The sequence below is a fragment of the Poecile atricapillus genome, chromosome 15 (assembly GCF_030490865.1).
Source record: "Poecile atricapillus isolate bPoeAtr1 chromosome 15, bPoeAtr1.hap1, whole genome shotgun sequence".
Classification (NCBI taxonomy): Eukaryota; Metazoa; Chordata; class Aves; order Passeriformes; family Paridae; genus Poecile; species Poecile atricapillus.
This window is the reverse complement of record NC_081263.1, coordinates 2880747-3021599: the sequence shown is the minus strand read 5'-3', so window position 1 is coordinate 3021599 and position 140853 is coordinate 2880747. Positions and strand designations below refer to the sequence as shown.

The window sequence follows — 140853 nt, the reverse complement described above, 5'->3', positions numbered from 1 at the left end:
CTTTTGAGATATCAAACAGTTCGGTCAGGTTGACATCTTCTAAACCCTTCAAGTTCAAAGCAGCATCAGTAGGGATGTAACCTATGGCAGTTGGTTTGGCAGAGGCTTTCCCTTCAATTCTGTTGAACATCCACTCCAGCACACGGGAATTCTCTCCGAAGCCAGGCCACAGGAATTTCCCTTGGCTGTCTTTCCGGAACCAGTTAACGTGAAAGATCCTGGGTAGTTTTGCAGCTGGACGATGGGCCATGCTCAGCCAGTGGGCCAAGTACTTGCCAAAGTTGTAGCCAAAGAAAGGCCTCATGGCAAATGGATCGTGCATAATGATCTTGCCTGTTTGAAACACAGATGGAGAAGGTAAGGGAATAAATAACACATTTATTCTAAAGCACAATGATTCAGATCCTCCCAGGGTTTAGTACCCACGATCCCTTCACCACCCTCCCGAACCAAAGAGCTTTAAGAAACAACACAAGCATTATCCTTGATGCACAAAAGGCACAAATTAAATTAATTTTTGTTATTAAATTTCTTAAATCTCAGGTCAAGCAGCTTAAATGAAGATCCTCAAGAGATGGCTATCATTCATGCATTTATGTTGAGCTCTAGCAGAAGAGAAAAATTAAATTTGTCTATCCCAGACTGTAACAAGAACTCCCTGTCAAGGCTTCTGGCAACCCTGTGCCTGCATCCTGTTCTGTATGCTGGCCACCTAAGGGATTATTTTGCTTAATTTGACTTTTACAGAGAATTTGGCTGTTAATTCCAGTACAAATATTTTCTATTGTGAAAATGCACAGGTTGCAAAATTAGCTGCCAAGACTGAAATGTGAAAGAGCAGGGGGAAGGAGAGGGCAGGCAGTCCAGAGGGGCCTTCTTTTAATACAGGTAGGCAGATTAAATTTTGATTTACCTTTGTGCTCAGCAGCTGCTGTTGCTTCAGATCTCATGGCTGCTCCTACAAATACTCCATGCTTCCAGTTAAAGGCCTCATATACAAGAGGGACACCTATAAAGAACAAAATCACTTCAGTAATTAGAGGTCCAGAAATATTTTTATGACAGGTTTTGCTGTCTGAGTGCTGAATGTATGTTACTGGATAATGTATTCTATTTTTTCCTGTTTTGTTTTTTTTTTTTTTATCAGTTTATTTCCTGCTCTCTTACAGCAAAGAAGTTTAAATGAATGCTTTCAAAACTGGCTACTGATTACTGAACACATCCAGTGAGATATAGCTGGGACATCAGAATCTCCAGCAGATTTTAGTGGAAATAGAATCTGGTCCTGTGGTCATATTAGACTCAGACCTAGCATTACTTCTATTTCTTTTCCAACTTTAGGTGACCTTTAGCAGAACAATTTATTTTACTTCCTTTCCTTTAAACTATCTAAAACGGATTAATTTCTCTTACAATTTCCTAACTGAACCACTTAAACTACAGGCAAATTGAGACCAATACAGCCATTTTATACGTGTCTACTACCCAAGTTAGTGGGTCCTGATCTCCCTCCAGCCCATTATTATTATTACCTGCTTTGTGTTAACATCAAACAACTCAGACACTCCAGCACCAGTGGCTGGAAGTGTGTGTGCCAAAGGCTAACACGGAGAAATTGGACTAATGTGGTTATTTCCTTGCTTTTGCAGCTGTGAAAGCAAAACCTGTGTCTACACCCAGCTGTGTGTCAACCCTTCTGTGGGCAGCACTTCAGCCTGGAAACGTGGCTGCTGCATCTCTTACCAGCTGGTCTGCGGCCTCCAAAAATGATCCCTTCGATGGGAACGCCTTCGGGGGACTCCCACGCAGGATCCATGATGGGGCACTGCCTGGCTGGGGAGCAGAACCTGGAGTTGGGGTGAGCACAAGGTTCTCCTGCAGAGAATAAAAAGGTCATGATGGCAGAATTAACTTCAGTCTATTCATTAATTTAAAAGAAAGCCAAGAGAGGGCCATGGTGTGGGCCAGGTACCGTTGTCTGGGGTCCAATCCTTGTTCTTCCATGAGGTCACTGTCACTCCAGCTGGCAGGGGCTCATCAATGCCTTCCCAGTAAACACCTCCATCACTGGTTTCTGCCACGTTGGTAAAGATGGTGTTCTTGAAGATGGTTTTAATAGCATTGGGGTTTGTTTTGACTGAGGTTCCAGGGGCGACACCAAAAAAGCCATTTTCGGGATTGATTGCCCTTAAGTTGCCTGGAAGTTAAATGACAAAATATAAGTAAATCATACTGATTTAATTCTATCCAGAAGTTTATAGCATGTCTTACTGCACCTACAGCAACCTGCAAAACATTCCAATTTAATTTCCATACCTTGTTCATCAAATTTCATCCAGGCAATATCATCACCCACACACTCAATTTTCCATCCTGGCAGGCTTGGGTTCATCATGGCCAAGTTGGTTTTTCCACATGCACTTGGGAATGCTGCAGCAAAGTACTTCTTTTTACCTTCTGGATTGGTAATTCCCAGGATCTATTGAAAAATTAATGCAGCTATTAAACACAGTCTTTTTTTCTTGCAATTTTCATTTTGGAGATTGTCTCCCAGCAAGTAGAAATGATAAAATATTTAATTATGCACATTTGTTCCTACAGAAGAAGCACCACATAATATTGTTGACAAATACTTCAAGCTGTATTTTTTAAATCAGAGAGTCAACTCTTCTTGCCATTAGAATGTCTGTAGGAAATTCTTATATTTTTTTTTAAATGTTAGGTCTGTATGTAATAATTTTTTGTGGTTGTTGTTGATTAAAGACCATATACATCTGTGTTTCTATGTTGAGACAGAAGAAAACCAGGCAATATTCTTTTGGTTGCACAAGTGGAGTGAAGGGAAAGCACTTTGTGCATTGATTCTTCTGCTCTTCTCAAACAAAATTTTTTCTAAGGCTATTATCTTATGCACTTTGAAATACTTTTCAGTGGTATTTTATGGTGGTAGAATGTTTAAATGACAATAGAAATTAAAGCCAGAAAGTTACACAGCAGAACTCCCTTAGAAAATATGATATTTGCAGGTTCTTGAGTTCACAGACCCCTTTATAATTTGGCTCAGTGATGATGTTCAGGCTCTGCTTATGTACATGGGTCTGCCTACAAGAAGTCCCTCTCAGAAGTTCAAATCTTTTCTGCCATTACAGGTCCTATTTTAAATGTTTAGTACTTGGCCTTGCAAGGCTCTCATGAGCCTGGCATGTGACAGATTTCCTATCTAAAGTTACAGGACTATCCATATGAGACATCAATTTCATTGATGGCGAGACGGGTGATAGATTTATGTGGCCTTAATTTGGGGTTTAACGGCTGTTCAAGCACACAAGATTTAATAGCTCTTACCAGCATGTGCTCTGCGAGCCAGCCCTCCTCTTTGGCCAGTCTGCTGGCAATTCGGAGAGCAAAGCATTTCTTCCCCAGCAAGGAGTTTCCTCCGTAGCCGCTGCCAAACGAAATGATCTCCCTGCGATCCGGGAGATGAGCAATCAGCGTCAGCTCCGGGTTGCACGGCCAGTTGTTGATTAATGGCTCTGCAGAACAGAATGTTGTACATGAATGCAGCAATTTCCATGCTTGATCATGCTGTTGTTTCATCAGCATCGAGCCTCTGACAGCAACCCACACCAGATGCTTCAAGGAAATCCCTGGTAAGTACTAGGGATAATAATCTCCCTTCAATCAAACTCTCGTTGAGCTTTGATTCCTTTAGCTGAGTTTTGAACCTAGTGTTGTTACAGAACCACCCTGGTCTTCTGTGGTGAAGGTGTCCCATGTGCTGAGGACATGCAGTCAGCTCCAAAAACAGCCCTGGGAATTTCCAGGGGTTTTTAAAGGCTCCTGGGGTTTTAATGGCTCCTGGGGTTTTTTTTATGGCTCTTACCTTTTAGTGGCAGAGGGCATCCAACTGAGTGAAGGCATTTTACAAACTCCCCATTGCCCAGGGCTTTCAAAACATCTGTTCCCATCCGTGTCATGATCCTCATGCTGGCCACCACATAGGGCGAATCCGTCAGCTCGATCCCAATCTTGGACAAAGGTGACCCAATAGGTCCCATGCTGAAGGGGATGACATACATTGTACGTCCTGGAAAACAGGGAGGAGCAAGATGTGGCCATGAGCAAAACAAGGAACATTTTGAAGTAACCTTTATTAACACGGAGGTTGTTTCTCAGTCTTTTAAAAGCTGTCATGTGGGAGCTTCTGGTGATGTTTAAAGAGCTGTAGCTTTCTGTTTGTCTAACTGTGTAGCAAGAAGTTTTATCTTAAATGCTGAAAGCAGCAGTTCAGACAGATTGTCTAGCCAGGAATAACGGGGGTGAAGGCTGAGTTCTGTGTTAGTGTAAATCCTTAAATCTGAAATTATTCCTGTGAATGGGATATCCTTCATTCTCGTCTCACTTCCTATCTGCTCCACAGTTACTGTGTGACTGAACCAAGTCCCACAGATTTTTGTACTTTGCCACTCTTTAGGAAAACAAGAGTTCTGGAAAGAGACAGAGGACTGTCCTTGCCCAGGTATTCGGGTCCATACTAAAGATCTGCTTTAAACCACTGAAGTTACTGTCGGGGGTATAAAGCTAAATCTTCAGCTCAATTTGTTCTTTAAAGATTACAGTAACTTGCAGCAGTAGCAAATGTCTCAGCAATGCTAAAAGTTCAGGGTCAATCATCTTTTTCTTGCCTACCTTGCATGCAACCTGGGAACCTGGTGTTGAAGGCTTTCTCAAAATCTTCCTCAGACATCCAGCGCCCCAGCTGGCTTGTTCCAGTTTTAGGCATGGGAGTGGTATCTCTCTGCTCTTGAGTGATGATGACAGTTTTGCTCTCAATTCTTGCCACATCTCTTGGATCAGTGAGAGCCAACCAGCTGCATTTCACCAAAAATCAAGAAATTAGACTTTAATTATCAATATAGCATTTTTACCCTTCTGTGGGACCACTTTAGCACAATAGGCTGCTAAAACAATGCTTTGTAAGGCAGAAATTAGTGACAAAGCAGTATAACAGATAATCTCAAAAATCAGTCAGATGCATACTCTCATACAAATTGTTTGAAGACTTTCCAGTAATAACAACAAATTATATGGCCTAGGAAATTCTTGTTACATGTTAATACTCCTTTGCCTCTTATCTCAGCCTTATTCTCTGTTGCTAACTTTCAGGAAGAAGTTAATCTTGTTTAATTCTTATTCTCATCAGTGTGGAGTTGTTTTGTATGGGAACCACAAAATGATGCCTCAAGCTAAGTGGATGCCAAGGAAAGTAGTTTAAGTGTTGGTGTAAGTGCCAGAGGGATCAGAACCCAGCTTAGTGTATTGGCATAGTCCCTTAAGTTAGAGGCATCACAAAGGAAATACTGAGTATAAGCACGATCATTAAAAGTGAAGGAGTTTATTAAAGGGGATTCTTTTTCCCCTCTAAGGAATTTTTGCCATCTATTTACAATAGAGGCGATTGTTTTACATTTTCACCTCTGTGTATCGAAATTTTCCACGAGTATAAAAATGTTCTAGTTGGGCTGTCATAACCATCATCACTACAGCTAAGCATATAATTAACAATGAATAATTTATCTGGTGAATCTTGCCCTTTTCTCTCCCAAATAGTCTGCAAACAGATTGCCAAATTCCTGCACTTAGTTATTCAGAAGTCTTTGCAGATTTCTCCCATGAAGATCTCGTGGTTGGCACATAATTCTCGAGTATGCACTTGTTGTTAATATTCTCCTTTCATGTTCAGTTAGTTGGGAGAAATGATGAAATATTTGAAAAAAGTATTTGCAGAATACATTAGAGTCAAAGCTCATCGGCACGATATGAATAATGCCTGTACTGAATAATATTTGAACACCCACAGACCTATTTGAATGCCACAAAAAAGTGTGTGATGAATAAACTAATTGGCTAAAATAGTAGAATTCTTCAGAAGATTTGCTCAATAATATTTAGCCATTGCTAATGATAAGTTGCATAAGTCTCATGACATTTTTTCAGTCCCCTGATGTAACTAATCAATAGAGAAAGTGTACAGTTGATAGTCCAATTGAATAATATGCTTTATGCTAATTTTTAGAGGAAAAAGTTTGCTTTTCCTGAGTATTTCACCTATGTAAGCTAAAGTTCCAAAATGTTCATGGAAAGCAAATATTGGAGAGTTATAAGAAGTTTTTAAAGTAAGCAGGATAGAAAATGAATTTTCCAGTTCTGAGATGATACTTGACTTCATTTAGGCTACTCACCAGTTCTCATACTTGTTCAGCTTCTTGATCATGCCTTGTTCTACCATGATGTCCAGGATTTTTTTGTTCTCTTCTTCCGAGCCATCGCAGATGTGGATGCACTCAGGCTGGCACAGCTTGGCATTGGTTTCGATGAAATCCCTCGCTTCCGGAGACAGACTCTCCAAATCCCCCTGGACAACCTTGGGCATGACGTTCATCTCGGCTTTCAACTGTGGAGGCATTATTGAAGCTGTTGTGGATCTTGTTGATGGCTGTAAAATACTGATCACAATCTAAAATCAAATAGATTAGGTGTGTTAGCATACTTTACATTCTAACCAGTGTCACAAAGCCTAACAACATATAGCAGAAAGAATTTGCAGTGGACTTGATTAAGGACTGCTTTAAATCAAGGTAGGGAATTTGGACCACTGCTAATTTCAAGGTGGAAAAAATAGAATTAATTCTACTAATTTAAGGTGGAAAAAATAGAGGCAATTCTACTTACTGTCTATGCAAGGTGGAGCTGGATGCCAGAGAGGATTTTGCTGTGCCTTTCAGTTGAGCCCGTTTCACTTGCCTTGGAGCTCTCTCGCAATTGCTGCTTTCCAAGGATGCGCCTCCTTCCTTAAATATTCTTTGTGGTAGTGTCCATCCCACCAGTTGAGGTGAGAGAGGCTTGTCCTTTACATCACCACTGGATGTGTCTTGGGACAGTGCCACTGACATTGTCATCGTGCAAAGTTGTCAACAAAGCAGCCCTGGCGGGCTAATCATTTAACAGGCTTGATTAATGAATGCTGAAAGCGGAGGTTCTTAGCCCACGGGTTTGCTGGTTTGAAGCAGTTACAAAATTTAGCAGTTTAACCAAACTTCGATCCAATTTGGCTTTGAAATCAAAAACGTCATAACTCCTCGGCGTGTGGGAAAGGTTGAGTACAAAGAGTCTCTGGAACCAGGAACGCGGAGGTCGCGCACGGAGGCAAAGTGCAGTTGGCACATTTTGTAGGCAGATGGTCACTAGTTGGCTGTGAAGTGGAGGCTCGTCCAAGGGGTGTTTACTCACCTTGGGAACATTGCCTGATCTGGGTATAAAGTTCAACAGTGAGCACTGACAGGCCTGAATAACCGCTACATACACAAGGCCCACGGCTCTTATTTTTGTCGATGCAATTTGAAAAAAATCCCAAGAGATATAAATCTAAGTGTTGGGGCTCCTTCAGTGTAGGCAAGGAAGCTCTTGCTTATGGCTTGTTTTAGGCTCTTGCAAACTAAACATTATTATTTTCTATTGCTACAGCCTCAGAAGAAGCAGAGTGGCAACTTCTCAATAATTAACCTCCTCTTTCAAACATTATGTTTTATTTTAGCGGGAGTTCTATGTGGGGGAGGTATCATAAAATATTAACCCATCCCTAAATTAGGAGTCGCAGCAAAAGCACAGAGCAGCTCAGGACTGGGGCTGCACACGGTTGTTCCGTGGGTGAAATGCACCATGTGCATGTGCACAAACATAGACTTGAGTCTGTATCTGTGTCAGTTGTGGCAGTATCTGATATCAACAGCCACAATTACTCATAATTCTGAGGATTATCTCCGTGTGATAACAGACACTTGTGTGTGATCTCAGACACTTTGAGCTCTTGTCTCTGTTTCTGCAGGCCTGTCTTTAGCTTCCCCTATTCCATTTGAGACCACTGTGACCATAAAGAAAGGTGGTCTTCTTGTCTATTTGTTTGTGCAGTCTGGGTGTGTGAAGACTGAAGTATTCAGACAAATAGAACTGTAGAAATAACCCTGTTGCCATTTCCTCTCACTCTGTTTATACCCAGTCTTTGCAAAGCATCCGAAGCCTGGATGAGGTGATGCTTTTGTGCCAATTTGTGACTTTTTTGTCTTGGTGTGGCTTTTCCCATGGTTGTCATTGGTAGTTCACAGAAAAGGAAATTTGGGATTTCCAGCTGAGTTTCAGAGAGTTCTATAAAGTAACAAAATGGACTTATCTTGTATAAAGTGTGTTCACAACCCAGCTGTTGCTCAGGTTTGTGAGGCAGTTGGATGCTCCCAGCAAGGTTCTTGCTGGGGCAGCCAGCAGTGACTTGCAAACCCCAAAAAGCCAGGCTGGCAGAGCAGCAGGGACCAGGATTGCAGCTCACTCCCCACCCTGCAAGTCTAAAATACTGCAGAGCTGACTCTCCCTCTGCAGGAACACTCTGTGGGACTGTACCCTCTATCTCCCCTGCAAAGCCTTTTATTATGTTTTGTAAATAAGGGAAGAAAACAGTGAGGTAAGAGGGGCTGTCCTTGATGCACGGCAAGGCCAAACATTCCTGAAAAGGAAAACAAAAATCTGGTGGGATAAGAGGTGCTAAAGACTGCTCCAGATAGGGCTGTGATGTAAGCAAAGATAAAACCCAAAAGCAATTTAATAATAACAAAGCTGGTGTTTGTCTTCAGAGTCCACATACTGTGCTGCTGGTGGAGCTGATCAGAAATATTTTCCTTTTAAAACACATCATAAAGTACCTTCATCAAAAATAAAATGGAGCATAATCTTTACTAATACTAAGCAGAGCCGTTTTTTAGCGAAGTACAAAAATATTGAGTGCTTTTTGCTGGCGAGGTAAGTCAGTGTACACAGAAATAACTGAGAGTAAGCCAGCAATGCTCAGTTGTCAGAAGACAACAGACCAGGAAATGATCATATTTCAGCACAAGTAAAATCAGAATAAAAGTTTACCTACAACAGTGTAATACAGCAGAATCATTCCTAGTGTTTCTAGGTTTTGAGAGGAGGGGAAAAAAAATCCCAAACCCAGAGCATTAATTTCTGCCAATTAAATTACAGTCAGGCAGGTGTTGTGCAAATTTTCTAACACTGCAATCCTAACCTCCCACAATCTTGCTATACAAACTGTGGGCTTCTCTTGAGAAGACACTAAATATGCCAAATTGGTGGCACTGTGTTATGAACATATGTCCATTAAAAATCACATTAAGGATTCCAAATGTTTTTCATTTGTGATGGCAGCAAGGCTCGAGTACAGATGTCCACTGGGAATTCTAGACACTTCAGCATCAAATTACTTGTATTTAGGTAACACCTCCCATCAGAGGATCTCAAAGCATATCACAAACACACAGTAAGCCTCGAGCCCCTATATAAAACACACATAGTATTTGGTGCAATGAAATAACTGGAGCATATGCAAATCAAGGCCAGGATTTTTTTCAAGAATCTTCTCATTTAGAGATTCAGCTTTTAGACAGCCAACAGAAGGCATTAAAGGTTTTATGTGAAGATAGTGAATTCTCATAACACCCACTGTCTCCCACTCAAAAACCCAGATGTAACACTTCCAATGGCTCAGTTACAGTGGTCTTGAGGTCTTCACCCAGCACCAGTGGGTGCTGCTGTCTGGATTTGGTTTCTGGAAGATTCCACAAATGGCAAACATGGGAGGTGGCAAGGGGAAATGTAAGGCCTTTAAAAAAAGGGTTGTCTTGAATGTAAAGTTTATTTTCCATTTAAATGAGAAGACTTTTTTAGTAGTAACTGCATTATAATGCTCATCTAATAGCTGATACGATTTCTTCTGATTGAACTTTTTTTGGCACTTTTTCTCTGTGCTTCTTGACACTTGAATGTGATGCTTATCAGGTGCCTTCTTGGAAGCTGTCAAATCATTTAAATGTGTGTGAATCTGACATTTCAAGATGATAGCGTTCAACAAGTGCCTTGAAAGGAGGGGTTTTAGGATGTTTGCTTTGATGGACACTATTCAGGTTGTTCAAAACAGAAGTTTTTGCGCACTTAAGGTTTTTCAGACTAATTAGAACTGAATAAATGTAAAGGTTTTTAGATGCTCAGAAAAAGTATCATTAGAAAGCTTAACTCATCATACAAACCAAGGTGCAACAAAGTACTCACAGTGAGATTTGAAAGTTGTTAATGGCATATAATAATACTCAGAAATTCTACTTCCCTCCCATTGCTAATTCTCCCACATATTGTCACCTCCAAAGAGTTTGTCACTTGGGTATTTTGCTATAAAATTGTAGGTTTTTTAAAGATTCTCTGAGCTGTTTTACTGACAGAAGAGCACGGCCTCTGGATTGTTTTTTCTGTGGTGGAGCTGTGCTCAGCTGACACTGAGCACACTCCAACAGCTGCTGGACTGGGTGCCACAGAGCCCAGATCCAAGGGCAGCCCTTGCAAGCTCACAAAGAGCAGGGCAGGGATTGTTCTCTCAATTTCAATTCAAGAAAATGTGAACCGTGCAAATTGCCTGCAGTTGCAAAAGAGTCTGTGAGTGAGCCAAGTGCTGATTCCAGACCCTGCGCAGCCCCGTGCGACATTTCCGCCTCACAGCCCCTCTCCTTCAGGCAGCTCCTCAGCACTGACCCATCTGCAGGAGGTCTGGGGACCTGGCACAGATGCTGCACGCTCCTCTCCACGTGTGCATGGACCGTGAGACACACCGAGCCTCTGCGACCGGACACCGAGCCTCTGCGACCGGCCACAACAGGTAGCAGCAAACGGGGGCACGATGCTTTACCTCCTCCTCACCCCCTTTCCAATCGAGACAGGCTTGGAGAGATTGTGAGAAATGATGTTTGTGGATCTCTACAAAAGGCCTAATTTTTTTTTGGCCTGTGTTCAAAATGAAGTGGCTTCTTCTGGTGGCAGAGGAGTGGAAAAAAATACCCAGATTTATCACGATTAGACTGTACTTCCATTAGCCTGTCCAGCGTTTTCAGCTTGACAACAGACATTTCTCAAAACAAATGGAAGCAAATTTCAGCAGCCAGGAAAATGCACTGGTGTATATTTAAAGTCTCTAAACAAAGTCACCAATCTTTGATGCTTACTTGAGCATCAGCTCAAGTGCTCAGTCCTGAGTTATATTTTAGGCAAAGTCCTGGTTGTGCCACAGTACATGCCAAGGCTGACATTACACCGTGGGCACACTGGTTTCTTGCTTGTTCTGCTTTGGCAGATAGAACAGTTATTATTGTTGTTATTATTACTTTATTTTTAAGCTCGCTTTTACAGCTCAGCTCTGGAGATGGGATTGAGACACGTGATTTTAACTCTGATAAGCAGCCACTCCTCTGGAGCCATTTCTTGAGCTGTGACTCTAATCTGGGGAGTCTTCCCTAAAGGAATACTGTCAAGGATCAGTGTGAATATGTGAGTAATGGGCTCTGTAGCAAATGGTACCTGACCAGTGGCCAGGTATGTGTAATTCTGTTAGCTTGGGAGCTCCTCTCATCTACTGCAGAAGGTCTCAGTCATGTGGAAAGTTTGGGCCCACCAAGATTTTGACTGACTTTACCCTAGCCACAACAGAATGACGATTTTTGCATGGTTACTGCAGGTTGTTTTTTTCTGGATGAACAGCAGAACCAAAGCCAGGAGAGAAGGGGACAAACCATACCAACCAGAGTGAAAAACAGTCAGCAAAAGGTTTGTGTTTCCCTTTACCTTTCAGCACCTGCTCTGCTCAGTCACACAAAGCCCAGGTGGCTCCAAATCCAGTTTGCAAATAAAAATGGTTGTCCTTGCTGGAGTGAAGTCTCTTTACCACAGAGGAGTGTATTTGCAGCTGTCAAGGACTTCCTGCTTCCTACCTGAGTAGGAAACAGACAAATCCTTGTACATGAGTTCAAGCACCTCTTGTTCAAGAGTCTCTGGCTTCCTCTGGATGACTGGTGTTCTGCTAACTGTGATTTTTTACAGAGACTTCACCTCCTCAGGCCCAAAGAATTGACATGAAAGCACCTTTTTAGACATTAAATTTAAGGTTTTCTAGGATGAGACAACCCTGTCTCCACTTGCTCCTTTCTCTTGCACGCTGTTCATTATTTCTCTGTGACACTTTGCCTGCGAGCAGCACTGTGCTGGCAGTTGTTCTTTCAGGGTTACCCAGCTCTACCTGTTTCTTTTTCCTTTAAATCCCCCCATGTGCCTTTGTTCTCCCTCAAGATTTCAGTCCCTTGTTACATGCAGTCTGACCCACTGGTCACAGTTCTGTACGTCCTCTTTGAGCCAACACCTTTGAAGAAGGATGGCTTTAACCAGTAAGAGTGGGGGCAGATTCTGGAGGTTTAGGTTCTGTTCCTTCCTCTGCTATGGATTTCCCATTTGACTTTGGACATGTAGCTACATCCCCAAGCCTTTATCATCTCCTAGGAAGGGGTTTGGGAGGTCATAATGCCAATTTCTCCTTGTTCTTATGAATTCTCCTAGTTTGGTTGATAGTTCCCAGCTAGAGGAGCTTAAAACCTAATTAGACATGATCATTATCTCTTCTCATTTTTGTCTGTGCCACAGAAAGTCCCTGCTGGGTTCTCTCTAGGTTACTGTAATGCAAACAGTAAGTTCTTACTTGAAATTAAAAGCATTTACTATAAACTGTTTTCTCCTTCAATAGAAACACAAAAGCAGCAACTTGGGCTGAACTCTGTTTTCTGCTTCATGTGAGATTTGTTCTATACTTTTTCCCCAGGAAAACAGCTTTGATTAATATTTCAAGCATTTTATAACACTAAAAGCCAAACAACAGCATAGAAAAGCTGATTATGCAGAAATGAAAGCCAACTACAATCTAAAGGTCAGAAGGCAAATGTGCCTATGTCAAGCACTACATACCTTTTGGTTCTTGAACCTGGCAGCTGGAGGAAAATCAACATTGCACAAAAACCAATAATCCCTGTAACGAATCCTCTGTTTACTGGAAAATTCTTATGTAAGTGTTAACAGGTCAGGTGAAATCCTACATACTGTACACTTCTGCTTAGCACCATTCTAACAGGAATAAGACAACATCAGTGGACCACAATGGGATTTTCTTCAATGTGAAGCACTTTTGTTTGGTCAGTGTAAATGGTTCCTACCAGACAAATGCCACAGGTATGATTATTTCTACAAACAACACTCAGTAAAGAGATGAGGAGTTCAACTGGACCCTGGAAATGATGCTTTTTTTCTTATGCTTTTAGGAAGACAGAATTCTGATTGCTATAGGTGCATCTTTGACTGACCATCTGTAACTGTCTCCAAATTTTCTGATTCAGGATGATATATATGCAAATGAATACTGTTTATGTAAAGAGAAGCTTCTTACCACTATGTACAAATGAACAGCAACCAACTTGCATTCTGCAAATAAAATAAAAACCCCACGCACTTGCTAACCTTGTAGAGTTCAGGTATTTGCTCTAAATAGCACTAAGTACTTTTTTTATTTTGGGTGGAGCATAAATGTGCTCTGCCCAGATCTTAAACAAAAGATGGGTATGAATGACAGATCAAGAGACTTTCAGTTTGTAGAGGCAGCTCTGAATGGAGTAATAACCGTGATTCACAAAACTTGTCACCCTGGTATTCTCATCTGCTTTCTAGACACTGCCTCATCTTGATGTTTAAGATTACAAGGGCTATAAGATTGACTTTGTTTCTTCTTTCAGGCACAGAAGAGATGTGCAACTGAGCCTGCTATACCGTATTTCCATTACCAGCTCCTGATGGAGAGGCCTGGGGCTATCTGGTTGTGGACTTTAAGTGATGGTTCAACATTGTAGCAGTGCAGAAAACTAAGATTTAAGGTATTTCTGCTGATAAATATCATGGACTACAGCACCTGCTTTTCAGTGAAGTGACATTAATATATAAGTTGTTAAATATTCCCCTAAATTTTCTTGATTTCTTTAGATTCTTGAATTAAGAAGATGATTTGGACTCCTCAGAAAGTTTAACCCCAAGAGAATTTGTTATCTGAGCTGGAAAAAAAGTGCACAGGAACCCACTGCTCTTCTGAACCCACCAACCACCTCCTTACTGCTGATTTTGCAAGGATTAACGTGTACTTGCTGCACATCCACGTGGAAGCAGAATTTGAACTCCCCTGGGTTTGTACATCTCACTCACAGATTTATTAGGACAATGATTTAATAGTCTCATTCTTTGGTGATCCTATTAACTTCCAAGTTTTGGTGTCTGTTCAGCTGTGCACAAAGAGCTGTTCTCAGAACTGTTTTCCTGATTAAAGATTAACAATGCGATAAAAGGAGGAAACATGGGCATCCTTGGAGTTTGTTTCTTACATCAGCTGGGTTAAACCTTTACTATCTTTTCTCACTGTGTATCTTTTCTCTGTGTTTGGCAATCAAATTCTGCACAGCTCCAGCACGTTTCCCCTGGTTTAGTCAAAACAAGAGGAAAACTTTCTGCCTTTTAAACTTTTAACTCTTCAACCCTTGCACAAACAGCAGCAGAAACCTGTAATAACTAACTAAGGGGAGTTGTATTAAAAACTTTCTTTGCTATCTGTTGGATTAAAGAGTATTCTGGAAAAACAGTGGAAGTCACTGAGGTGTAGTTAACTGTATAACCACACTAATGTCTTTTGAAATGGAAGAAGTGATATGCTTCCCAGTAAACATCCTTCCTCCAAACAGATCCAGGCACGCAGCTCTGCTGTTTGCCACAAGCAGCAAATTCTATGTTAGTGGATGGCAGGATTGTTTCTAAATATATCACAATGTTAGATGAAACAGTTAATAGACAAATTGCAATTATGGTTAATAATTTTTAGGCCACTTCCCTGACTTGTGTCTAAGCAATCAATCATCCCTGGTACTTTCAGCTCCAATAAACTTATGTTAAATACTTCCCTTTTTATATATCCCACATCTGTACTCTATTAGGTCTTGGTTTCTAGTCATGCTATATAATTATAATCATTTACAGTATAGAGCAGGATTTTAAGAGCATAGACAATACTTGAAAGCATTAAGTCTTTTAACTTAATAGGAGTTGCTTTTGTTCTGTTGCAAGAATCACTCATATTTAAAGGGATGATTTGTCTCCTCAAAGTCCAGATGAGCATTGGAGAGAGAGCAAAGCCTGGATTTCCCTGTGCCTTAGGCACAACCCGAATTTAGCTGATCCTGCATGAGCAGCACAGTCCAAGCACTGTGCCCTGAGACAGCTCTGCAGCTCTGCTCACCCTCTTTGCATGAGAAGTGGTAATTTATAGCCTGCCTAGACACTAGTCAATCAATACCCTCCAGCATGATTTCCATCTGGCTTTGCTTTGCTGTGCTCCCATCTTCTGTCTGCTTCAGGGATTCAGCAAGGAAACAAGTAGGACTGTATGTTCTGATGTTCCTGGGTCTGAGGTCTGACTGGTTTTTATATGACTGTAGCAGTAGGAAGCAGAGAATTGTGTTCTTTGGGGCAGGCAAGAAATCCAAGTCAGATCTGAATCCTTAGTGATGTCTGCTAAAATAAACTGTAGCTTCCATCTCCAAACCAAAGGTCTGGGGGAAAAAATAAAAAATTAATAATATCCTTCTTTCCAAGTGATCAAACTGTATATTTTCTCCTGAGAATATTCCAGGCCAGTACTGAAGCACTGACTTAATTCTGAATCTGCAAGATTCAGTTGCTTAGAACAGCATCAAAAAGAACATAACTTTTTTATCTCACTCATTAGCTGACGTGCTTTCCTTTTTTTTTTTTTTTTTTTTTAATTTAATTAAGGTTTTTGGTGGTCTCTGAAGAAATGCTTCGTATTTGTGAAAGTGGGACACCAAAGGAACGAGCAGCACCAGAAAATACAGCAAAAAGACTTCAACTATTTAGTGACAGCTTCAAGACCTGAGCAAGGTTTAAAGGAGCCAGATGAATTAGAAGATTGTAAAAGTATCTCCTCTTTCTCGGAAGCAGGTGATGGTGTGAAGGAGGTTATCTGGTGCTGTCATTATTGAGAGGGGCAATATCTCACTGCAAAAGAGGTGCTGAAGGTAGTGTTTGTCCCTGGGGTAGAAGCAAAGGGAAGGCGTTGGTGTTTGCAGCCTGGTGCTAAGGCACACACACCGCTGACAGGTGCGGTGTGAACGCGACACATACTTGGAAACAAAAGTGAGACATTGGTGGAAAGTGAAAATGGAAAACTTTCCAGATGCCAGGTGGAAAATGATATTAAAGCTGTCAAAATAAGTCACAACAAAGACTGGGTTTTCTCTTAGACTAACAGGAGTCATGTTCTGGAGAAGAATGGAGGTTTCAACTACAAGGCAGAGTGTCATAAATGAAATAATTATGAGCATTGGAGGTTAAGTTTGAATCTATTTGTTTTGGGGTTTTATGTTTTGGTCTCTTTATTTTTTCTTTTTCTCTTTGAAGTGCACTGCAGAGTTCCTGATTTACTCTACAGTTGGTGGACAGGTCAAAAATGTGTAAATAAATCCCACTGTCATTGCTTCACATAGTTATCTATTCTGGGCCTAATTCCAAGCCCTGTTAAATTGATGGCAATCCTTCCATTGGCATGGGAGGACTGCAGTTTAGAACCTGTGATGGAGGTGCAAAGTATCACCAGAGAGGATGGATAAACAGCCTCTGCAGTCATCCAAAGTGAGTCTCTGAAACACAGAAAGGGAAGTAAACCTTGAACTACATTCAAGGTCAAATATGCTTTATATATATGGAAATGGAGCTTTTAAAAACATCAGCTCCACCTAAATGCATTAAACATCTTAAATATTATAAAGGACATTATTCAGATTTAAGACTGACAATCTGAACAGATAACCCAGTATTTTACTTCTTGAAAAAAATTAGCTGCACTGTTTATACTTGGGTAGAAATCCACAAATCGGAACAAAGTTTGCTGTGTTTCCTTAGTGTAGCCAAGGAAATTTACTCTGCTGATTAAGGATTTTACTTGTCCATGTATTCACTTTAATGCAGTGGTAGAGTCTTATCAACAATTTATCTGTATCTTGTGGCTGAGTTTTGTTTCTTTATGTAACGTTACTTTAGCACAGGAAAATGTGCCTACATTAAATTCCTTATGCTCCTTATGAAATACTCCTGACAAACAATAATTAATTTTGAACATTTACCTCCCAAAGTGTAATTATGACTTAAAATACAAAACAGCTCTCTATTCTTTTTGTGATAGACTTTTCGTGCAGGTTGTTAGATGTGTTAGAAAGAACCAGACTCCCAGAAGAGTGGGTAGAAGCTAGATTGCAGCTAGAGATGGACAATGCAGCAGCAGTAACTGGAGACTCTACACACAACACACCATAATAGCCATTATGAAGCTGTTAACCTCTAGCGTGTCAAAACCTACTCAGAAATTGGTTGAATTCTTAGATTGCTGATTCAAGTGGTTCTTTTAAATTCAGCAAAAAATGAACTGAAGGGGCATTCTGCGTTTGAGCTATAAATCCTTGGAAATATTAGTTATTAATGGAAATAATGACAGACCTTTACTGTACCTGCATGGATGATGCTGGTATTAATAATGCAGAAGTGCAAGGCAGGACAGCTATTAGAAGTTGATGACTGCTGAAGTGCAGAAAACCTCATTAAAATAACCTAAAGGATGGTGTATTACTGTAACAACTTTTTTTTCCTACAGTGCCCTTCAACAATCATAATTGCACAGTATACAGAGCAACTTGAAAAGATTTAGAAATGTGTGAGAAGTAAAATCTCTGGCCACAGTTACTGGCAGCCTAATTATGTGAATATATTGTATACTCTGCATCCTGTTCTTTAGTTTTGAGAGCCTGTGGATTCATGGATGATGAATAATGTGGTGTCTAACCAAAATATCAGCACTAAATTGCTGGAATAGATATTCAGCCTTAAATAATTGCTTCGGGTTTGTGTTGATTCCAAGCAGCAGAATAGTTATGACTAACTTGCAGTTGTTAAATGTAAACATGCTGGATTATTTTTGCATTTAAGATTCTAGAGAATTGTAGATAGGAGTGCTTGTTGTCAAGGGTGTTTAGGGGATTTTCAGTTGATGTCTCTGAGGATGAGGTCAAATAACCCCACCTCATCTTAGGGTACCGCTCAAAGGCCAGTGGGGTGGGCTGCTGTTTGTGCTACAGATATTTCACAAATGCCTGGGTTACATCCCCAGGGAAGGAAAACCACCACTTAGTTTGGGGTAAATCAGTTTAGCAGGATCTGGAACACACTGGGCTGCAGTCCCTGTGCAATGTGCTGTACCCTGCAATGCACCAAGCTAATATTTAGAAGTAAAGCTCTAAATCTATCCTCTGCAGTGGCATATAATAGAGTATTCAGAGTAAGTGGGTTTTATAAAATGTTTGATGGCTGGAAATTACTAGTCTAGAAGGGTACACAAGATTAAATGTTAAGTCACTCAAACTGTGCAAGTTTACCTCAAAGACATTTTCACAATGCCTTTGGAGGAGTCTTTCAACTTGTTCTCACTGAATAACCAATCCAGGCCTAAGGTACAGCGTAAAGATGCTTAAACATCGCTCCACTGCCTCTGCAGAGCCACTTGAGCCAATTTTGTACAACACTTCTGTGGCGGCAGCATCAGGCGGCCCTTCAGCGGCACTCCAGCGCAGGGCTCCCGGCTGGAGCCTTTCCGCCACAGAAACACGGCAAGTGCTTCAGATACTTCCCAAGTGGAGAAACCAATTGAGCTCAGCCCCGTGGTCTCCAGCCAAGTGGGAGCAGAAGGTTAAGGGCCTACAATTAAGGGCGAGATGTCTTCATCTCTGCTCAGAGGGTGAGGAAACGGCAGCTGCCCTGACAGGACTTGCGGTGCGTGGGGGCCAAGGAGCAGCGGGCACCCGGTGCATTGCGAGGGAAAGCTCCGCCGGTTCGGGGCTTTTGTGTTTTGTAGGGAATTAACACGTGAGAACCAGCCGTTCCCCAAAAGCTGCTCCCCACGAGTGGGCTCCTACTGCAGCCGCTGCTGAGGGAGCGGCCCAGGGCGGCCATGCCGAGCTGCACGGCAGGCGCTGAGCCCCTTCCCCGCCGCCTCCCCTCGAGGGCAGCCCGGGCACGATGGCCCAACAGCCCGGGGGACCCGGCTCCCCGCGGGGGCACCGCCCGCAGCGGGAGGGCCCTTGGGCCGCCGGAGCCCCGAGTCAGGAGCGCTGAGGGGGCTCGGGGCTGCTCCTGAAGGCCCGTGGTTTGCGCTGGTGTGTATCCCGGATCGGGCTGGCACAGCGGTGATCGCTCGCTGTGTGTGACGGGGAGCAGGACGCGCAGGGAGCCCGCAGGGCCCGGCTGTGGCGCTGGGCCGGGCCGTGGAGCGCTGCGTGCCCCGGGCATGGCCCTGAGCCTGCGGGACGGCATCTGCGTCTTGTACGACTTGGAGCTGGAGCAGATCCGGCAAGAACAAGGGCAAGAAAAGAGCGCAGAAAGCAAGGAGACAGAGAAACCACCAGACACGCTCCTGATGGAGGTACAAGTTCTGGATAAGGCGAAATTAGAGATACGTTGTTCCCTGTTAGCTTCTACTATCGCACCGATTTGGTTCTGACTTAAGCGTTAATATTATTTATTCAAATTTGTTGGACTTAAATATCCAGTCCCCTGTACATCTTTTTATAATTTCATCCATATTTAAAAGACAAACTAGAAGTTTAGTCTTTCAAGATTCAGAGAATATTCTCAGTTGGAAGAGACCCAGATTGTCAAGATGATATCGAGATGATATTTAACTGTTGAAATTCAGACAAGTTTTTAATTTAGTTCATCAGTTCGGTACTATTTGGTTTGATAGCCTCCATCTCTTACGTGGCATTACAGGATTTCCCTTTTTCTCCTTAATTTAATTAGTTCAATCCCGGAGTCATTGTTAAAGCTGGGTATGTAATACAGTCCCATTTGAAATTAATTTTATTAATAAGGACATGCAAACACTCCAGTTTTGTTCTGTGCTAGCTATTATATTTGTTTTACAATAAAATCCTTTTTCTTAAAAAATTCATGCAGCACTAGATAATTTCTGAGGTAGCTCATATTGCCATATTTGTGTCTAGCTAACACAAGAAGTATCACAGCCTGGTTATTTGCTATATGACAAAGAAGACAGTACAATTTACCTGCAGAAGTCCTATTTTGTTAAAAAACAGAGCATACCTCTCACTTTCTTTTCAAAGGTAAACATACTGAAATTTTCTTTAAAAAAATAAAGATACGAGTTTCTGTGTTCTCAGTGCTGCAATTTAAAATGATGTTCTGAAATTTTATATAAAATTTTGAAGAGGGAGGGTGTAATAATTCTTACTGAATTGTAACTTACCAGTTAGGCTGCTGTATGCAAAATGCAAATTTTTTGTTGCAGTTTTGTGCATCACATGATGATGACTTAAAGACTGAAAATCAGAATGAATTGGTGGCTTGCATTTTGTTGACTGCTTAGTTGATTTGCCAGTAGCGACTGCCTTTAATTGAGAAAGTTGTAAAACATATTCTTTTTTAAAATAGATTGACAGAGATAATGATGCCATTACATTTGAAAATAACATCCAGCAACTGAGCCCATCTGAAGAGGGGGAAGGAGAGAAAGTTTTTTCCACTGTTGGGCAAACAAAGAGTCAGAGCTGCAAAGGGGGTGATGATTTGTCAGACTTATTCAATGAAAGTAAAGAACAGGAATATCCATCTGCATCAGAACAAACAGTTGTAAGAAATCTCAAGAATCTTAAATTTGAGGCTCATGCTCCACATCAGGAAAAAGGTAAAAAGCTAATAATCTTTGTAGCTAATTTTCAGATAAGGCATGTTAAGTAACATTTTGAACTGAGGTTGAAGTTTCACATTAAATATTTACAGTGGTAATTACTAAGTTTAGATTAGGTTAAGTCTTAACACTCTGTGAGAATGGAGGTATTTCTTCTTTGGAAGAAGAAATAATACCTTCAGCCTTAAGTGCTCAAAGATCTTCAGGCTGATGTCATCTGCCTTGTTTTCAGGAGAGACATTTTGGATGGCATTTAGAAATTAATGGTCTTTTGAACAGTGTGTGGTATTTGAATCCTCCCGGGAGATTTCAAAGTTAATATTGTATAAGTGCCTTTGAATACACCTAGTAATTTATTTAGTGTCTCGATCCACTCATTCAGCTTCAAAATGTGCTTGTTTGAGGGTTTATGGTTGAGTTTAGAGTGGTTCCACATTGCCAGCAGAGAGTGGTGGGCAATTATCAACCAATACCTATCAGCAAAGCCTTTCCCAGAACCTAAATAAGAGTAACAGAAAATGGCTGATTTAAGATGTTAGGAACATAAAAGTATGTTACAGAAGTTGACTGACTCAGAAGAGAACAGATAAGCATCTGTTTCCCTAGAAACTGTGTGTGTACTGTAAAAATTGGATGACATCAGTGATGTTGAGTCTGTAAATGTGTGTGTTGTATCTGGAAGTTAAGGTATCTTGGCTGAGGTTCTCTATGGTACAAATTGTTAATGTCCCCTGTTTCAGTTACAGCCTTTATAGGAAGCACATTTGAGCAGTTTTAACAAAGCTAACAATGTTCCTTTGTGTGGGCATGAATCCACAATGAATAAATGACAATAAAGTGGTTTTGTTTGCTGTTACTGAACTGAAGTGTTATCTGCACATCTCTGTGTGTTATAAAGCATTGTATAAAATGCATTTTGGTCTCAGCATGAAAATCATTACAGAGAGCACACTTGGGAGCTGAGGCAACTGTTCTGGAAAGACTCTTCAAATGTGACGTATTTGCCATTTCACAGTTTCAAATCTTCTTCATAACTGAAAGTGTTGCACATTTAATCTTGTTACTCTCAAAAGAAATTCATTACTCTTGTGCCCTGAATTTTATTCTATGACTTCTCCAAAGAACTTTTTTTTTCCTCTCAAATTCAACCAGTAATTTTAAAGAGACTTTTACATCATGATTTTTTTATATGCACTTTACAGATTCAGGAGCACCAGAAAGCTGGGAATAGCTTAACCTGCCATTTCCAAATCTTTGCATAAACTTACTTAATGCTAATTACACAGTTGTTGTCAAGAAGTTTGTTGTACAGGTTGTAAGTCTTAATGATGGTATTGAGAGAGGAAGTCTCATCCTGTCTTGGAGGTAAGAGCAAGAGTAGGAGTTAGGTCTCCTGGGATTAGATTCTAAACTGTACCACTAACAAATAACACAATTTTGGGGGTAAATCACTTAAGTCTTAATGAATCCTTTGATGTAGAAGTTTGAAGCAGTTTTACCCAGACTAGAGGGACTCTTTAGAAATTGGTACCATTTTTAACAAAAGTAGTCATTATTTTGTTGTATACAGTGTAAATGTGTCTTTGTTCCAACAGGAGAAAAAGAACATTTTAACTGTTTTTTCTGCACATTCACCTCAGTCAAGTTATCAAGTCTTAGGCGTCATTTGAAAACCCATTCAGATGAGAAACGTCACGTGTGTCACCTCTGCCCCAAGGCCTTCCGTACAGCAACTCTGCTGCATAACCATGTGAACACACATACAGGTACCTAATGCTTGAAAATCCTTCATGGTGCATACTGTCTTCAAAACTGAATTAACAGGCAAGTGCCTTTGCCTTAGAGCTGTGTTCTGTGATCATTTTATGCTCAGAAATTCCTCTGATTTTCTGTGCTGTTCCACACTGAAAGGACGTGGTCTGTAGTTAGGAAACTCTGTGTGTGTGTATTTGTTTATTTTGTTAAGTACCATTCTTGTCAGCTCAACAGAGACTTCAGCTGTGCTTCATTCCTGCGTGAAGAATAGAATTTTCTGTGATGTTTTCATTTTGCTATATAAACATATGAAGTGAAGCAATAAATTGTGTTTATAATAAGCTTATTGTGTGCATATATATGGAAGAAATTCTTTACTGGGAGGGTGCTGAGGCCCTGGCACAGGGTGCCCAGAGAAGCTGTGGCTGCCCCATCCCTGGAAGTGTCCAAGGCCAGGTTGACCACATTGCTTGGAGCAATGTAGGATAGTGGAAGGTGTCTCTGCCCATGGCAGGGGGTGGAACAAAATGAGCTTTAAGGTCCCTTCCAACCCAAATCACTCTATGATTTATTGTATGTAAAAAATCAGAATATCAGAAAAAGTTCTATTAAAAAATTCTGCGTGTTGATTTAAGGCAGACAAATCACATTGCTGTGGTGTTGAATCAAAGTCTTGTGGTGTATTGTTGTAGGGAACAAACCCCATAAATGCAGTGAGTGTGACACAGCATTTGTGACCCGAGGGGAGCTTTCACGACACAGGAGGTACAAACACACTTTGGAGAAGCCTTTCAAGTGCACAGTATGTGAATACTCCAGTGTAGAAGTAAGTACAGCCTTACTGAATCTTTTGGGAAGGTGTGAAGTTTTTCACCTGCCCAGATTTTAGTGTACATACAATTTTTGCCCAGATTTTTAACCATGAGAAGTCCAGGTTCTGCTGATGGCCTCGGACACACTGATGAACTGTGTTTATCTCTTATGTTGCTGCAGTGTTATTGCAAGGTGGCTGATGGCTACAACTTCCTGGTGACATGCATTTAATTTAATTTAATTTCATTGCACATCTTTTCATCCCCATCATCCTGCAAACCCTGGAACCCTTACTTTGTCCATGAAGTATTTGCTAATGTGTTGCTCCAAATGAATATTAATAAAATTATTTAGGGGTTTTTGAACTAATTGCATTTTAAGAGCTTTTTTCCTTTTGTTATGCTAAAATTGCTACTTGACAATTTGTTTGTGGGATTTTGGTCCTGCAGAAGCATTCTTGGTTGTCATGTACACAACATTCCATGTACTGTAGGGCAAGACTAGCTAATGTCTAAAAAGAAGTTCATGTATTCTGTTTATATACTTGATGGTGTTTGGTTTTTTTTCCAGGACTAGAATTTTTTTCATCAAGAACAAAATACCTTAGAGTCTGCTTAAGGGTACATTTGGAAATGGCAATTGAATTGGGTGCACAGGCTTTCAGAAATGCATCTGTGATTGAATCACTGTCACAATTTAGTGGATATTCAATATGTGAATTTGTGCTGTGTCCAGATCTAAAGCTATAAGCAATCCTGAACTTTATTCCACGCACCTTATCTTAATAATTAGATTTTGGATAGCTTGCATCTTTAAAAACCCTGACTGCTGATGTTAAATTACCCTATTCTTTCCCTTGTTTCAGTAAGGGGCTATTCAGCATTCACTGCTTTTACAGAACTCTCATTCCTGTAAGCTTTACCTGAATGAAGAAACCTGAAGGAGCTCTCCAGTACTGCCATGCAAATTATTTGACTTTTGTGTAGCAAAGGTTGGCAGTCATGTTTAATTTTATTTAAGTGAATAGTGGTGTAGATTTGAAGGAATCTAGCAGTGAATTCATTAATTGTGTTTATAAATGGAGGAACTGAACATATGATAACTCCTACTCACGTACCTACAATATTTATGTAGAGCATATCAGAAAAACAGCATTAAAAAAAAGTATAATTGAATTAAACTTTGTAACTAAGGTGCTTCATTGGGACTTGAAGGTGGATAGTCTCTGGATAATGGGTTTGGTCTTTCATTTATTTTCCTGAGTGTTTTCAAAGAATTTTACGTTTGGTACATTCAAGTAGCATGACAGTAGTAGGTATCCTCTTTTTAAAATTTTATCTTTCTTGTTCTTATTATAAAATTTCCCATTTTGCTAATGTGGACACTAAATATGGAAGTAAGATAATATGGGGAAATAGTGCAGAAGTGTCCTAAAACCACAACAGGCTGATTATGCAGGGAAAAACATGGATGTGAGAGTGCTAATTCAGGGGATTAATGCAATGTTTTAAATTGCAGTAGGTGTATTGTGTAAAATTGCTTCTATTTTAATTAAATATATCTCTAATGTAGATGTTACTTTTGAAAATCTCTCATTTTTATCTGAGGCCAGCAAGATGAGACGCCACGTTCGCTCGCACACGGGAGAGCGGCCCTACCCCTGTCACCTGTGCAGCTATGCAAGCAAAGATACCTACAAACTGAAAAGGCACATGTTAACTCACACAGGTAGAATTCTGGGGTAATGATCAACTCCAGGGCCTCAGCTCCTCAATATTCATAGGGTTAGAGCGATCTCATTTCAAACTCAAGGTCAGCCCTTTTTTTATTCATGATTTGGAGTAAAAACGTGTTTTCTTTCAATGTTCTGGATTTGGAAGTTGGAAGCCCAGCAGTGCTAGTAGTTAGTCTAGCTCTTCCTCCTAAACTTCTTTTCTATTAGAAAAGTATTTCCTTTTCTGTGGGTCAAGTTGTCACTTTTATTTCTCAATTAGTTGATTTTACTAATGGAGAGGTATCTATGAGAGATTTTTAAATATCTGTTCAGAACATGGATATTATGACCCCAGATTGCCAGCAACTAATTTGGTCAAAATTGGTTTAATTTTGAAAGCAGTGTGTTCTTGTCATAGCTCTGTAGCATGCAAGTCATCTCAGGGGCAGTGGGTATCAATCCTATACTTCAGGGTTCAACTTGGCTCAATTATGATATGTAATTTGTGCTCTGATTAATGTTTTAGGTTGAATCAGAGTGTGACAACATGGTTTGAATCAAATTTTCCAAATATCCCCACTTGTCACGCATTGGTTCATATCTTGAGACAGTTTGGTGCAATTAAACTGAATTATTTTTTTCTGGAAGAGTTCAAGAGTGTTACCCACTACTGGCAGGGACTTCTTCCACAGAACCAGTCTGGAGTTGGTTCAAAGCTGTGCCAGTTGCCAGTGTTGATGTAATTTTTAATGATAGTCACACCTGATGTGGCTTTTTGGGGGAGAAAAGCAAGAAAATAATTTCCTAATTTCCCTTCCCACCATTATCCATGGCTGGTGGTGTGTCACTCTTACCACGATGTTTTGCTGCTGTTGACTTTCTCTTCTTGCATATTTGAAGATAATTCTGCATTTTTGTACATGAAGTATTCAAGGAAGAATAGATGATAATTAAAATAATTCCTGATTCCTAGTTTAGGATTATATTCATGGATTTATGCTTCAGCAGTTTGACTTGTGGACTCAGGAAAGCCAAGATTTTGTGTTGCAATCAGTTATGTAAACTTCTGGAGACTTGTTTGGCCTTTTGTGCACTGTCAACTAATATTAACTTTTGGCTGATCTGGGAACTGTTGCTGTTAGAACATGGATGTTGAATTCTGTGGAAATTGGAATTTATATCAAATAAGTAGAGTTTCTAACCATATGTTATTTTAATTTCTTTTTAATAGGTGAGAAACGCTATGAATGTTATGTTTGCCAAACCAGATTCACTCAAAGTGGTACCATGAAAATCCATATGTTACAGAAGCATGGAGAAAATGTGCCAAAACACCAATGTCCACATTGTAGTACTTTCCTTTCCCGAAAAAGTGATTTGGGTGAGTTTAGAGGAAAACACTGGAAATGAAATGTAAAGCTAAGTAGAGGTAAAATCTCAAATTTTCACAAAATTTCACCAAATATGTTATAGCTGACTTCATATTGTCACAGAATATTTTAAGTAAAATGTATTTGTAGTTTTCCAGGTAAGTTCCTCCTTCAAAGAGATGTGGTGACATCTTGTGGTTGATGTTTTAATTTGTTTAAAATGCAAAGTAGCAAATACTTAGCTTTTTCTTTTTTTTATTTGCTAGATACCTGTGGCACTGTGGTTTTCTGTTTTTTCAGGAGGGTTGGCAGCAGTAGAGCTGACCAGTAACAACAAAATTGATACAGAATTTTAAATTTTCAGAAATACATGAAAATGCTGTATTAAAACTGGATTTTTCTGGAAGGATTTGATTTGTTAAACGATTTCTACTGAAATCAGTAACATGCAGACTTAGAACTGCTTGATTTCTTTGGGAAGTTGCAACATCTTGCTGCAGCTTTTTTTTAACCTTAAACTTGTTTGTCTATTTTACCCCTACTGCAGGGAGCACGGATGGTTCTTTTGTGTTTTCCTCTACGAGATTTGCATTACTCAGGGTTATGCACAGCCCAACTCTTGTTCAAAACTGTGAAAACAAAAACCTTGCCATTAAAATGAATTGTTTTCAATAATTGTCCAGGTGTCCACCTGAGGAATCTGCATTCCTACATGGAAGAGGCAGTGAAGTGCAGGGACTGTGAGGCAGCTTTCCACGAGCGCTACGCTTTCCTTCAGCACAGGAAGACTCACAGGAACGAGAAAAGATTCAGATGTGCTCAGTGCAGCTGCACATGTAACCAGGTATTTCAGTTCCCTGGGAAAACACTGCTTGCTCTGCTGGTGGTGGTGTAAGGGGTTGTATTTCCCTTAAGAAAACAAAAGTTTTGTGACTGCAGTCCAACTAAAATAGTGCAGTGGTGCTTATTTCCAGGGTAAATCCTTCGCAAATGAACAGTGAAATTGAAATGCTGGAAAGATGAGTCTATCTTCTTGGTAAATCTTTTGTACACGACTGCTTAGAAGTAGGAAGTAAGAGCAATCACTTTCAGGGATGTTGTGATAAAGAACAAAATGTAGTATTTGAGCCTGAAATGTGATTTTCAGTGGTGATGCAGAATAAATTCAGTGTGAACTGAAAAATTTATTTTAAAGAGTACTTTTAGGATAGCTAGGACCAGTTCAGCAAGGAAAGTAAGAAATTATTACTCACTTGTAACCATATGCAGTGAGAACATGTGCTCATTTTGGGTTAACTGTGCGCACTTTAAAGTAAATGTGACCCTTTTTCCACATACAGATTTTACATGTAAAACTTTATTGCTTATCCAGGAACCAGAAAATGATAAATTTTATTTTATGCCCACCAAATGGCAATGTTCTTTTAAAGCAGAATTTTAATATATATTCTGGGAAGTCTTCAGGAGTTTTATGGAGGTTGTTAACTAAGTCAGTCTTCTGCTCAGTGTTCCAGAATTTGTCTGTCAGAACCATATTTGCTTTGTGTGTGTTAAATTGCTTACATAGATTAATATTTGATTGATATATTTGTTCTTCATTATGCTAACAGAGTAATATGTGTAAGCATGCTGAAAATTGTGGATTGGTGAGGGCAAAAACTGCTACATCCAGAAAAGGAAGCAAAGGCAAAAATAAAATCCATGAGCACCCGAAGCGTGCTAACCCAGAAGGTAATCAGTGACTAAGTTAGAATTTAATCATGTAAATTAGAATCAAGACTAAAAGGCTAAGGCAGTGAATCTTCCCTGCTGCTTAATTACTGTTTCACAGTGAAGCTAATAATGGAATACTTCAGAATAGGCTTTACAGTGTGTCAGAGATTCTTGTCATGTGAGTTGGGTCAGTGCACAGGGACCATCCTGGGCTGTTCCCTGCTCCTGCAGTTGAGTTCCTAAACTCCCTTTTTAGCAATGCTTTCAGATGATTTTTGTGGAGTAAAAGAATGGGGAGATACACCTTAAGCCTGGGTGTCACTAAACCTCACCTTTTGGTATATCAGATTATAGCTGAACTGAGAAAACTAGATGTAGTGAGAAGAAGAACTGTTGGAGCTTTTCTGAATCTAATGAATATATATCAGCAGCTGAGTTTACATTAGCATTGACACTTCTGTTTTCACTGGTGAGGCTGTAATGGTATGGTTGGAGAGAAGTGTTACAGCTGCAGTGTTTATGTTTTTGCAGTAATTTGATTTTGCTGTTTATTAATATTTTCCTACATGCAAACAATTTCTTTTTGGTATCTTGTAAATACCTTCATCTGAAAACTTGATTTTCTAGAGCTGTGATAATGTATCTTCAGATGTTGTTCATGCAAATATTCAATTCATTAATTGACTCACACAAAGCCTAGAAACTTCTGTGCTGTTCCAGAAGGTTTTTTCCCCAAAATTGACATTTGCAAGTATTTATATATCACTGTCCACTTCTTGCACAACTTGAAGGGGCCTGTGGGACCCTCAGTGTGGCTTTGCAGATGATGACTTGTGAGGCTGGGGCTGTCAGTGATTTGCTGTTACTAATAATTAAAAAAGGGATGCATATGATAATTAAATTTCCAGTTAAAAAATGCTTAGTTTTCCTCTGATGAGAATACCAAACTCAGTAACATGGCTTGTAATGTAATATTCAACAGAAGATATATTCATTCCCCAAGTAAAGTGTAAGAGAAAAGATGTGCTGTAGTTACATACTGGCAGCATTTTCTCTCCTAAATTAAACTGCATGCTTGTTAAATTTATTAAAATATTTACTTGTCTGGTTAATTATCCCAATATTTAATTTTTTTTTTTCAAAGTTGCCCTGAAATCGTTGCAGGATGACTCTACTGTGGAAAATGAGCATTGTGCCAGTGAGATTGTTCCTGTTTTAGATGGGGCAGAAGCAGCAGCTCCTGGGGAGCACAGAACAGAAGCAACTTATTAAATGGATCCTCAACATGATGGACAATTAATGCATAAAGAGACTGGTCTTGTTCTCAGTAGCTGTAACTGAGCAGTTCAAAGTGTGGAACTACCTCCAGTTGGAAAGGTAGAAAAGATGAAGTTGGAAGCTGTTGAAGCCCTTCTGTGCTCATGTTTCTTCTTGCTGGAATTTCTTTTGTGTGGCCTAAATGCCATTGCAAAGTGTGGAAGTTAGAGGCAACTTTCACCTGGTTTATTACATACCTGTAATAACAGAATGGGAAAAAACAGCTGATTTCAAAATCATTTATTGAAGAATGGATGCGTTGTTTCACCTTGCATTCGTTTTTTTCCAGGTTTACTCACAGAATTGCAGACTGATCTGAGACAAATTTCTCTCTCAGTATCACTGAGAGCTGCCTGAATTTCAGTGTTTATACTTTGCTGAGGGGAGCACATGAAAGGCAATGATTTTTTGCTACATTTACTAAATCTCCTTTCTGCAAACACTTTCGTTTCTAGTGGAATTCATGACGCAATAGAATGCATGATGCAATTTGGTTGAAAAGCACCGTTTTTTATGTCTCATACTGCTGATAATTAGAAACTCGTCTTTTGTCTGAGTTTTTCTCAGCTCATTTAGCTGGGCAGACAGAACTGCATGGCAAAAATGAAGCAGGAACGGGTGGCAGAGAAGTGTGGAGGACCCCCACATTCTGGGAATGTGAAACCTTCTGTGACCTTAAGCTGACTCTGGGATCTGTTTTCTCTGTCCCTCTAACCAGCCTTGCAAGTGTTCCCATGTAAGTTTGTGATCCTCCATTTAGCACCAGATCCAAGCCACACCCACGACTTTGATTCTAATTAGCTCTTCAATGAAGCACAATTGTGTTATTTAGGAAAGTTCATGTTTATAGTATACTTAAAAATCAGAAAAACATTTAACTGTCAAATACAATTCTCTAACTTTCCTTAGGTTATAAGACCTACTGGGTTTAACTCTTAATAATTACTAGAGTCATTACAGTAAGTACTATTAATTTTCATGATTCATTACAATGATCACAATTGCCATTTATGCACTGTTCACACTTTTTTTTTGTCATTTATAATTAATACTTGGAAGCCTCCTCATAAAATCTTAAATACTTTTTAAATATTCATCTTTAATGCTGTTATTCTTATGTTACATTCCATTATAAATAAGCACCAGCATAACTAAATATTATTAGGTCATGAAACAACTAAATTTAATTGAAATGCCAAACCCTCATCCCAATTTCAAGATTAACATCTATGTTTAACTTCATTATGGTGTGGAATTTGACCAGTATTAAATGGTTTGGGTTTGCATGTTGGACAGGCTGTGGTTGCTGGTTCTGCTGCTGTGGTCAGGGACAGAGAATTCCTGTGCTGTGCTGAGCTGCAGGCTCACAGCAGCTGCAATTTCTAACTTTTTTTTTACTTGGAACGGCCTGTTAAAAATGAAACTTTAAGTTTTTGCCAGTTGGTTTATGAACATCTTTATCCTGTACATGGTAAAGTGTCTAAATGCCTGTTCTAGGATAACTTCTTTAATTCAGCAGCTGTTCTGTGACCCAAAGCAGTGCCAGGAGCTTTAAGAGCCACAATGTCCCCAGGATCTCTGGGCTCGGGGTGAGCAGATAAGGGAGGATGTTTGCATTAGCAGGAGATAATTGCAGTCTTACAGTAAATAATCCCATTTAGAGAGACCTCACCAAAAGCCTCACCTAGACCTTCCACAGTCATCTCTGTCAAACACGGGAATTACCACTTTGGTAACAAAAACCTCCTTCAGTTTTGTAGCAAACCCTGAGGAATCAGAGGGCTTGGATTCATTGAAATTCTTCATTGGTTTTGTCCCTCCATTACAGAGCTGTTATTTCACTGTTTACACATTTTCATATTGATTGCTCTGTGCCTTTTTTCATGCTGGAGAAATTTCAGTAAATTCATTTGTTCTTACCAGTGACAGGACTTAAGAATACTTTTGTTCATGATAATTGCTTAAATAATATTGTTAACTTTATTCTTGTTGTGCTGTTTCCATTTGTGTTATAAACTCTAAGCAGCAGATTGCTTTGTGAAAATTAATTTTAGAAGTTGTTTAAATTCTTTGATCAATTTGCTGAATATATATTGTTCATTTGAATTGTTAATAACAAAGCTGATTCATTCTGTGCTGACATCTAAAAATCAGACTACAGAGAGTGGAATGTGAATGTAGTAATAAAAGATATTTTTATCTCTGAACTTTCAAATTATTATTTCTGTAGCTAGAAGCTATAAATGTGTCATTTTGGAAATCAAGAAAGAATGCTTTGACCTCCTCAGGAGCCATTCCTAATGGCCTTATGCTTTTTAACAGCAGTGATTGTTCTTCATGATTGAGAATTTGCATAACTATGCAAATATTTGCATCGCTATTCTGATTTCTATTTTACGAAGATAACTTAATTTCATTACATTACCTATTTTAGACCAGTAGATATGTATTAATACCTTTTAAAGCAATAGCTATTCTGAACAGATGCCAAATGTAAAATATTTTAATTTACTAATTGTGGAGGAGTTGTTAAATACACAGGAATTATTCATGTCTGAAACAGATAATACTGGAGTGTTCTGTAGCATTATGTAACAGTGTTCTGAGGTAATCCAGTTATTTGGGAAAGAAAAGGAAACTTGCATTCCGAGTTTCCTCTGCAAGCTTGAAATTGTCTATGCTTTAAATAGTTAATGTGTGAGGAAATAAAGTTTTGCACAGACCCAGCAGATAAAAAGCAAAGAAAGAGTAGAACCAGGCCTTTGGATACGTTTTTTTACTATTTAGGCTCTGTAATAAAACACTGGAGTCAGTGATGCAAAAACGCGCTGTGACATTGTGCAGTGGTGTGATGTGTCAATCAGAATGAATTGCATTCTAACATTTGGAAGAATTGACCTCAAAAGGATCCTGGGCTCTGCCAAGGGCAGGAGGAGAGCCGAGACTGGAAGGTGGCTCTGGTGTTCCTGGAGAGCTCCTGGGGGAGTTCAGGGGCACTGCAGGGCCAGGAGCGATCATTCCTGGCCCTGCTTCCCGGTGCCGGGAGCGCTCATTCCCAGTGTGGGGAGCGCTCATTCCCGGTGCTGGGAGCGCTCATTCCCGGTGTGGGGAGCGCTCATTCCCGGTGTGGGGAGCGCTCATTCTCGGTGCCGGGAGCGCTCATTCCCGGTGCTGGGAGCGCTCATTCCCGGTGCCCGGTGCGCTCATTCCCGGTGTGGGGAGCGCTCATTCCCGGTGTGGTTTCAGGAGCGCTCATTCCCGGTTCCCGGAGCGCTCATTCCCGGTTCCCGGAGCGCTCATTCCCGGTGCCGGGAGCGCTCATTCCCGGTTCCCGGAGCGCTCATTCCCGGTGTGGGGAGCGCTCATTCCCCGTTCCTGGAGCGCTCATTCCCGGTTCCCGGAGCGCTCATTCCCAGTGTGGGGAGCGCTCATTCCCGGTGTGGGGAGCGCTCATTCCCGGTGCTGGGAGCGCTCATTCCCGGTGTGGGGAGCGCTCATTCCCGGTTCCTGGAGCGCTCATTCCCGGTGCCCGGAGCGCTCATTCCCAGTGTGGGGAGCGCTCATTCCCGGTGTGGGGAGCGCTCATTCCCGGTTCCCGGAGCGCTCATTCCCGGTGCCCGGAGCGCTCATTCCCGGTGCCCGGAGCGCTCATTCCCGGTGTGGGGAGCGCTCATTCCCGGTTCCCGGAGCGCTCATTCCCGGTGTGGTTTCGGGAGCGCTCATTCCCGGTGCCCGGAGCGCTCATTCCCGGTGTGGGGAGCGCTCATTCCCGGTGCCGGGAGCGCTCATTCCCGGCTCCCGGAGCGCTCATTCCCGGTGTGGGGAGCGCTCATTCCCGGTTCCCGGAGCGCTCATTCCCGGTTCCCGGAGCGCTCATTCCCGGCGCTTCCCGCAGGTGGCAGCGCGGGGCCGCGGCCGTGGGAGCTCAATGGGAGCCGCTCCGAGGTGCTGGAATTGCTGCCTCAGTTTCCCTCCCGTCGCTCCATGGCTTTGGCCATATCCAGGCGATCTACAAAGAATTCTTTCTTTCCCTTAGCAGGTTCCTATGTGCTAATGTCACCCCAGGCAGGAGAGAGGATGAGGAGCGCGCTGCTGCCTCGTCTTCTGCTGAAGCCCGGATGGGATGGGGCTGCCTTGTTGTGTCTGGAATGGGAATTTTCTCCCGGTGGGGCTGGCAGGGGCTCAGCTGCTCCTTCCACCTTCATGGAGTGTGAGACCTCTGCAGCCCTGCTCGTGCCTTTGCTGTGTTGGTGTTTTCCCTTTGGCTGAGTTGGCTCCATGGAAGGTCAGGTCAGTGGCAGCAGTGCAAGGCAGGTGCAGGGAGCCTGCAGCAGGGCACATTGATGTTTTCTGCTGCTGATAAATTTTTTTTTAACATATCAAGAAAGCTGCTGTTGATAATTTTAGCAGCTTATCTAAGAAATCTTTACTTAAAGAGACTTTAGGGATTTTAACAAGCAACAGGTTTGTTAGGTAAATTTTAAAAAGTTCTTTAATGTAAAGTGAAGTGGGCACACAGGCCATGAGGAGTGACCTGGCCCTTTGATAAAGGAGGAGCTTGACAAATCCAGTAGATTTCTTTTATACATTCTTCAAGTTAAGTGTTGGTACAACAATGTGGAAATGGTGCACAGGCAGTATCACAAGGACTGGGACTTCTCTTGCTGTGATGTAATATTTTATAGTGAGATGGTCTTTACTCACTGTCTGAGCATTATTCTTGTACAGTATACAAGGAAATGGTGGATTTCCAGCTGATTTCCATTTTTGTGACCGTTCCAAGAAATTTTCTTGAATTGTCATCTTAACATTCCTGCCATCCTCTCCTTTGTATCCAAACTAGTCTCTTCCTTGTCTTTCAAATCTTTTTGCTGACTGCTGAGTCTGGATCAGGGAAACATGTCTGCTGTCTGTCGGCACGTTCCTGGAGATCTTTGCCATGATTACTTTTTTGCTAGTTACACGAATTTGGTTATTTAACAATCTCACAACTATACTGCAAAGATAACTGACAAAAAATTAACAGATGGGTGTGTAATTGTTGTTGTGAGGAAGCCTCTCTGTCTCTCAGCCATAGCTGTGTTGTCTCCATTGTACAGATGAGAAAGATGACACACAGAACAAAATGAATCTGTGGTCTAATCCTCTTGTTTTCAGGAGCAATGAAACCCACTGATGGTACAACGTGCTCTGCTTATTACTACTTCAGTCTCACTGAACCAGAAATAGAAACCTGGGGTGCTGCAGCATGTGATGATTAAGTTACATTAGCAGAAGGTGGTGAGCAAATAGACAAGGACCTAAAGACATAAAGCCAGTGCTGTTAATCACTTCCAGAGACATTAAAATCAGAATATTAAAGCTGGAGTAACATGTTAAAACTACTTAAAGGTCAGTGCTTAAGCTGATAGGAAGGCACTGTGGCAGCATGGCTAACAGCCATGGGCACGAGTGGAGTGCAGCATCGTGGAAGGAGCAAACACAGTTTCCTCTGGTGGTAATTGGAAGGTCCAAAAAGGAGACACAGACTCCGTAGTCTTAAGGCCTTTCTAAAGTAGGAAAAGTGAAATGAAAAGCATTTTCCTTTGGTACAAACAGAAGCCCCTTTTGCTGTGTTTCTCCCTGAATGCCAGCTCACTCCATGCAGCCCCTTATGGGTGACTGAATTATGCCTGACAGGTTATGTATGGCTCTAGCAGTAACTTCCACTCAGTTTAATATCTTGGGGTTTTTTTGCTTAAGAAACTGGATGTGCATTTGAAAGCAATTTGCATTAATACAGTATGTCTTCAGGCAAACATCATTCCCTGTTTTAAACAGCTTTTAAACAGCCCAGCTATTGTTTGAAGTCAGTCGCAGAAACAGCTGGGCTCTGTCTGGCGTTAGGGGTGTGAGCATTACAAAATGGGAAAGCATTTTTGGACAGTTTTGGTTCAATCTGTTTTCACTTTGAATTGGCACTTGGCAATGAAGAATTTAGTTTCTATCTCCTTTAGTAGCTGACTGTTTGAGTTGCCTCTCTGAATTATTTCAGTTTTAGCTTTTGGGGTTGGTTTTTTTTTTCCCCCAGATTTAACTGTTATTGGTTCTATCCCTGCTCTGTCCACATAACAACATTTGCAGCTAATGGGAGGAATGCAAAGGAGTGACACTGCTGATTGCTTTGATAAAAAAGAGACTTGCCTTTATTACCAACTAATTAAATGGTAGGTAGCAGCTAATGGTAATTATAATTAAGCCTGGAACTGACATCCTTTTTCTGGAAGAGCTGTAAGATGAGAGAACTGAGCTAAATCACCCTTATGGCAAAGGTGATTTTTTGTTCTGTTATAGGAACTGATCAGCTGTTCCACTCTTGTAAAGCTGTTTATAGTTGGTATTTGCCAATCCCATTTTAAATGTCCTGCTGCTTGAAGGGAGTTGCTTATTCTTCCATCATTTTAGCTTTACTGCCTGTGAATTGAAATTGTTTAATTTTACATGAGCTGTACCCTCTAGGCCATGCCCTCTGACAAAACTTTTGCAGTTTTACTTCAGTAAAATTTGTGGGATAATAAATGTCATAATAGTGTCGAGGTAAGACTGTGCTCCATCCTTGCAGAGGTGTGAGTTTATAGTAAATTCAGATAGACAGTAAATTCATTCTAGATAGACACAAAGAGAGCTGCATCTTCATTTGGGACAACCTTCCAAAGAATGATGCACAACCAACAAACCCCACCTTTTACCATCAGGCAGTGCAGCTGTAGTTTGGATCCAAAGTGTTGTTATCCAGTTTTCCTCGCAGTGCCTGTGAGGGATGCAGGGGTGTGCAGGGTGCTGCTGTTCTTGCAGCCAGGAGGGAGCTGCAGTTCCTGCCAGGGCTGCCCCTCTGCTGTGTTTCGGGAGCTTCCTCCCTCTCAGAAGCAGCTGATGGGTGGAAACAATAAAACTGCTTTCCCCATCTGGTGATGAAGACTGACAGTTCGTAGGGGATGAGTCAAAGGTCGCTGATGAGAAGATCCATCCAGATAATTGCTGTAATTGCACCCTGAGGATGCAGCTCCTCTCACAGAGCATCAGGCAGTGACTGTTGGTAAATCTATACTTGGCAGTGAACTTCATCCCGTGCCTTAAATCAAAAAAGGCTCCTTCATGAGATATAAATGGAGATTTATTTTGATTTTTTTTCTTCTCAGTCCAGCCATGTTTTCTCCTGTTGGCAGGTGAAAAGGAAATAGTCGCATTCTGAAACAGGGAAGTAATTGTGATTTAAACATAAAATTACTATTTAGTGTTAAACCCTTTGATGAATACACAAGCTGTTGTTACTTCACAACAAATATCAATAAGCAGCATGAATGAGTATACATAATTCATAATATTTAACTTGAAAGTGCATCTTTTTCTTACAGTGATTGATTAATTTTTCTTGAGTTTGTCCAGTGACTTCATCACAATTTAATACAAAAAGCTTTTCTATTGGAGAGTGAACAGTAACAGGACACATTAAATGTTGCAAAATTAGCTTTTCTCTCACCCCTTTGCAAGGCCCAGAAGTCCAAAAGCTTTGTGGTTGCATTGCTGAATGAAACTAGGGAAATAACACCATTACCAATCAGTCAGCCCTTAGCACTTAGGACTTTATTATATGAAGAATAAGAAATATTCAATCGAGGTTATGCTCAGTAAGGAGGAATTGAAAAGGCAGGAACTAACTGAAATACAATGATCAGAATGTGTTTTTTTTTAACCTCAAACTGTTTTAATGTTGTGTGTAACACACAGCACTTCCTATTTTAATTGACTGTTTCTTTGCCCATAGGGGAATTTTTCTTTTACCAGAGAGGCCCAAGGGATGGGAAGCAAAAGGTTTGTTTTTGCAAGAAGTTGCAGTGCTTGTTTTCTGTCCAAGCTCCACAAAGGATGGTGATTACCCCAGCACTGGTGGGGAAGGTGAGTGAGCGTGCAGCATTACACAGGAGCCTGTTGTGAGCAGGATTTCATTCCCCTTTTGGGCTGTGTGTGCCCTGTATCACTTTTCTGTGCTCACAGAAGCTGAATGAAGGATGAAGAAGTGCAGGGGTAACTTGGTGCTGCTCTGAACAAAGGCTGGTTCCTCTCTGATGCTCTCTGGGCCAGTTTGCAGGTTCAGGCTTGTTCCTTTACACCCACACTGACACAGAGGCAGGGGCAGAAGAACATTTTTGGGAAACTGCTTTAGTGGTTTTTAATCTGCTGTTATTTCCTCCTTCCTGGATTTTTCTATATTGATTCCAAGCAAGTGTGATAGGGAAGAGCTGTCTCTAAACTACACCCCAGCGTGGGGAAAACAACAAAGCTTTGCTCTCCTGTTGCAGTTTATCCAGCCAGGTTTCTTTTTTATTCAGGGAAATTGCTGGGGTTTTCCACACTGATAAAAGCTGTGCTGTCAGAGACAGAATGGTTTTACATCGTGTACCTCTCATGCAAGTAGTAATTTAAACTTGTCTTTACTATTATGAAATAAGTAGGTAGTAGCATGGTCTTGTGCCAACACAGATTAGTACATTTATAATTAGATTAGTACAAATTGTTTATAGGTTTCAGACTCTGCTTAGCCCAGTGGAATATGCATGCAATGTGTAAAATTGCTTTATTTTGTGGAATTCCTTTGCAATAACAAATGTGTAGTTCAGAATAGAATTTTACATTTTTTACATTAGTTCAATAACAATTATAATCTGATACTGTGGTCATTTGGTGAATGCATTTTGCCATTTATTCATCTAAACAGAAAGCAGCATTTTGTGCCTGCCAGAGATCTTGGTATTTATCTATGATTCATTCAGTGTCTATAAGTCAAATATACTCTTGAAAGTTTCCCTGAAGCTCTTGCTCGTGGGAAACCAACAGGCTTACACCAAACATATCTGTCACTATTTGATAAGAGACTTGGGAAAAAAATCTTCTTAAAATACAGCAGGAGAGTATCTGCAAAAACCAGAGCTCTTGACTCAACTGCTGCACAGGAGCTCTGGCAGCTATTTTTGCTGGGAGTGCTTTGGGTAGAAGACAAACATGGTCAAATTAGCTAAAATGCTGGAAGTTCAGTCAAGGATACTGCCTTAAATAGTTCACCCAGAAAAGGACAAGGCTTTCTTAGGGCAGCCCCTTCAGAATTCCAATGGTGGTTGAAATTTCTAAAAAGTAAATATCAAATATAGTAATTTTTCTGTGAATTTGTTTTACGAGAGATTATTGGAATATTTTGGGGTCAAATTCAGCCTTCCTAACTATGAAATACTCATTAGAGAAAATATATATCTGAGAGTAGACCTTGATTAATATTGTTTTTTTCCTATTCTTGGCTATATTTTTTTGCCATTCATGGCTATAGGTCACATAGCTGGCGGAAAAAAAGTATGGAAACAAGATGCTAAAATTTAAAAGAAAATGTGTTCACTGTCAACCTCCTTTTACTATGCAGTGGTTTTTACTTCTTGCCAAATATCTGCTATTTGACCTCTCTGGGCTATGCTAATATTGACCTAAAGAGCAGAGGAGATTATCTTTCAATGTAGGAATAAATTCAATATTTACTCATAAATATTTTTCATAGAGCCACAGAATACCAGCTTGGAAAAGACCTCAGGGATCATATGACTGAACCTTTCTAGGCAGAATCACAGCCTTGACAGGATGGCCCAGCATCCAGCCCAGCTGAACCTTTAAAGTCTCCAGCACTGGGGAGTCCCCTGGGGAGATTTTTCTGTAAAAGATTTTCCCTGTAAAAAGGGAATTTCCATCTTCTTTGTAGCCTGGGAGGAGATCTCCCTAAGCCTTCTTTTCTCAAGGCTGAACAACCCCAGTTCTCTCAACCTTTCCTCACAGGTTCCTTCCCAATTCTTTGATCATCTTTGTGATCCTTCTCTGGACTATCTCCAGCCTTTCCACATCTTTTTTTTGCATTGCAGGGACCAAAACTGACCCCGTTATTCCATGTGAGGCCTGGCAAGTGCTGGATTGAATGGGATGATGATTTTATCTCTGCTGGTGATGCCCTTGTTGGAGCAGCCCAGCATCCTGTTGGCTCTCTGCCACAGCAGCTCCCTGGTCACTCATAATGAGCTTTTTGCCCCCCCAGGTCCCTTTGCACAGAAGGAAAAGCCCTCAGTTCCTGGTTTATTCCTGGTTTTCACCTACACCAGCACTGCAGGCACACCTGACACTGCAGATATCCAGCCTATCCCCTTCTCTCATCTCAAATCCCTTCAGCTGCCACAAAAGCTTTGTGGAAGTTGCAGTCCCTCCCCAAATGCCGAATGTGTGGGTGCACCCCCATCTGTTAATGAACATTTGCAAGCACAGACCAGTTTCTGATCATGTGGGCAGAGGGTGGCTGTACCCATCCCACTTCTAGGAAAGATTAATTCCCCAAATGCCAGAAGTGGAAATAATGGAGTGGATCAATTTGGGGTTGTGGTGGTCTCAACAAAGGGTTAACAGGGGCTGTGCACAGCCAGCCCCTCACTGCCTCTGCTGAAGAAACATTAATTATAGAGAGCCCAAAGAATTCAGAGCTAAAAAGCTTGAGTAGTATTTAAAACCAAGACAGTCAAATAACCGGTTGGATTTGATCTCTAATAAATTACTGTGGTCTGATGGTGAAATTCAGCAAGAGGGTGACAGTCAGATGGGGAGGCTGGCAGCAAAAGTTTTAAAAATAAATAGTCTTAAATTGCAGGAAATTACAGCAAGCAGCTCCTTGGAGTTATTTTTCTGCACACATTGTGTGTCTGAGGAGGCAGGCAGCCTGCTGGCAAGCTTTTGACCTTTTGTGTGAGGAATAAAATATGCAGGTGCAATAGTGTGAGTGCACAACGGGGGACAGTGACTTTCAGCTGCGGCTTTGAGCACTGGGGGCCCTGCAGGGCAGCCAGGAGTGCTCCAGATCAGCTCCATTGAAGCTGGGAGCGACACAGGGAGAGGCTGTGGCTGTAAAGGATTGCAGAATTTCTGTGTTTCCTACAAATACCCTTGTACTCCAAATCTGTAAATCAGCCGGTGGAAGATGTGTGTTAAATGATCTGTCCGAGAGCTGATCTGCTTCTCGTGTTCCCTGTTTATGTTTCAGTCTGGAGAAACCCTCAGAGCAGCTGAGTTTAGTTTGATGATATTGCTGCCACCATGCTCTGACTCCCAGTTCCTTGGCTGAAAGGAAATCCAAACCTGCATGGCCTTCTTCCCATTGTAATTACATTCCAAATCCTTAAACCCTCTAAATAAATGTGAATTAGAAAGGATGGTTTTAAATGTAATGAACAAGGCCTCTCCATTCTCCCTCTGCAACAGAAGTGATGAACCCTGGATCTCTGTGGACAAAAGGAGCTGCTCCACTCAGATATTCAGTGTTTACCAGGTCAGTGTTCATACAGACAAAACTGAGGCATTCCAATCATTCAGTTCTCACAATTTAATGTTGCTGTTGCTGTTCCAATGTTTGTCAGTTGTTTGGGCACGAAAAATCACCAACTTTTACCGGGGGAAAAACCCCCATGCTGTCCCAAACACTTCCCTGTCTTTATAAATCATAGAGGAACTTGCACTGAGGATTATGAATCCAAAGTTTTACCTACTGATAGACCACATTTAGAACCAAGTTTTAGCTCCATGTTCTTATCAAAATATTTAAAAAATTGAAGGATGTGCTCTTGGAAGCTTAAATAACCTCCACTGATAAATTTATATCCATGTAGGTTTTATAACTAAACCCATTTCTAACTATTATCTGCTGGTGGCACCATTACACCAGAGGATTTTATTCAAGTTTTAAATGAAAAACTGCTACAGAGTACACCTCTCAATCTGATTTAATGGGATTATTTTTTTTTTTTTTTTTTTTATTTCTTCATAGTTTGGTGTCAGTTAAGTCATTTTGTTTCCATGGGGTCTTTGTGGGTGAGTTTTAAAGACATGAGCTTCATAAGGAGCCTGATGGTGATGTACCAGGGAAGAAAATTGTCTGACAGTGTCACCTAAAGTAAGTGATCTTTTATGCAATCACACCCTGATTTTTCTCTGTGCATCACAGGCAGTTCCATACTGAGTTTTATTTTCTCCTCCTTTTTTTATTCTTTCAGCAATCTTGACTAAATAAATTTAAAAGCCAGCTTAGATCATGTTTCATCCTTCAGAAGATTAATCTTTGAACTTGTTTTTTCTAATTGTAAATGAGTAGGAACAGGTACATTAATTTTTTGTCTGTGGGATAATCATACAGAAACCCTTTTTTTTTAGTTGGCAGTTAAATACAGCTTATTTTTTTTTTTCTTCAATCTTATATTGTGCTAATCTTTAATGTAATTCCTTAGACCTTTCCATTATTGATATATATTGCTGTATAACTGTGCAAGCCACTTAAACATAGTGCAGTTTGATTTTTCCTGTGGCTAGGAGAGCAATCCCTTCCAACAGTATTTTTCCACACAGATTTCTTCTAGAAAACTTCAGTTTTTAGCTTAAAGTTATGAAGATTGAAAATTTTGAGTAGTTACCTAAATTAATCTGTGTCTTCCCTGGGAGACACAAGCACTTCTAATTAAATATATAATTGATTTTATTAGTTCTGTTTTTCTTGCAAGGAACTGATTTCTGCAGTCGTCTCAAAAATGGGAGAGTCACACTACACTTCAGTCCATTGTGAATGCCTTTATCCATGGCCCATGATCCTGTAAAATTCAGTTTAAAAATCCCCTTATAAAAACTGGTATTTTTCTGGCTTTTTCCCAATATTAGAAAACACAAATTCCCCCCCCTGCTCCCATGTTACCCTCTCCCTCCCCTGGTTAATGTTGCTTTATATCTGGGCAGAAGTAATTTGTGCAAGACACATTACTTATAGGACAGTGCCTAAAAATACATCAAAAGGTCACTGCACAGCAGACAGAACGCAGCACTTGTTCCAGCCACTCGCACTGAGAACGACAGGTCTTTGTTAATATTAATTGTGCAAATTTTAAACAGTGCCTGCTTTAAAAATACATTGCACAGACGTGCAGCAATGAGCATTTTGTGAGCCCTGGGACTGGGTAACGGGGGTCAGCTCTTCACTGATGATTTTAGGCAGAAGTGTTTGCTGTTCTTATTGGTTTCCAGGTTTGTGAATTGTGCATCTGCTTGCAGGAAAGTGGGGTATATTTTCAAAAACACCAGTGAAATTAAGAATAACAAAGATGTAGAAAGTACCAAGATTCAGAGCTGATGATTTGCACAAACTGTGTGCATTTTTTGCATTGAATTCACTGTGATTGTGCTTATAACAGTAAGTGTGTACAGAGAACATGGGAAAAGCTCTGCTGGGAGAGCAAGGCCAGGTTCCCTCTGAGCTCAGGAGGAGCTGAGCTGCTCTGAGAAGGTGGAGCAGAGATCCTGCTGCTCCCACAGAGTCCAGCTGCCTTCCCACAGCTCCTGGCCCAGGGATGCCTCACTCTTTCCTGGCTCCCTCAGCACCTGGAACTGCTCCTCCAAGGCAGTGGTGGCAGCTGCTCCCTGGGCTGACCCAGGATCCACCCAGGGATTGTCCCCAGGGGCATCTTCTCCCTTCCAGCTGCTGATGTGGCACTGAAAAGGAGCTCCTGACACACAATCACACACAGTCACCTCTTGTGCCATCCCTTCTTGGGAGCCCAGGCAAACCAAAAGGTGTGATTCTCTCCTCAGGTGGACATTAGCCAGGAATGATGTTTTTTACTAAAACCACAGACTCTGAGTCTTTATCCAGAGAAAAGGCTGCAGCTTTTGAAAGCCTCTATCAACATTAAACAACCAAACCCTGGCACCTGGACACTGTTCCCATCAAGGCCCTCTCACTTGAGCACAGTTGGTTTGTTTTATAATTTATCCTTAATAAGAAAATGTTGAAAAGATCTAATTCTGGCTGGGCATCAAAGGCAGTGGAGCTGTACAGGGACAGAGTTGTTTATAATGTGACTGTGCTGTGTGGCAATTTACAACCCAAATTTATGTTGCTATTGAGTATGGCCTTTTTTTTCTTTTGAAAACTCCTATATAAGTGTGTTTACAATGGTAATTATTCACACAGAGTTAGAAGCAAAAAGAATGCAAGTGTGGTGAAAGCAACAGCAGCACAAGGAAGGTGATGCTGTGCAGGTAAAGTCATTTCAGAGCTTCCTCAAATGTTAAGCTGATGAACATTAATTCTCTTTTGGAAGAAAGATTGAGGTAGAACAGATGGGTTGGTTGCCAAGAAAATGCTTTGAAAGGAAGTAATGTGCATGTTGACATTTCCTGCTTTTGCATAATTATTTTTTAAATAACTTCTGTAATTGCCTTGAGTGGAATCATTGTGTTCATTAGTGAGGCATGAAGACAAGCATTTCCAGCTTCTCAGAAGGGCTGCCTTGTGCTGTACCTCTGTCTCTTGCATCTCACCATCCCAACACGTGCTTTTATTTTGTTTTTGACAAAGCAATATGCCATCACTCAAACAAAAATCAAGCAGCATCTTTTCCTTGCCGTGTGTGCACCTTGTTCCACCTGGAGGGGTTAAACGTGAGCAGGACTTTGTTCACCTTCCCAAGGCTGCCCACTTGGCATGGAAAATCACAGAGCCTGCCCACCCAGGCCACGAGGTTCATCTTCCTCTGAGCACAATTACAATTTGTTGGCTCATCATCAAATGCACAGAGCAGGTTTCGGAACAGAGGATGTTGGTAGGTTGAAGGCCGAGGAATATTTCCCCCCCTGGCCCCTCTCAGTATCCATGTCCTGTGTGCCGGGGATCTCCTCTCTGCTCCCAGATTTTCCCTGTGAAAATCCCAGTTTCCTCCCTCCTCACCCCATCCCAAGCATCCTCTGCCAACAGCGTTCTGCTGCCTCATTTTCCAGTTCCCCTTGGCCATGTTCTGTGTGTGGAGATGCTGATGGGCAGCAGCACCTGCTGCTCCAGCCGAGCGCCTGCCCCGATTTGGGGGATGATTCCTGCCAGCCGTGCCCTGGGCTTGCCCTCTCTCTGTTCCTGTCAGGTCTTTGCCTTCCACAAACTGCCCATAATTAATTAATATGGTGATAATTAAATCTCCCCTGCACCAGGCAGTGCACGAAGAGCCCTCCTTGTCCATGCAGCTCTAAGGATGCCGTGATCACCTGCCGGCTCCACAATGCCCGGCACCACCTATTTGTTCCCAACGAGCTGTTTCAGCAGCTGTCAGATGCTAATGAAATGTTTCAGCTGCTGAAACAACCTGTGCCCTGTGCAAACCGGGGGGCACATCATGGAAATGGGCATAAATATTCATAACTATTCATAATGGCACTAACAAAACCAAAAGTGCGAGTGCGGTTATCAGAGCTCCAGCGTGGATGTGTTGTGATGGGTTTAGAGTGATGAATGCAGCCTGGATGTTTTGAAATCATGCTGTTATTTTTGTAATTGTGAGAAAGAAAAACTCACTAAAGGTAGTGGGATTGCAGGGTAAGAGCAGGATTTGTGCTCCTGGATGATGTAGGCAGTTTTGGAATTGGGCAATGCTGTCTGTTGTGGGTGGTGCACTGAAACTTGTTCCTGAAAGAAAAGAGTTGCTGTGTTTGCTCATTCTCACTCTTCTGAACCTGCTTATGAAGAATTAAAAACTTCTCACCAGATCTGTGCTAGATGCTTATGGAAGACAAATCCCACAGACTGAGTTCAGTGTTTTACTTTCTAAAATAATTAATGTCAGGAATAGCAGTGTATCTGATTTAATCAAGAGTTGATAATTTCCCACCTTTCAGCACCCTGAAGTCTAAAATCTTTGACATCAGCATAGAAATGTGAGTCAGTCTCTTTAAACAGACTGCTTTACAAACTAATTCTGTCAATGTGTCTGCATTGGGATTTTTTAAAAATAATTTTGTTGGTAATGTGCTCTTACTTTTTTTCTTCAGATTCAGGATAGCCCTGCTGAGAGAGGACAAGGATGATGTTCCTCTTGAAACCCTGTGTTGGTAGGTCCCCCTAAGGCACATCAGAAGCCAGTGATACCTATTTGCTCATATTTCTCTGCCACGTCAATAACTTTCAAAATCTGTGAAGTGTTTTTAATCAGTGTTCTGTAAAAGAAATTTATTTGGGGGAGTCTAATAATGTGTCTTTATACACCCCTTTCCTCTTCTGCCCAGAGTGAAGTTTACCATCAAAATTCACTGAAAGGCTGCTGTTTCAGGATTGCATAAAAAGGTGCAGAGCTGGGCAGGGATTAAAAGACCAATTTTGAAAACTGTTGGAATGCAACTGATTTTAGTTATGGAAGCTTCAGTGGGAAAAATCCCTGCTGTGGGCTGGTTCTTACACACAGTGATTCTACTAAATACTGCTAGAAACAGATAGGATTCAATTTGAGTGAGGTTGAGCATATGGGAAATATTTCTTGGGTATGTGGGAACTAGACAGGCTCCATGAAGGCATCCAGCTGATAAGCTACATCTGAATCTGAAAATAATCATAAATTGGTGGTATTACCTTGAACTATTACCCATATAGCCTGGGTGTGTATATTTTTCTGGGGAAGAAGTCTTGTGAAAATAAAGTGAATTCAGTGTCTCAGATAAAGAATGATGTTTTAGTTGGAAATTGTTGTCATAATAGTTGCACGAAAGGCTCCAAATATTCTGCAGCTTGGTATGAATAAAATGTTCAAAGGTACAGGTGTTGTTCCTGAGCCATCAAAGAGTTTTCCACTGCCACCACAGTGTTTTATTAAAATGAAGAGAAAAGATAAAAAACAAAGCTCTGTGCTAATCTTTTGCTTTGTTGCTTAAGGGACATTTCAGTAGAAAGTAGCAATTTCCATATCATTTGAATAGCAGTTGCAGCCCATTGATGTTTAAAGTAAAATGTGCAACTCCTGTAATCAGCAAAAGAGATGCAAATGTCTTGTCTGTCTCCAAGTGCAGCTCCCTGCTTGCTGCCTCAATTAGATTTAGAGTGGAAAACACGATCAGATAATGAAAATCATGGGAGCTCCTCTTTCATCTCTTGGCTGCTCTCGGTTTGTTCAGGAGGAGTTGGAGGGAGCTGGATGCCGGCAGCATCACCTGAGCACCCGCAGAGCTCTGGAGGTGGGGAAGGGATGTGATCCCCCCTCTGCCCTTGTTGCCGCTGAAGATGAACAGATCACACGGACACAGGTCGAGGTGTGGTGAAGAGAAGAGAAGAGTTTATTTTTCTCCCCAGGATTTATAGGCTCCTGACCACAGCCAGGGATTGGATGGTCAGGATAACACTTTCTCACAGCACTGGCCATGAGAGATGCCCATCACAAGATGTGGAACAGAAAGAATGTACACATATCTATGTTTACAGTTACTGTCCTGGGAAAGTCTTTAGAAAACTGTGTTAGCAAGCTCAGAAGCTGAGTTTTCAGGGCGACATCTCACCCTTTTCAGTTTAATAAAAAGAAAAGAAAAAAGAAAAATGAACAAAGAAACTAGCAACATTATAAACAATCAAAAGATAAATAACAGGAAAAAATACAATACTCCATACAATCAGAAGGCTGTAATTTCAGGGTGATACTGCCCTCTCCCCTGGCCCTGCCCCTGGGGACAGCAATGGCCTTTTAGTTCTGTTTATGCCCGGTGCCATCCCACTGCAAGCCTCTGCACATTTTTGTAAATAAATGATCACAAAAATAAATGACATTTAGCGTTTAGATGCCAGGCCGGTGGTTTTGGTGCAGGGAGCAGCGCAGCAGGTTGGATAAAACCCCACTGAGCTCCCTGAGTTCTGCCATCTCAGGCTTTGGGTGGCTGGAGCCGTTCCTCAGAGGGCTTTTTAACTCTAAAAATAACCTGTAATGGTATGAGGGAAGAGTTTACTTTATCCTTCACTTTTCCAATGTGACAGTGAACACTTGCATGGTGCTGTCCTGTGCCTGGTGCAGTGATTAGAGAGGAGTTTCCATCAGAATGATTCCTGAGTGGAACTGCCCTTCCTAGGGAAGGGAAAACTTCCCAGGAAAAGGCTTGGGCTTGAGCAAATTAAAATCAGTGAAGCCTCCAAACAGGTTGCTGATGGGATGAGAATTCTCCTTTGCTTCCTCTAAAACATTTTCCTGGAAAGAGGATGTATTTTTTTTTTTTTTTTTTTTTCTTATTAGCACTTTTCCTAATCAGGAGACATCTTATGGAAAAGGATTTCCATCTTGTGGTCAGCTGTGGTAATAAAACACTCCAGCTGGACTTTTTTTCAAAGCAAACCAAACTGGTTTCAATAAGAAATAATGCAAATCTCTTGTGGTTCCTTGTGAAGGTAAATGCTGGAGACCTCACAGAGTCTGTTTGTACAGAAGGTAAAACTTTCAGGATTATCCCTCTTCATCTTTAGAACTAAAATAGTTGGGAAAGGTATAATATAAATGATTCACGATGGAATATTTAATTTTGACACATTATACAGCATGTTGGCCTCAGGAACCATGCACAGGAACCCACACAGAATTACGTGGAACTTTAACAGAAAGGAGGCAATTACTCCTGAACTTCTGGGAAAATTTCCATCCAAAGCCAAATATTGTTGCTTGGATTGTTTTCTATTCCAGGATGACTCTGAGTCTCAGTGCAACGTCATCATAACTTCATGCAGACATTTGTTGTTCAGGACAAATTTTGAAACCCATGCTCTAATCTTGAAATAGCAAAACGCTGCAGGGTTAATTGCTGGAGTTCACTGGAAAATCTACCCACTTCAGTGGGAAAGACTTTTTAATATATTTAAAAAAAAACAAATTTGGAAAGGTCATCTTAAATATTAAGGGCTGTGGCTGAAGGGCAGGGCTGTGTGTGCTGGGGGAGTTTAGAGCTCAGATCTTGTGGAGGTGCTCTGTAAATGACCTCAGTTGTACGACCCTGCAAGGAAAGGTGAGGCTGTAAAAAGGAATCATTCATCTCTTAATTTAATTACTAGTTTAATTACTGCCTTGTCCAGTTGTGCGCTGTGATGCTCGTGCAGATTGCACTGAAAATCTGACTTCAGCAAGAGCTGGACCAGCCTTGAATATTTACAAGGAGAGTTAAATAAGATCTCAGATCAAATTCTTGGAGATAAATGTAAAAACTTCAGAAGTATTTTTTGAGGGCTTGTAACTAAAGGAGATGTTCAGTGTGTTCCTCAGTGGGTGCCAAAAAGCTTATTTTCAGAAGTGTCTGAATTTCAGGGAAAGTCAATAACTGCTATATTTAAACTGAAGTCAATGCAACTGCTGCTGAAGTCCATCTATATTCTTTTTGTAGGAATACTAAAGAAAAAAAATGCAGCATGTATATGAAAAATCAGGTAAAATGTGTATGACTTACATGACACAACAAATGTAGATTTCAAAAAACAGGTCAAGAACATGTCTGAGGTTGTGCTGTAAATGTCACTGAAAGGAAAGTAGAAAATGAGATGTTTGTGAACTCTTTGCAGTATTTGGTAAATAGATTCAGAAAAACTTATATCCAAAGGTTGCACATGGGCCTCGTTCTGCAGCCAGTGGGAGTTTTTGCCATGGTCTCTATTGAAACAGGATCCAGTTTATTTCTTTATTTCTTATGTGGAGGTATAAACCTTGGACCGTAATTGCAAGAACACTTAAGGAGGAAAACATTTTCTCTTAAAAAGAGATAAACAAAGAGAAAGAGAAACAAAATAAAAGTTTTTTAAAAACATTAAAAAATACTTGAGGAAAGGCTTCCTTAAATCAAACAAATCTCTCATTTTGCTTTTAGACCTTCCTGGAGGGTGCTGTGTTTATCCCATTTGGTTGAAGTGTGAGAACTTTGTGAGATGAAGCCATTAGCAGCTGGAGCTGTGCTGCTCTGGGGAAATGCAGCTTCCACAATTTCACATTTCCCCAGAGGAGGTGAGGGGTGAGGAGCAATCAGCCAGACAGGAGAGAGGAGATGTCCTGGCACTGACAGGAGTGGCTGAGCCTGCCAGGGTGGCTCTTGGGCAGGGCTGGGGATGCTGTGCTGGGCTCTTGGAGCATCCCTGACCTCTCCATGGCTGCCTCAGCCCCTGGAGATCCAAATCTCCAGGTCTGGATTCTTCTGTGAGTTGTAAAATGTGCATGGATGGGCATTTCCTCTTGCAAAGTTTTGGGAGCTCGTGCAGGTGTTCCCTTACCCAGAGTAACTCCAAACAGAGGCTTTGAGCCTGCTGAGGATGATGATTGAGGGGTGAACAACTTCCTTCAATTTATGGATAGAGCTTCCTTTCTCTGCTTCTAACTGCTGAGTAACTCCATCCCTTGAAAAGTGTTTCATTTATTTAGTTCTTTGGACTTGTAATGTTTCCTGGAGCACTGTGTGTTGGTGAAAAAGTGTTTTATTTGTCTGAAATTTTGTTGACAAATTTTGCCTTGCTTGAGTGGAGGTCTTCATTTCAAAGCAATTGCCCTGTGCAAGTAACACCCCTGTAAGCTCTTGTGACAGCAGTGAGTGGGCACCATCCTCCCTGCTCCTGCTGTTCCCAGCCTTGGAAAGGACAATTTTGTGCAAGTTTTGATTCCCACATCCTCATCTCTTCTAACTGTGAGGAGGAATGTAAGTACAGGTGCTTTGGGGAGAGCTGGCTCTCCAAATGGACTGCTTTTTTAAAAATTTTTATCACCAATTGCTAAGAAATGTCTGCAGGAAGCTGCCAAGCACATTCTTGTGGGGCTGCTCTCCATATAAATGTGTGCCAGGGTCACCCAAGTGTGGCCCCAGAGGAGAGAGGTGCAGAAGGTGAGCAAGAGCAGGGAGGTGTTTCCCTGGCATGGTCTGTGCTGGGACACATCGTGGAGAATTCCCCTTGGAAGGGGCTCCCCTGATGACCCCACCTGGACTTGGGAAGTCCCAAGTTTTGCCATCCCAGTGGATGGTGGAAGTGAGGAATCTGGATGGGAGATGGAGCTCGTGGTGCCTCAGAGCAGGCCCTGAAGCTTTGGCAGGTTCTGTGGCCCAGATCCAGTGTGGTTTTTCCTTTGGTTTTGGTTTTTCTGCCATTCCCAAGCCCTGGGTGAGTGCTGTGACACCAGGCTGCAGCTTTCAGCAGCAGCAGCCCAGAAATGCTGGTTAATCACCAGTTTATTAGCTCGTGGCCTTAGGCAAACCTAAAATCATTAACAGCCCATTTGTTGGGCTAATGACTCTTTTTTACTAGAGGTATAATTTAATATATGGTACCTTTCATGCTTAATTATGCTCTTCAAAGTTTCTTTTGAAGGAATTTATTTTTCTGTGTGCATGTATATGAGAGGGTTGGGAGCTGGCTGGCTTTTCTTGCTTGCATGTGTTAAAATCTGGATAGTTTATGTAAGAAGATTTTAATTTAGATATGGGTATTTCCCCTGTTGCTTGCTCTTTCAATATTTTTATCTTTGAGCACTTGAAAAATAAATAATGATGAATTACCAACAGGTTTAAAATAGCATCATTTCATGCCCCTCTGTAGGTTACTACATTGTTTTGGACAAGACCTAAACCCAAAGTCCGGATCAATAGGGCCATTGTGCCAGCAGCTTCCAAATGAATGCAAGTCTTGATCTCAGTGTCCTGGCTGTTTTCCAGCCTGGTTCACATTTTACTCAGCAGCAAGTCCCACTTCTCTTCCCTCTAACCTCAGTGGGAATAGAGGCAGACCACTGCAAAGTGCTGCTAATCCCACGTGCCATTTGCATGCAGCACTTGTAAAGCATCCTGGGATCAGTTGGGATGAAAAAAGGCTGTGCACGTAAGATGTTTTTCATTGGCATCCCAAATCTGCTGCCATGTCAGTGAGAGGAGGTTATGACTCTGTCAATCGGGAATTTTAATTTTTTAATTTTTTTTTAATTTTTTTTTTTTTTTTAAACGAGGCAGCTGATTGAGAAGGATAATAAAGATGAATTTGATTTTCTTTCTGTGAGCTCTAGTGTCCCCTTCATGGAGATTAAAAATTTCCCGGTGCTGTTTTCAGCTCCACAGAGCAAGCAAAAGCTAATCCTGCTTGGCTATACCCACACTATTGCCATCCACTAATAGGATCGCCATACAGTTGTGACTTTACAGGCACTGGGAGAGCATAATCCTGTTTATTCAGTCATCCAAAACACTGATGATCTGAGATAATCAGCGGGCTGGGAGCAGGGGAGGAGGAGGGATGAGGTTTGCTTTGCCGTGTGGTTCGTCTGGGCAGACGCAGAGTGCCAGGGAATGGCTCGGTCTCCTCACAGAGCATGGGAAGGGACCAAAAACATCCCCCAAGGGCAGCCCTGGGGAGCCAACCCAATAAAACAGCAGCCTTGGCAGTGTCTGATCCAGATGTTGCCCTCAACAATTCTAAATTGTTCATTTTGTGTCTGATTTAATATAGAAATACTCAGTGTCTGAGTGGCACATGAGGCACTTTGTACAAAACACTTTGGCTACAGGTGGCAGAGGCTGTGTGTGAATGGGTCCTCTCCCCATGTTGACTCACGTTTGGAAAGCTATACCTACCTTGGTGGTGGATCTAAATTTACTAAATTTGGATCTAAATTTACTAAAATTACAACTATTGTTACATTTTTGTTAGGCACGAGGCACAGCTTTCCATGGGACACTGAATATTTGTAAGCAGACAGTGGATCTGTGGGGATGTAGGAGCACATTCTGCAGAGCCCCAACCAAGAAATAGAACGTGTGAGACTTTCCCCAGTGACCTAAAGCCTTGAAACTGGGCTGGATAAAATCTCTGGAGAAGGCACAGTAGTGAGCTTTCAAATTACTTTCTTTTCTTGTTCTTGTGATAATTAAATCACAAGATTTAATGATCACACTTCATATTCTATCCCACTAATTCCTTGGCTCAGGTTTCAGTGAAAGGCCCCATCTCCACTTTGATTTTATCTCAGTCCATGTGTTTTTAGCAGTCAATACTTTCCTGTTGTAGATATTCCAATGTGTATAACCTCAACTTTTACACTGGGCACGAGCCATGGATTAACTTCAGTGATGCTGATTTTGAAGTCTCATTTTATGTTCTCTGAGCTGTCCTAGTCCAGATGACAGGTTTGTGGTTTGGGGATCCAGTAGCAATGGCTGAGCTCACTGTTCTTTATAACTAAAGCACTGTTGTTAGGTGCAGCTCCTCACCATGGTGACACTGCAAATATTGAACACAAAGTGATTCATGGGCCCCAATATAAAGCTTACTTTAATTAATATTTTACAAGATAACTTGCTTTATTTAACTTTTCAAACTTGAGTGGGTTGGGAAGGACAGAATGTTGCTATGGATAATTTATGGCCACTCATATTTGTGTGCTTTTTTTTTTTTTTTAATTAAATATAAAAAGTATTGTTTGTTTTCTCCTCTCCCTGCTGGCAGATGTTCAGGCCCTTGCAGGGCTCCAGGGGATTTTCTGTGTGTGAGTGTTGAATGATGGGCTCTGAAAAGTGATGTTCTTGCTCTCCAGCCTCCCTCCCTCCGTCCCTTTGTGTCCCCATGCAGGCAGTGTGGCAGGGCTGTGTCCTTCCTGGAAGTGCTTTGGGATACCCTGAGCAGAGAGCATGCTGCTCTGACCCCTGACCATCAGACCCCTCAGAGCTGAGCTTCAGCCATATTCCCCTGCAGAAATTAATTTTGGGTAAGTAACACCAGGCTCTTCTCCAGAGCTGGCAGGAAGTGAAGGAATATGGCAGATGCAGAGCTTTGGGGCAATGTGGGAAATTCGCAATCAGGAAATTAGCCCTGGGGTTGTACTTCTGAAGTGGAATGCTATGATGAGTATATTCCAGATTTCCCTGCACTTTGAGTGGAATTTATTGCACCTAAAAATTAATCCATAGACTAAGAACAGGCATCAACCCATCTACTTAAGTGGTGGCCACACCATCCTTAGAAGTGATCATACACAGGTCTTTCCCTCTGGGTGTGTCCTGATAATCTGAGAGATCACAGCCATGGCCTCTCACTGCAGTGACCAACACAGGGGAGGCCTCTGGAGAAAAACTTTCTCAATGCTTAGGTTTTTCTATAAGTTTCCCTCTTACAACTAAGATTTCCTCTTGTAATTTTTACAACCATAACTGTAAATAAGCAAGCATTATAAAATCAGTTAAATTCACCAGCCTTCTTCTGCAAGCAGGGAAAAAAATGCCCATTATTAAGTCCTGTTTGCCACAAAGAAGTGCCCATTAGTGTGTGTCCAACCCCTTTATATAAAACTGAGAGCAATGAAGTCACTGGCAGGGCTTTTATTTGTCTATGTGAAGTCCTGCAGAGATGGCAGAGAAAAAAATCCTGCATTAATAAAAGAATAAACTCCTCTTCACGTTAACATAAAATGCTTCTACAGTGATGAAAAGATTTGGGCTTGCTCCAGTGTGGTTTTCCCCGTGTGGTTGGTTTTTGCATTTCTTTCAACTTGCTCTTTGTAATCCATTTCCAGTTGGGTTTTTTTCCCTTTCCAATCTGACATAGAGCATGATGTTACAAATTCTGGCCTGTGACAACTTGAGGAATATTTATGTGCTTGGACAAAATATCTTCCCTTCCAAGTCAATTTTAAATGCCATGGAAACGTTTTACTCCCGAGGTTTTGTTTGTCATTGTTGGTTATTAAAAACCTCTGCCCAAGCTCAGCAGTGACACAACAATCCTTTGCAGGAGGCATTTTCAGGGATTTTGCATGGATAGCTTCAGGAAGTCAGGAGGGGATGATGGAGAGGAGAGGAAAATAGAGATGGGACCTTTTTCTATACTATTTAAAAGGTTTCTTTTTCTTTGCAAAGTGTGCAAGCAGAAGTAACCATGAAGCAGGAGCTGGAAGTTGAAACTGTGCTCACAAGCCTGGCCCAGCCTGATGTCAGAGGACAACCTCTGGTGAGCTTTGTGTCTTTCCCTGTCCTCACAGCTGGGAATATGCCAGGATTTAAAACCAGTGTAGCATTAACTGCCCCATTACACACAGCAGAAAGCTGAGGGACTGACCTCATCTTCCAGAACAAGTGTTTTAATGCTGCCCAAAGTTCAAATCAATCAAAAGGTCAAACTTGTTTAAGGCAGGGTGTGATAAGAGGGGCAGTGGAAGTGCAGGAAGCTCGTTCCCACTTGGAATGAGGCCAGCCTGGCTTCAGGAAAATCCCCAGATAGGATGAACCCTGGAGAACAGCGATGGATGAGAAACTCAGGGCAGGGCCTCCCATTGCTTGAGACAGAGAATTCCCATTAAATGAAACAGAAGGAAAATAGACCCTGGTGAACGGGACTTTGGGTCCTTCTCCTGGCAAAGCCAGCCCAGGACACAGCTCACAGTGCCTCGATGTTTTGGTCAGGTGGTGGAATGGACTGTGGGAGGGAAAGGGGATTTTCAGCCTGAAAGGTTTGTCCCTGTGAAGGAGGAAAGAACGAGGTTACTTTTGTAGTCCTGAGTGCTCAGAGCAGCTCTCTGGAATGGTCCAGGCTGGTCCTGGGGCATCTCTGCCAGCATGGGCATGGTGGGATGTGAAAAACTTCTGGTTAGAGTTGAGGGAAGTGGCATCTTCAGTTTATCCCCTTTGGGGAGGAAGATGGACCTCACAGCTTTCTCAGTTGGGACAGGAACAGAACTTTTTCCCTTTCCAAAGGCAGAATTTTTCTCTCTCAGTGTTTTCTTCTGTGTAGGGGAGAACATGGAAAACTTCTCTGTGGAAAACCCTCCTTCTGGTTCTATGGGGGGCTGCTCAGCAAACCTCAGCAGCTGTTTGGAGAACTCTTTCCACAGCTTGTAATGGCTGCTTTTTCAAGGGTCTATTGGTTTTATTTCAAGGGTCTAATGGCTTTACTCAGAACAACAGCAAAAAAAAACCAAAACAAGAAAACAACCAACCAAACAAAAAACCACAAATAAAAGGAAAAAAAAGTAGAAAAAAAAAAGAAAAAAAGAGGGAGAGAAGAGTGAGGAAACTTCTTAGAGTCTGCTCCTGCCATTTGAATTATGATGGGGGACATAGCTGGGGAGCCCATTAGCCTCTGTGGCACATGGCCATGCTTTCATAAGCTTGCAAGAGATGGAGTTTTTCTATATAGCTTTTATTTTTTTTGGTCAAAGAAAGCATTCTCCAAGGGTTGACTACAGACAAAATCCCTGGTCCTTTTGGCAGAATTCCCTGGTGCTTACACAGCCAGGTTTTCTGTGCTCCAGCTCTGGTGTGACCCACGCTTTCAACACATCCAGGGCCAAACGAGGATCTTTTGACTCAGGCTGAATCTGACCATTTTTCTTCTATGGGAAAGATGTAAATAATTCCACAGGTGGGAGGAGAAAGGTGATATTCAGGATGAGGAAAAGTGGCCAAGACTGCAGACCTGGCTCTAAGAGGAAGGATGTGTTGAGGACCAAGCCACAGACCTGCTGGATCAATAGTCCAGCTCAGACTGCTCAGCCCAGGAGGGCACCTGCCCATCCTGTCCCTCCAGCCTCTGGGGTCAGGTCTGTGCTGCTTCTCACTGCTGGCAAAACCAGCAACACTGCAACAGAGGATGGGGACTTTTCCAAGCTCTTGTTCATGACACCAGATGTGCCTGTGCTTTTTTTCAAGCTCATTTGAATGTATGTAATGGACTTCTGGCTTTGAAAAATCATCAGTTACCAGATGTCTTTTAAATTGTCTACCTTGCAGAATTGTCCGTTACCAGATGTCTTCTAAATTGTAAACCCCTGTAGTCAGAGGTTAAAGCTGTGTCAAAACAGTCACTGATATGAATTCATACTACACTTCAAATGCACTATGACTTCCTCCAACTCTTTCCCCTTTAAAGTCTTCTCATGGAAATTTTATGGCTCACCCAAGATTTGCCACCTGCCCATCGCTAGAGATTCAGTGATAAATGCTTTTAATAATTAACAGTGGCAGGGGCTTTGTAGCTGTGTCTCATGGATATCTCACCTCTCAGACAGCAGAAATAAAAGCCTGTTGTAACAGCAAGAGTAATGATCTGGATGCTGGTGGAAGGTTCCTGCAGCTGCACCATCAGTGCAGATCTACACCTGGAGCTGTTTGCAAGCAGGATTTGTCCTGGGCCCAGTTTGGAGCTCAAGGCAGCTGGAGAAGCAGCGATGCTTGCAGAGTTCCTAAGGTAAAAGGGGTTTGGGGGTTGTGTGGGGCTGGGAAGAGGCCACCCAAGTCAAGAGCACAAGTAGGTTGGGTGCAAGTTTCCTTCTTAATCCGACTCTCCAGGGTCTCATCCAGCCTCTGTGCTGGCTGCCAAGAGCTCAGACTGAGTGGCTATTTTGGGATACAGCAACACCAAGTGTTACTTCAGAGATGTTTGGAGAGAGATTTAATAAAATCAACTAATAAGGTTTGACGTGCTGAAGATTAGGAAAAGTCATTCCGAGCATCTGAACTGACCTCAGGAGTGGGAGGCTCAGGGGAGTTATCCTGGGGACGGATATCATCCCCATGATGCTGGTGGGACAACAGCAGCTCACCTCTTTGTGAAACCATCTCTGAGCTGTGAGGGCAAACCAGCGGGGCAGCCTGGCACTGGCCTTAAAACTGAAAAGAAATAAAAATAAGGAAGGGAGAAGGCAGCTCGAAGCTGCTGCGTGCTCTGGGGCTGGGAGCAGCCCCTGTCCCTGCAGCTGGGGTGACTGCAGCAGCTGTCCCCGTGTAAATCACCCTGTCCCCAGCCCAGGGGTCCCCGCTCACAGCCGGGCGCTGCCCTCACACTTGGTGCCAACTGCTCGGGGCTGTCAGCTTCTGGTTTTGTTTTGATGGTTTAGGGTTTTTTTTTTTCCCTTTTTGTCACAGGACCAGCCCAGAATAGAATCACGAGATGGGTGTTTATTACTTTCCAAATAATCTATAGGCGGGTTTTAGTGCTGACACCGTTTGAAAGGCGGTGTCACCGCTGCGCTCATGTTTCCATGTGACACCACTGCTCGCTGGTTTTTCCCGTTTCATAACTAATAAGTGAAGTGGGTTTGACAGCCTTGGTTTCAGCTTCAGCCTGTTGGTTCCCATGTCACAGATAGGCTCTGTTAGCAGCAAATTCTTGTCAGGAGAAGAGAATTACAGCTCAAGCTCAAAATGTGCTGGTGTTCAGTGCAAAGCTTTAAATTCTTGACCAAAGTTAGATAAAGCCAGCTGAAAGCGTGACGTATTTGAAATACACTATCTATTTATCTTTTCCTCCTGACCAAAAATACCTAGAGTGGAAGTATGTGTCTTTGCATCCAAGCTGAGAACAGCTGAGCTTCTCTGAAAAAAAAAGATAAACACAGCATTTTTAATATTCTGGGTTTTAAAATCTGTGCAACTGTCCCTCTCCCTGGATATGTGTAGATTATCTGTATTGAAAGAAAAAGGTATCTATGGACATATCTTTAAAGAAAAAGGAATTATTAGTTTTCAAGGTGTGGGAAGCTTATTTAACTGGTATTAAGAAAAAATGTTAGTTCACCCCCAGTAGTCATTAATAGCTCTGAGCTCCAGCCTGAGTACAGATGGAGCTTTGATATGATCACACTTCTGCAGAGAGTATGTGCTGTATATCCTGCTGCTAATCCTGGGGTGGAAATCAGCTCCTCCCAACACCTGCTGCCAGGACCTGACACAAATGATTTCAGCCGCAGCATTTGCAGCCCCCTGGGCTGGATTTTGGATTTGGGCACATCCCAGCTGGGCAAGTCAGTGCTGGGCACTTTCTTTGCCTGGTGCTGATGTCCTCCTGTAAAACCTCCCTCCAGAGCCCCCTTTCTGTGCTGCCTTCCTGGGTCCCCTTCAGCCCAACCATTTGTTGAAGCCCCGTTTCTCTCTGCTGGATGGGGGCTGCCCCTCCCCTCTGGGCACAGCATTTGTGTTCAAATGTTTTTAGTTATGGTTTCCAGCAGGATGAGCTATCCCACATCCCAGCCTGGAACAGCCTGTGAAATACAGCAGCTCCTGGGGTCAGTTGAGGAGCAAGTGCCTGTGGAGCTGGGACCTCCAGGCCCTCAGGCTACAGCTCTGGGCTTCTTCAGGGAATGCTGTTTGTCTGGGGCTGCCATAAAAACTGGAGTCAAATGTGGATCCTGATGGTTTTGGCCTCCTTGTTAACATTTGGCAATCAGATCTTGTTGTTGAAGAGTTTTCTAGAAGCTGAGTGGGAGACTGGAGGGGGTTTTTGAGGGGCTTTTTTGGTAATGGTTTGCAAAATTTATGGTTTAGATCTGAAGGGACCCTTAGCCTGACCTCTGGTGTATAACAGAGAGTATTGAATTTCCTGCATTTAACTCCCACAGTCTATCCAAGAACTGCCTAGCCACAGTGCTTTCTTAGGTAAAAAAAAATACTCTTAAATGCACTCATTTCAGCATGGTAGAAATGTTTCTTATCCCTGATAGGGAGGAATGGGATTTTCCAGAAGGCTCCAGGATGAAGAACTGACCTAGGCTCTCTCTACTTTCCCCTTGACCTCATCCCACTCCCCAAACAGTGCCCTGTGATCTGCTTGTCTCCTCTCCTGGTTGTGCTGGAGGTTGGAGAGACATTAAATGAGCTAAAGGGGCAGATGGGGGAGAGGTTATTCCATTTGGGAATAAAGAAGGGGCAGGCATGTAACCCAATTTAGCAGGGACAGGGTTAACCTGACCTTGCCCCACATTTGGGTGGGAAATTTTCAGCTCAGAGCAGGTATTTATTATTCCACACAGATGTTTGCAATGACATATGAGCCAGCACTGCTGTTCTTTTGCACAAACCCTGTTGGGCCAGGTGCTGCATTGGTGCAGAGCAAAAAGCAGCCTTGAAGAGCTCTCAGGCTCACAAGGTAAGTACTTCTCCTTGTCCATTAATTTCCTCTCCCAGACTTAAAGTGCAAGGACAAATAAATGATTTTAAGTGACCTCTTGAGACAGATGTGCTGTCAGCAGGCACTGACCTGCCTTGGGTAATGGAGGGCTGGGAGATTCACAGATTTGGAAAGCTGCAGCAGTGGTTTTGCTAAAATGACACAGATTAAGATATTCTAAAGATACCTTCCAAAAACATGGTGGTCAAGGGCTTAATGACTTAAATTGTGGTCAAATGTCTGCTTGTTATCAGTTGTCTATTGCCAGTTAAACTGCATTAATGAAAGCCTCTTGATAAAAGCTGCCTTATCACCCGGAACTGAGATACCCGGCCTAATGTACTCCAGCAAGGCTGCAGGAAATGCTCCTTTCAGCAGCAAAGGAGACGAGGTGTCGCTTTCCTGAATTAGGCTGAGTCAAATGGATGGTCAGGACCTCCAGAAAGAAGCAATTCCTTTCACCTTTTGTGTAAAAGGCTGCTTTATCCATGTGTCAGAAAGGATTCTGGCTGTCTTGCAGGAGTTGAGTCCAAGCAAACGCACCTTGCAGTGTGGCTGGGGCTGGAGGCAGCATCACTGCACCCTGGGGGAACAGCACAGAGCATCCTTCTGCCATAATCCCTTACTTCCTTGGAGAAAACAGGCTGAAAATGGTATTTAACATTGTTGATGACAATTTTTCCAGATTTATTACCTGTTTTTTGTTCACTGTTTGGCTGCCTGCTCCCCTTCCATCTGCCAGCCCTGTAATCCACCTCCTCTTATCTCAGCACAGTTCTCTCCACCTCTTGCTCATTTTCATTTTATTGCCTAGCTAATCTCATCCTCCTGCTTTTCCTGACACCGCTCCCTCCTCCCCATCTGTGGAGATTAAATCACTGCTCCTTTTGTCTGATGCCACTCAACATTCCCCCATTTCACTCAGGCTTTGGGACGCTTCCAGGCACTTTTGCTGTTGTTGCACACATCCGTTTTCCTGGCACAAAAAGGCCCATCAGCATCTGATGGGAGCGTTAGTGAGTCCTCGTTTCAACCAGTTCTCAGAGATGTCCTGAATGTGAAATGGAGCCCAGCTCAGCCTGCCCGGGGTGGCAGAGCCAGGTGTGTGTCTGGAACACCAGGACCATCAGCAGGATGCTCAGGGCAGCTCTGCAGTGCTGACAGAGCCTGCAGGGCACCTGAGCATTAGCTGAGAAAATTCTAGACCAAAGGAGTGGGCTAGGAAATCTCCAAACTCTCCAAATGTGAAGTTTTGGAAATGGTTTCTCATTTTGATGTATCAGTGTAGTCAACCATCTTCCCTATTTACAACCTGTCAGTGTTCATGGCCTCAACACTTCTATTCTAATTTCTTCTGAGAGCTGCTGAGGATTTTGGGTCAAGCTTGAACCTCCCTGTGCCAAGGTGTTTAGTGCATCCTGGTTTGGGGTCACAGGCATGGGTAGGGACACTGGATTTTCATGTGTGTCCTGGTTTGGGGTCACAGGCATGGGTAGGGACACTGGATTTTCATGTGTGTCCTGGTTTGGGGTCACAGACACAGGTAGGGACACTGGATTTTCATCTGTGTCCTGGTTTGGGGTCACAGACACGGGTAGGGACACTGGATTTTCATGTGTGTCCTGGTTTGGGGTCACAGACACGGGTAGGGACACTGGATTTTCATGCCACGTGTTTCTGGCACCCTTCCACCTTCCAGCAGTGCTGGAGACTCTTAGCAGTGCTTCCTCCACCTGTGTGATTGTGCAAGGCCACTGAAGGCAGTGCTGCTCGTGTGGGCTCAGAACTGGAACAGGCAGAGCCTTTAACTCCCTGGCAAGCCCCAGACTACTTCAAACTCAGTTTCAGGGACCACATTCCCTCACAGGGCCCCTTGCAGCTGCCACTCGCTGTCCCTCCCACAGGGAGCACCCCAGTGTGTTTGCTGCCAGAACAAATCCTAAAGTCTTGGTTCGAATAATCCCACTCCAAAGACATGGGAGATGGTCCCCTGATCAAGGACTCCTGCTGTCTGCCCCTAATCATTGAGTTTAGATGTTCATTTTTATGCTGTTTGCGTTGTACCTCTTGCCTTAATCTCAACTTGCAGTGCCAACCATGGTGCATTAGCTGTATCTCCCCTCACAGCCTTTATCTGCCAGCAAGTTTTAAATTAGTTTAAAGAGTATGGGAGCTAAAAAAAAAAAGCAAAAAAACAAACAGGCAGCTTCAGATGAAAGCCAGCAGCATGCCTTTAAAAATAGAGCAGCAGCCCTGAGCGAGGTGCTGAGCAAGTGGGTGCACGGGCGGGGAGCTGCAGAGGCTCTGTTTAAACAGAAGGTAAATAAGTGGCTGGGGGAGCTGCAGTTCATCTTGTTCCCTTACGTGTTGCCCAGATAATGCAGCAGATCTTCAGGCAGGCTGGTTCTAAAAATGGACACAGCTCTTGGGTTTCACGGGTGATGCTCGGGCTGCCGCTGTCCGCCCGTCTCCGGTGAAGCCTCGGTGGGAGCAGCGCGAGGGCGCGCCAGGGAAATGCATTTGGTGCTCCAAAACCAGCAGCAGTGCTCAGCTCTTGGCACTGCTGCTTTATGGAGAAGACTTTTGCAGTGAAGATTTTGTGACTTTATACCGTGGTGCCTAATGCAGAAGTTGCTGCCTGTAAATCTTTGGGGTCAGGCAGTGTTTTGTTAAAATTCCCTTTCCTGCTGTGGTTGACCTGTGAAAACAGCAATCATCTGACAGTGACAGCAGCACTTCATTAGTAATTCAGGATTAAAGTGGGCTGTCCAGTGAGTAATTTCACAGGAGCAGAGTTTAGGATTGAAGTTAGTTTAATATAACAATTGTCTTGAAAGCTTCCTTGGCATTTTAATGGTGTTTTCCTTTGGTCTAAATATATATGAGAATTTGAGAGGATGTTTAAAGCTGAGCAGGGTATAAAAGGGACCAAGAGAAAGACTGAAAGGTCTTTTCCAAACTCCACCAAATTGTGTGAGCCCCTGGCTTCCTTCCCTAGGACAGGGCACCATCCCATCACCATTCCTCTCACTGCTCCAGCATGAGCATTAGTATCTTTACCTTCCTTGTCACCCTCCTCTCTCCTGCCTAGTTGAGCTCAGCTCAGCTGTGCAAAGGACAAGTATTTGTTACCCTTCAGTGCCTGCAGCAATGGCCAACCAGCCCTTCCCTGCTCCCAAGGAGACTGTTTGGATTGAGCATATGTTGCTCACTGTATTGGAGAATTCTCCATTTTCTCCTAAATGAGTTTTCTCAGGCTGTCCCCGTTCAGCAAATTCAGGAGAGAAAGGGCAGCCGTGCCCGTTGGCCAGACCATGACAAGCACTTCTGTTCTCCTACAGGAGAAGGCAGTGCAGCCTTCCCCATGGCAATAGAGTGATCCTCTGTTGGGTGAATTGTTGCTTACAAGGTTAATTAGCTGTAGAAAATGAGCTAGAATACTTGGGAGTAATGAATCATAATGAGTCATTATATTTGAGGAGTGACAAATTAAATTCATGCATATTTGGGACTACTTGTTTTAGTCAGAATGGAAAATAGTGCTATGCTTTCTTCTGCTGTTCTGCTTTCATGTCAAGATGTCAGGAGATAAATCAATATGGCCAGAGCTTGTAAAGTCTGGCAGTGCTTGATTGCATGATGTTTAATCTCTCTCCTGGGTCCTTGAGCTGAACTTAGGAGCAGGAGCTCCTCTGGAATTAATATTTTTACCTCCACCTTCAACAAGTGGGATTTTGATCTGTTACTGAGAAAACATGAAGCTTCTCCTCAGCTAAAAGAGAAAAAAAAAATAGTTGTGATGTCCTAATAGCATGAGTGGTAATGTCCTCTGGCAGCTCTGATTGAGGTGTTGCACCCTCCTTTAGGGCAGTACATTAAATTATAGCTCCACCTCCCACACCAAGGTGACTCAAGGGACCTCTTGGTAGCAAGATTCAGGAGATCCTTCAGCTCCTGCTGCCCCCAGAAGAATCTCTGGAGTTTTTCTGTGGAATTAGACCAAGCAACATAGCAATCCAGGGAGCAGACAGAGATTGTAACCCCTGAGATACCTGGAAAATAAGGACAAGCAAGCTGCTCCTACCTGGAAGATAACTGCTGGAATCTCAATGTAAGATGAAGGACACTGTGAAAAAGAGGATCTTGATGAGAAGAATTCATTCTTAGTCCCCTTCAAGAATTATAATATGTCCCAGGGTGAGCTGAAGCCTGGCAAAGCTGCTGTGCTTGATTTGGGTTTTTTTGCTGTGGTACCAAGCTGGTTCAAGGCTGGAGGAGCTGGTTCAAGGCTGGAGGAGCTGTGAGCAGTGGGAGGATTTGGTTCCACAGCCTTCCTTTTAAATATATCAGTGGTTCCAGGAGGGCAAGTGGGACTGCTGCTGATCAAGTTCTTTGTTGGATTGATGCCTCTGGAAGAGTTTGGAGAGATTTGACAAATCTTTCTGTCAGTTGAAGGTTCCCATGGCGTTAGCTACTTGTCACCACTGAGGGAAAACATCTTCCACATAGAACAAAGAGCACTTTGGGCTTCAAAGACAGAAGGTACCAACTGGCACTTAGTTCTGCTACTAATTTTATGTCAAAACCTACTAGAAGTTAGGCCCAAATTAGTGCATTTCTCCAGATGTTTTCACAGTTGCCCTGCCTGCAGCCCCGTGGGTTATGTTCTGAGTTTTTAAGCATTCATTTTGGTCCTTCTCACCTCCACTGATGTCAGGTCAGGTGCAAACTCCCACTTACTCAAGGCTATAAGGCATCACTGACACAAAGTGGAACATTCTCCTTGGGGTGCAGAGCTCTTTCAGGAGGCAGCCAGAGGGGTGGCTGCTTATAGACCTGGCCCTGTGCTTGGAGATGTGGATTCATATACAATATCTTCTGTGAAAGCAGCTATTCTTGCTCTTGCCAGCCTGCTCTGAAGACCCATACAATGATGTTAATTGTAAGCCACAGGCTGGCTCTTATCTTCAAATTGTTTTTCTCTGACAATTTTAAGAAGAGCTCAGCATGTTCTCAGTAGGAGCTGATAGATGCTGAGCACTTCTGAAATCCTGCCAACTCCATTTAGGTTCCTAAACGGGAACTGAGTGCTTTTGAACATACGATCATAAGGGTGCATTTCGTAACTCCACAGCTCTGTCCATATCATTTCTTTCCTCTCTCCCTGTCCCCAGAATGCTTCTGGCAGCAGCAATAACACCAGGAGCACCAGGCTACTCGAGGCTTGAGTGATGTCTCAGTTAAGATGTCAGCTCAAGCCACACTGAGCAGAATTAAGTGACAGCAGTTAAAAGGTTCCTGTCTGCATCCTGTGTGCAGTAAGGTCCCCGTCATCACTACCAGCAGTACTGCTATATTTGAGATAGCTGTAATGGATTTTTTACATGTACATGAAAGCAATAATCCAGTGCAAATTCTGCCTTTTTTTTCAGAGTATTTCTTTCCATGTTTCAGGCCATGTGCACTGTACTTGACAATGCTCTGACTCTCAATTTCAGGATTCAAATTTTCTCCTAAGCAGATTCTTGGAGCAAATGTAATGAATATTTTGCAGTATTCATGGGGCAGAGGAGGAGGGCAGACAGGCCTTCAGCTGAAGCTTTTCCAGCAGACTTGGTGCAAGGACAGCATCTGTTTTGATGCTGTGGGGCTGACATCCCCTCCCAGCAGACTTGGCAGCGAGCGGAAGGACCGCGTGTCAAAAAAAAATTCTGGGGGGCCCAAACGCTGCGGACAAAAGTACGGCAAAGAATTGAAACATCAGTGAGCAGAGTGATGCTGGAGGGCTGGCGGGGAGCGATTAGCACAGTGCTCTGGAATGCGGCGTTTCAATAGCGCTCCAGAAGGCTCCGCAGCCCCATTGACAGCGCCCCGGGAGCGTGCGGGGCTGTGCGGGGAGGATCCGGGCTCCTCATCCTTCCTTCTCTGCTCAGCTGCACACCAGCTGCACTGCCAGAACCCCTGGGCAGGCTGCAGCTCTCTCAGCTGTTTGTTTGCCCCCGGGCCAATGCGCTGAATGGCCAGGATCCAGCTGTTGCCAGCTGTGCGGTGGGGTTTGCGTGGTTTTCTCACTTTTGGCAGTGTCGGGTTTGGGGTGGTTTTGTTCCACCGGTTTTGGTGTCTTTGGGAATGCTCCCAGCAGGGCTAAGCGTGTGTCTGTGGTCACATTTGCTCGTTTTGTTTTGTTTTCTTTAAATTTTCCGTCCCCCCGCCCATCAGATTTCTAGGTATATAAATCCAAGTGCAGAATGAATTAAAAATAAAGCTGGGTGAAAGGCCTGGCCGATGTGAACACATACTTTTTTAGTTGAGGTGGGAGAAGAACACACTCATTCAAGCCCTCATCTAGGGCAGGGAATTCCCTGGCTTTTGTCTAAATATGGCATGAGAGAGCAGAGCATAGGCAGTGCAATGCTTCACTGAGTATTGTTTAAAAGGGAGCTTGGCCAGCAAGTAAGATTCTTGTGAAAACATGGCACAAGGAGTTGTTTGACAGATTCTGACATAGCAAAGTCTTTACAAGAGGAAAAAAATAAAATAAAAGAAAAGGAAAAGAGAGAAATTGCAGAGTGCACGAAGCCAGAAGCACATTGTCCACCTAGGAAGATTGCAGAATAAAAGGTGCTTGCACTGAGTCATACCCTGCATGCTCTGTAGGCCTGATCCTATCAGTGATCCATGGCACTGAGTTAAAAATCCACTCCTAAATGATTGCCTTTCTCATCCAGGAGAGGATATGAAGAACAGTGAGAGCTGGGGAAGAGGCTGCCATGGCTCAAACCAGAGTCTCCATCCCAGACTTGCCAGGATGGATGGACCCATCCTCTGGCACCCAGTATTCCACCTTGCAGGAGGTGGCATTTCACCAGCAGATCTATGGATGCAGCACTCAGTCCCAAGCAATCCTGTGGTCTGTGTAGGTGTCTCCTTTTTGCAGAGCTTATGCTGAGTTGTGGCTCTGGATCCCTGTTGCAGCAGCAGTCCCTGCCTGGGGGGAAACTCTTCTCCCTCTGCCTCTGCTGCATCTGGAGACATTGTGAGAACCTTGGAGCACAAAGGCCTTTGGACAGCTCAGCAATGGAGAATTTTGTCTCCAAAACTCCTGGTCTGTTTTTGAAATGTGGCCATTATGTGAATGTGTTTTGAGGGAGGCAAAACTTATCCAGAACTCAGCACTTCTGGAGGTGTCAGATGAAGATGGGTCACTCGATGATCCTACCACTGACAACAGCTACTGAACAGTCTGTGTAGCTCATACAGAGGAGGACTTGGCTCAGCCTTCCCTAAATTTGCCTTGAATGCAACATCCACGCTTGATCCTAGCTGGAGCTTCCTCTCATCAAAGGTAAGCCACTCTTCCTCTGGTTGGTGTCTTGCAATGTAAACTGGAATGATAGGAGTAGTCTGTAATTAGCACATGCCCCCAGGCAGTTTTGGTGTTCCTGAAATGCAAGGCCTGAATTGTTCTGCTGCCATAGGATTGGTTTGGTGAGTGCTTTAACTCTCTGCATTTTTACTTGTGTTAATGGAAGCTGTTCCCTAAGAGCGGTCTGGTATGGATCAGGAGTCCAGATCCACTCCTGTGGACATCTTCCAGTGAAACCAAAGGTTAATCCATCACACGTGTTGCCCATGAGATGCACTCCATGGCAAAGCAACAAAGCCCAGGAGTTTCTGTGTCATCTCAGCAAAGCTCAGGGGAGAGCGAAGGCGCAGGAGAACTCCCCCACCCTTTTTGAGCATTTCAGCTGATGTTGTCAATTGTAGTGGAGCTGCTGCAAATATTTCAGAAAGCAAATATTTGGTGTCCCCATCCAGCAGAAAATAAGTAGAAGAACCAACCACCTGCCACTCATTTGGTCACCTCAACAAAACCAGGCTGGGCTGAGAATCAATAGCAACGACACTGAGCTTTTGTGGTGAGTTCTCTCAGAACAAGAGCTGTGCTGGGAGAGCAAACAGCACCTGGAGAGCTGGGCAGGGGCTGAAAGGGAGCAGGGATGGTGGGCAGAGGCTGTTTGTGCTCCAGGGTGGGGCTCTGGCATGGGCAGGAGGAGGAGGATGCCTCCATCAGCCCTGGTAATGCGGCAGGAGAGTGGGCAGCAGCTCCTCTGTGCCTGCCAGGAGCAAAGCCCTGCAGTGGGACTGCCCCCAGCCCCTCCTGCTCTTGCCTGGGCTGGGGTCACACCACGGGACAAATGACAGGGTTGTGACTGGGAAATCGCTCGTCTGGCAGAGGCAGCACATCCATCACCACTCACACCTCTGCCCCAGCTGGATTCCCTGAGGAAACCAGTGTCCCTTGCCCTAACTGGGAAACAGGAGGATGGCACCTTACCCACTCTGGCTGGGCCCAAATACCCAATGTCATCTGCATTTGGGTGCTGGGGTTTTTTTTTTCTTTATCTCACTTTTTTGTTGTTGTTGTTTTTTTTAGCCTTCTAAAAACAAATTTCAGATTTGTCAGCTGGAAGTGATCTCATCGTGTTACAGATTTACTTTCCTGGGAAACTAAACTCTTGTGGTGTAGTGATGGGAAAGTCTCACCTTCCCTTTTTTAATATTCCTTTATCCGAGGTTCTGTTGAAATTAGCTTGGCAGGGCAACAGCTCAGAAACAAAGACACAAAAGAAAACCCTTTGTTACTATTAGGTTTTTTTATTCTATTTATTTTCTTACCCATCTCATGATTTTGGGGAGATGGCAAGTGATTTTTGAATCTTTATTCACACATATCTATAGAGAAGGATACATTTTACTAATACAGGAGTCTGTTTGTCCCATTGCCAACAAAAAAATAGAGGCAAACCCCAGTAATTAATTATTGCACTCTTTTGTAGTTTTCTTTGAGCTGCAACACTGTCTGCTCACTCCTACTCTTTTTTCTGCCTCTTACAAATTCTTTGCACAAGTGGGAGCCCAGCTCAGCGAACCCAGTGCAGTATCACTGTACTCGAGTGAGGATGGGCTTGGCTCCTCTTCAAAGGGAGCTTTTATCGAGTGTTTAGTGTGATGTGACAAAGCAGGGACGTGTGCCATGGACGTGGTGCTTCCAAATCCCCTCCTTCTACCTTGATTAAACCCGAGGGCAATTACCCTTGCCAGGGTGATGAGCTCTGCCAATGTGCATTTTGTTTACAGCCGTGCTCATTTTTTTTATGTTGTTTTTCCATTTTGCACTAGGACAAAACTCTTCTGCTTTATGCCATGGATAAAATCCATTTTAAATACCAAGTTTCTCATGTTTTGCCACAGGAGCCATGGGATTCAGAAGGTTGTGTTTCAGGCTGGCACAGTTGCTCACATGTGCAAAGTGATGCCCAGGCCCCCAGAGACCTGTAAGATCTCACTGTCAGTGCAGGGAAGCTTTGGATGGGGCCAGGAGAAACTAAAAAGATTTATTATTGGACTATTTTATTGTGCTAGGAACAAGAATTCACTGTCTGCTGTGAGTGGGCTTTAGATACTGCTGTAAATTCCAGATTAAAATTTCACAGCATTTGCCATCCCATTTTACCCTATTTTATTTTCTGTGTTTCATTTTCATTTCTAGATTCTGTTTTATTCTGAATTCTGATAAATTTAGAAAATCTTATTTTAAAAAATAAACAACCACACCACATTTTGGCAAAAAATATTTGGGTAAAATTTTTTATTTTACCAATTTCCCAATTGCCTATAGCAGTCATTTAAAAAATGGCTACATATAACTAATTTTACTTGAAAATATTCTATTTCTTCTTTTTCTCACTGATTTTTTTTTTTTCCTTGTTAACAAAAAGCAGGCCAGATTTCAGAGAAACTTTAACAGGAAAAAAACATCAGCACCTTCAACGAGCTATTTCAATGTTTGGCTTTGAATCTGTCAGTTTTACGTGGAGAAAAAAATATGTGGTGAATTTTCTGGTTCAGAGACTGCAGTTTGGTGGTTTGGGCACAATGCAGTGAGGACAGGAGTTTTCTCCCTGGTCATTCCTGCCTCTGCTGTGTTCCACCCATCACTCTGTGTCCTGGCAGCCTGCTGGCTTCCTCCTTTTTTCTCTGGATAATCTTCCCTGTTTTTTTGGGTTTTTTTTTGACTAAAATGACATGGAAGTCTGTTTCAGTTGATTGTGACAGGATGCTGAGCTTTTCTCTGCCGAGGATTCACTGGTGGCCTCTGCAGCCGTCGGTGGACAGCGGTGGCACACCAGAGGCAGCTCCTTGTTGCACTTGGCTGTGTGCTGGGATTCCAGGACCAGCGTGGGATTCCACCTGGCACCTTCCTGGGAGGGGTGGCCCTGTGTGCAGAGCTGGGCTGGGGTTCCCAGGCTGTTCCATCCCTGCTCAGCAGGGCTCAGCAGCCCCAGCTGCTCTGGGCTGTGCTGGAATATCAGCCGGAGCCTTGGCTCGCTTGTGTCGGGCTGCAAGGGGAGGTTTTTAATCCCTCTATTCAGAGTGTTTCCAGGAACAGGAGGAGAAGCATACGGCATATGCTCACCTCGGCTCCCAGGAGGGGTGGGGGAGCGTCTGGGGTGATTCTTGTCCTTCTGTCCTTCCACAGCCACGTCTGAAAGGTGTGCTCAGGGTGCCTGGGCATCACCCCGGGGCAGGGGAGCTCCAGGAGCAGGTGGTGTCCTTTCCTCTGCAACCAACAGGGACATGGACAAGGGTGTTGCAGGGCAGAGGGACTGGAGGAGGGACTCCATCCTCTCCTGGTTTTCCTTCAGTTGGATCAGTTCCACAGCAGCACAGGGAGCACATCAAAGGCATGGGTTCTCCCTTCATGTCACAGTGGGGCTTTTGGGGTATGGGTGCCCTGGGTGTTGGGAAGTTTGTTGGATTAAGGACTCCTGTTTGACCAAAGCAGGATCTGGATGCAGCTTTGGCCTCAAAGCACACGAGATATCTGCAGCAGTAGAGTGGGGGGAGCAGGCTGAGTGCTGAGCTCCTGGACCCTGCACCTCCCCGTGTCTGCCCTTGCCACCAAATCTCCAGCACATCCATCCTCGGTGTCCTGCCATTGCTCATTCCTGACCCTCCTGCTCACCCAGCTGCAGCCAACAGGAACACTGGCATAGCTGGCACCTCATCTTCTCCCTTCTCTTGTTCCCTCCTGTGTCCCCTCCTGCCCAGCCTGCTCTGGGCACCATCTGCTGAGTTTGGGGCTGTCTCATCTCACCAACTGTCGTTTGTCCTGGCTGTGGGGGAAATGTGCTCACGTTTTGCATCAAAGGACCTCTCAACCCCTCTCTTTGTGGACCAGCCGGGCTGTCGGAGAGGAGCCAAGCAGTTGGCACTCAGTAAGCAACGAGCATTAATAAAAGCATTACAGTGAGGTTAGAGCCTCATTAAAGTACTGCTAACGAACTGTCTGCCTTCCAGAAGTACGAAATTTTAGCTAACACTTTATCCTTCTAATTTTATGTACATTTAAATCTCTCTGGGCAGGCAATATTCATTTCTCCAGCATGAAGAAAGCCCATTTCAGAGGAGCTGCTCTGGAAGTGCTGTGGGTGCTGTCTCCAGTCCTGCAGCCTCATCAGACACGGTGCAGCCCCTCTGTGTGGTCATGGCAGTGTCCTGGAGCTCGCTGGACATAAATCCCATCACTCCTGGTGGCACAGCAGCCCTGGGGGCTGTGGGATGAAGGCAAGGACACAGAGCCCCCTCTCCCAGCCCTGGCACTGCTGCTGGCACCCTTTGCCAGGTGTGTTTTGGGGGACAGAGACCCCGCAGTGCCCCCAGGTCTACCAGCAGTGCCTATTGGGGATCGCTCGTCCCCCAGAGCCAGCAGGGATTTGTACAGGAGGGGTTTGCTCTGGGTACCCCCCCAGCCTCCCCAGCACCCTCCGGGCCGGCTCCAGGTGCTGCTCCTGGCTCCCCCCGGGCTGCTCAGACACCCTTTGTAAAACAAATGAATTCTCCGCCGTGCCGAGGAATAGCCGCGCTCCCGGGGAGCCCTGGCAGTGTGGTGTGGAAAGCAGCTGCTCCGAGGCTCACAGCCCCTTTTGATGCCATTTGCCTGGTGTTAGCAGCATGTGAGGGACACATCTCGCTGCCCGGGATGCTGAGGCTGCCCTGGCTCACAGCTTCTCCTCCTGGACCTCCTCCTCTCACCTCAGGTTTTTATTCTCCTGCTCCCTTGGAAGCAAACCCAGTGGTTTTGGTGTTCAAAAGACAGTGTTTGATGGACGAATCCATATCTTACAGGGTAAACATGGCGTTTTTGACAATAAATGCCATTTTCTTGAATGGAAACCAGCAGTCCCAATGGCTTCTGCTAGGTTTAGCAGCCTGTTTGGAGGGTCTGCCCTGGGGTGTCACGAGAATAAACTCGGTGTTGCAACGCTGCTTGGTGCTGCAGACACTCAGAGCTCCATGCAGCTGCAGGTTTGTGCTAAGGATGTTCCCCTGTTGCTTCCCGAATTTTTTGGGGCTGCACTGGCAGCCTTGGGTGTCCTGCCTGGGGCTGGCACTGTCTCAGGCTGGGGGACAACCACAGCCTGGGGGAGTTAATGACTCACTGCAAAATTTCCGATCTGTTTCAGGCATTACAACGCAGATTTTCCTCTTGCAAAGGCCCCAGCTCTGCAGACAGGCACTACCCTCACTGCAGGGAAATTAGTAGGATGTCTTGGGGCAAAGGTAAAACTGAAGTACATCAGTAAATGTTTGCAGGATCAGGACCTTATTCAGGCATAAATCAGGTAGCTCCAGCCAACAATAGAATTACCTAAGTATAAAATCCCATCTAAGCCAGTAAAATCAGTTCCAAACCTGCTATGAATTTGCTTTTTGTTTCCATGCCAAGAATATATCACTTCTAACTGCTGCAATCAGGTCTGGTCCTTTCAGGGTTTTTTTTTAAGTGCTTTTGGGCACGTTTATTTCCCATCCCCAGCAGATCCACACGGAGCCTGACCCTCCTTCCCTGGGGCATGTCCCAGCCTGCTTCACCCACAATAAATCGTTGCTATCAGAGAATATTTTTTTTTTTCTTTCCTGGCTGTTTTTGTTACTGCATTCAGTAAACAAAAGGACAGCAGTGACGATCCAAACCCATTCTTTTTTATTTGCCTGGGAACAGAGTCAACTATTTGTTGGTCTTTTGTTGCTGGTTTTGTTCTCTTTTTAGCTGGTGACGGTTGAGACGGCTACTGGTACCTGTGGGGAGCACAAACTGGTGCTGCAGGATTTGTCACCTGCTGCCCCTGGCTCAGGGATGGGACAGTCAGGAGGACAAGCAGCTGCTGGGGGAAGCTACCAGATCAAACCAAAGGCCCAGGGCACAGCTGTCCTTTCTGTCCCTCCCAAGCAATATAAGAAGAGCCTGCAGCATTTTCCTGGTGGTTGTACGTGCCTCAGTTTCCCCAGCCCTCAGTGCACTGTTTCGAGGTGGTGCCCCAAGACAAGAAGTCTGGTGGTGCTTGCACCTGTCTGAGCCAGGGTGAGACCTGTTCTTGGGAATGGGCTTCTCAAAACACTTGAAGGGAGAAGGAAGGCAGGGAGGGATGGGAGTGAGAGAAGGAAGCTGGAGGTTCTTTTAGCCTGGGGGTCTCCCCTGCTCTGGGGCCTGTGCAGCAGTGAAGGCAGCTCAGGCAGCTCCCAGGCTGGTCTCTTCTTAGCAGACACCAAGAGAAGCACCCTGGCTCCCAGTGCCATCCCCACCTGTCCCTCCAACCCACAACAGGGCTCTCCAAAACCCCGACAGAGCTTCCCCTTCTGCATTCCAGCGGGACACAGCAGCCCCTGGGACAGCACTGCCAGGGGCAGGAATGCATTTTCCATGCTTAGGTGTGGGCTGGGGACACCCTGATGCCATCAGAGCCATTTGTCACCTCAGGCCACTCTGGAACAGGGTGTGGGGAGCTGCTCTGCTGCCTCTGCCAGGCATAACTCCCGTGCTGCAAACCAAATCCTGCAGAGGAACATCCCCGGGAGCCATATGGTGTCTCTGAGGCTTTGGTGGAATTGAACAAAACCCAAAGCAGCCCGGCAGGTTGGACTGTGAGCCATGGTGAGCCCAGGGGACCTGTCCTGCCCTGCTTGGGGCTGCCAGCCTGGGTGCTCAGGAGTGTGTTGGTGTCTCCTGCCAGCACAGGAGCTGCTGAGAGTGGGGGTTTGCACGTAAAGGAGGATGGGTTTGTGGTCAAGTGACTCAAGAGGAGAGAGCAGCATCCCAGAGCAGCATCTCAAACACCAGTCAGACAGCAGGTGGGTCAGGGGAGCTTGGGGACATGTGGGGTTTGCTCTGAGCCTGTGCCAGGAAAGCCATGACTCAAAGCTGCTCTCAGGGCTGAGGGCAGCACTGCCAAGCCACCAGGGATTGCTGGAGAGGCCTGCCCTGAGCTCTGCTCCTTCTGGCTGGGGGATAAACAGTGCTGCAGCACACAGGAGAGAGGGTACACAGCCTGATAGGGTCCACCCAAACAAGTCCCAAACCCACAGGGGCAAGAAAAATGACTCAGGAAAATTTCTCTGGGATTTTACCTTGCACCTCACTTTGTGATGCTCTGAGTCTGCTGTGGAAAGGCACAGCCCAGGCTGGCTAAATCTCAAAACTTATATTAAGCATTTTCTGCCTGGTCTCCAGGAGCTGTGGGCAGCATTTCCCATGCTGGAAAACAGGCTGGAGGAGGGATATGTGCCCTCCACCTGGAGCTGTGGGGGCTGCAGTGACTCACTGATATCAGGGGGCTGCCCAGAAAGAACCTGTGGATGTTTAATGTTGCAAAAGCTTCTGGAGGTTTTACATAACTGTAAAAAAAAAAGGGCAGATTTCAGAGTTTACTCTAAATGAAAAAGGGAGGGATGATTGTTTCTGACTGGTCATGGATTCATTTTTTAATTGTGTACCCACAATGTGTTGTCATGCAAGAAAAATCTAACCCTTACAAAAACTCATTTCAGAATGAGTAACTGCAACATTTTTTCAGTCATTGTTTAAGAGGGCTGTTGCAGGACTGCTGGGGCTTCCCTTCTCCCCAGAATGATATTCTGGTGCAATTAATGGGCATTTGGACTCTGCTAGCTTTTGCTTCCATCTAGTTTCTCATGAAAACCCTCCTGATGCCTCTCAGATCTTCATGAAGGTATGTAAGCTTTACTCCCCCACTTTCTCCCTCCCAGAAGGAGGATGGGAACTGGAAAATTCTCCCAATTTCTTGGCAGAGAGGCTGAGGTGATGTGGTTCTGCACAAAGCAGGTCTGGCCATGGACTCTGGCAGCAGTTTTATCTTCTTGCTGGGCTGGAAATCGTGACCTCAGCCATTGCAGCAGGTGTTCTCTGGAACAACTCTGCGAAGAAATTGGTTTAAATAGCAATAGCATAATTTATGCCTCTGAATGAACAAAGTGTTAATTTGAATGAGGCGTGAAAAAAAAAAATCTGTTAAATTTTCAGGGCTTTGCTTGGTTTTTCTGCACCCAAACAGGCTCTCAGAGCTGTGCCTTGTGCTTGTCCATCACTGCCTGCAGAATGCCCAGCACAAAGAAGCCATTTCTGCTGATAACGGGAAAGTCAGTGTTTGGTCCTGCTGTCAGTAGGTTTTAGCCTGGACAGAAACCTCCACTAATCAGCTGCTTTGTGGCATTTTTACAGCAAGATAAAAGACGCCTGGAATTATTTGTTGGTCACCAAGCAAATGTTTTACTGGTGAAATGTTCCAGAGGCTGTTCAGAGTCTTGATTGGCAAAAGTGCCAATAATTAACAGCCCTCTCCATGCTCTCCCCTCCCCAGATGGCTGAGATGGGAGATGGAGATGATGGAGGTGATGGAGATGATGGAGGTGATGGAGATGATGGAGCTGTAGATAAGGGAGATGGAGCTGTAGATAAAGGAGGTGGAGACACCTCGTGCAAGCTCTGCAGGGGTGACCCAGGGTTGAAGTGTGGGGAGAAGTTTGTTTGTTATGCAAATGTCTGCTTGAGCCTGGCATAGACAGTGGAAAGCTCAAATTATTTTAAGCAGAGGACAAAAGTTCTCTCCATCCCCCTATCATCTTGGATCCTTGAAAAAACAAAACAGAAACCTCTGTGTGAACCGTCTGACAATGATCAGCTCTTGGCTTTTCTGGCAAGAGCTGGGTGTGCACAGGCACATGGAAATAGAACAATTAAGGGAAAAAAACGGTATTGGAAGCAGCCAGGCTTTATGTTGTCTTGACAGCATGAAGTGATCATCCTCCAGCCTTATCTCTTGGATCCTGCCAGGGACAGCAGAGCTGCAGGGCTCCTGGGTGACACACAGAGGAGCTTCCTTGCTGCTACCTTGAGGAGGGCTGTGGCTCAGCCCGGGCTCTCTGGGCAAGGAGAGGAGCAAGGTTGGCTGTTCTGGATGCAGGAAGTCCTTTCAGGCCCAAAGTTGGGGCTGGGAGGCTGGCCCATGCAAGGGAGGCACCCGTGCATGGCAGTGACCTTTCTGCTCCGGCCGCTGGCTGGAGCTCCCCGGCCACCCACCCGCAGCTTTGCATGAGCAGATGTGCATTTCATGCTGCTAAGAAAATCCTGTCAGTATTTACATAGCGTCCAGAGCCACCAAGGGGACAAAGCTGAGCCTTTCCCACGTGGGCAGTGATGCCATGCTGCCATTTCCATGGGGAGAGCCAAACCTGTGCCACGTGCTCCAGCAGCACGGGCAGTGTAAGGCAGTGGTGCTGCCTGTACTCTGCCCACGGGCAGCTGTGGTAAAACCCTGTTTTCCAGACAGGTTACATCTCTCCAGAGCGGTTTTCCCCCGAGCTGAGCTCTCCCCTGGCCTCAGCATCCTTACATCCCTGAGAAGGCCCAGAGGGCTGCTGCACTCTGCTATAGAGGGTATATAGGAATATATGGGGCTGGTTAAAGCTGGGGATGAATCAGCTTTTTAAAAGGGGCTTCAGACAAGCTCTTGATCTGTACCAGAAGGATTGGTTCACTGGTTCTGCAGCCCTGTGGTCAGGTGTCGGGGGGACAGACTTTCTGCCTCGCTGGGTGCTGGCACAGCTTGGCCCCTGCTGAGGGAACCTCTCTTTCTCCACACAGTGCATGTCACACAGCGTCACTTCCAGTGATTCCTGCCTGGGATTTCCTCACAGCCCTTCCCAAAGACACCAGGGCTCAGAGCTGTGCTGCATCGCTGCTCCCCAAAGCACATGGGTCCCTGGGGCTTTGCTGGTGTCTCTGAGGGAGGGCAGCGAGGCCATGGAGGCTGGGGAAAACCCTTAACAAGGCTCAACAACCCCCTGAGAGCCCCTTCCAGCCTCCAGGGTAAAGTTCCAGTCATTGTGGGCTCTGCTGGCTCCTCCTAAGGGTCTCTTGTACCCCTGTTGGCACAGGTCACCCCTGTGAGCTCCAGACCCACCTTGTGCCACACCTGGGCTGTCACTGGCCGAGACTGCAGGTGCCACTGAGCTGGGGAGGTTCAGGAGCCCCTCCCAGGCACAGGGCAGAGGAAATGGAATTATTTTCCTTGGCATGGCCAGGAGATGCTGGCAGGACTTCCCCAGTAAAGCCAACATGTCTCTGCAGGGCCACCTGCCCCCGGCCAGGTGTGAGCCAGGTGCAGTGGAAGGAGCTGTGGCTTGTGGTACAGCAACACCTGGACCGTGTTTTCCCCTCTGTATAAAATACTTTGTTTCCTTAGAGCCATGTCTGCACTGCAAAGTCTCCACTGTCATTCTTCAACACTTAAAAGCAGTTGCCTTCATGGGCATTTTTGAAATTGTTTGAAAAATCCGTGTGGGCATTACAGTGTTTGTTTTCTCTGATGACTATTTTTAATCTTGTTTTTCATTTAAAAAAAATAAATCAAGATAGATATGAATTGAAACTGTGCCTTTAAATATGACATGCTATTGGCTGCCCAAAACCAAACACAAAATAAGGGAGAGTTGGAGCATGTGCCTAAAAGCTGGGAAAGGCTGAAGCTTTGAATGCCTGGCAGCCCTGTGAGAGCAGAGCCCAGGAACCATGGCCAGGGCACGGTGCTGGCCAGCTGGCACCAGAGGGGTTAACAAGGCAGGTTCACCCTGCAAGGAAAGAGCTGGAAGTGGCTTTTCCAGAGGAGATGCTGGCACCCCACTCTTCCCCTTGGCACCCAGCCTGAGAGAGCCACCAGAGCACCTCTGAAGGACACAGCGCAGCTGAGAGCAGCCCTGGGCAGCGCTGGCGGTGACAAAGGCAGCCAGGGGTTGTTCACTTCCATGCCCCGCTGGTTTCCAGCGCTGGAGAGGAGCTGTGCAGGGAGCTGCACCCTCCCCCAGCTCCCTGGCCCATCCCTGGGGCTCTCTGCTTTTGTTCCTGTGCTGGGGCCTTGGCCAAGCGGGGCCTGGCCGGAGCCAAAGGCTGCGAGAGGCCGAGAGGGCACGGTGCTCCCTGCAGCGAGCCAGGGACGGGATGGGGGCCCTGCAGCGGGGCTGCTGTGAGAGGAACACCCCGAAAGCAGAGGCAGAGCCCTGCCCTGCAGTGCTGGCAGTGCCATGTCACACTCAGTGCCATGCCAGGCTCAGCCCCGTGCTGCCTGGAGACCGCCATGCTCCAGGACAGGAGCAGCTCTGCATGGCCTGCTCTGTATTTCAGGAACCCAGCCCTCCCTCAGGGATGTTCCAGGATGAAGGCAGGGAGGGGACACAGCACCATGTGGGAAATGCAGTGGCACAGGCCTTGATGCATGTTGTGGTGAGCTATTTTAAGATTTTATCTCGCTAGCCTCTGACAAAAATGTGCTATGGAGCAGAGCTTATCATGTGTGATTTGGCACACGGGGCCGGTGAGGGGACAGTGGAGCTGATCCCTGGAGCTGAGGCAGGTGACACGGAGCCAGCAGAGCAGCAGTGGTGGGTGCTGCTGGTGCAGATGTGTGTGCCACAGGAGATGGGCATGGACAGGGTCCAACCCAGCCAGCAAAAGCCAGGTATCTGAGCCAAAATCCCAGCCCAGGTCTGGATCAGGGGAGTGCCAGCTTTGCTGTGCTCCTGGCTTCCTGGTATCACCCAGAGCATGAGGATGGACTTCAGCTGGGACCTTCCAGTTTCTAAACTTTGGATCCTCCTAAACAGGGTTGGTTGGTCAGATGAATGATGCTGCCTCCTGCAGCTCCAGTTCCCCATGGCTGTGCCCCAGGAGCTCAAGGCATTAGGAGCAGAGGTGAGTGGGCCAGGGTGTGAGCCCTGGGGTTGCCACCAGCTCCTGCTGGCTCCCCTGGGGAGGGCAAGGGGGTGCTGGGCTGGGCCACTGCAGACAAACCCCACGAGGTGAGGAGGTGCAGCTCTGCAAACACTCCAACCCACAGCAGCACCCTGCACTGCTGCCACCCAGGGCTCTGGGAGTTATCACCCTCGCCCTTTCGGCTGCTGGGGCTGGAGATTAGGGAGCTGCTCCTTATCAGCCCTCTGTCCTGCCCCTGTGGGGCTCCCCTTTCAGTCTTACTCACTGGAGAAATGAGTAAGCCTGTTGTAACCACCATGCTGGGACCTGTGGGGCTGTGCTCGATGGGTTGGGGGTTTTTAAAGCATCTCTACACAGTGACCTGCAGCAGCCAGGACACGCTGCAGACACCCACCAGAGCTGGGGCTGTGCTGGAGCCCAGGGCCCTGCACAGCCAGAGCTCAGTGTCTGATGAGGACGGGGAGAGTTAATTCTGTGTGTGTGCAGAGCAGGGAGGGGAAATCCAAGGTCCTCACATGCCCACAATCTCCAGAGTCTCACTTGCACACAGACCCCACAGCTGCCCCCAAAACCATTGCCTGTGCACAAAGCTCTTGGCCCAGCCTCTGAACATGATCCCAGCTCCTGTGTGTGTATCCATCCATCATCCATCCATCCATCCATCCATCCATCCATCCATCCATCCATCCATCCAAGCAGGTCTCAGCCCCTGCCTCCCCCAGCATCTCTACACAGAGACCATTTCCAGCAGTTTATTTGACAGCTACAAGAAAATATTCCTGCACTCTCCAGCTCCACGAGGCACATGACCCGGACAGTGCCAATGGAATAAACATTTGGATTTAATTTATTATCTTTCCTGCAGGCTCTGTCTCGGCTGGCGGCTGCAGAGGGGCTGGGGCTGCTCCCTGCCTGCAGGACAGGGGCCGGGGCAGCCTGGCAGCCTTTACCCAACTCCATGGGATATTTTTATTTTTTTTCCATTCAAGCCTGTGCAGGGTTCCTGGCAGGACTGGAGCTTTCGTCCAGATTGCAGATGCCCAAAATATCTGTATTCTGGGTGAGCAGACTGAGGCTGAAGTGCCCGTGGTTGGCTGATTGAAGAGGACATAGGGGAATGCAGAAAGACAGACAGACAGACAGACAGAGGAAAGGTGCCTGAGCATGTATGGCAGCAATAGGATGGGGGATGCCCCTGGGGTCTGCCCCATCTCCAGGCACGCCTCCCACACCAGCATGGGATATTTTTGCTGTTTTTCTCAGTCTGCTGAAGCCTGAGCTCAGCCCAGGACATGGTTTTACCCCAGATTAGCTTGTGCTACCAGCCACTAAATTTGGTTGCACTATGCTATCAAATTTTATTTGTTATGTTATGCTTCTCATTTTAAATTATATTCTAAACTGTACTTCACCTGGCACTTTTAGGAGCCAGGATTTGTGAAATTAAAGTTAAAATGCCAGTTGAATAAGGCATTTATATGAATGCATACAGCTACCGGTCAAAACCAAGTGTTTGTTCATATATACATGTTTCTAATCAGGTTTATAATGTATATAATATAAATGTTTTTCTACATATAAAATTCACTGGAAACAGGAAACCAAATTAGTTTACCTTACTAAAGTGGCATGAAATAAAGAGCAGTCTATACTGTTGAAAAGATGGTAGGATGTGGTTTTTGGAGGACTTTTCTTCCCCTGAGGGCTCGTTCTACCATGTTTATGTCTAAAACCTGCTAATTTTAAAGCCAGCTCACAGGAGACTAATGGCATGACTCATTTATTTAATTTCACTTTCATTTTGCAGAGCTCAGGGTTTGTTTAAGGTGCTCACATGTCAGCAGCTCATGCAAACACACCAGTGGATGCTACAGGGGACCACAGGGTGTCTGCACACACTGACCCTCCCCTGTTTATCCATGAGCAGAAGCCACTCCAATGAGCTGAGTCTGATTTTAAAAGATCTTTTGCATGTTGAACATCTAATGAGATGCTCAGCACTATTTTCAACCAAGACAGGTTCCTGGCTGATTTACAAAAAGCCACAGTCTCCACTTTCATGTGGGCAAATGATTTTAAAAACTGGATCCTGGGATTTTGGGTGCTCATCGATTCACCCTCTGACAAACCTCCATCTCTGACCTTTCCATTACCAACTTTTCCATCTCCAACTGCTTCATCATCCTCCTGAGCATGGGTACACAGCTAATAAATCTGAGCCTTTAATTGCCCTCCCACACTGTGTGGCTTTATCTGAGCCATCATTCCTGTTGCTGTGCTGTGTTGCATCTTCCTGCTTCCAGGTTTGTGCTGCTGGAGGCAGCAAAAGGATAGAACTGTTATTTAGTTTGGGTTTAGGTACAAATCCCTGCAGTACCACACTCCATGGCTGCATGGCCCTACACGATGTGTCTGACATGACTGAGTTTTGGACAGACCCTCTGCTTTTATCTCATGCAAGGTCCCATTTTTTGACTGTTTATGCAGCTGAAACCACGCAAAAAATGTGTGTAGGGAAAAAAAAGCCCCACAAATCCACCATAAATTCCCTTGCTAAAGCCATCAGTAAGGGTGGAGGGTCCTGCTGGCCCAGTGATGCCAGGACCACTGAGGTGGAAAAGCCTCAGGTCCCAAAAACACCCAATGCCTCTGCATAAAAGGGAGATTTATTGATTCCCCTCCAATTTATCCCCCTGTCAGGATGTTTCCCACAGCCCTCCAGGAGTGGTGCAGCAGTATCAGCAGGCACAGGTCTATCAGGCTGAGCAGAAGCTTTTCCAGGAACTATCTAGTGAAACACGTGACAGTGCCCAGCTGAAGGGTGATACGTGACAGGCATTCACCAGGTTCCCAGCCAGTCAGTTGACTTTGTTATTCAAACTATTTTAGTGATGGGTTTTAATCCCAGGCTTAAGTTTTTTTCTTTTTCTATTTTTCTTTTTTTTCTCCCTCTTCTTTTTTTACTCTCTGAACAAGGGAATCTCTACGCTGGCAAGATTCAGAGAGGCACAAAGGAGGGAAAAACAAGTTTCAGCCAGAAGAGAGGGAAAAAAAAAAAAAAAAAAGAAAGATGCTGTTAGCATTCCCTGTATTTGAGGGGGTAAAAACATTTTGCTGTCAACTCTGTTTTAAAGGGTAAGTGACAAGGGCAGCCCAGTTACTATGCAAATAAATCCTGTGCTCAGCCTTTTTCTCTCAGTGCAAAGTTTTGGTACTGGGGATTGTTAGCCAGGGGAGCTGGGCCGTGGGGGCTGGCAGTGCCCCCCATGTCCCCAGTGCTCCCAGCCCCATTCTGGCTGGGGGTGCCACTGCAAAGCTCTGGACCTTGCCAGGAGCCCGTGGGGGTGCCCCAGATGAGGTGGGACAGTGGGGGGAGCACTGCAGAGGTGTGGGCTGGGTACCCCCTGCTCCTTATCACAAGCAGATTCAGGCAGCTGCTGGCAGCAGAGCCCTTGGCTGTGACTCTGTGACAGGGGACAGCCCAGGGAGAGAGAGTGCCTGAAAGGGCAGAAATCTCACCCAGGACGTCCCCTTTCATGGCAGGCAAGAGGAGAGGGTCTGGCAGCAGCCACCCTGGGGTACAGGGCTGTCTCTCACTCAATGCTGCCAGGTGGAAAGGGAGGTGATGCCAGGACACGATGCCAGTCTGTGGCTGGGTTCATCCAGATGATCACCAGCACCCCAGCACTGGTATTTATGGTGACACTTCCCCATGACAGCAGAGGGGCTGCACATGCCCCAGCCCACACAAGCCAAACCTCCCCCTGACAGCCCCAGTGTGATGGTTTCCTACAAAAAAGATTTGAATTTGTCATGCAAATGACTGGGCATGCAGGCACAGCTGCTGAGAGGCAGCCTGGGCTGGGTTGGCTGCCAGCATGGCCACAGGGATGTGCCCAGGAAAAGGTCTGGCCCCCCAAAGCTGCTCCTACCCCTGGAACCTGCCAAGCAGATGGTGCTGCCAGGGCTGTGCTGCCAAAACCACGCAGCCCTTGCTGCTCCTCCTGGTGCCTGTGGCTCACTGAAGCTTTTAAAGCAAGTATTGTGACCCTGCTGCTCGTCCCCTCCCTTGGCCTCTGTCTGGCTGCAGCAGAGCTGAGCTGCCCAGGATGAGCTTGCTTTGTGCTGGGACAACATAAGGAGGTGGAAGAGGATGCTCCATCAAGCAATGCACTAAACAAAAGTAAAAATTTTAAAAAATTATACTTTTAAGCAATTTCAAAATGATTTAAGCACTTGCTCTGTGCCACCCTGATCAGTGGGGAGCCAGGCAGCCACTGCCTCTCACTCACACCCCACTGCTCATGCTCTGCAGTTTATCTCTTGCCCTTCTAACACAGCAAGGCTTTGAGCTCTTCCCACTTGGAGCTGTTTCCCAGCCTAGCACAGGACAGGGCAGTGCCTGGGCTCCTTTCTGGAGGCTCCCAGCACCACCTGGCAGCACAGCCCTGCTCCCACCGGGAAGAAGGATGGCAGAGTTCATTATTCTGCCTGCCCTCCTGCAGTTTCACAGCCGGGTTTTTGCAAACATGAAGGCGGCAGGTTGGGCTGCTGTTTTGATGTGGCCGTATCTCGAAATGAGCCCGGAGCAAAACTGAGCGGGATCCAGGAGCGGCACCCGGCAGCGCTGGTGCTGGGAGCGCCGCCTGCGCCCTCGCTTCCTGCCACTTTGGCCACCTTTCAGGAAATCAGACAGCTAAATGGAAAACCATCACTCTTTTCACTCCAGAGTGCACAGCACACACAGGTTTCTTCAACAAGAAATCGATTTGTAGCAGCCGTGCTGTCCCCACTGAGCGGGGGAGATGTGTGAGCCCAGTTGAGCAGCACCAGGCACCACCTCAGTGCTGCTGGGCTGGGGCCAAGTGCTCCCCAGCAGCTCCCAGCACCCCCAGCCAAAAATCCTCCCCTCCCTTCTCCTCAGAAGGACTCCTGACAGGGAGAAAGAAGAATTGCTGAGCAATCTCCAGCCCTGATAGCACTTCAAAGGCAGGGCCTGGGCCAGGCTGTGCTCCCGCCAGCGCCGGGCTGGATGTGGCTCTCGGCTCTTACTCCTTTGGCAGCCCCACAGAGTATCCAGAAAGTAATTACTTAAAAAGGAAATAAATGTCACCCACATGGTTGTAAGCAAAACCCTGGGCAGGATGAACAGAGCCCCAGCAGGATCTGCATTCTCACACAACACAAGCAAGGCAGGAGCGAGTTGTTTCCATTCATCGGGATGTGCTGTTTACTCTGAGGGCCGCTGATGACACTAGACATGCCCACCGTGGGCATTTAAATTCCCCAGGGTAGCCACAGTGCTGAACTGCCTCTGCTTTCATCCTACAGCATCCTCTTCCCCCAGGATGCCTTTAGGCATCACCACCTGAACCAGCAGCAGAAGCCGGTGCCAAAACCGCGGCCCCTCCTGGCACCAGGCCTGCCGTGAGCTTTATGGGGATGAACCAGATAACTGGCATGATCAAACAGTAATTTTATTTACTTTTACAGATTGATTCTTGACGTTTGTAATTGTCAAAACCTGAGCACCAAACTTCTAAAGCAAGTTGGCTGGGGAAAGTCAAATTCAGCTCCAGAGCAGAAAATGAGGCTCAAGGGTGAGAGTCTCTGCCTGGTTCTGCTGGATCTGAGACAACCCCCAGCAAATCCCCTTAAACCAGGACAGGGCTCTGACAGACCACTCTCTTTCAGAGAAATTCCATTTTAGAAAAATAACCCCCAACTTATTTTAAGCAAATAACAGAAGGAAAGTGATGGCCTGAAAACTCTGGGATGAGTTTGGATGAGTACCAGGATGGCAGCACCTCCCACCCTCTGCTCCACACGGTGTGAGGAAGCACTTGGTACCAGCCCACAGGGTTCTGTGAGCTCTGAGGTGTCTCAGGACATGCAGAGCAAGGGCAGCACGTGGGACACGCTCCCAGCCCAGCAGCCAAGCAAACATGGTACCATACAGCATCGAATAATTTTAAAAGTTAAAATAGTTTATTGCTGTCTTTGTAGAAATGCACTTACATCGCCTGTTCTCTTCCTTTATTTGGCTGTTGGATTACAGGCATAAAAAGGTTACATTTACCCATTTGTTCAGTGACATAACACCTTTTTCTCTATTGCTCCACTCATGATATTCTCCTAAACCTTGCTGGCCAACAGCCCCAAATCTCTTTTACATAAATACTGTAAATGTCTCCATAGGTTGCAGCATTGTAACAAAAGATCTACCAAAGTAGACAAAATGTTCAGTATTCTTGGTTGTTTTTTGCATTTAAAAATATACCTAAATTTGAGATAATCTTAACAGAGTAACAATTACAATAAGAAAATAGTACAGTGCGTTGACTAAAGGAATATTCTGCTCTCCTTCAAGCCAATATTCCCTTTTGCATGTTGAAGTGATTCAGCAATTACTTAAGAACTTTTACCTACATACAATAATTTAGTAAAATGAGAATTAAACAAGGCAGATACTTACTACTATTCTTCTGTCTGCAATTCACAGCTCATGCGAATAAAATCGCAATAAATATTAAAAAATAGTTTTTCTTTTGCTTTTTTTTTTTTTTTCTTTAAGGCATCTCTGAGTATTACAAAGTTTTTGTACAACCAAAAAATAAGATTGCTTTTTTTCCATGTTCTCCAAGTACCTCTGTACCTCACCAGTAAATAAAAGGATTGTAGGCTGGATGAGGAAGGAAGGAGGGGGGCAGAAAGAAGACCACAGGTGATGGAAGCAGACCACGATGTGTGCAAGAATCTGTAGTTTTCCTGTGAAAAATTTCAGCCGCGCTTTTAGAACATCTTCAAGACAGTATCTGTCCAGATTGAAGGAAAAAAAACCCAAAAATGTAAAAGGGGGAAAAAAAAAAACTTACCAGAAGTCCACTTTCATAAGCACAACCAGACTGCAAGGGTTTGGGCTCGCCCTCAACACTATAAATAGCTTAGGCATCGATATGCACCTACGTAAGGGGGATAAAGGGACGGGGGATGATTTTTTTTGTTTGTTTTGTTTCTTTTACGGTATTTTTTTTGTGGTTTTGCTGTCCTAGTGGTATCCTTGCACGGTGAGAGATTGTCCTGGGGGGCCGGGGGGGCCCTCACTGCATGCGGTCGGGCTGCAGCTGCTGCGGCTGGTACTGCACGAAGGCGGTGGCGGGCGCTGCGGGGTTGCTGGCGGTGATGGGCGGCTGCACCGTGCCCGTGTAGCCGTATCCCACGAAGCCGGCGGCGGGGGAGGCAGCGTAGGGGTACTGGTCGTAGGCAGCTGTGGTGTACTGGGAATAGGCTTGGCTGGCGGCGGTGTAGTCGATGTAGGGGGACGTGATGGACTGCACGGGGGTAGGGATCACCACGCTGGGCTGGATGATAGCTTGGGGGTAAACATAGTGAGGTGTGAGCCTGTGGAGGCAAAGGGAGAGAGTCACTGAGGGGCTGGGCTCCCCTTGGCTTTCCCTCCCCAAATTCATGTGCATCAGCCGTGGGACGGTGCTGCCCTCGAGCCAGGGGTGCTCCCTGGGGTGGGGATGGAAAGAGAACACTGCTAGACCTGAGGGTGGGACCAGTGCAAGGTGAAGCGTGGGCTGCTACTAATACACACACCCTGGTCCCCATGGCTTGGATCTGCCGCTATCCAGGCTGCTGGGCCCCAAAATCAGCTCCCTGGAAGGCTCGCAGCCCCTGGTTCACCTCATTTCCCCGGCCCCTACACGTCCTGCCTGTCCCTGCCAGCCTTTCTGCCTCCTGTATTCTCCATCCAAACTTGGGTGGAGGGTGCTGAGCACCCACAGCCCCTATGGGGAACCTCCTGGCAGCAGGAACAACGTGTCACTCTGCACTTGTCCCACCAGGAATGACCACTGTCCCCAGGCACGGCCCCAGGCCCTCCAGCCTGCCAGGTGTTATCAGTTACTACACACTTACACCGTGTTTCCACAATACTGGGTGTTTAGGGAATGCTACAGGGTGTTTGTTATAAAACAGGAGATATTAATGCTGCTTCCCTCCCCCCAGGAACGCTCCCCAGTGACACTCCTGTGTCCATGAGCTGCCACATGTGCCCCTGGCATCTCCACTGCCCTTTCCATGAGGGTCCAAAAGTGCTGCATCTCCCAGGCTTGCCCCTGCCCTGAGGCAGCTGTGCTGCTGCGAGGAACTTAACAATGTCCCAGTCAATTAAAGTCCATAGATGGAAAGATCCTGGAGGTGATTAATGCAGGAGTGCCTATTAATTTGCTAGAAACTGCTAATGAGGAGGAAAGGGAGGGGGGAAAAAAGCACCGAAATGAAAGGGCTGTATTTTCCAAAGGGCAGGTCTCAAACAAGGGCAAAAACTGTGCAAACCTGAAGGCTTAGGAACATCCACACAAACTGCCACAGGCCAGGCAAAAATGGGGAACTGCATGTGGCCTGAAGAGTGTGGCAGGGTGACACCAAAAAGGACACCCTGGGGACAAGGTTCCTTTGGCCACTGCTTGCTGAACCACGTAAGGTCACAGAATGAAGCAAAGCCATCCCCTGAAAGCTTGTGCCACCCTGTCTCCAAACCCAACTCATTTTGGCCAATAAAAAACCCCCCAAGGTAAAACTCTGCAGAGAGATTATGCAGATTCAAATATTTTGGGGATTTTTGTGTGGATGTGTGTGACAGCACATTTTCAAACACAACCACTTTTAAAAGCCTCCCACGGGCTCTTCACAAGGCACAGGGTTGTACATGGCTACCATCATTCCACCTGAGCATCCTAAATCTCAGCCACCACCTGCAGCGTGCTGGGGTCCACCTGGGGCTGTCCCTCCTACCCAGCATTTACAGGGCTGTTCCCACTTGCTTCACAACCAGCACTGGATGGTTCAATCTGCTTTTCAGACAGGAGAAAGGCTTCTCACCAACAAGAGCTCATCTGCACTGAGTTTTCTCTCCTTTTCCCACTCCCATATGCAGTCTGTTTTTGCTTGACAAGAGAATGATTGCTCTCCTCTCCCCACACAGCAGCACTGCCTCTGAAATCAGGGTCCTCCCATATGCCAGGGGGGATGGATGATGGTGAGCAGCACCTCAACCTTTGATGCAGTGCAAGGCCTTCTTCTGAGGCCACCAGACATCTCTGGACAGCAAAAGGTACCTCACAGTCCTTCAGTCCCTAAACACACCATACCCAGCATCACCCTGTGGGTAACAAGAATGAGATGAGGCAGCAGAAATGCACAGACTCCCTTTTTGTTCAGCTCTGATCTAAACTGAGGCCAGCACAGCTGAATCAGAGCTGGAGCTCAGGCACCAGCTCAGCCCAAGGGCACTTCATGTCACACCCACCAGGCAGTGGCAGCCACCTCTGGGAGGAGCAGGGCTGAGTCCCACACAGAGGTTCCTCACGCCTGTCACTGGGGGATTCTCCCTCTCATTTGGTTTTAAGTAACTCAGAGGTGCAATGCTGCTCTCTGGGCCTGCCAGGGGTGGGGGAAAGGCTCTGCAGAGGCACTCCCAGGCACTGACCCTTGGGCATGACATGAGCAGGCTCTGTCCACACTTATTGCCCTGGCAGATCAGCAGCTCAGCCGGCATCCTGCATCCCAGGCTGGGGATGGACGCTCTGGCTGCTCGCCGCTTCTCCCTGCACGTCACACCCTGCCACCAGGCTTCCTGCTACTCCAGGGCCCAACAAAGTTAAAATCACTCCTCAAATACAACAAAGAGTGCACAATCCACTGACAACCAGCCGGTGGCAGGAGCAGAGGAGGAGCCTGCACTTTGCCTACCCACAGGCGTTTCACCCACGCTCACCAAGTGACCAGGACAGTCCGAGAGACTCCCGGCAATGCAGCCCGAGCATCACCCTGTCTGAGCAGCTCCTCCATGTCCCTTGCTGCCACCCAACTGCTCTCCAGAGCTGGCACAGCCCACGGGGGGATGAGGTGCCCTCAGGGTGAGTGGACATTCCCAGCTCATCCCAAGAAACTCCGCATTCTTGGCTTTGCTTTCTTGCACAGAGCTCCTCCATCGCAGCTCCACGTGGGCTCAGAGGCAGCAAATCTGCAACATCCTGCACTTCATGTTTCCTTCAGCAAGGAAAAATTCCAGCTTTTCAGTGCTACTTGGAATAAAAAGCACCATCAGCTTGGAAGGCAGAAAGTACTCCTGTACCCCACTTCCAGAAATCCATCCCACCAGCCCAGTGCATACACAAGCACACATCACTCACAATAGCTGGTACTGCACCAAAAAATCACACTCAGCAACTCCAGGATCTGCTTCTAAAGGGAATGTAAATGTAACAGGGAAGGTTCTTTCGGTCTGTAGGATTTCAATAATTCAGCTAGAAATTTCAAACAAGATATTATGCAGTTTGGTCTTCTGAATTAGGTGGACAGATGGCAATTCATCAATCAAAACAAAACACACAACCCAAAGCAAGGTCACTTTGATGACTTGTAGCTACAAACAAAACAAACCAGTGCAGTAGGATGAAGTTCTCTGCTGGCTACATTTAGCATCCACAGAAAACCTTAAAATATTTCCCCCTCTTCCATTATTTCTGAAGATGAACTTTCAGGAGATATATTAAAGAAAAGCAAGCTGTTCTGGAGTTCTCTTTCTAGAAAACAGCAAACTCTAATCTGAATTTCTACAGGATGAGTCACATCTGTGTTTTAAGATGCCTTTCCCTTCCTCCCTCCCTGCAGTTTTCCTCCATCCCCCACGAAGGGCCCTGCCAGCCAGAAGAGAACTTCATCTCAAACACACACGGTGTGATTATAAAACATCACCCAAGTGCTCAGGCGTGGCCACCACACACCAAAGTCATCCCGTGAGTGGCAAAGGCCACCCAACACAACATGGTCAAACCTGAGCCTAGAGGCAGCAGTGGCACAGGAGGGACAGCAGGAGGGACAGCAGGAGGGACAGCAGGAGGGACAGCAGGGACTCAGCAGGGCCCTCGTGGTGCCAGCCCACGCTGCTGACCATGTGGCACCCAGCCACACTGCCCTGGCAGCCAGAACTGAACCAGAACAAAAGAGATGGTTACAGAGCCACTGGCAGAGGGGACACAGGCTCTGTCCTGCTTTGGCTGGGGGACAGAACAAAAGGGGCCCCGTTTTGGTGCAGGCCTGGGTGGAGATGTTCAAACACAGCAGAGGAGGCACCCGTGGCTCCAGGCAGATGAAAAAGTCCCTTTCAAAATCTGCCATCACCCAGGTCTCCCCACCACAGCAGCAGGGCAGGGAAAAAGGGACAAGTCAGGAGGAAATGTGTCCCACACCTCTCCCCAAACACTGAGAAGAGGAACAAGCTCTCATTGGCAGCTCTCCCAGAAGAGCTCATCTCAGAGACACTTCATATATTTGACTATTTTGTATCAGATTCACACCTAAAATGTGCTTTAGCTGCGCTTTCTCTCTGCCATCCTGCAGGACTTCCTACACACGAGCCATGAGCTGTTCCTGCGAGTTTGGGAGAGCAACAGGGTGGGAGTTCCTGACCCCCTCGGTCTCCCAGCCCTGCTGGGAGCTGGTTTTGTCAGCTCTGAAGAGGTGGAGACAGCTGCACCCCTCTGTCAGGAGGGACACGGCATCACACAAGCATTCGGGAAACAAGGAGGGGCACAGGGCTCTTGGCAGCCTCACAGAGATCAGCACACAAATGCCACCACCACGACCAGCCTTTTATTCCTTGAAGAATAAAAGAAACAGAGCCCTTTGTGTCTGCCAGTGAAGGCACAAATTCTGGCATTTGACCCCAGGAATTTGGCCTCCATTTCCACTAGGGCTGACCCACTGGCTGCCCCAGGGACACCCACACTGCCACAGCACGTGATGGCAGGAGGTGCTGGGGGTGCTGCAGGGCCAGCTGGGCACAGCCCCCGCTGATGTGACACCTCCAGCAGATCCAGAGGTGTGTTTTGAAACGGGCTCCTGAGTTTAAGGCTGCTCTGGGAAGCACACCCCACACTTGCACTGGCAGTGCCAAGCACCACGGCAGGGCTGGAGATGCAGGCACACATCCTGGTGTAATTCACACTCCAAGGAATCGTTCCTGAGGGACACTCCCAAGCCAGCAAGCACTCACCTGGAGGAGACACTCAGTGAACGTGTGTGGAGTGCAGGCAGGGCTGGCCACAGGTATCATACGGGCCCCAGCCACGATGACAGGCTGTGGAAATGTGAGAAATTCAGGTGCTGTTCTCAATCCAGACATGAGGAGGAGGCTGGAGGGGGTCCCTGCCTGCCCACCAGGACTCTCACTCCAGGAGGGGATCACGGTTTATCCACCAACACTTGGATGCAACCAGGACATTGGTCGTGCCCTGATCACGACCCCTCACCATTCACTGACAGGGCTGGGCTTCAACCACACCATGACAAACCTCCAACTCCTGAAATGTCCCTACTAAAGCTGATTTAAACATGCACTGAAATGTCAACAGCTCCTGCCTCATCAGCCAGCTATCCCAGCCAGCTCAAAGTCACACAAGGATGAACTCCGCAGCTCCGTGGGATTTATCATCACCTGCTGCAATACGACACAAACACAAAATAGCAAAGCAATCAACACAATTTCTGCTCCTCTTGTAACTAATTTGCCTGTCTATCTTCTCCTCATGCTGCTCTGTCCCTCTGAGATTTACAGAGCAGCCTGTGCAAACAGGTACAGAACTGAGTTTCCTGCTTCCCTGCTGGGAGCAGATGTCACCACACCAGTGGCAATCACCAAGGCATGACGTGCCACAACAGACTGTCCCAGACTGCAGTCAGTGGGGAAAAAAAAACCAGAAAGAAGTAAAAAAAAAAAGGCTGCAGACCAAAAATGGGAGTGCATTTCACAAATATCTAATCTTTTTTTCTCAGCTCAACCAAGAGTCTGCGATCAACATGAGCTCCACCATGAGTTATAGCCAGGCTCAACAGCTTTATCCTCTGCATCTTGCTTCCCCCACACCCAAAGGAAGAAGGAAAAAAAAATAAAATCCCATGATCCCAAACAAAGGCATGCTGGGCCAGACCAAAAATAGTTTTGGAGAGAAGCAGGCTGAAAAACACTCAGGTAGCAGGAGATAACATCTGCCTGAAACAAGAGCCATCTGGCACCAAGGAAAAAGGCACATGGAAGTTTATCCGCAACCAGTCAGCTCTCCAGAGAAGGAAAAACCCCTCCCCTTTCCAGCTATCAGCACAGCCAAACCAGAATTAACCAACAGAAAAAACAGGGACTGTTTCACACCAGAGCATGACAGCAACCTGAGTCCTTCAACATCCTTGTGAGGAGCCTGGTAGGATGGCAGGGAAAACCAGGGTCTCCAACAGATCAGAAAGCCCCAGAATGCTGCCTTTGACTGAGGTCTCCAATTTTCTTCTGTAATTTAAAGAAAATCAATGGCAGAAACATCTCTAAAGTCCTCTGAAGTACCTGACAAGTTTTGGAATAATACACATTAGTGACTACTTTCAACTGGTTCCATTTTTAATAGACTTTCTTTACACATGATCCCTTCCACTGACCTTTAATTAAAACCATCCACTCATTTGATTTATCAAAATCCCTTTCTTGGAGAGATGAAGTATTTTGAACTAGAATGCTTCAGCTATGGAAGAAGCAACGAAATATCTCTTTTTGATAAAAGAAGGCCTACACTGATAAAACAAGTAATTAAGTCATTTCTCAGTCAAGAAAGAAATTCCATTTTAAGAGTTTGTGACCTCTGCTACCAGTTGTGCCTTTGTGGTGGTAGAACATTTAAGACATCTCAATCTAATCCCTCCACACCTTCCTGCCAGCTGGAATCACAGGGGATGCCTGGATCCAGCGTGGCTTTCCCAGACTCTGTGGCTTTGGCCAGAGCAGCTCAACTCTGACACAGGAGAGCTAAAATGCTCAAAGCTGGTGACAGGGAAATTGCAGGGGACAGCACAACCCTGTTTACAGCACTCAGAGACTGAGAAACAGGAGACTGAGTTTTAACTCCGAGCTCCAGGACTTTTCATCTTTTGTGATCATGGAGTATATTTAGCTCTGGTATGTAGTTTGCTCCCATCCGTGGGGAACAAGTTCTTCATAAAAGTCGTATTTAGAAATGACCCGGTGTCCTTGCTACCAAATTATCAGCACAACAACTGTCTGGTTCCCTGGCTGGTGCCCTCAGTGCCGGGGCAGGATGCCCAGGGCTGCATTCATCATTCGAATTACTGGGCATGTGCTTAATACTACGAGTTGGGGCCCATATGCCAACAGCTGCTCAAAGGAAACATGAGATCAAGCACAAGCTGGGCTGCTCTGGAAATTCAGACGTGTGCACACTGGGACCCTGTGGCACCAGCCAGAGCAACACAGGTGAATTTTGGATCTGCCACTCCCCAGCTCCTGTGCCAAGGGGAAAGGACTCAGGTCTCTGCTGCCGAGGAGGCTGCTCTTGTGCTGGGGAGGATGAAGAGGAAATCCACCAGAGGCAATGGAATCACACAGAGAAGATGGCACAACTCGAGCCATGTGCTGTAAAGACAAAGCTAGAGCCAGCCCAGGCTGTCTTTTCATCACACCCCAGCCTGTGCCCTGGGTGCCCAGGAATGGCTCAGATCCTTCAGCCAGAGCCTGTCCCTTGCAACAGGTCTGAGCCCAGCACATCGTTCACATAGCCAAGTGTGAGGTCACTGTATCAGACCACGCTTTTGTATTGTTTTACAGGTGGAACACGAGCAAATTGGGCCACAAACCTAAACAAATAGGCACACCAAACCCTTAGGTCTGACACCAGCATTTGCCATCTTGAAGGAGATGTTCAAGCAAATTCTCAAAGTAGTCTGATCTGCTTATAAATACATGTCTGTGCTTAAACACAAAATAAAATAATAAAAAATGAGACAGGGATTTCTTTCTGACTGGCAAGCATTTGGTCTGAACAGCAGTCCCCATGCATGAGAACCAGCAGCTGAAGCCATTTGGAAAATAGATTTGGACATTTCTTAGGAAATGCCCCCTTTCCCCCCTCAAGCTTTCATGTTCCTGGCACAGGGTAACACCAGGTGCCGGGTGCTCCATCCACACGAGCCTGGCAGAGTGGGATGAGATCCTGCAGCCTCCAGCTCCGGGTAAGTGGGCAGTGGGAAGCTGGAGCAGGGGGATGCCAGCTGACAGAGGCTGGGCACAGCACGCGCCCTTTTATAAGCATAACCACAGAAAAGATGAAAGTTTGTTGCCTTTTATTTTTAACCCAGTAGAGAAATTTTAAGGATAAACAGCTGCGAAGGAGGCTGGGCTAACACAAAGAGAGACTTTCTTCACTTCCTAACTGCAGCAGCATCAATGCATGAAATTCTAAACTCAAAGAGATTTAACTCTTTCTGACGTTGCCGGAGACCAAGTGTGGGCCAGAGGCAGGGGCCACCAAAACAAGTAACTACACATGGATGGGGTCTCTGGAGCAATGACATCCAGTGTGCAGCTATGGAAAGAGCTGGATCCTGCCACAAGAGACAGCTTTATGCTTGCAAGAGCTCAGTCACTTACTCAGTCACTGGTAGATCTCCCACACAGATAGCTCCTCCGCTGAGGCACAGCCACAGGAATGCATCTGCCATATGCTGCCCGTGTCCAGAGCAGCAAGCAAAGAGGAGAACCAGGGAATCCCCACTCCCTGCACAGACTCAAACCTGCCTCCAGCTCCACAGTCCCAGAGGAGGGAACCACCAGGTGGGACCAAGCAGCTCTGCCACATCACCTGATCACATGAAGCATGGCAGCTGCAGGGACACACTGGCACTGCCAGCTGCCTCCAAGCAAAGCACAGTCTGCAAGCTCCAGGCTGAGCTCCAGGCCCAGTGCTGCTTCCCTAAACTCAGCAGCCGGATCCCCAAGTCACCCCGACACAGACACATCCTTTGCCTTGCATTACTGTTAAGATCTCTGGTTACTACAAGCTAGAAACTTCTTTTCCAAACAGGATTTACTACTGACTCCGTGCTGTCTGCTGTGCAAGTGCCTCCTCTGCCAGGACAGCAGGAGGAAGGAGAAAGGCTCCTCGTGGTTTCTCTTTCTGTTCCGCACAGCCCTGGCAATATTTACAGCTGCATTTAGGTGTCTGGGGCTGGAGGGGGAAGCCTTCAGTTTAAAAATAATCCTCTATGGTGTTTGGGTAATTTTCATAGTTTCCATTCATTTCAGGTTTCACCAAAACCTGGGTTTTGTGGCTTGGTAGCTGGGACATGAGTGGCTGCTCGCTCTTCGTTAACTGCCCAGGAGGTAACGGTTGTTCATTCACTCCTGCCCCGCCAAGGCCAGACCAAGCACCCTGTGCCCCATGACAATCATCTCTGGGAAACCACAATGCCAACCCCTGGGCACAAACACTTTGCAGAGACAGGAGCTGCAGGAGGGAGAGCCAGGCAATATCTCACACCAGAGGCAAAGCAGCCGAGCCACTGAGCTTCCTTTGGGAAAGGTCAGGATCCACTCGGCGTGGTGCAAACAGACAGCAGCAATTCAGTGACAGACCCTGACAAACTGCTCATCTACCCTCATATCCCACCGAGGGCCAAGGAAATTGTGGGTTCAAGGGAATGCAGGAGTGGATTTTGTCCACGAATGCAGGCTCTTAATTTTGTTGGTCTGCTGAGGAGACAAAGAGGGAATTGGCAGCCAAGCTCTGTTGCTCAACTGAGCACCTGAGGCTTTGCTCAGAAGCCACAGAGCAGCCCCAGTTGTGGTGCTCAGGTAAAGGTGGTGCTCAGGTAAACAAACAGATTCTGCAGAACCCACATTTCCAGTGATTCTGCTGCAGCAATGACTGAATTCAATGAAATTCTTGTTTACTGATGCTTGCAAATAATGATATATAATCCCCTGCCTCCAGCCCTCCCATTCTCCTGGTTCCTGTCTCTTGGCAACTGATAAATAATTTATAATGTTCTCCACTGTATGTGCTAACTGCAGCTCTGCTGGTTTAATGATGAAACCAATGCCTAGGAGCTGCAACAGGAACTGTCTAGATCACAAGGAACATGTAATCAGTCGATCCCACACTCCTCTGGATGTGAAACCATAAGCAAGCTGTTGGAAGAATAAAAAATGTTTCCAAGAGCTGTGGCTGTGGGGCAGGAAGGGCACCCAGAAAACTGCAGATAATCTGCAAGGTGCTCCTGCCAACACGAGGAGTTTTAACGGGCTTCACCATTTTGCTCTTCTCTGTTCCCATGCCTGGCAGGACTTGCCAGAGGCTGCTTTTATTGGCAACTTCTCTCCTGCACTCCCATGCAAAAGTCTCTGGGTTCGCATCTCAAAGGTGCTGCTGCTTTGGGGGCTGTGAAAGCTCTTGCAGCTCCCATGCAAGGAGAGCTATGAGAAAGCAGCATTTGGTCTGTGCAGACTAATGCAGCTCTTGCCCCAAAAAAAGAGGAGACTCTTCATTTGATGGCAGATGTTCTTCGAGGCTTTCCAGCAGAGCTGTAACCGCCTGCGAGAAGCGGCGTGTTTGAACCGCACACAGCACACGTACACTGGGTGTGCACTATTGTGGCAACACAGCCTCTTACATCCATAAACTCATCGGAATGAGATTATCCAGGCAGTTGGCAACTGCGGCCATAAGGGCAGAGGAATGAAAGTTTTATTGTTAGCAGGGGTTTTTCTTCTTTAAAAAAAGAAAAAAAAAGGAAAAAAAAAAAAAAAAGAAACAAAACACCCCCCAAAAAATGAGCAGAGAGCAGGGAAGGGGTGAAGTATTGCTGTTGACAAAGGCCAAAATCCCATCTATTTATATTAGAGTCACACAAAAACCACACCAAGGCAGTGCTCAAAAGCTTTAAAAAATGCACCTACTTTCTTAATGCTCTTAGAAAATAATAATAAAAAACCTTATCAATATTCACTTTCTGAAATGGTGTAAAAAAAGAGCTGCATCAATCATTAAACAGTTAAATGAGGGCAGTATGACAGTCACTATTGTTCTCGTGAAGCACACTTGTCTTTTGCCGAGCAGCTGCCAGATCCTATTAGATGTATAAAAAGAGGACTTTTCTAACCGAGTAGGGATGGTATAAGCTATTGAAAACAGCAGACAAAAGCCCACTTTTGCAGACTATTCAAGCCTTGTATAACATCTGTCCAAAATCAATTTTTGACCTAATGTTACTTTCATTAAGTAACAGACTTTGTTTCCACTGCAATTTGTTTTCTAGGATAAAACTGTATCCTAAGCATTATTACGTGGGAAACGGCACAGAGGAAGCAGAGGATCTTATTTGAGAAACATGAGAACAGAATTTGCTTAATTGTTTTGACACCTTAAGTACTATAATAGAGAAACTATTTTCCATTTATTTGAATTCCTGTGAATTCTTGAAGTTGGCAAATCAGCGAGCAATGCAATGGGTTTATTATGACTAAGATTTACTGAGGATAAAGAAGGATCTTTGGGAATTATATTAAAGCTGACAAATGCACAAAACTTCTGAAATCTCCACCAGAAATAAAGTACTCTGAACATTAACAACAGCTGTTGAAACTGTCCACTCTTGACGGCGAAGGCTTTTTTCACACACTTTAAATAATGAGGAAGTTGACTTGTGAATCTGATTTCCAACAGACCGTTAGGAAACGTTTCCACTTACCCAAAGGGTCTCTGAATGAAGGCTGGATGTAGCTGCTGCACACCTATGGTAAAACCTAAAAAAAAAGGTTCAGAAAAAAAAAAAAGAAATATTAATGAATGGCATCCATTGTACCATTCAACTCCTAACACGCAGGCAGAATTACACCACAGGTCTTTGCATTTGATCTGCTATGCATGTGAGCAAATTCAGAGCCCCATTTAGAAACAAGTTAAATTTAACATGCATATGTGATATGCACGAGGAGCAGATGGGAATTCATGATGAAAGCCCAGTGTGAACGTGCTGTTATTGAACAGACAATGGGGTATAAAGCCTTATTTTACACACTGGGTACTGCGGTCATTAAACCAGAGGGAGAAATGACCAAGTGGATCTTACTGTTAATTCTCGTGTAACAAAGAGGCTAACGGGCAAAGAGATCAGCCCTGGAAGGACACAGCTTTAACACAGTTATATGAACTTTGGTGAGTAACATTAGTGCAGCAGGGCTGAGTAAGAAGATACAGCAGAGAGGTAACTGGACTACGCAGCACCCTGAGCCAACAATCAGAACTATGGGGGACAGATAAATGTGCAGCGTCAGATCAGATGATTCCAGCCCGAGGAACTTGTTTCCTCGTCTTACAAGTTATTCTAATACAGAGAGATGGGATCTCCTGGATGCCTCACCAGTTTGAATACTCCTTGGTTTTGCTCCCAAATACGCCAGGTTCACATTTGCTTTCCTGCCGTCAATGATGGGGTTTGGGTCTTTGCAAGCTCTTTCAGCAGCAGCTCTGTCTGCCATGGTCACCTGGAATCGAGCACAGCCTTGTTTGTAGCAACAGTGCTTTGTAAACACTCCAGCAACAGGCACTAAGTGGAGTTTATTTATTGTTCTATTTCGAATCGGGAGCTGAACTCGCTCCGTGCAGCCTGGCTTGCACGGCGAGATGGGAAGGGCTGCCGGGACTCCGTGGAAAAGCGGGCGCTCCCCCCGCTCCCGGTTTCCTCGCTGGGCCGGTGCCAGCTGTTCTCCCCTGCCCTTCCACCTCCTCCCCGGGTCTTTTTTAAGGAGCTGGTGGAGCCCTCTCCCAAAACCCGCGGCCAGAGGAGCTCAGGGCAGCTGCGGGGACCGCGCTGAGCCCCGCACGGACATCGGGAGGGGGGAGCAGGTGCTGAAACGAACGGCACGGCCTCGGCCAACACGGGGGGCTCCTCCCGGGCCCCCAGCCCAGCCTTGGTCCTGTCCGAGCCCCTCGGTCCCGCAGCGGGCACAAGCTCCGCGGCAGCGACGGGACGGGCGGCGGCTCCGCAGCGGCCGCACCGGGAGATCCACCCGGCCGCACCGGGAGATTGTCACGGCACCGGGAGTTGTTTTGTCCCGGCACCGGCGGGGTGGCCAGCCCGGGGCTCCGCTGCCGGCCCCTTCCCCGGCGCACGGGGGGCAGCGGGGGCAGCCGGCGCCCGTCCCGGCGCGGAGCGCAGCGGCACTTACAAAGCCATATCCTCGGGATTTGCCGGTCTGCCGGTCCGTGATCACCACCGCCTCCTCGATGTCCCCGAAGACCTCGAAGTACTTCCTGAGGGAGGAGTCGGTGGTGTGGTAGGGCAGCCCCCCGACGAAGATCTTGGTGAAGGTGGTGTCCTTCTGCACGGTGTGCATGGTGCCGGGAGCGGCCGGCCCCGGCCGGCATCCACCCCGAGCAGAGCCGCGCCCCGCCGAGCCCCCCGCGGCGGCCGAAGGCAGCGGAGCGGCGGCGGGTCCCGGGGCCCTACAGCCGCCTCATGGCCGCGCCTGGAGCCGGAGCGCGGCCCCGCGCCCGCCCGCCGGTGCCGGGGAGTAGCGGCCGCCCCGCCGCCGCCGCCGCCTTTGTAGGGCCGCGCTGCCCCGCCCCGCCCGCGCCGCGCAGGGGCGCTCGGGGAGCGTAGTCCGGCCCCGCCCGGGGGTCCCCGCCCCGCCCCGAGCGGCACCGAGCCCCCCCTGGCACCGAGCCCCCTCCAGCACCGAGCCCCCGCCGGTACCGAGCCCCCCCCGGTACCGAGCCCCCCCCGGTACCGAGCCCCCTCCCCGCACACGCGGGTCCCCGCTGCCGGCCCCTCGGGCGCACGCCACGGTCCCGGTGGCTCCCCGGGGGCAGGGCAGGCGGGGACGGGCAGCGCACCGGAGCGAGCCCGCCGAAGATCCCGCCCGGGCAGCGGGGATCCCGCAGCCCAGCCCGCCGCTATTGCACAACCATCGCAACCGCGGGGCTGCTCCCGGGCTCGGGGACAAAGCCAGCCGGCAGCTGGCGGCCGTTGTGGCACGCTGGGTGACAAAGGCACCGTCGAAGCCAAGGCAGGAGGAAGGGGTGGTGTTGAACCGAATCGCCAAGGAGGAACAACCACGGAGGGGCTCAAGGAGTGAACAAAGGTCCAGAATTATCTTTCTCAAGCTGGTTCCTAAGCCTCCTGCTTCTCCACTGGGCTGTGTACCTGCGCAGCCTCTCTCTGGGGACAGGGATGCACCATTCCCATTTCCACTGGTAGTCGGGATTCTCCACCATCCTCCTTTTGCATTTTGTTTCTATGAAAGGATGGGCAGCTCCTGCTGTGAAGTGCCAGTGCCTTTGACCTGGACTACAGGTTTCTGGCCTGACCTGCCATTCAAACCTGGGAGAATTTACTGTAACACAGCCCCATAGCTGCTGCATGTAGCCCTTGGTCCATAACTGCAGGAAAACAAAAGCTGAAAAGCTAACTTGGTACTTCAGAACACCACTGGGGAACTCCAATGGTGGGATGCTTGCATTGCTTTAATTCCTCCTCTCCAGTATCAGTTGAAGTTTGGGGTGTGGGAGAGGATCCCAAAAATCATTATTTGTTCATAGTTTTCTGCACCCAGAATCTCAAGAACTGCCCCTGTGCCTTACATTTACCATTTCTCAGAGAAAGAGATTTTTGCAACATGAGAAATGCAGAGATAACATTTTAGGAAAAAAGAAAAAGGAAAAAAAAAAAAAGCCGGTGAAGTTCTAAATCATCATCTACTTTGGCTTCTATACAGCAGGTTCAGACTCTGCAGACACTTTTTTTGTTACAGACCCCACAGAGAAAAGCCAGTTATTTCAAGAGAAAGGAATGCATTAATGTCTGCACTCCATAGTTATTCATTAATATTTTTCTTGCACTGCTTCCATAGTTCTAAACACCCTATGCTTCATAAAAGAGAGAGAGAAAAAAAAAGCCAAGGAAAGCCATTAAGCTTTTTACTTCTGAAGCACCAGACTTCAAGATTAGGGTGCATTTCCTTTGATTACTGTGGAAGAAAGATGGAGCTGGGCCAGCAGCACCCAACATCACTGGAAGATGGACAGCCTTCTGCAAATGGATGGTCCTTGGGGCCTTTGTGTCTTGTGGAGCCAGCAGGTGTCCCTGGTCCATCCGAAGAGCAAGCCTGGGATACACCTTTGGGGTTGGACTGCAGCCAGGGCTGGGGCCTCTCCACCCCTGAGTCACCCCTTCTGTCTGCATGACTTCCACCACAAACTGCACATCAGCTGCTTCCTGCGCTGCCCGAGCTAATGACAGCCCAGTTGGCATTCAGTCACTGTCCTTTTACAGAGCTTCATTCTGCTCCAAATGATGGCAGAGATTCAAATCATCCAACCAGACTCTGGCTCCTCTGCAGGGCAGGCAGGGCTGGCAAAGTTCTCCAGAGAGACCAGCAGCATCTCTGTTCTCGATGCTTATGGTGAGCAGGGGGGGAAAAGCAGCACAGGCTTTTTTCTTCTTCAAACATGAGCTCCACATCTCTCAAAGGAGAAATCCCAGCTCCTCTTCTTCCCTTGAGGCAGGAACTGGAGTTCTCTTACTGGCAGAACAGAGCAAGAAAGGAGTTAAGGCTAAACCTGCCTGCAAACCCCCGGTACTGCTGGTGTGGCTGGGGGAGGCGGCCTCGGTTCTGCCACATCCTGGAAAGCAGGACGGGAAATGAAATCTCCTGAGAGATTTCAATAGTGCAGCTATTGCAAACACAGGCTCTAATGAGCTGTTACCACAAACACAGCAGGAAGGGGAAGAGAAAGTGAGTAAGGATAACTTCATGGAAGTTAATTAATTTGCTTTTATTTTTTCTGCCTCATTCTTGTGGAAAGCACTCATCCTCCTCAAAACACCTACAGATGAAATCCAACCATCAGATCAAAGCTGCAGGAGCTTGGCAGAGCCAGTTTACTGCAACAATAGGAGTACCTGAGAAGTATATATTTCAGCTTTCTCTGACCACAGATAACTCCTGTAAAGACAGGCATATCTCAAAGTACAAAGCTGCTTTGGGGAAGGCAGGATATTTCTCAGCACAAACCTAAGAGCAGACTGCAAGCAAGCAGGAGAACACAGACCTGATATAAACTATTGTAGGGGTGCATTAAGTCCTTTGTAGTTATTACGAAATAAAACTACACAGGTCAGTCAATGAGGAGGCTGGGAGAAAAGTCATCTTTGGCAGTGGGTGTACAACCATCCATACCCTTAATGCACAGGATTTGTATTGCAAATCCAGAGCATCCTATTCTCATTCAGATTGGGAAGATTAATTTTATGATAATTCAACACAGTTAAGAGGACTCACTGGGGTTTTACTTACATGTTAATACATTCCTCAAGGCTTATGCAAAATTGATACACAAAGGCTCCTTCTGGTGGACTTCAGCAGCATTATCCAAGAGGTGGAATGGAACAGCTGCAGATCACCAAACCAGTGTGCTGGATTCCACTGGAAATCCTAGAGAAGGTGGCACTGCAAGGCTCTCCAGGTACAGAACCATATAGAAATGGTCCCTGCCTAAAGGATGAAACACAAATTATAGCAGGAAGTTACACCTTTGGGAGCACAAGAGCAGGACAGAGGTGTGGAAAGAGCAGCAGGGAAAATGCTCCCTGTTCCTTGGCCTCTGCAAAGCCCCAAAGTCCCTTCTGTTGTTGTCCCTCCCTTGGCAGTGAAGCTCTGTGATGCTCTCCTTGTAGACTTGTAGCCTTTTCCTTTCCTCCCCCAGTGTCTTTGGGAAAACTGATTTGAGACACCCTGATCTGCAAGCCAAGAAGAACCTGCCTCACTTCTTAGCAAACTGATGGGCTTTATTTTTAAAATGGAGCAGAGCTACTGTGGAGCTCTGACCTTTTCCAGTTCCTGCTGCTGCTTAGCCAAGACTTCATTGCTGTAGGGCAGCACCCTTGGGTTTTGCCATGGATACCCGCTTATTGCAACAACAGCAGATGAAACATCCCCCGTAGAAGCTCCACAGCTAAATAAGTTAACTGGAGAGCAAGGGACTTACTGTGGGAACTGTTTGGTTTGTTGGTTTTACTAATGCTCAGTCTGGATGCTGGCCACCAGCGAGGCTGTGAACAGGGAGATCTCGAGGGGAGCTGCACTCAGTGGCATTTGGTTTAGGTTATCGCAGGAAATTCTGCATCTGGGCCCTCTGTGTCAGATTTTCTGGGTTGCTGCCTTGAGCACACCATAACCACTGCTTAACCCAGAGCTGCTGCTGCAACAAGAATTGAAGAATGAAAATCATTCTTCTTTGGGCCACTTGTAACAAAATAATTGAGCAGAGGAGGTTCCCAATCAGGGCTGCCTTTTGGCTTTGGTTTCTGTAGGAATCTTCCAACAGGACTATTTCCTCTTCTGAATATTCCAGAAGTGGGGATGCTGATCCTTTTGCTGGCTGCACTGGTGACACACAAGCAGACCATCAGCTCTAGTGGGCATCTAGAGTGATCTGGCTTAATGTTACAGCAACCTGCATTAAAAAAAAAAAAAATATATATATATATATATATATAGGTATGGATATTGGTAACTCTGGGAGTGAGAGAACAACAAATGGAACACCTCACTCAATTCTGGACCACAAGCACATGTTAGAGTGCTTTCCTTTCTAAAGCAAATGTCATTAAAAATCTAATTGTACTTCCTCAAACTTTCCTGCCCTCCCATTTGATGTCCCTTTACAAAACAAAAATTGCATATCTGTGCCATGACAAAGGACAAACAGAATCATGGTAACTGCAAGCAAGATTCCTGAAGAAGAAGAGGCTTGGAGGAGACATTGCAGAGCTCATAACTGCTTGGAGGATCTTGCCACAGGAAGTGCACTGCAAGTCTTGGATCTAAGTCTAGATGAAAATAAAGGCATTAAGTATGGCCAAGGAAACTGTGCCATCACATTGCTCATATCTCTGCAACTGCCAGCAGGGACAATGTCTAATATTCAGGAATCTTGTGCTTTGCTCTTTGTGCCAGCCATCAGCGTTTCCCAGGAGTTTCTCAGAGCACAGCCTGGCACTTTTCCTTCCACATGCCCTTGTGCCAGTCACGTGTGTCAGGGGGAGGATGAAGCACCTGTTTGGGACCAGGAAGCATCAGGTGAGCAAGGAAAGCTGCTTCAGTGGACCCCGTGGTGGTGTCCCTTCAGTGGTGAAGATGTGCTGCAGCCACCCTGAGTGGTGACACCTCCATTTCTTGATGCTTTTTACTCTGCCCTTGGGGAATTTCTCCTCCACCATCTCCAGTTCACTGTTTATCCAGGTACAGCTCCTGGGAGCTGTGTGTACAGACTCTCCCAGCGCTGGCAGAGCACTCTGGGGAGCTGGAATGACACTGGGCTGGGGATTGTCACAGTGTGACAGCAGGGAGCTGGGCTGGCTTTCTGAACAATCAAAATACTGCCCTTGATTAGGATGGTGGCTTGTTTTTTGGCATTGTTGGCAACCCTGCCAAATAGTTTTGTCATCATCAGTATTGTAATGTCTTGGCCTAGAGCAGTGGTAACCCTTGCCTTTCCTGTGACCTCGGGGATGATCTCTATTTGACCTCGTAGTGAATGACTAATGAAGAGTGCAGATGTTCATATTGCAACTAAATTATGCAACAAATCCAGGAAATCCTTCACTAGCTGATCTTAGTTTCTTCTTTACTTCATAGGAGTCAGGGAAGGGATGATGAAGGGTTAGAAGCAGAAAAGGAACAGGACAAAGCACACAGCTCGTGGTGGTTTCTGGGACAGAAGTTCCTCTCCAGATTTTCTACCACAGCTCCTCCGCTGGCAGTAAGCACTGGGGACCAGGAGCTGTAAGACAGATCCAGAAAACATTTTCCTGCTATGACAGCATCTACACCTCAGCAGAATATTAAATATATAGGCCAAAATACTGCCCATTTCTTCAAGTTTGCCTTTGGTGATGTCATGGAGGGAGAGTCTCTTCAGGAACTGGCTCAAGTATCCCCAAATCTGCAAGGCAGGGCACAGGGAAAAGGGAGAGAAGGATAAGGAGATGAAACCACTTATCACCTGCTAAACACGACCTCCAATGAAGATACAGTTCCTTTCCTGAATTCCTGCACAGAAACTCTGTCTCTCTTTAATGGAAATGTTGTCCTATCTCTCTCAGGCTGAGATTTAATTATCAGGAGGGTTTTCCTCCCTCAAAAAGTTTTTTAGAAAAAAACATTCCATTTGAGTCAAACATGCAAACTACATCTCAAAATAGTTAAACAAATATTTTTGCTATTTCAATTTTATGTTGTACTTTGGGAAAATATTAATTGTAACTTCATTCTTTCAAAGTCTGAAAACCATAAAACTACATTTTAAAATGAACAAGAAGTCATTTAATGTTCTTTAAAAGAAGGAAGCAGAAAAAGTAAAGCCTTTTGGAATGGCACTAATAATTTTTTTTTCCAAATATTTGTGGAGTTATGTTAAAACTAAGTGGTATTTTCTGATTCAAAAAAAAGAAAATGCCAGAAGGCTTCTAACAATCTCTGCCAAAGCTGCCAGGGCCACATCTCATGACCTTTTCATGGGAGTGCACGTGACACTGGTAGCACAAACTGAGCAGGAACTGTCCACCCTCTCCAAGCAGGGAATAGTCAGGACACAGAAGAACATTAAACAAGATGTCTCAATTCTGGGATGCAGAGCACAGCTATATGGACACAACAGATATTCTTAACAGCAAAAGACAAGTGAGCCCAGAGCTGGAACACATCCAGAGCACTGGGGCAGACCCAATTTCTATCCCCCTTCCCACAGGTGAGCACACCCAGGTCTCACCCATGGATCCCCCCCTTGGTCCTTTTCTCCAGGTTGCTGTATTTTAGTCCTCACTAATCCAGACTCTTCTGTCACATCACATGCAATGAGATAAATAATCCATCTACTCTGATATCACTTTTCAGGTGTGATACTTTTAGAAGGTATTTAACACCCACAATGAACCTGGCCAGGTGCAGAAGAACATACACAAAAAGAAAAAAATATTAGCATGGCAGTTAACCTTCCTTAAAGGTTTTGTTTGAAACTCTTAGAGCCTTCTAGTTACCATGTCTACTCTATTTAAACACAGGGCAGCAAAGGTTCATTGCAGTGGCTCTGAACAGGATATAAACACAAATGGAATGTCAAGACAACAAACCAACGTACCAGCACTGGATACAGCAGCTTTATCCATGGAGCCTGGAAAGGTATTTAAAAAGAAAACCAGTTACCTGCACTGAAATCTGGGCAGGATGATCCCAGCTTCTACATGGTATCAAAAAGTCCAAAATGGGCCTTTTCCAAAAAGAATCAGTTACGATGGTGCCAAAGCAGGGCAGCACAATCACTGACTGGAGGGGTCAAAGCTCTCTTGGGCAATGCCACCCAGCTCCTGACAGTCCAACATCCACATCCAATCTGCTGGAGCAGTGATTCCTGGTGAGGAAAAGCCATCAACAGCTCGACAGGCAGTCACCAGCAACACTCTGTCCCCAACATTGCCACAGGACAGTGACATCAGCTGAACAGGGCAAGTGAAACAAAGGCAGGCCACTGCCTGCTAAATCTTATGGTCCAATTAGTGCCCATCTTGCCTCTAGTTAGTGGGGAAGCACACAGAGAAAGGTGCAAGACAGGAGGGCAGGTTTTACATGCATTCTCAGGAGGACACAAAGGCTGGCAAGTCAGCTGATCTGTATTTTGAAGTCAAGCACATATGAAGTGCATGGATCAGTACTAAATCAGGAAATCCATTCTGCTGCTTGGACTGTGGTTTTCCTTTTGCCAGCCTGGGGGTGCCAGGGCCAGTCTTACCTCAAAGGACATTTTCATCAGCCTACAAGGAGAAAAAACCACTCTGCTGTTTCCTTACCAGAGGTGTGGCTGGGACAGCACCATCCTTAAGGATGTTAAGAGCAAGGTAGTAGCAAGTAGGTCACTAGAGGGAAATGTTACCCTGGGCCAAGCCACATGCAGAATAGTTTCCAGAGTTTAATAATCCTCTCTCTCATCTCCCTGCTGCTGTTTGCAGGGCCACCAAAGAGAGGGGCTCAGATGATGAGCTGGATGAGCTCAGCCATTGTGACAAACACAGGTCAGCACTGCAGAATGACTCCAGCTGCATCACGCAGCCAATGGCTGAACAAAAGCTGGAAGGGTTCAATGACAAGGTTTTGCTAAGCTGTTCTCTTTAAATAGACATTTACCATCTTTCTGTGGTTATTTGAAAAGCTGTTTCAGCCCAGTGAAAGCGTTTCTGAAATGCTACATACTCGTGTTTGAAGTCTGACAATGTTCCACAAATGTAGATGTTATTCTTTACAATTATATAGATACTGTTCCATAAATTAAACATTAATGCCTAAACAACCAACTGCTGTCTGCAACCCTGCTGCTGCAGAGTAGAAATGAACATTATTTAGGAAAGGGAGACCTCCAAGGAAAAGAGTCAGGTATCTGCAGAAAACAATTACCTGTCACTAAGTGACACCTGACTCCATATAAATCCCACTGTTACAGTAGGAGCATGGCAGACAGCTGTCCTTCCAAAGAAGAAAAGGTAGTAAAGATTGTATTTGAACTCCAATTTAGTCATTTGAGAATAGTCTGAGCCACTGCATTATCTCTACCTGTTACTGAGTGCATTAATTGTGGCATATTCTAAACAAAATGTATCTCCCTTTGCTGTAGATCAGTAGTGAGATGCATTTTATAGGCAAGGAAAGGGAGGTGACTGAACCAGTTTGCAGTGGGTCAGAAAAGGACATTTGAGCTTCCACCTTTCTGGAAGATGGCACAACTGTGAGGAAGCACCTTGGGAAGGGTTGAAGAAAATCCATTACTCCAGTTTTATTTCAGAATGTTCCCAGGAACTGAACATTATCCCTCTCCTTGTCTGGTCCAGCAAATCAACAATCTGCATTTAAGGAACATTAATGACAGAAAGCATTTCCTATCAAACAAAGCATTTGTTAATACACCCCCAAGGACAGGCTTAGCTGACCTGAGTATTTAACATGCAGTTTGCAGCATTTTTCTGTTCCTACAAAAAACTCATTGCTGGATCTCAGCATATCCACACCCCTCACGTATAAAGCAGTTCCTGCCTGCAAAAAGACACCCTGGGCAGCAAAGGGTAAATTTTCCCTGTGCCCAGGGAAGAGCATTACCTTAATCTCTTATCTAGGCCTGCTTTTCAGTGGCACTTGATACAGGAGCTATACACCAAAGACTTCCTTGAATACATAAAGCCAGGGATTGGGTTACACACAATTCAAGATCTGTGCCACCAGTAAGACAAAAGCTCCTATATTACCTGGCACATGCCTGCTAAATTATTGAAGTGTCCCCTCAAACTGAATATATTCACTGGATAATTAGTCAACAGAAGAAAACGGTTTCTCTTTACAAAGCTAATGCTGGCAGGTATTGTATCTTTTATGCACTGTAACAAAAAGCATTTGCAGAACTGATGCAACACAAACATTTGGAATTATTCTGTCCATGCACAAGTGTCCACATGGTCCCCATTGTGGTGCTGTCTCAGTCTCACATTACCTTACAACCAAAAATGTGAATTGCTTTGACCACGTGTAGCACCATCCCCATTTCAGAAGCAGGTGCAAACACCTGGAAGTTTGCTTTGCCCCCGAGGAAGGAGCAAGATCAAACTGGCACAGGTACCAGCCTGACTCCCCTCGTTCTGCATCTGCCTGGGGCTGTGCAGTCACTGCCACTCTCAGCTCACCCTGCTTGTAGCTGATGTCCCAGTGTGCTGCTCCAGAGGCTCTGCTCTCAAGGACTCATTCCCTGCTGCAGACTCTTGGGAGCACAGGCTGCTCCACGTGCACAAGAACACAGTGGCAGTCCCAGAATGTCTGCTGAAAGCACCACAGCCAGCCAGCTGCCGCTGCTCCATTTATTCTGACTGGGCAAGGGAAGAACAGCAGCAGTTTCCTCTCATGGAATGGCTGTCCTGTTGCTGAGAGCAGGGTAGGCCCTGCCCTGCTGTATATAAACCTAAACTTACCTGGAAATGCAAATAGATGGCTTCCAGCTGTCTGAACTCCAGCTGCAGGATGAAATAACAGTTGTAATGACTCCAACTCACAGCCTGGGGTGTGCAAAGACAACAATCTGTCAGTGCAAATATTACTGGGATTTTTCCTTTTGAATTACACCTGTTACACCTGACACTAAGGGGACAGATGGGTTCTTTTAGGGGTCTTTGGCAGAATAAGGACAGCACTAAACTGTAGTTACAATCAAGGTTTTCTCAGCAGGATATTCTGATTAGCATAGCACAGAATTTATGATTAGTATGGCACATGATTTCTACAAGCAGCATCAATATGGTACAATCTGTAAATAGCACAATACAGAATTTATGACCTTCTGCAGGCCTGAGGATCTTAATACATGGTTTAGTGTATCAAGAAACATGCTTGGATGGCTTGGTTCAGAGGACCTTCAGGGCCTGATAGTGAGAGAAGGGGAACAAATACATGACCTGCTTGGTCAGATGTCTCTCTGAGCAGCTAAAAGAGCATTGCATAGTTAAAAACAAGCTCTAAAATCTTGCTTTATGTTTATGGATACCAGGTACATGCCTGAAAAACTCAAAAATAGAAATTATTTCCATCTCCTTCTGAGTATTTTGGGATAACTTGCTTTTACAAATAACTGTACCTTGAATTCCAGCAGCACTGGAGCTGCGTGCAGAGCCCCAGGCGTGCAGGGAAAGCTGTGCTCGGGAGCCATCAGCACTGCCATCGCCTGGCACCACAGCAGCGTTACAGCAACAGCTTCAAACCGCAGCATTCTGTGCATCCTGCAGCTGCCGGGGTACACAAAGTTACTGGGGAATTGTTCCTGTTCTGGATTTGTTCCTGTCGTTACGGTGTGCTGCAGCTCCAGATGATGATCATCACCTGGCAGGTGAAGCTGAATAACGCAGGGGAAATGCTTTACACGGTGAATCTGCACCAGTTTTTTGAAATAAATGTCTTACACGAATGACTGCAAATGGCACTTACCCAATCTGGAGACTTAAAAATTAGCAGCCATTTCATTTAACTCAGGTTAAGGTTCATCTCTGTGAAAAGCAAACGAATTGGAAATCAGTGGTTTCTATCATTTCAAAGGCCGGATAGTGTAAAACCTTGTGACAGTGACCTGCCACAACTCCTTATCGTGGGCAGCTGCCCAGACACCTCATCTGCAAACAGCACCTCTTCCCTGTTAAACTGAGCCAGGCCAAAGCAATAGTTTTATTGAAATAGTCCATGTACACCTAATCCCAGCTCCATCTCAAATCCACACCTCTCTGCACAACAACTCGGTGACCAGTTTTTCTGGCCTAGGAGCTAAAGCAGAGTACTCACCAATTCAGGATTGCATTTCCTGTGGCAGATGGTAAATCAATACTCTGCCTGCCTGCCATTGTGCAAACATGTTGTGTTTCATCTGTGAAAGGCTTTAACAGACAAACTTTGCCAATTATTTAGTTTTCTGAAATACATTTCATTAAACCAATGTGCAAAACCACTGACATGTGAGAGCAGCAGCAGGAAACTCATCTGAAAATGTTGTAAAATGCTCTTTTAACTGGGCTGCTCTTTATGCCAAAGATTATTTTCCTGCAATAAAACACATTGTCAGCAAACTTTCAGAAAACTAAAGAAGTTATTTTATAAATCAAGCATTCCTATGGTTAGCTTTGGGTGCACGCTAGAATCTTACATTTTTCACTCAGTTTTTTTGGACAGGTAACTGCTATAGAATAGCAAGTTAATACATTTCCAGAAATGCACTAACACTTTAAAGGGTGTGAATAAACTCTCATTTTTGATGCTTGAAGGGATAGAGCTGTGTGTACTTTACAACAGAACCTCACAAAAACAGTTTCAGGGAAGAGCAAATTGCCAATGTGTTCTCTTAACTTGGGTAATGGAAAACAATTCAGTTCAAAGCCTGACTCTCCTCCCAGCTGAACACATCTAATGTGCACAGCAACATAATGGAAACTATGTCCTTCTAAAATTAGTCTGAACAAGTAGCAAGTGATGACTAAATAATTCTGAAGCCTCACTGACAAAGAAATTCAGTCCAGCAGAGTAAGTACTCAACATATTAACACATAATGTGTTATGAAACAAGACTCACCAGTGCTGGCCTCAGTGGCCACTGAAGTAGGTGCAGCTCCACTGGATCCAGAGGAATGTACCTGCTGAACTCATCTATTTTCTCTCACTCATTCACATTGTTAGGTATTTAAACAAAATGAGATTTTTTTACAGCAAGAAACAATGACACATTCCATTCTTCCCTGTTTACACAGTGGGAGTTCTGCACACTTCAGTGATCACATACACCTAATCTTGAGCCTACAGTTGCTTGGTGGTATTCAGCTAACTGGGAAGTCTGGAAAAATGAGTTAACAACCAAAGATTGCTGCATAACAATCACAACCTTAGGGAAAAAAATCAAGACAAACCAAAGAAATGTTTGAGCAAATGACCGGCTACTGATATAAGTCCTGAGAACTCTTTCCTACCTTAATGAAAACAAATTGTGCATGAATGTGAAATCCAAAACTATGCAAAAACACAAAAAACCCACAAGTTATCTTGAGAAATAAAATAGAAAAAGATAATCCCTCAACAAAGTAGAGCGTATTTAAAGGATTTTCCTCTATATCAAACAAGAAATAGCCATCCAGGAAAAACTGATAAACACAGGGAAGAGGAGTCTGGAGTGAAAAGACTGGGCTGCAGAGAGTTTGAAGAGTCTGATTCATTTGTACTCACGCTGTCAGGTGTTTGGCTGCTGAAACAGCAATGAACTTGATTCATCTCACAAAACAAAATGCCTTTCACAGCAGTTCTCCCAGTTCTTTGAGGCAAACCCACAGGAATCATTCATAGTGGAATAGAAGCTGGAAAACGCATTGGATTCTCAGCTCAAGCAACTGAAGGAAAAGAACCTGACTTTTCAGCAAATGTCCCTGAATTCCAGTGAAAGGCCAAGAAGCTGCTTTCAAATGTGAAGCACATTGCCTTGCCCACATCATTGTAACGGAACTTCTGAATATAAAAAAGCATTTAGTAAAAATTTTATTTGAAATGTAGCATGAATCTGTAACCATCAGCATTAAACCATAACAGTTTTACAGAGAACTTGTACAATATGCCATGTAATTCTATACATGCTCCCCCCATCCCCTTTTTATTCAGTCATTATCAAACAAACAAGAATTAGACAGGAATAATAAGCATTCACTTCCAAAAAAGAAAACTTTGGCATGTATACAACTGGCTAGTTAAAAGTAAACAGTGGTAGATTCAAGTCAGAAAGAGACCCACTCATTTTGTTTCACAGCATTTTTGATCAGGATGAAGCTCCCCAGCACTACTTTCTAATTAATACAAAAATGAGCATTTTCTTCAGTCCTGAACACCCTGTTACATGACAAAACCATGTTAAGAGAGATGTAAAATACTCAACTTAAAACCCTAAAAGGTGTCAGCTTCAAAGTAGTTTAGGTCAAAGGGATTCTGCACACATTGGTTTGGTCATGAATAAAACCTTTAAAGGTTTGCTGATGTTCCTGAACTCTGAGCTGTTTCACCACTTGGCACCACTGCAATTTTTCCTCTGAACTAGAAAAAGCAGTTTGCTCAGAAGTCATGGTCACTGCAGGAGCGTCAGAAAAATCTCAAGTTTGCACTGGGCCCATCTTCCATCTTGAGTTTCTGTCACTGCTCTTGGCCCCTTACATGCCTTCCCCAGACATCTAAAAAAGGAGGGAAAACTATTTGCAAGGCATTTCTTCCTGGCATACAGCAGACAATGCTTCCATTTCAAAAACCAGAAAGCAATGAAAGAACCCCTGAATTATTAATAAGAAAAAAAACAAGCCTCCTTTGAGAAGAATTACTGGTGACTCTCCAAGTACTTACAAAAAATACAGTATTTATACAACTTCTCCAGAACTATTATAATTAACATATTTTAATGTAATAATAACAAAATAAATCCAGAGATACAAATGGTTGCACTTCAAAGCAGGAATATCTACCCCAGATGTCGATTTTGCTGCAATTTCCTTATTGCTGTGGAACAGAGAGTGGTTAAGTCATGTCAATAGGAGCCTCTCTTTCTTATACACATCAGAGCATCCAATTTGGAAAATGTTCTCCAGCAAGTCAGAACACATTTAGTGTAATTTCTACAGTTCCTGCTAAATGTTTGTGATCCAAAGTTGACTGAACCATGGTGCAACAGGGCACAAATGGCAGAAGAGCAGAGGCAGGAAGGGCAGAACAAGTAGAGGAGCTCGAGTCAGACTCACTACTTCTTATTCCTGGGCTTCAGCTCTTCCGCTGCATTTCGCAGAAAAATGTAGTTTTTCTTCTGTGGATTATAGAATTCATGACCCTAAAGACAAAAATAATCTACATTTACTGTCTTCAAAGAAAAAAATACCAGCATTATTTAAAATGTAAGAATATGACTATTCCATTAGTTTGGTTTATTAAGATTAAATCTTAAAGCCTTTAAGACCAGATATTGGACCACATTGGTGAATTAGAAACAGCTTACTTGAACAAGCAATTACAAGAACTGTACATATAAAGTAAAATTTAAGAGACTTTTATCCACTTCTTAAGTATAAAATATTTTTAATTAAAAGTATAATCACATATCTCTAAGTTCTACTTTAGAGATGCAGCCTAAGAGCTCAATATGATTTCTTTTAAATGTCATTCAAGGCAGAGAAAAAACTAAACCTTTAATGGCCACCCAGATTCACTTTATATTTTCTATCTTTTAAATTACATAGAGTCACATTTTTTCAAAGTGAAACCCAAGTTCTACAGGCAACTGCGGAGTTTTCTGTTCCCCAGTTGCAGATGCAAATATCCTGTTTTGCATATCATTTGCATACACATTACCAAATTAATACCCAAGTACCCAAATCAGGGAGAGTAAACACTAATGAAGCTCCTGAAGTCCAACATGCTGGTTGGAAATTACCAACGCTACGGACAAGAAATTGTTCTGGAAAGGAAGGTTAGTACTTAGCACCAACTGATTTTACTACTTAATAGTGGTTTGCAGATCTGAAATGTACCACTGCAGTCTACCCAAGCATCAGAACTGAAGAATTCATCTGCCCTGGCACCAACAAATACTTTAATGTGGGCAGAGGACTAAATACTTTTCAGTGAATTAAAATGTAGCTCTCTGTGGCATGCAACTGAGTTAATCTATGTGATTTCTGCATTCATTTCACTCAAAACCACAAGGAACATTATCCACCAAGCACCATGAAAATTAGTTAGGAATTTCAAGCTTGCTGCCCCCCCTCAAGCTATTAGGAAGTATTGATTTTCCACAGATTATGGCTTGCTGTGGTTCTGCTGCATCTGTATTGTTAAGTGTGGAAGAGAAATGCATAAATAAGCACCATCAAAAGCCTCACTAAGTGGCAGTGAAAATTTAATACAGAGCATTCAAACACTGGGATGAGTGTTTACAATCACAGTCACAGCTTTCCTCCCTGCACAAGCAGCAGAGTTGTGCATTTCACAAGCTCTGTGGGAAGCTGTTAGGGTGCCACACTGCCCTGTGACACTGCCCACGGCACAACGTGTGTGAGCAACCATAGCAACCTCTGAATCAGAGGATTTACATTTTGCTCATCCACATTTGTAAACCAGCATCGTTTAGCAATCTTGTCCAGCTGAATCACCACAAACTCACAGCTTCAATGTTAAACTTCATCAGGTGGCCAAAATGGCCACTATAAACTCTCTTAGAAGTCAGAAAGAGTCACCTTATGGGAAATGTGTTATGAAAAAACAGCAAAAGCCTCATAAGAAGAGTCTTAGCTGTCAACTGAAAGTATGAACATGAGTCTAAATCCTTCTTACCTTTGACCAATCATAGCTGGAAGCATAAGCAAATATATTGCCATTGTGGTTGAAACAACAGGCAGATATTGGCTGGTCCAGCTGCTCTGAGGTTTTTAGCTTTGTCCGTGCATCTTTATCCCAAAAGCTGAACCTCCCATCAGACCCTACTGTGGCCAGAGTACCATGGACAGGGTGGAATGCAATCCCATTAACCTGCAGAACCATCCAGAACACCATGTCAAACACACACATAGCAACAGGTGATGGCAACACTCACAGAAGATGTGCTGAAGTCTACAAGAGTAAATACACTGAATTTTAACTAGATATGGCTCTTAAATTTTAAAATTTTTTTGAGAAAAAAAACCCAAAATCAACCAAAGTAAAACCATGAAAGCAACAAGAAAAACCCCATCTTTTTGGCCTAGCAACTAATAATTCAATGTATAATGTCATTACACAACTATTGTTTCAATACCTGCAACATTAACAAGTGTCAACTCTACTTGTTGACAAGCAGATTCAATGAAAGGCTGATCTAGTGCTTGTTTTATTGGAAGAATAAAAATTTCCCTTTTCTCTTAAAGAATGACTATGACAGGTCTTCAAATGTGTCTAAGACAATGTCAGGCAAGATGGAAGGTCAAGGAGAATAAACAATTCAGAGCCAATTTTACATTCGGAGTGTACAGTGTGTATATGTTGGATACTCACAGCATAGATGTCCTGAGGTGCTGATGTGTTTGTTCCATTGGAGCGATGACATTTAAAAGTGAAATTATCTTTTGCACTGGAAATTAAAAAATTAGAAAAAAAAAAAAAAAAGGGCTTTTTATTTTCATCACTGTGAACTGAGAAATAAAGAGAGGATGTTTTATCACGGAATACTTACGGGTTTGGGGGGTTGATATAATGAATAGCTACTCTGCCTTCAATACTTCCAAGGGCAAATCCTGTTGGTTTGTTCACTTTGTCTTTGAAAATAGCAACACAGCGATGCTGAATTTGAGAAAGATTCAAAGGAGTTTTAGACAGAGACATCTTTTCCACAGGGACACGAAAGTTCAAAGTCATCAATGCAAAAGTAAAGCAAAACCACTAGCAAGGTCAAGAGATAGCTCAAATTCTGTTGAGAATTTGGGCAACAGTATTTAAATTTCTAAATCCTTGTGAAGATCAGCAGCAGATCAATGATAAATCAGGTCACTGCCATGCTAAGATAACTTGGTTTTGAAACACTGCATGTTTTTACAAAAAATGTCAAGCCCAGAATTTCAATGATCTGTATAAATACAAATATTATTATTTACCTGGTGTTTCAGAGGAGATTCTATTCTTCTAAATTCAGAAGGTTGGTTCTCTAGCTGATAAACTATCAAACCCCTTTCTGCAGTGGCCACAGCTGCCATAGGATGAACCTGGATAAGGTTGTAAAACAGGTTATAAGAGAGACACTTGTGTTAACTGCATGGCAGAACACCCTGAAGAACTTAAAGGATTGAGGGAGGGAAATAGAAAGCAGATGAAGAAAAAAGTTCATTTATTCACATATCTTCAAACACAAGTCGGTTTTTCCCTGCCACTGAGAAATTAAACACATCAAAGATCTTTGAATTATGAGCTGATTCCTCCAGTGTGAAGTGCAATAGTGGCTGACAAAGTTGTCCAGAACTAAGGGTAGCTCAGTCCTCATGTTGATTTTTGTGATGTTAAAGGACACCAAGTGTGTTTTGTATGATGAAAATCCCTATTTTCCAGGGCCTGATCAAGAAGATCAGATTATATTCTAGTACTACAATCACACAGACATCAAACACTTAACAGCATTCAAGTCCTGTCCTACAGAAGGCCCCAAAATTTATTCCTACTCCCAGTTATCCAGCTGGCACCAGTTTAGCACATATCCTGACTTACCACATCTGCACAGTAGCATCTTTCAGGGAGCTGCAGTGTCATCATGGGAGTTGGTGAACGGGTATCCCAGAACTGATGGGAACAGAGAAACAAACAAACTTACACTTGGAGCTCAGGATACACTTAAAATTACTGCAGAAGAGAAAATGTAACTGTTTCATTCTAGTTATAGTCAGAATAGTGCAACTCTCTATGAAGTGAGGCTATTCCATCAATTCTTAGAGCATAATAAAATATTTTCACTTCACATAAATATTTTCATATACAAATTACTAGCACACTTTGTGTCCATTTGTTCAGCTAAAAAAAATCATACCTTCAAAGTTTTATCCCAGCTTCCTGTCATCACACAGCTGTAATTTGGTGCTTTAATCCAATGGATAGTCTTCACAGGAGCATCATGCTGAAGAAAGAAAGGACAAACACACGTGCAAGAAGCAATCATTAATGAAACTATCTCTTCTTAAATTATAACTGGTAACTAATTTTAGTCACCATAATTACATATTCTACAAACAGACACTAACTCCTAATTTGAGAATGTAAATTGTAATTCTGTTATTGTTGCAGTAGAACGTTGGTATTTGTGAAGTAAATTGAATTACTTTTTAAATTTTTTTTCCCTGGTAATGCAGCAGGGTGACTTTGTGAGATCACCGCAGCAGTGACAAGAGCTCTCTTAGATAAAACAGAGGAAACAGGTGCACAGGGTTTTTAAATCCTTTTCATCACCATTCACTGCATCTAAAAATTAGAAAGATAGCTTTTAAAAAAAAAAGAAAAAAAAAATTTAGTTCTTTGGGCTTTACTTACTTGTGCAATCTGAATTGCTTGATTACTGTTGAGATCCCACATTTTGGCAGTTTTATCACAGGAAGCAGTAAATACTTTACTCCCATCCTAAAAAACACCCCAAGAATAAAACTAAGAGATTAACTGCCTCTAAAGAAAAACTGTCAAGTCTTACTTTCTTCTAGTAACAGTGTAACATCAATGTAACATGTACAGGGACTGTCAGACAAAGAAGAAACAAACCCCAAATTATTTATGACTGTGTCATAAAGAACAAACAGTACTAGTTTAATGTAGTTTTTAATACACTCCTAACTTTTAAACTCATTTTAGCCTTCTTACATCCATGCCAGCCCATCCCACTAGGATACACTTAGCACACAATTATAGCAATTTAAGTCCATGCAATAACCACGGGTTGCAGCTACATGTGGCACTCATCTGCCTGCAAACCATACACCAATTTATTTAGACTTCTGGTAAAAAAATGTGCATTTGTTGTTAAATAACAACATACATCACTCCAGCAGGCATCTAGTACAGGCCCTGTGTGCATCTGCTGAGCCTTTGGAATTGTCTGTCCGTTATCCTGAACTTCCCAGCAGCGCACCTGTAACAGGAGAAACCAATGCAGATAAACCATATTAACAGGAACTTGGAAAGACTGGTCTTGAAGACCCCAGCTTTAGTTTATCCAACAAAAAGTATGGTTAAAAATACCAAAGTCAGGGTTTTTTCAGAACTAGTGAAACTTTATTTATTCTACTTATGTTCCTTTCACCTGCAGAGGCAAAACTCAACCCCACAACTTCAGTTCCACCTCAAGAGTGCCTTGCAAACCTGTAACCCCTCACCACACTGTCCTGAAGAACCCTTAACCCTCAGCTAGGCAGAACATAACGGTGAGAAAACATGCCCATATTCATCTTCCCTCCCTCCCTGCCTGATCCAGCTGGGATCTCATCCTTCAAACCAGAAAAACCTGTTATGATAACTTAATCAATAACTTAATCTTCCTGGGTTTGTGCTGTCAAAGTGGATAATTTACTGACTATGTAAAACTTAGTGCCTTGGTACCAGACATAAATTTTGCAGTTCTTCAACAAGTTATGTTTTCAGGCACCCTGCACAAGCTTTTAGGATCCCATTTTGCAATTTAGGCACTTTATTCATCTGCATGTCTAACTGAGAATACTTACATCATTTGCCCATGATCCTGCAATGAGGAAATTACCCGGCAGTGTTGGTGGACTGAATGCTAAACAAGATATGCTGTCATCAGGTGGAGATGTTACTTCAATATCCTATAAAGGACAGGAGACAGAACAACTTCTGAAAACTGCAAACTGAGCTCTTATTACTTTTACAGAATGAGTTTGTAGGTCCTGCTGTGACAAATTAACATGCACAGCAGCACAGGGTGCTGACACACGTACCTTCATCGGGTTGTGGTTATCTGCTGTCGTGCTGCCAAACATGCTGGTACCTCCGGTACCGAACCCCGACGTTGACCCGAACAGACTCATCCTTGCCCTGCGAACGAGAGAAAGGTTGAGCCCTGCAAGGCCCTCAAGCATACCCGAGGCGTCTCACCGCAGCCACCACGCCAGGACACCCCTGGGAGGCACCCAGAGATATACAAATATACCACACAAAACACAGTAAAATAAAATAAATAAACAAAATGACCCTTCTCGTGGCTGCTGGATCCCCCACACCACCCGGCTGCCCACCCTGCCGCGGATCCCTCTCGGGCCGTGTCAAAGCCAACCCCTCTGTGCCCCTCACTGACACCCGGGGCTGCGGCAGCAAGGCCGCGAAGGGAAACCCAACCCCGAGCCCGGCCGGGGGTGCTGCCCCTCCGGCGCACACCCCAGCCGGGGGTCTCCGCCCACCCCCGAGGCCGCCGCTCCGCGGGGCTCCCTCTCCCGGCCGGCGACACCCGGGACGGTCCCTCGGGCGCTGCCGCGGGCGCTGCGGGGCCGGAGCCGCCTCACGCACCGCTGTGGAACCGGAGCCGCCTCACGCACCGCTGCGGGCCCGCTCCGCCCGGAACCTGCGACGCGACCGGCGGCGAGCGCGGGACGGGCCGCACTTTCAGCGCATGCGCCGCGGGGCGGGGCCGCGGCTGCGCCCTGGGCGGGCGGGGCCGTGTGGGGAGGTTCCGGTCGGGCCCTGCCCCGGTAGGGCGGAAAGGGGAATAAATCGCGTTTTCTTTCCTAAACAGCGGGAGGAGTCGCGAGTTGTGTTTTTTTGGGGATGTCCCTGAGCCCCAGGTGGCCTAAGGTTCCTGTGGTACAGCGGCTGCTGGACCGGCCCTGTATTCCCTGGGATTGCAGTGTCTGTTGTGACTCTGCCACTGTACTGTAAATGAAAATGATGTTTTATTCAAGTTTAATACTGGTGGAACAGCCGTAAAAATCCCCAACTAAATAAAGCTACTGAAAATATAGTCTGTGATATCCATGCTAATGGCTGTGGAGATCAATTTTGGACGTATTTTCTACACAGTCTGACTCCCTCACATAAAAATTAATGTACACTTTAATCACCTCAGTTTTCTGCTTCTCTTTACTGTTTAACAGCCAACTAAATAAATATAATGAACAAGGGATTCTGTTATGATGTGCATTATTAACAGGATTGTTTATTAAATTCTTAATCGGTAACATCTGCTTTCTTATTTGTTCACTGAAGACAAATAGTAATTTGATTGCTGGAAGATTAATAGCTGCTTCAGATATGCACTAATAAGGAATTATTTCTGGCTTTTAGGTCCAAATTTACAGTGAACAATTCTGTACCTAAAATACTTTCCAAAAAGAGGCATATACAATAGATTCTTAAGCAAATCTTTCACTCCCTTCAATTATAAAAAGCTTGGTACTGCATCATGCTGTGCTTTAAAACAGAAGGCAAAACAGTTCCTGGATAAATTTTTAAACTTCACGTTTTTCTGGCCAGAAGGAACATATTTAATTATCTTTTCTATGTGTGTTATTGCATTTGGCGCTGTTTCACAGCGGAAACCACAGATTAGAAGCAGCAGTATTCTGCAAAATTCATAATTACTCTATAGTTTGAACAAAGAAAAAGAGAAAATTTTACTCCAGGTACAGAGGTAAAGAAACTGAACAAGAAACTGACAGATACTCCTTTGCCTCTGCAATTTTTTTTCTTAAGTGCTGTCACATTAAATCAATATATAGAAAAACATTTCATTTGCAGAGCAGCATTCATAGCCATCCACCAAACTGCAGTTTGTTTGGTAAATAGACTCTGGACAGGTAATCTGATGAGAGAGAAGTTAAAACTTGAATTTCAGCCTTCAGTTTAGATGCTGCCATAATTTCCAGCTAGAAGAGAAAAAAAAGAGCAAAAATTAATGTATATAGGAAGTCAAGTGAGAAAATTCCATCCACTCATTGTATGTGCATGTAGAGCTGTAAAGTGGTTCAGAGAGACATCTCAGGCTTTCTCAATCCTGCCTTCTTTTAGGACTACAAAACCTGGCTGGTTGTGCTATCCTAAGAGCTTGTCAGATATAGGAATTATCCTGTGGGGAGTAAGAAATAAAAAACAACAGGGTTATACAGACCTCTTTTTTCCACAGTGGCTGACAGGCAATGTAAGGTCTCTTTTGAATGCTTGCTAACTTATTTTCATCTTGCTTTGTAAATGGAATCAAGGCATCTTTGCATATGTTTAATCTGAAAAGAAAATAAAATTACTAAATTTTCTTACTCAAAAATGTATTTATCTATCTTATTTCCTTATATTAAGCCAAAATAATGCATGAAAAGAGCAATGGATTTAAATGGATTTTTGTGCAGTAAGTCAGACTGCACTTCCTCTCTGTGGACCAGAAGGGTACTTCTTTTTCTTTTGAGGAAATAGCTCACCTCTCGAGATCAGATGGAAGGAGACCAAGCCACTTGACAGAGGGTACGGTGAGATGATGTGCCTCAAAGGACATTGACTAAAATAAGAAAGGTCAGCTATAACATTCCTTGATCTTTAGTTTAACTTGGGATGTTCTTTTTCCATTTCTCTACTGACCAGTTCACCCATCAGGTCCTGCCCTCTGCCTTCACCTTTATCTGCCTGCCTTCTGTGTTGTGTTTCCATTCCTTCTCTGCAGCCATGTAACATGATAATACTCTCTTGTTTCTCTTGCCTCTTTTTCCATAATGCTCCACACTAACACAAGTATCCCTAAGCAAATTCTCACGCCAGAATGAAATTTTCACCAAAATAACATTATATTGTGGAGAATCACCCATCTCACCCATTAGGTTCTCCTCCTCCCAAGGTCCCTCCAGCTTTCATTCCTCTTCTAAGGCAGATACAAATCTAAATTGTGAACCCTTTTCTATTTGGACTGTCTGAAAACTGCCTGTGCAGCAGAGAAAAACTGTGAAATATGGTTGAATGAAACACCTGGCATTACTATCAATTTTTTTTGTTGTTGTTGCAGGAAGAAGCTGTTTCTGCAGACACACAAGGCCTAAAATCACCTCTTTGTGTTGAAATAAAATGGTAAAAAGCAGCACCCATTCTGACAAAGGCTGTAGCATTTCATGCATTCCAGCTTCCAGGCTGGGCTACAAAACAATGTATTTGAAGGGGAAAAAAATATACTCACCACAGATCCATATTTGTAGACGCACATTATTTCTATACCTGGGTTACAGAATAGCAAAAGTCAAGTGTCTGTCTGCACAATGGACATGTTTAAGGAGACTGTTTAAAAAATCCGTTTTATGGCACAACTGTTATGGCTTTATGATTAGTGAGGTTCTTATGGTTTACACATATCTTTGGATTATGTCAAAACAATCAGAATCTCAGCATGTCATCTTCATATAATTAAATGTTTCATGCTGTGTGCAGTCCATTCAAACCCAAGGATAATGATCTCTTTTACACATTGTCCAACATCTCTTATTAAAAGTGTCCTTCTTTATCCTGTGTAATTCATATCTCTTAATATTTCTTTGAGCAGCTGCTTCTCAGTTTGCAGTAATCTCCCTAATTTAAGGTGGGATCGCTGTAGATACGTCACCTTCTGATTCTGTTGGATTCCTGAGCTGTCAGAACCTTCCCATTAAGAGTGAGAAAGTACATTCTAAACAAATTTAGCTTTCCTTTTATGCCTTTGAACCTCTACAGATTTACCATGTGGATCTGCATCCATAAGGGTGAAAATAGGAATTTGAAAACAATCCCACAGCTTCCTGACCAAAAGTCGTGTATTAAGATCTGGTATGCCTCTTCCCTAAAGAAATGAAAAAAAAGTAGATGGTTTTAAATTAACTGAAACAACATCTGGCTACACATGTGTTTACATTTGCCATTTAAAAGCAAGCAAACAAACAAACTGCTGGCAGAAACATTTCTCCAGCAGCTGTTTTGCAGGGAAAGTTCTATGCTCCTATTTTGGCTTTGTGCAGAGAGAGGGCCGGGCTGGGAGCAGCTGGGCAGGTGTTCTGGATTATGGGCACTGCAGAAGCATCAGACATCGCCCTGTTCAAAAAATTAATTTGTAAGGTCTGGGAGTTGATGCACAGATATATGCTGTTGTCTGCATGGGCTGGTGTAAGAAGGCCACTCTTTTATCTTAAAAAAATACTTATGGTGCTAATGGAACACTATAAAACAAGTCCTTGCTATGACTGACTGAGCTGAACCATTTGTGGCACAGCGTAGTAGAAGTGCTTATCTCTCTTAGGAATGGTGAAACGTTTTTTCCTGATTGTATGCATATTTCATTTACACATTCCTGTTAATTCCCCTGGCTCCATAGCTCTTTCAGTACAATCCAAAATCAACCAATTCTGTTTCATTTGGGTTTGCAAAACCTCAGGTCCAGAAGGACAAAAGGTCACTCAACAGCTGAGCCTTTCTGAGACTGAGCAGCAGCTTTGCAGCAGCACAGGGAGCTGATAAGCTACCAAGCTCTAAGGAGATGTTTGGAGGAAATAAGTCTTTAGAACATGTATTTCATATTTCTGTGAGGATAATTACATCTTAAAAATTATTGTTAAATATGTTTTGAATTAATTTTATTATGGCCTTTTGCCCAAGTTTGAGCAGCTCTACAGTGCTAAAGTATTCCTTCAATTAGGTGTAGCTGGAGGATATGAAACATAAGGTGCATACCGTGATCATGATACATGGGGACACTTTATTGAAGAAGTCATCATCCAGGAGTCTCTGGAAAGTTGCATCTTTTTCTACAATTAATATAAATTTGGCATGTGAAGTTAAATCTTTTGTGTTAAGGCCAGCTGCGTGTAAAATGATCCATCACACCAATCAATTAAAACCAAGTGCTCTAAAATACCTGTTCTGGAGCCAAGAGCAGTGATCATGACTCAATGTCAGAGCCAACAAGGAAAGCAAAATTTACCAGAACATTGTTTAACTTGGAATATTCCTTGTTTTTACTTTCTTTTTTTCCTTCTACGATTAGAGTTCTTGCTCAAAGGATACTTTTAATTCCTTGAACATTAGATGGCACCGTGACTGCCTAAAGCAACAAAAATGAGATTAATCATTTCAAGTAGAGAAAATGATATATTTTAAAATAACAACATTAGGTAATGACGGACTTGATTTCATCCTGAAACCACCATTCCTCCTCTATATGCAAGATCAGTTCTGACATTTTCACCTCTTTACAAGTGTATTCAACCATTCATATGCACTATTCTTTAGAGGTCTAGGAGTCTTCCTGTCATAACAAGATGCTTTTCAAAAGTCTTTGTGCCACCGTTGCAGAAAATTGATCATCTTATGGTCATGAAGAAGATAATAATACCCTGATTAATGTTTTATCTGTCTTAGCCAGAAAAGAAGTCTGCTTGGTGCAAAGATTGCAAATTTAATAAGGACTTTAAACATTCTTTTTGTAAGACAATTAAATTAATTATTTTATTGACCTCTAACCTGATTTTATGAATATTTTGGAGCAACAACTTGAAGACATGGTGATGTTTACTTTACATCTTCAGTTAGGATTGGCTGAATCTGGCAAGCATATGGATGAGAAAACAGGAACTGGGGGAAGAACTTGGTCAAAGAGAATGTGTATATGGAAGTGTGTGGTCTGTTTTAACTCCTGACTATAAATCACCCCCAGTGCCAGGGTGGAACAACTCAGCAAATAAAAATATGGAGATCAGTAACAGGGGACTTAATGTTTACATACAAAGTGTGATGGGCAGCTAAGGTTGCCTTTCAATTTTGAAATGACCAACAAATGACTAAGTCTAATAAACATTTTTGAGAAAATTGTGACAGTAGTCAGCCAGTCTGAGTTTTATTTCTGCTTTCATACTCTGCACTGCTGTAGAAAATCTTTCAGGCCTAGGCTAGTTGAATCTCATCCCCTTAAACCAATTTTGACTTGTTTTCTCTCTGCCAGAGTTCAATCTGCTGTGACAGAAATGCTGTATGTCCAGAGCGCCCATGATTCTTTGCTTCAAGAGCACTCATTTGACAGAACACTGTAATATAAATCCTAGGATATATAATATATACACCTTCCTCTGCAAGGATTCCATGGCAGAAGGTAGTGCTAAAATCCTTATACAAAGATTTATTCCTGGTGAGTTTAGAGCTAAGCTTCAGAATTACAATACAGTTAAAAAGCAATATTTTCATCTGTTTTATTCACCCAGGTTGTAATGCCTCAATTTGCCACAAGCAGAAGTTTGTGTAATAAATGTACATGGTAACCTGAGCTACAAGGAGTGCAGGATGTCTTATATAAAAGCAGATGTTATGGATTGTGTTTGTGGTTTATTATACATACTGTTGCACTGCAGGTACAATTCACTTTTGTACCATCTTCCTCAGTGTAACTTAAATTACCAGCAACAAAACCTTTAGTTGTAGACAGCTGGAAAAAAATAGTAAATTGTACAGAGTAAATGGGAAGTTACTATACTGCACAGACAAAGCAAGAAATCCCTGAGAAGAATCCTGACTGGTCCTAAGCAGTGATTCACTGCCATCAGCCTTTTAAACACTGAGCAATGTTTTATCCTCATGGACTTAAGGAGTTACTAACAAGAAATAATTTTAGGTATGAAGGAACTCTTGTAAGACATGAGATACAAGTCAATATGACAGATAGTTACATTTTTGATGTACTTTAACATTTCATTTAACCCCCAAATTATCAATTCATTTGAGTAGAAACTTATAAACGGGTGTCTTGCATTCTGAAGTTTGAGCACTGCCTTAACTAGATGATAACAAAAGCCCCTATGATTTAGTGGGCAGTTTGTCTCAAACCCTTTGGAAAAAGCAAACTCTGAATTTTCTGTGAAGAAAAAACCCTTTTGAATGCCACAATAAACCATAACTAAGTTTTATTAGCACCAGTAAGACCTTTTATTTTAACTATTTAATTCTAACTGACAATTTTTGTGGTATTTCCCCTTTCAGTTTAGTAAGATGTAGAAATAATGACAGAAATATTGATAAGAAGCCACTTACTACATGTAGACTTCTCCGAGGTATCTTAAGCATGCAAGAAATGTCATTGATTATTTGGTCCACAACACTTTGGCTCCCAAACAGTAGAGTATCTGAATAATATATATCTCTACCAAGACAAAATATTGTATTTGTAACTATAATACTGAAACAGCTGCAGGCCCATGAGAATTTTATAAAGAATATGATTAACCAGATAAACCTAAAGCATTCTGTGTACAGGAATCCTGCAGGTTTGCATCCTACAGGTTGATTTTCACAAAAACGTACTTAAAACACAGCTTCATTTGAAATTGCAGAAATTGACTCCATTACCTTTTAGTTGCATAAGTGTTGCTTTGCACCATCTTATAGATCATTGATAATATCTTGAGCATCAGAGCTGAAAAAAATACATTTTACAAAACATTCTATCCATTTTCAGAAACGTATATACAATAATTTGTCTTTATATAAGACCATGTTTTTGTTCCATAAATAAAAGTTTGAAATGTACAGTGGAAATACAGAGAGATTGTACTATTCAATAGACTCATTAATTTCTAGCATAATGAGAAAAAATATGAGGGAGTTAAGTGAGGGAATGTATTCACTAATGTCCAGGCCAAGAAATGAAATGACTGAGTTGGAAAAAGAAATGAGCTTATTGTCTGTAGTCCAAGATTCCTTTCCTGGCCAGCTTTTTGAAGAAGGGTGATGTTTTTACATGAAGACTTATTAAATATGCCTGTAGTTGATATCCATTGAGGGAGGGGAGAAACTCTAACAATATTGTATTAATTTCACTGTCACTCACTATAATTAAATAGAGGAAAAAAGAGAAAAGCTGAAAGGCTTTCATAGTATCAGGTTATATCAGCCACACACTCCCAAACTGTGGTGCATAATATTTTAATTTTTGGATGTTTCTTTTATGAACAAAAGCCTGGGAACTCCGCTTTGGACTTTTTTTAAACTTACCAAATCTTCTTGCAGATTGAGGGCAGTCACTTCTTATTTGTTTTGTAGTACAAGCTGGTATCATCTGTAGACCTACAGAATCTTTAAATCTGACAAAATGCAAATAAACACAATAAACTGCAAACTCTCTGAGTACAGCTAAATTGTTCTCTGCAAGGTAACTCAGAGTCAGAAACCCCTTTCCTATGATCAAATACAGCAGTGCTATTTTCGCACTCAGCACAGAAAACATCAGCTTGGGTGGGCTTGGGGTGGCCAAAAGAAAAAGGCAGCAAAGAGTTTTTTGAGAAGATGCTTCAAGACTGAATTAAAGTATAAAGTAGATAAGTTTCCGGACAGAAATAGAGGCAAGAAAAGTATTTTATACATGTTTAGAACTGTTTGCATCAGTAATTACTTAGTATGAAAAGAAAGGAATAAATGAGAAGAAAAAATCTGAATCATTATTAAAATAAAAATCATCTGATACAAGTGACTTCCTGATGTAGAGTGATGAAAGTGTTTCTATTATAGAATACATATTATTATCTAAATGATGCCCTTAAATTGTTATCAGGATAGCTTAATTGTATTGTTACTAAGTGTTGGAAACAAAAAGGGGGTGTATGTTCCTCTCTAAACAGTTGTTTAACCTAAATGAGCTCCACTATTTCATGCTTCACCATTTCCCGTCTGAAAGTGCACATTTCACCAAAAGAATCAGTTATTTTCTTAAGGACACCTCATTATTTTACTTAAAATTGATTTAGAGCCTTATGATTCTGCCTTTAAAGCATTCTTTGCCATTTCAGAGTTCCGTATGTACTTTTAAAAAGTGCTGGTGGTTTAATGGCTACAATTTTATCCTAAACCACATCATGTTTCCAAATTCGTTTGTCCAAGGTTTTGCTCCGTGCGTCCTTTGGGTGGCAGAGCGCGCACGCTGCACAAATCTACAGGGACAGCCCGATGTAGCATCTGCCTGGCAGCTTTAAAGTAACTTTATTGCCTTTGTGTTGTAACATTTTAAAGTTATTTGTGCTTTTCCCAACATTGTAACTGAAAAGGAGGGAAAAGGTAATCAAGACTGTCCTGAATTACTCTCAGGTTAAACCCACATCACTCCCATTCTTCCCAAGACTGTTCTTACTCCAGCAGAGCAGTTTTCTGTAACCCATATCTGAGATTACACTTCTCCACCAGAAATAATGGTTCTGCTCTTTTTGATGTGATTGATGACTCTTATTTTTAACATACTGTGATCTTAACTTAATTTGAACATTTTCCCCCATATGTTTTTGGATGGTAACTAACAGTTCACATTTGTTTTTCTAGCATGGAACACCATTTCCCCAAAGACTGCCAAAAATTGCAAAACTTTGTTAGAGTATTTTAATTTTACAGACATCTGAGTGAAACATTTTTGTCAAACTATCAAGACACAAACCATTAAATTCCCTGGAACCTACAAGCTTTTCAGTTAACTGATTACCTTCAGGCCCCTCAGGTTTTTTGATTGGCAGAAGTTTATTGTTTTCATTAAATGAGTATTCCACCAGAGTGTTATGCCTGGAAAGTTTGCTGTGCTTCCTCAACCTTAAATGTTTGTAATGTGTCCATTTACAAGCACCTCTGCTATTTTATCAATCTGAATATCCTTTAACCCACTGATATCCAAAGCTGTTAAAAGGCCAGAAATATGTTTGTGTCTTCCTTCATTCTTTTAATATATATTGTAGAAATCAGCTAATCTCTCAGGTTTGGGGATTTTCAGTTCAAATGAACTCTTTGGAATAATACTGCTGCATAAGGAATTTCTACAAATCACAGAATGTGCTGTAAAGGAGAACAGGTTTCTTTTTCTCTGGTCCTGTTTATGTCAGCTGGCAGAAGATCTGAAATTTAAATAACATACTGGAAATTTGGTCTGCTTTATTTTGCTGGTAATGAACTTAGAACAGCACACAGGTAAGAAACACAGCAGGGAGAGGTGAAATGCATCTTCTCTGAATAATAAAAGAATAAGTTTATCACTATAATTTAAAGAAATATGATACCACGAGGAAAAGAAAAAAAAAAAAAAAAAAAAAAAGAAAAAAAAAAAAAGAAGAAAATAGGAAGCACTCAAAGGGTTTGAAGGACAGAATTGCCAGTAATTTCTTCCTGCCTAAACCAGGTTTTTTCACTCTAACACAACCTATCATTTCTGGTTTCTACTGCTTCCAGAAAAAGATTGTTTATAGGACCACCCTTTCCTTTCCAACCCCTATTACAGTAGTTTTACATTTCCCTTTGTGCTATGGTCTGCTATTACTTAATACATGATGTCTGTTCAGAGTGGTTACTAAGCATTACTTTTTATTTTTCCATTACTTTTTAAAATTATTTATTGATTCTAATGCTTATAGAATGATTATGTATGATTAACTTTTCTGGAAGTTACATAATCAAATTCATATTCATGACATTTATATTAATAGAAGCCAGGACTTTGGAATATTTACTACTTACTCTATGTTCCTCCAGTCTGTTCTGTTAGCCACTGTGAGAACAGGTGCTTTATTTTGAGCCAGGCTTTGAAATATACCTTGGATAACATTTTCTATTGCTTCAAGAACCTCAGAACTGAAACAAAGAGAATTAATGACACAGATCATATGATAAAATCTAGTTCTACTTTAAGTTTTTAAACTATCCCACTCTTACAAAAAACATGTGAGCCAAAACTGCTTACAGCATACTTTAGTTTCAGAAGTGTGGAGGGACACCTTCATTTTCAAATTTTGTTTTGCTCTGTTTCCCTAAAGCCTTTGCCTTTCCATTGCAAATGCATGACTAGAGGACACAATTTAAAGTATATTTCTCTTCAGTCCTGTAACTATCAAATTTTTCACCAGCTGAACTTCTAGACCAACTGGCTGGTTTGTGACTAATGATTAATGTTTTACTATAAATGAGGTAATATTGGCTTTGGCCATGATTTTGGCGAAGTTGTTTTTAAATGCTATAAATTTTAAAAGTGTTCAAGAGTACAAATACTTCCTGTTGTACCATTGCACATTAACCTTTTGATCTGCTGCCCTGAACAAACTGCTAAGGATTTTAATTACACGAAGGCTCAGGCTCAACAGACGCACCATGGAAAGAATCAAATCTGTATCTTTCACCTAAAAAGACAAAGCAGCTTTGCAGCAGATCCCTTACAGCAAAACTCCAGGCTGCTTTGAGTGTTATGACAGATGCTTTTTATTTTCATAAGCAATCTGACTCCAGCATTTCAGCTGTCCTTAAAATTACAAGTGTACTCTGCACTGTCCTAAGTCTAGGTAGGAATTAGAGAATTCATGGAACTTATTTTAGCCCAAAGTTTTATCAGCAAAGTCCAATTAAGTAATATGCAAAGAAAAGATGAGTCAATATCAGTGCATGCCACACAAAATGAATTATATCAAATCAGCAAGAATGATTTTTAAGATTAAGTAGAGTCTCCTTAAACAATAAGGAACTGTCATTAAAGCTCCCTTCTATCAGCTGAATATGTTTCTCCCATTTTATGACTTAGCTTCCATACTCTCTCCACTTTGCTGAAACTTAGTTATAATTTTTTTAGAGCAATTTAAAGTTCCAGCAGAATAAAAAATTAGTGTTGAAGACAATAAAAATCTGTATGGGCAGATGGATGAAAGAACCGATAGGTAGGAATTCTAAATCACATCATTACTTTGATACTCATAAATATTTTACTTATTAATTTGATCCTGTGCACTTTAACTATCTTAATATTCCAGATGTACTTCAAAGTTTTCTGCAGAATTTGCAAGTCCAGGTTTCTGTTCCAATCCCAATTTCCCCACTTGTTAGCCAACAGAAATTGGAAATATAATATGCAAAATGTAAAATAGGAGGAAGAGGGCAGGAAGTCTCTGTGTACCCCCTGCTGATATTCTGTCTCTTTTTGCAGAGATTATCTGAATTTTAATAAGCAAACATATGACACTGGCCAAGTATGCCTACTTAAAATTCACTGTGGTGTAGTTAACAATGACATCTGAGCAGAGAAGGGGAAGGTGCTGCACAGCTCACAGGGTTTGCCTGGTCACTTCTAACAGGTTGCAGCAGAATGGATACTTATTTCTATATAAAAGGAGAAATGATTTCAGCATAAAGGGCAAAAAATATTTATATTATAGCACCTTTAGCAAACTAACAAGATAAACAAAAGAAACAGTTACAAAGAAAAATCTGCAATGTAATAAACCAGCACACTACAAAAGTTAGTACTGTGTATCGCTAAAGTCATGAGCCAGAGACCAAGAAATCTCCAAAGAGTAACATTAATAATATCCTTTTATTTTTAAAATACCTCCACGATGCTCCCAGGCTGTTCTAGCTGCTGAGGCTGATATGCTGTGTGCAGAAAGACTTTAAAATTGGTGAGGGTTTTTTGTTGGTGTAATTCAGTATGCTCGTTTTGTCATAGTTTTTTGTATTTCAGTAGCCACAGATTTTTTTGAGAGGTCTGAGGGAACGAAGATGTTGTTTGCAATTCGAGACCCCATTTGTTTTAGAATTTTGGATTATGTTTTTGCTTTAGCATGAGCCTGTTTGGTGCAATAGTGTCCTACCTACTTAAGCATTACTACAGAAAGAGAGTAGAGATGCTACATTTCACATTTTTTACCTGGGGACGTGACTTTCCTGACCAGACAGACTTGATTCCCTGAAGCTGGCCTTGTTCCCAGCTGGTGTTTCTGTGGAACACAGACCATGCTCCTCCATTGAGGCTGATGCAGTTCAGTCCAACTTCTCTGGATAGGGATGAAGCCCTGTTAAAAAGAGACAAAAAGAGGTTATCACAGAAATGGGAAATCACTTTTCTGCTTGCTGGATGTAAAATTCATGACCTGAGCTCAAACCACAGGGTCACGCAGAAAAGGCGGTAATTTGTTGTAGAAACCAAAGTCAAGGTTTTCCCACCCTTCCTGACCGACCACCTGAGGGCTTTTTCCACCCACCCTGCCTGACTGAGGGCTTTTCCTGACCATCCTGACCAACTCAGAGCTTCTCCCACTCTTCCAGACCAACCAAGGGCATTTCCTGCTCTTCCTGACCAGCCAAGGGATTCTCCCACTCTTCTTAATTGACCAAGGACTTTTTCTGCCATTTCAGAATGACCAAGAGCTTTTTCTGGCCTTTCTGACTGGCTGAGGGCATTTCCCGCCCTTTCTGACCAGCTGAGTCTTTCCTGCCCTTTCTGACCAGATAAGGCCTTTTCCTGTCCTGATTGATCAACTGAGAGATTTCCCCACTTTTTCTTAACCAACCAATGGCTTTTCCCACCTTTCCTGACCTGCCAAGGGCTTTTTCCACCTGTCCTGACTGCCCAAGGGCCGCGCCCGCTGCTTTTGGTGCCTGAGGGCTCTTCCCGCCTTTTCCTGACAGACAGGCGGAGGCCCCGCCCACGCTGAGGGGCCACGGCCTGCGCTGGACACTGACCCTCAGGCCGGTGCATGGAGCTGATGGCTGACCACAGACCCCACAGCACCCAGGCTTCTGGAATAAACCCAACCCGGATGGCTGGAATGTGCCCAAAGAGCCCATCGCTTCTCATCCAGCCATTTTCCTCTTCTCGTAATCTCAAATGTCCGTTCCTGACTGGCGGGAAGCTGAGGGAGATGGAGCTCCGGTGTGACTCCAGCTGCTGGAAAATCCACCTCCTTCCCCAAAGTGGAATTCAGCTTCTACTGAGATTAAAGATTTAGTGCTACTTTTTATCGCTTGCCTTCAGCATTCCAGAGGTTTACGACAGTCTTGTGATATGTTGTCAAATCTTTCTCAATAAGCTGTTAAAGCATTGTATTCTGAACAAACAATAAACCCCAGTTCTAAGAGTCATGAATCACTGGCTTCCAGAGAAGATGAAATTTAAGAAAAGAATGCTAAATTTTGTAAGGTTTATGGCTGAACTGGGATTGTTGTTTTTCACGTGTCATCCCCGGCCAGAGCACAGTGCTGTACAATGGCGCTGCGACACAGCCAGACACAGACGGTGAATTTAGGAAGAAACCCCACACATTATGAGTATTTTGGTGCATTTCATCTTTAGGTGTTCAGCTTTTCCTTCCAAAAAAATCCAGTCTTTCACTTCAGAATGTTTAAATTCATGGTGATGCCAAAGAGAAAACGCAGCACCCCTGGGAGTCCTGGTGGGGGCCAGAGAAGCAACCCCTGGTACTCCTTGGCACTCTCTGGTTCTGCAGTGTTTTTGTGGGCAGAGATCAGGGCTCCCACACCATCAGCTCTGTGGCAAAAACCCCAAATATCACAAACTTAAACTGCTCTTACCTTTGCAGTTATCATATGCCAAGGTGTATTTTCAACTCATAACTATGTCATCATAATTGGCTCCTCATTAGAGGTCTCTCTGAGAGTGTTAGAAGTTACTTAGGATATAAATATCTTAAGGCTTGTCCTTTCTAGGGAAAAAAATTTCAAAGCTCATTGTTGATAATATCATGTTTAGTGCACAGCAGTCAGCAGTATTGGAAGCTGTGCTCAATCCAGCTCACAGCCAGCAGCATTTCAAACATGGTGATGTTTAGACTTGTTAGCAAGTTAGATGATGTAGTTTTTAAAATGTTGCTCCACTAGCTACTGCCACTGAACTTTTCTTCTTTGGTACTTGTATGAGTGAGCAATCCAAATCCTGCCTGAGTAGGTAATTAAAAAATTCATGCATTGATTTATTCAAGGAAAACCTCAGGCTATGATGATATGAACAAAAGGTGCTTCAATTAACAGAAGGAAGTCAAAGAAAGGGGAATTAATAAATTGAAATTTTCAGATCTTTCATCTTAAGTCTTTGGCCTTTAGGTATCTTGAGATCACTCCGGAAATATTTATGTAAAATCTCTGTAGCTCTTTCCAACAACTCAACATCAAAATCAACAGATTTTTGTTTGATATGGAACTGCCAAAATTACACCATGCCCCCAGCAACAGATTGCAAACAAAACTAAATACATCAACTTATGAGAAGCCAATTTAATGACTTCTTCTTCACACATGGAACAGCAACCATAAGAAACCCCAACTAAAATAGTATTTATATCCGAGTTAACAAAAAAATAACAAAAATTTCCATGCTTCCAACTTAATAGTGCACACATATATCTAAATATAAATACATCTAAGCAGATAAATTTGTATCCAGAATATGACAGGTAAATTAACTACAATCAATAAATGGACTAACAGATTATTTTCCTAGAGTCCTCTTTATTTATTTATTTTCCCTTTTTAAAATCTTTTTGTCAAAAACCCCACCAAAATTAAATTCCAAATATTGATGGCATATGTTTAAAAAAATATAGAAATATGTATATATACATTTATAGATAAATGTGTATAATATATACTCTAATAAGTGTTTATATACATTTATATATATAAGAAGGAAAATTACTAGGAAAGCAAATGAGGAATTACTTTTAAATGTTAAGATGGGAAGAAAGAAATGAGGGCAGCAGTGGAGGGATGCATTTCTCTTGTCCTGCCTCTACCCAGCTGTGCAGTAGATGGCACCACACGTGCCAGAGAAAATGTTACTGCTCAGAAACTTTTAAATTAAACTCACTGTGATGAAACAGGACATCTATCGCCTGCTAATTACAGGAAAAATTGCTGATCTATTTCTAATGAACAAAGCCCAGAGAAACAGGAGATGAAATGTCATTCACTGATAACAGCTCACAACTTCAAATGGGATATTTCCTTAAAAATAACTGGTGATTAAAAAGAACAACCCAAAACCAATGTATGTGTGCAGTTTACCTGGCTCCACAGTGAGAAACACCTGCAAAATATTTATTCTGTGGTGAGTCAAGTCATTGTAAGAGGAAGTGAGGTTTTGTTACCATCCCTTCTTTTGGTATTTTATCTTTCAGCCAGAAATAAACTCTACATTCTTTAAAGGAAAAGTACCTTTCATCTAACCTCTATCAATTTTGAAATCCACATTTTCTAATGCTTTTAAGGATAGTAAAGTAATTTGGTGGCAGGGCAAAATAAGTATTTGAGACAAAGAAAGTAAATAAAACTTTACAAAGCAAAGTAAATAAAATATTAATTTTTAATAATTTAGTATAAATTCCATGTGTGCTCATAATAATTAAGCTAAAAACAGGCAGCACTGTATGGCTGAACATTTGAACACACAATTCTTACATGCTGAGAAGTTTGAGCTTACCCAGCACTATCTTAGTCACTATTCCTCCCTCTCTCCTGAACTGGGCTCAAACCAAGATAGGACACTCCTCCAGCCTATTAGGAAAAATTCTGATTAAAAAAACATGTTGAAGGGGAAATATGTTGAAACAAACAAATGAAAGATATTTGTACTGAAATATAACTGGAAAGCAAGAATGATGCTTCTATTCCATGCTCATATGACAGCTTGAAAATAGCAGTCTTGGAAACATCTGCACCATTTCATCTGGCTTTCAAAAACTAAGATGTCTTATTTTATATTTTATTTTTGTTGGCAAAATCCTAGAAAGCATGAACACTCAGGTGTGGTTTTACTCTTTAAACACAAAAATGCCACCAGCTGTACATTGAAACTATTTGAACCTAAATCTGCTGCATTTATGGGAATGCTACACTAGTGGTGTCATAACCCCAGATTTCTGCCAACAGGTAAAACTTGGGGTGGACTTCAGACAATTGTTACTAAATATTAAATAATCCCTGGGGAAAATGAAGTCAGAAGATGATGTAGGAGTTCTGAGACTGAGTACTCTGGGCCACAGCAATGACGGGTGGGGCAGTTGATTAATATTCTACTTCATTTTTGGAAGTCTAGATTAAAATCAACCTTATGTCATTCTTTAAAATGCATTTGGTGATTTTAATTAAGCTGCTAATGTTAATTGGTCTGCACCATAAAAATGCCAGGGGCACTCTGATGTAATTTTGGATAAATGGCAACCTTTGCTTTTGAGGGTCTTAAGGCTCAGTAAAAATGATATCAAATAAAAAACAGCATGGATGTCTTATCTTGGTTTTTCTTTTTTTTTTTTTTTTTTTCTAGTGGAGAAGAGAAAAACCATGATTCAAATATAAACATGAATACAGCCCAAAACATGTCTTATCAAGCTGTTGCACAAGCAGTTCTGGACGCAGTGAGATTGCTGGTCAGCCTTCATTGAAGACTCTCTGCTGCTCTTTCAAGGTACAATTTTAGCCCATTCAGACATTTTTCAAAGTCTTTCTGCACAGACCACTCTTTTCTCTCTACTCAGAGCAAACTCAAAAGTGTCATCTGGATGTCACTGCTGTGACCCATCCCCTGGACCTGGGCATGGAGGAAGGGGTGACATTTCACTCTATTTTGCCTTGTCCCACTGCTGCCAGCCAGGACAGCCACCAAACACCTTGGGTTTGGTTTGATGGATCTCCTTCCAAGCAGCTTTCTGCCTGCTGCTCTAGGGATCTAGAGGTACTGGAACAGAAGAATCACCCAGATGTCCCACAGCCAAAGGTGTGTACAGCTCACAGCCACATGAAGGTGTTAATGAAATGTCTGTGTAATAAAACCGTGGAGCCTGTGCACATAAATACAAACTCCTATAACATAAAGTTCTCCCTGACTGATCTCACACGTTGCTCTCAAAGGGAGTTCAGTGCAGAATTTGGGTCTTAAAGAATTGAATAGAACAAATTTATATTATTCTCTAAAGAGAAAAATCTTCTGGCAGAAACAGGAGTTTGGAGCTGTTGACTAAGGACTTTTCTACACTGGAAAGTGGACTGGAAATGCTATTGCAGGATCAGCTATTCTACAATGACTTATTTGACCCATGACTTTTCCAGACTAGAATATCCACACAGGGAGCTATTATGGATAGTTTATTCAAAATAACTATTTTGGTCACTTTTCCCACACAGAGAAATGCACAGTGTCCATGCATAGCTGCAGTAAGATTGGTTTATTTTTTACAGAAAAATATATTTTGTCTGATATATAACATATGGCAAAATGGGAAAGTAGAAAGGGAATTTTGAATAAGATCATGATGCAATTGATTAAGATCCTTTATTTAATTTACTAATACAAGATATATTATAATAATTTACTATGATTACTTACATACTAAGAACATCTCTACATCTGCACAGTTGTGTCCATTACAGGATGTTGCATCAGTTTAACTAAATCATTAAAAAAACCCTCATTTCTAATTAAGTCAGAGCAAAAATATTAACAAAATGACTCGCTGTAGTCTCTGATTGCTGGATCTCACATCTCAGTCATCAGCCTTGTGGTAACATCATACATGTTAGAAATATAAAACTGTTCTGTGCTTCTGCAAAATCCAGGCTTTTTGGTGTTAGCACATCCATTTTAATAAACAATAAATGAACAAGAAATATCCATTTGCTGCCAGCAGTACCTTTGCTAGGTAAAGAGCTCCTGTTTGCGCCTTAGGAACAGATGGATTACAAGTGGATCTAGCACTCATTAGCAGAGTTCCTTCCTAAAAAGCTGATGTAGTGTTAATTTATTATTTCAATATTTTTCTGCATGTCCTCTACTCTGTAATGTTACAGGGTCTCTCATGCATTGTCATGGAATGCTTCCATGTTTGGATCCACTCAGGAGGATCTCTGAGCTTTGCCAGGAATGGAAGACTGGGACCCTAACACATCAAGAAGAAATTAAAAATAGAGAAATGGCTTTGCTGAAGATACCAACAACCATCCATTAGTCCAAAGAAAAGAATATCTAAAGTTTTCTTTATAAATTAAACTGAAGGTTATCTTCCAGCTCTTTAGTGAAGTTTGATACTTCATCAGAAGGAAAATTAACATGCTCATCAACCAGTCCAGATTCTTAGGTGGTGTGGAGAGCTGGATGAGATCATATCCTCAGCAAAACTATGGAATGCTAGGAAGCGAATCAGGAGAGCCAATTCCTAACTCTCATTTTTACGATGGGGTGCCTCATGTTAGTCATGAAATGTAAGCAAATAATAGGTGCTGCTGAACGGCTGCTCTTACACTATATTGGCTCTTCCCTCTGAAAGATTAAATCAGGAGAGAACCATTCCTTTAAGTTTTAAATGCATTGATTCTCTACATATTTCAGCTGTTTTGTGATGGCAAATACATCAAAATCTTATTTTTTGAATGTATTTTGAAGAACAAGGGCATAGCCTTCAAATTCAGAGACTGGAGAAGGGTGACTGACCAGGTTTTTGTAACGCTCTGCTCCCATGTCCATCTCTCAGGTACTTGTTCCACCTTCATATTTCACTTACTCTCCTTGTACAAAGAGGAAAATGACACAACACAAACCAAAGAGGTCACTGTGCTCCTATAAGGGGTGTTTAGTCACTGATAATGTAGAATAATTTTTTATAAATCATGGAAAAAAAATATTTATGGAGATTCAAACTGATTTCCAATCCTAATGGAAAGCTTCTCTTTTCATAACCTCTGTAGTGTCTGCTTTATGAGAAATGTCCTTGCAGAATATCTAGTCATTGTCCTCATTCATGTTAATTTTCTGCTGTTATGAGGTAACAACAACAGCCTTGATTTATTTTTTCTGTGTTGCAGATCATTCTGTTTTCTGTTTGAGAGCTAAACTGAAAGTGAACTTTTGCTCTGAAATTATACACTTCAGTGTTTTATATGACACACTTGTAATAAACATATTAAATTACATACCATGATGCTAAAGCACTGTAATAAAAGTCTTTGCTGCCGAGTGCTCGAGAAATTATGAAACAATTGTTTTCAAGTTTTCATAACTGTAAAATCCCCAAATGGACTTGATGTTTGAGAGACATTTCTGTGCAGCACAAATGCATAATTTTCAAAAGAAAAAACCTGTAAGTTTTGCCAGCTGACCTCCTAGGTAGAGCCTTGCCCATAAATGCATCGAGGCAGATTGGTGCTAACGATATGTAAAGTTCATCTTTGTACTCCATTCATTCTCACTTCATTACTGGCAAGATTAGTAATAACCAATTTGCATTGATTTATACCAGCTATTTACAGTCCCCAGGGCACAGAAGTTATTCATCCATGGAAAAACCTGTCATACTCTCCTTTTTTCTAGTCATGCCTCTATCTATGTGGTAATAGAGGGATGGAGTTTCTGCCTCTGGTGTGTCCTGCACAGAAGCCAATGTCTCCAAAGCCAAGTACAACAGAAAAATATGGTTTTGCCAATAGCCAGGATGAAGACCTAAAGATTACAATGAGAAAAAGGCTGAAGTTCTGAAACCCTCTTTTACACTGATTTGAACAGGCACAAGCAGCTCCCAGACAGCTTGGTCTACCAATTTGACAGGGAAAAAGTGATGGAGCAGAGCAGGGACCTGGCAGTGAAAGTGGACAAACTCAGATAGATGGGGCTCGTTATGCTGTGCCCACTTTTGGCTCCCCCAGTCCAAGAGCAGTGTGGAGAATAGACAGGAGGTTCAGCAGAAGGTGCTGGGATACTCTGGGTCAAGAGCACAGGATCTAAATGGAAGGACTGAAGGTGCTGGTCTTTCTTGTCCTGGCAAAACAGCGGCCAGGGACTGGTCTCTGCCTGCACAGCAGCTACAGAGATGACAGCCAAGTTCAGGGTAGGTAGTGTCATAACACAGAACGAGGAGCAATGGCCATAAATCACAGCGTGGGAGGTTTAGTTGAAAATTAGGAAAAAATGTTGCTCATTTTTCAGGCATTCTTTGAGAAGCAAAAACAAAACCCCCTCAAAAACTATGAAAACAACACCCAAGTATGACTACCGCTGAAAAACCCAATAGAAAACAAAAAATTGCCATCCTCTGGTTTCTTATTGTTTCAGCTATCTCCTACCTTTGATATTACACAAATTACAGTATTACACACATTTAATCATACGGGCATGTTACATACATATGCTACCTGATTTTGTTTAACATTCTTTGTATGCAATTAGTAGTTGACAAAATGCCATTTTTTTGTTGAGTAATGAATTCTTTTTCTACAAGCAAACCCCAATAGCACTTAATCTGCAATACAATGTTGACTATCATCTCTGAATCAAAAATTAGTTCTTCACAATGAATTCATTCAATTGTTTGGGCACTATTGCATCACTGTGTCCAATGGGATTAAAAAGTTGGGAAAAAACTCAAATGAAAGGAAACTGCAAAACTCCATTGGCCCAAAAACCACGAGCATGCTAATTAACTAGAAGCAGTTACTTGAATAACCAAGACAGGTTTTTTCTTGTATTTATTACCTGCACTTTCAGGTATTTGTTACATCAGCTGTGATATTTATCTAAGCATTGGTTTAGAACACCACATGTGAGTGAGAGTAAAGGGGTTAATTTTGATCACTCAAACTGCAGATATTCCATTTAAGGCACTTGTGACAACAGCAAGTTTTCACCTTTCCCTCAGGATTTTAAATCCACTAGCACTTTTCAGATGGCTTATAGCAGTTTTAATGCTTCCCAAACACAGTTCCAACCATTCAGCTGTTCAGTACCCACTGAGAAAATTGGTTTCCTTTCCTTTGCTATTTTTCAGTTTCCACAGACATGTGGTTAATATCTTCAATACAGACTCTCTATTCAAGAAACACAAAATGTTTACAACATGGGTGACATAATTATCTCTACAGTGTTAAAACCCAAGAAATGGATTTGCCCACAAGCAAGCTAAAGCTTTCTCCACAGAAAATTTGTAATGGTAAAGATAATGTCTGGAGATACATAAATCTAGATTTATGCTTTATTTCATTGACTAGTTTTTTGAAACTTTTCTTTTTTTAAACCCATTCCTGAGAGTTTACCCCTGTTCTACTGAGCCCATCAGTTTGGATCTGATTTAACAATGTCTCTGTGCTTCAAAATACTGCTGCAAGGACTCATGAGCCCTCCCATAAATTTTCTTGATGAGAGAAGCTTTTGTATGAACTTCTTAAAACAGTTGGCAACAAAATCTAAGAAACATCTACCACACTTCACTGGATTGGATTAAGGGATGAAAAAGTAAGAGGAGAGCAAACACCACAACACTTTGTAGTCCTGTTTGACAGCTAAGGGATAAATTGCATCCTGCCCTCTATTCTTAATAAAAAGCATAAGACCTATTATACTTGTTAATCCAAAATCCACCTAGACTAATATTCCCCTTCTGACAGCAAGAAATACTGGACATCATGAGAAGAGTACAAAACCAGTGTTTAGTGATGTATTCCCAACATGTTTATGACTCAAACACTTCTGGAATAACTGGTGGGACTTCATATTCAAGGACTTCTGCTGGTGTCTTTGTATTCATCAGGGGTTTTTTTTTTCCATGGATTTTATGCACATTTTTAACATAACACATCCTGTGACAGGGAATTCCACAGATTAACTACTCATTCTCAAAGATGTCTGTTCTTGAACCTGCCATCTCCTAATTAATTATGATGCTCTTTAATTATGATGTTGAGCAAGACAGTGAATAATCAGCCTTTTTCCACCTTTGCCACTAGGTTGAGGTTTTGGTGGGTTTTTA

General features: G+C 43.7%; 5 protein-coding genes and 2 long non-coding RNA genes across 17 annotated transcripts in view; 2 read left to right on the top strand and 5 right to left on the bottom strand.

Moving 5' to 3' along the window:
- PCK1 (phosphoenolpyruvate carboxykinase 1) overlaps positions 1–6892 on the bottom strand; it is a 7651-nt gene extending 759 nt beyond the window's left edge. Inside the window, exons 1-10 of one of the 2 annotated variants that reach the window (XM_058850700.1) lie at positions 6733–6892; positions 6243–6517; positions 4690–4871; positions 3884–4087; positions 3346–3533; positions 2317–2479; positions 1973–2197; positions 1744–1875; positions 914–1009; positions 1–333 (exon numbers count right to left, since the gene is read on the bottom strand). The exon at positions 1–333 is cut by the window's left edge and continues 759 nt beyond it. In XM_058850700.1, coding sequence (XP_058706683.1) covers positions 1–333; positions 914–1009; positions 1744–1875; positions 1973–2197; positions 2317–2479; positions 3346–3533; positions 3884–4087; positions 4690–4871; positions 6243–6466 — 1747 coding nt within the window. In that variant the 5' untranslated portion in view covers positions 6467–6517; positions 6733–6892. The remainder of the gene's footprint in view (positions 334–913; positions 1010–1743; positions 1876–1972; positions 2198–2316; positions 2480–3345; positions 3534–3883; positions 4088–4689; positions 4872–6242; positions 6518–6732) is intronic. The other variant, XM_058850701.1, reaches the window with a different exon arrangement.
- Positions 6893–10431: 3539 nt separating this feature from the next.
- CTCFL (CCCTC-binding factor like) lies at positions 10432–32249 on the top strand. Of its 9 annotated transcripts, XM_058850664.1 has the most exons (15): positions 10433–10533; positions 10611–10753; positions 11606–11694; positions 13698–13835; positions 13942–14138; positions 15775–15960; positions 20515–20767; positions 21973–22135; positions 22366–22536; positions 23218–23351; positions 24946–25066; positions 26284–26433; positions 27106–27266; positions 28033–28153; positions 29280–32249. In XM_058850664.1, exons 8-15 carry the CDS (start codon positions 22096–22098, stop codon positions 29405–29407), a joined length of 1026 nt encoding a protein of 341 aa, XP_058706647.1. In that variant the 5' UTR covers positions 10433–10533; positions 10611–10753; positions 11606–11694; positions 13698–13835; positions 13942–14138; positions 15775–15960; positions 20515–20767; positions 21973–22095; the 3' UTR covers positions 29408–32249. The 9 variants fall into 9 exon arrangements, 8 of the variants coding, with proteins under 8 accessions (XP_058706645.1, XP_058706647.1, XP_058706646.1 ...); XM_058850662.1 differs by having other exon boundaries at positions 10432–10753; XM_058850663.1 differs by lacking the exons at positions 10433–10533; positions 10611–10753; positions 11606–11694 and adding an exon at positions 11753–13140.
- Positions 32250–40732: 8483 nt separating this feature from the next.
- LOC131584797 (uncharacterized) lies at positions 40733–96932 on the top strand. Its single transcript, XR_009278801.1, has 9 exons — positions 40733–40832; positions 41328–41453; positions 45359–45422; positions 52920–53043; positions 54191–54281; positions 56334–56516; positions 59077–59192; positions 78234–78321; positions 91189–96932. It is a non-coding gene; the product is annotated as an uncharacterized LOC131584797 (long non-coding RNA).
- Positions 84309–98786, bottom strand: RBM38 (RNA binding motif protein 38). The gene is made up of 4 exons (XM_058850268.1): positions 98420–98786; positions 97612–97735; positions 96940–96994; positions 84309–85743 (listed from the first exon to the last, which is right to left on the bottom strand). Exons 1-4 carry the CDS (start codon positions 98585–98587, stop codon positions 85443–85445), a joined length of 648 nt encoding a protein of 215 aa, XP_058706251.1. The 5' UTR covers positions 98588–98786; the 3' UTR covers positions 84309–85442.
- A 1078-nt stretch (positions 98787–99864) lies between these two features.
- LOC131584912 (uncharacterized) lies at positions 99865–108247 on the bottom strand. The gene is made up of 5 exons (XR_009278827.1): positions 105458–108247; positions 105013–105188; positions 103310–104198; positions 102240–102707; positions 99865–101746 (listed from the first exon to the last, which is right to left on the bottom strand). It is a non-coding gene; the product is annotated as an uncharacterized LOC131584912 (long non-coding RNA).
- Positions 108248–111317: 3070 nt separating this feature from the next.
- RAE1 (ribonucleic acid export 1) lies at positions 111318–118982 on the bottom strand. 2 transcript variants are annotated; one of them, XM_058850493.1, is made up of 12 exons: positions 118853–118982; positions 118288–118384; positions 118051–118155; positions 117369–117461; positions 116873–116959; positions 116376–116462; positions 116060–116131; positions 115456–115563; positions 115038–115144; positions 114860–114935; positions 114164–114358; positions 111318–112664 (listed from the first exon to the last, which is right to left on the bottom strand). In XM_058850493.1, exons 2-12 carry the CDS (start codon positions 118375–118377, stop codon positions 112578–112580), a joined length of 1107 nt encoding a protein of 368 aa, XP_058706476.1. In that variant the 5' UTR covers positions 118378–118384; positions 118853–118982; the 3' UTR covers positions 111318–112577. The 2 variants fall into 2 exon arrangements, with proteins under 2 accessions (XP_058706476.1, XP_058706477.1); XM_058850494.1 differs by having other exon boundaries at positions 118882–118977.
- Positions 118983–120087: 1105 nt separating this feature from the next.
- SPO11 (SPO11 initiator of meiotic double strand breaks) lies at positions 120088–131077 on the bottom strand. The gene is made up of 13 exons (XM_058850702.1): positions 130980–131077; positions 128810–128923; positions 126320–126408; positions 125675–125741; positions 125360–125468; positions 124671–124757; positions 123347–123383; positions 123014–123123; positions 122030–122129; positions 121497–121534; positions 120754–120830; positions 120450–120561; positions 120088–120207 (listed from the first exon to the last, which is right to left on the bottom strand). The coding sequence occupies exons 1-13, from the start codon at positions 131075–131077 to the stop codon at positions 120088–120090; spliced, it is 1158 nt and encodes a 385-aa protein (XP_058706685.1).
- Positions 131078–140853: the final 9776 nt, after the last annotated feature.

What these genes read in the sequence shown, in the direction of transcription:
- CTCFL (XM_058850660.1), top strand. Translation starts at nt 19,352, where the DNA reads ATGGCCCTGAGCCTGCGGGACGGCATCTGCGTCTTGTACGACTTGGAG. An exon ending in TTCCCGAAAAAGTGATTTGG is followed by an intron (nt 26,434 to 27,105) that starts GTGAGTTTAGAG and finishes ATAATTGTCCAG; the next exon opens with GTGTCCACCTGAGGAATCTG. An exon ending in GAAGCGTGCTAACCCAGAAG is followed by an intron (nt 28,154 to 29,279) that starts GTAATCAGTGAC and finishes TTTTTTTCAAAG; the next exon opens with TTGCCCTGAAATCGTTGCAG.
- RBM38 (XM_058850268.1), bottom strand. Translation starts at nt 98,587, where the DNA reads ATGCACACCGTGCAGAAGGACACCACCTTCACCAAGATCTTCGTCGGG. An exon ending in AATCCCGAGGATATGGCTTT is followed by an intron (nt 97,736 to 98,419) that starts GTAAGTGCCGCT and finishes GCTCGATTCCAG; the next exon opens with GTGACCATGGCAGACAGAGC. An exon ending in TTCATTCAGAGACCCTTTGG is followed by an intron (nt 85,744 to 96,939) that starts GTAAGTGGAAAC and finishes TTGCCTCCACAG; the next exon opens with GCTCACACCTCACTATGTTT.
- RAE1 (XM_058850493.1), bottom strand. Translation starts at nt 118,377, where the DNA reads ATGAGTCTGTTCGGGTCAACGTCGGGGTTCGGTACCGGAGGTACCAGC. An exon ending in TAGATGCCTGCTGGAGTGAT is followed by an intron (nt 116,960 to 117,368) that starts GTATGTTGTTAT and finishes GGTGTTTTTTAG; the next exon opens with GATGGGAGTAAAGTATTTAC. An exon ending in TATATCAACCCCCCAAACCC is followed by an intron (nt 114,936 to 115,037) that starts GTAAGTATTCCG and finishes TTTAATTTCCAG; the next exon opens with TGCAAAAGATAATTTCACTT.
- SPO11 (XM_058850702.1), bottom strand. Translation starts at nt 131,077, where the DNA reads ATGGAGGAGCATGGTCTGTGTTCCACAGAAACACCAGCTGGGAACAAG. An exon ending in CTCGGAGAAGTCTACATGTA is followed by an intron (nt 124,758 to 125,359) that starts GTAAGTGGCTTC and finishes ATTTTTTTCCAG; the next exon opens with CTGTCTACAACTAAAGGTTT. An exon ending in CCCCATGTATCATGATCACG is followed by an intron (nt 122,130 to 123,013) that starts GTATGCACCTTA and finishes TCATTTCTTTAG; the next exon opens with GGAAGAGGCATACCAGATCT.